This window comes from Drosophila nasuta, chromosome 3 (assembly GCF_023558535.2).
Source record: "Drosophila nasuta strain 15112-1781.00 chromosome 3, ASM2355853v1, whole genome shotgun sequence".
NCBI classification, from domain to species: domain Eukaryota; kingdom Metazoa; phylum Arthropoda; class Insecta; order Diptera; family Drosophilidae; genus Drosophila; species Drosophila nasuta.
Window position 1 is genome coordinate 47,017,825 of NC_083457.1, and position 121,896 is coordinate 47,139,720.

The following is a 121,896-nucleotide window of genomic DNA, read 5'->3' on the forward strand; positions in this document are numbered from 1 at the left end:
CTGCAATGACAAATTTGTTGGCGCATCGAGCTAATAAAGCTATCAAATTCTGGCTTGCATAAATAATTGATTCCCAGCACAATATTCCGACGATAAATGACAGCGCAGCAATAAAATGTATAGATCGAAATCGAAAGAGCAAAACATCATCATCATCATCATCAGCAGGTCAAATGCTGTACAAAGTTACCAACTGCCCATCACCCACAACTTACCCCATTGACACAGTTCCCCGCCAGCAGCAAACCGAGCACGACAACAAACACGATGGATATGCTGGAGCTGAAGTTAAAGTTGAAGCGGTTGCTGCTGTTGTTGTTGTTGCTGCTGTTGCTGGTTGCTGCTAAATGAAGATGCTGCTGCCTGCAACATTTCTGTTGTTGCTGTGGTGATTTGTTTGCTGCTGTTGTTGTTGTTGTTGTGGCTGCCATAATGTCTGTGATTTTGGGATTACGGCGTATATATAGATTAAATGTAATTTTGTATTTGTTTCGTTTTGCTATCTAAAAATACAAGAGTGGGAGAGCAAAAGAGAGAGAGAGAGAGAGAAGCGGTTTTAGCCAAATTGGGTTTCAATGGATGCGCTGTGTTCACTTAGCATTTTTAGAAAGGAAAAATTGGGAATTGCATTTTAGCTTGGCAGAAGCGCAATGCAAAGCCGTGTAATTATTAAAGTTTATAGTTTTTTTTTATCTATGCATAATGGATGCCACAATTGGTAATTGGTATTTGTGGTTTCTGTTGTTTCTGTTGTAACTGAAATTCACTTCTTCACTACAGTTTGTTGTTATTGTTCATAATTTGTTCTGTGATTATTTTTGATTACGTTAAATTTATTATTCATGAGTTTTTATTATTATGACAGCAAAATCAAATTATTTAGATTCTTCTAGGAATATAAAGAAGACAAAAATTGTTCTAAGAGTATTCATATTATATGAAGATATGTAGTTTTCAAACATCTTTCAATCAAAATTATTGGAACAATTTTGATATTTTTTAAATTCAGAATTTTTAACAATTTTGGTATTCTTTTAAAAACTTTTAAATTATTTAGTATCCTTCTGTATATTTTTATTTCTTTGTATTTTTGGAAAGTTTAAGTATTCTTTTTTAAATTTTTTTAATATTTAGTATTTATAGCAATTTTGCATTCTTTTGTCTACCTTTAAATTATTTGGTATTTTTGGAAATTTTTAGTATACTTATAAATTATTTAGTATTTTTAGCAATTTTAGTATTCTTTTTAGTATTTTTAAGAATGTTAGCATTGTTTTGTCTACTTTTAAATAAAAATTTTTTGTCTTCTAGAAACATTAATTTGATTCTTATCCGTTTATGCAACATTTTTTATCAATATTGTTTAATAATTTAAATACTCTTTTTGATCCTTTAAATTAAATTTTTGAAGTTTTCAATGAATTTTTGTAGTTAGACGATTTTATCAAAATAGCTTCTTTGAAAATATTTCTCCTGTTTTTTTTTATTCGTTTATTTTATGTATATATATTAATTTGATGAATTTTAATCAATTTTAAAACAAATTATTTCGTTTGATAGTTTTTCAGAAAACTTTGATTTTAACATTTTTTTATTTTAAAAGTTTAACCAGCAATTTTATGTTTTCAATAAATTGTTTGTTTTTGTTTTAACATTGTATCTTTCTCTATTCCTTGAAATACACGATCTCTGAATTGCTTTTCAAAATGATGCCACGCACTTCAACCGCACTTAAAATGATTCAATAACGTATTCGAATTGATTACATTACGCTGTTGGGACGCGTTGCGAGCTGCACGTGGTGCCGCGTTTGAAGTTGATGCAAAAGTTAGAAAAAAATTTCGCATCAATTTTAGTTTTATACTCGAAAGCAGGTCGCTTGGCGCCCGCTGTTGGACGCTGTGTCGGTTAGGGGCCAATAGAAGAGCAAGCTTCACACAAAATGCACAGCGTCATCGTCGAGTTAGAGCCAAAGCCAAAGCCAGAGACACAGACAGAGCAAGAGCCAAAGCCAAAGCAATTGCCAAAGAGCAAGCTCATCGGCATCGTCATCGTCATCGTCATCGTGTGAGAGGCAGCCGAAACAGAAATTAAATCATCGGTTTACGGTATTTTGGTATTCGGTATTCGGCTCTTCGTTTCGTTTCGTTTTTCGAGCCAACTCTCAACTCTCTAAATAAGCATTTGTCGCCTTAGAAGATGAAGATGGGACAGCTTCGCATTATTGCAGCATTGTTTGTCTGCTTGCCTGCTGCTTTTATTTTCCTTTCGGCTTTTGATTGTTTATGTTTTTGGCACATTTTTCTTGTGTTGCATAGACACACTTAAAATTAGTGCAAATTTTCAACTATTGATGGAGGCAAACAAAAGACTTAGGCAACGAACTTGATGGCGTTTTAAGCATGTAACTGCATTTAATGGCCACACTTTGTTGGCAATTATGCATGTGATTATTGATTATGAGTAAGTGAGAGTGTTGGCAAATATTTTGGTGATTTTTCGCAAATTCAGAAATGTAGTTAATAAGCTAGGGATTTAATTCTAATTTGTGAAAAATAAGCTAAAATGCAATTGAAGTTAAAACAGAAGATTTAATTCGGATTCATGAAAAATATATAAGTTAATATGAAATTAAAGTTTCAAATTTATGAAGTTATCTAATTTGTGAAAAAATATTTAAGGTAAATAAATTAAAGTTAAATCTGAAGAAAGAAATGAGTTTAAACTAATGATTTAATACTAATTTATGAGAAGTAAAGAGCTTAAATTGAAATGAAGTTAAAACTGAAAATGTTATTAAAATTTATACAAAATAAATAAGTAAAGTAAATTAATGTAAAAGCTAACGATTTATAAAAAAAAATATAATTTATGAAAAAACGAATTAAGTTAAAACGGAGAATTGAAATTAAATTTAAGAAAAACCAGTTAGAAAGTAAACGTCAAATGTGCATATTATAAAAATATACTGTAAAATACAATAATATATCGAAGAAAGCTGCAGTCGAGTGTACATAATATTTAAAAATGCTAAAAATATACCATGAAATACTAAAATATACCGAAGGCTTTATTTAGTATGCTGAAATAGTACTACATTCAAAATATACCATATTTATACTCAATATACCAGATCGTCCCTATTGCAGTTGGCATTTTTTTTACATACCACAGAAATACTAAAATATACCGAAGACTTTGTTTGGTATACTGAAATAGTACTACCTTCAAAATATACCATATGTATACTTAATATGCCAGATTGTCCCTATTGCAGTTAGTGTTTTTTGCCATACAAAAGTATGTCTTAAATAACTTCTAGCGTGTATAGAAATATGTTAAATTTAAATTGAAGTCTGTTTTGATGACCAGCCGGATGCTGTTTTGAATTGCGCAAATCCCTAGCTGTAAATTTCCATTATGAATGAGCATAAATTAAACTAATTAAAATCAAATGCAGCAATAAATTTGCAGCAGGCATTCGCTCTAGAATTGATGCTGCTGCCAGCTTCAGCTTCAGTTTCAGCTTCAGCCGCTCACTTTCAAGATGTGCAGTGGCAATCCGGTTGAAGCAATCGAGTAGCAAGCAATGCTGCAGACTTTAGCTGGCTGGCTTTCAATGCGCTTCAGTTTGAATACTTTTCAATGAGCGGAGGCTAAAGCTTGGGACTCAAGCTGAGACTTTGGCTGGCCTGAGACAGCAACTGATTCTGGTTCACCTTCGAGAAAAGCATTGCAGCCGCAAGTACAACAACAATAACAATAACAACAACAGCTATAACATCCAAAAAGTTTAGCAATGCAACAACGACTGCGACTGCAACTAGCTTCTGTTAATTCAGTTTTTTTTTTTCCATCAGTTATTTCTATTTTATTATTATTATTTTCTGTTTTGATCTGTGAGAAATTCCCTTAATCAGCGCAATTGCAACAAGAGAAGTCTAAATAAGTTGAGACTGCAAAGCTAAAAATGGTAGAGTAACTCAAGACTGGCTCTCAGACTCTTTGGCAGACTTTACAGACTTACAGACTTGCGTTGGCATTTCATAATTGATCTTAACTGAGCCGGACTGATGTGATGTGTAATTAATATGGCTGAACTTGTAGCTTATACCTCACTTACTGCCATGTCTTGTGGCCATATTTTATACATGTACTTTGGCGCATTATTCACACGCTACTTTGGATTATTTTCAATTCGATCCGCTGCTGTGAGTATCGACTTGCCCTTGAATGTGGTCGGACACCAACTTGTGCCGTCGTCGTCGTCTTCTTCGTCCATCTGATTTAGCAGGCATAGCGACGCATTAACCTTGACTTTTACTTATGAGAAGCTCCATCAGCCAGCAGCCAACAGCCATTAGCTTTATTTTCTTTGTCGCTTCGGTCGCTCGGAAATTGAACTTAAATACGTGACGAAAACAATGATAAAGTAATTATCAAAGTATAGCATTAAGCTGACTTGACTTAACTTCTGTTGTGCTGTCATCTTTTTTGACACTGTCGCTTTATTCTGCTGTCCATTCCAAATGTCGTTTTCCATTGTTTCTATTTTGTAATTTTGAGAATGTCTCTAAGGTAATTCAGTTAATTTGGGTTGTAAATTTCCCAGTTCTGCAGTAAAAGTGCTTCCTATTCTTTAATGCCGTCTTCATCATAATGTGACCTCTAACTTGTTAATTTCCTTTTCATACTCGCTATTCATAGTGTAAAAGGGTATTATAGCTTTGTGTATGCAGAAAATTTGGTTGCATTCACATGAAAACCTTAGAAGCTACTCAAGAAGCTGTGAGTTCAGGATATTTCTAGAATATTGATATAAAAAAAAACAAAGTATTTGGTATATTTTCAGTATATTTAAGTATTTGTTAAATATATTTATATGATTTTGGTATATTGTGTACTCTTTGTTATATTTTGAATTTAATAGTATATCGATTCACCAAGTATATATGTCAGTATATACATTTTAGTATTTTTTCGGTATATTTTAAGAACAACTTCGCAATATAGCCTTCAATATAATAAATATTGTGTTATATTGTGTAAACTTTGGTATTTTTTAGTATAGTGGTATATCGATATACCAAATAAAACCTTTAGTACATTTTAGTACCTTTTCGATATAATAATTTGTTATATTTTAAGAACAAATCCAGAATATATCTTTCGGTATATTTTGAATTTATTTGGTATATTAATTTGGTATATTTTAAGAATAATACAGCACAGAAAATCTTAGCATACCCGACTGTAGTTTTTTAGCTTGTTTGTAGTTAACAATTTTTTATTCATCACTTTGATGATGCAACTGGCTAAGACTTTAATTCATGAGCTGTGCCTTCTAAGCTCCTCTTGGACAACAAAAACTGCTCCTAAACAGACCGCAACTTGATAAACGCATTTCGGCAGCCGTTTTGAGTTCTCATTGTTTTCGTGGCTGCTCCTTGCTTGAATGTTGCACAAAACGTTAATAGAATGCAGCAGCAGCTGCAGTTAGTTGATTATTGTGCAAATAAAAGTTCTAATGATGATTTCGGCAACAACAATGCAATTATGCAAAGCAATATCAAAGAAACGAAGGGAAGGGCAGGGCAGGGAAGGTAATTAAAGTCATCAGACAAAAACACAAAAGCAACAACAACAAAGAGAAAAAAAAACAGAATTTGAAATTATCATACAGTTACAATCAAGAAACCAACTAAGTATGGCATGCTAAATAACCGGAAAGAACATCCTATGGACTCACAACGGCACAAGCTACGACTACATCCGTTAAGTTGAGTTGAGTTGGGAGCATCATCATCATCATCAGTAAGATCATCAAGATTCCAAGCAGACATTTGCGCAACGCTGCCCAAAACCCTAAAACCAAAATCAAAGCAAATATCATACATCATCGCGAAAAGGTTTTTCTATTATATCGGATCGCAGTGTTTTGCTCTCTTCAATTCAAATTGTAGCAAATTGTCGAAGTTTTGTAATCAAACTCGAACTATTTTTTTCGCCTTCTTCTTCTTCTACTTTGCTGCTTTTTGGCCCAGTAATTTCACACATGCTGACTTTTCGGATAGCTTTACCATATCATTGTCTTTTCATTTTACTCTGAATCTGGGATACTTTTGCCAGCTTTAGCCAATTTTCATCCATTTCAAAACTGAATTCAATGCATTTTAATTGTATGTAATTTGTGTGTTGAACTTTTGCAAAACTAATTTGTCACATTTATGTTTGTAAAGATTTGGCGAAATCAACAAATTGAAATATCGAAAGTCAGACATAATTCAGGTCGTTCATTGAATTATAGTCATTAGTCGAAGTGACTCTGAAGCGATGACAAATAACAATTTCAAGTGGGGCATTTCTTCAGTTGATGCTTTAAGAGATGTCACAAAATGTCGTGAATTGAAATAATTATAAATTCATTCAATTCAATTGATCAAAATGTCAGTTTTTGATTTAAAGTTTACATTTTTGTTATTAAACTTGTTTCTTTATTTTTAAATTTATACTGTTTAATTGAAAACAAAAAAATTGCAAGTCTCAAAATTGAAAAACAGGCGATGTTGTTGTTGTATGGCAACTATGCAATGTGTGTGAATGAGGGATTCCAAACGTGCAATATACTAGAAAATACTAGCATGACTTTTAGTTACAATATAATCACGGATGTCAAGGTCAAGGCAGTCACACTGCCACTAACACATTTTTACTACACACATACATGTGAATATATTTCTGTCTCTAATTGATGTTAAAAATAAATTACATTATATGAACTGCCAATTTGAAAAGTTAAGTTTCTTTTTATATGTTATTAAACTTTTTTCAAAATGTTGGTTTTAAATTGAAATTATTTATATTTTTGCATATTCATAAGTATATGTTTGTATGTCTGCTGTAATTTAATTACAGAATCTGTCAATAATAAATGTTCAAAATAAATAAATTATTCAATATTTTAAACTCAAGAAATGAATCATAAGCCGCAACTACTTGAAATCGAGCAGTCAAGAAAAATGTCATAAAAATTGATTGAATGAATTTTGATGCTTGTGGCAACAAAAATATAACCAACAACAACAACAAAGCAGACATTCAATAAAAACGGCAACAATAACAACAAATATTCTGTGAATGGCAGATTCATCGAAAATTGTGAGAAGGCCAAAAGTGGCCAGACAGAAGAAGAAGAGGAAGCTACAGCTAACAAGTCGATTCGATGGAAAACAAAACAAAAATGCAACAAAGACCCGCAGTAAAAATAGTTGGACAAGTACAAATGATAATCATGACGCGTTAGCAATGACGATGATAGACAATTGCTTTCGGCGAAATTTAACACAAAATGCCAGCCGAAAATGAAAAAAAAAAATCATATTGCAGCACAAATTGAAACCGACTTTGTCTGTATTGAAAATACCAGTGGAAGAATCGATTGGGTTAACCAGTAGAGGAGTGGAGAGGGGGGGCAATACAATATTATGTATAAAAAAGCATTACGAGTAATAGAAACTATAACGAGGCGCGAACAGGGTCAAAGCAAAACCGTTTGGACAGCTTTGAGTGCGAGTTAAAGTCCGAGTTGAAGTTGGAGTTCGCAGCTCTTGTCGCTTGTCTTGGCCAAGAAAAACAACGACAACAACAGCAGCTGGCTTAAAGATGATGCTGCATCAACAGAAGCTGCAGTTGTTGTTGAACGCGATATGTTTGGCATACATTTAAAGTTTGGTTTATTTTAATTCTGCAATTTTTGTTTAGTGCAATTTCAGGCAAGGTCAGCCAGAAGAAACTATGGAAGACCTGAGAGAGACCTTTACAAATCAGCCTAGTCATATGTGACCCACTTCGGTTATGCTTCCATTGCGAGGTTATGACTTTGGCAACTCTCATTGAAGATGTAACTGCAAATTACGAGTATTTGTATTGCTTTTGCTGTGATTACTTCTCCGATTGTGTTGAAATAAATCTACATTTTTCTCATGGCATTACATTGATTATTGAATATGACATTAATATTTATTTATGTTATTTTTCGGGGACTTTTGTAAATGTTTTGCAATGCCAATTGTTTTTTGTTGATGTGCTCAATTTTAACAATAGTAATGAGAAGCTTGACAAAGGTTAAATATTTATAATGCTGCTATACTATTTGCCTATATGGAATGCTATAAAATTATCAAAAAGTCCTAGCTGTCCTTAATTATTTTACCTCTACTAGTAAGACATCTTATATTTATCTTTATAGCGTAAATAAGTCTACACACTTTTATATCTTGACAATGCAAATTACCAAGTTTGATGCTTACCATAAAAGTACCCAAGTTTGAAAAGCTTTGGTCAAAGTTTTGGTTTCAAGCTCGACTATGAGCTTTTGCTATAATTTTTTTTGTAACTCCATTTATAGGAGTAACACAAATTCAAATATAAATGAGTAAATAAATTAAATATAGTAAATGCATAAGAATAAAATATATAAAATGTAATAACAACAACGTTATATGTAATAGATGTATTCTTTTTCGCTTATCACACTTCTAAAAAATATGTAAGTGTGATATTCGATACCTGTTTCATTAAAGCTGAATATCAATTAACGGGTTCAGTGGTCAATTGAGTTAAGTATATTGAAAATGCATTTTAGCTGTAAAAAAAACTCACGTTCTCTTTCATTATATCACCACATTTTATTCCCTTATCAGTTGACACCTCAATAGAAGTGACTATTTTTGTAAGTTGTGAGTGTGTTGAAGTGTGTTTGCTGTACTCAAATTAAAAACTCACAGCTTTTGATTAAATAAATAACAAGAAATAAATAATAAATTCAACTGCAATCGCAACTGGTCACTATCAACATTTTATAAGGAGATTTGGTAAAAAGGTAAACGGGAAGGTTCGTTTACAGATATTTTTATATCTTTACATTGACAACCTTGACCTTTACAAATTATAGTGTTATTGTCAATCTTGAATTGTTGCACAGTCTGGCAACGCTGAGCACATTTATTGCTGGTCAATCGACTGAAGAATGCAAGCTTAGCTATTAAAATATGTGAAAGTGTTGGAATCAATAACTGACGCACACAAAATAACTGTTTGATTGACAGCTTGTTAGACCAATTGCAACACTGTCATTGCCCATTTTCCTTTGCCTTTCCCATTTCTATGCTCACTCTCAAAACTCTTCGATGCATTGAAACCACTCAAACCACTTGCACCCCGAAGTCTGATTGTGACTCTGTTCAATGTCACATTTTGCATGATTTTGTTGACAGAAGTTTGCTGACTGCTGACATGTGGTCCCAATGTGGAAGGGAGGAGCAGTGGAGCGGAGGAGCACTGTCCGAGAGAGGGACATACGACGCTACACTTGATGGCCGTTTAAATTACGAAATCATGCATGTGAATGACAGATTCCAGAATAGCCCTTCCATTGACTACAAAAGGACCAGGCAAAAGGATTGTAGTCTGGTTTTGAAATTATAGCACATTTACGTTTTGTAATTAGATCTCATACACCCATACACGAATTCTACAAGTGTGTGCGTTGTTTTTGTTGTCTTCCTGTTGTTGTTTGGCTCAGTTTTGAGAGCTGCCTTGCAACACCGCAATGTGTTGACATCTGCACAGCTCAATGCACTTTTGCTGAGGACAAGTGCAACAATCATCTGCTGATTGGCTCGCAGCAAGTGTTTGCGGCTGTCTGTCTACTTGTCTAAGTGTTTGAGATATAATCACTCAAATCGAATGTGGAGAATTCTTCTCCATAGCAATCAGCTTTTGAATGTATTGGCCTAAACTTAAGCTTATGGTCTTCGCAAACAAAAATTAAACCGATAACCGATGATAAATTCAATTTAATCATGAAAAACCCAAAACGATTTTCAAACAGCTTCAATTTAATCAGGAAAATACTGACGACTTTTGAAATTAAACTAATTCACATATTACCTATGAAATGCTGTTATTGGCAATTGCCGAGCAATTGCTGCAAAATGTATGTGCACAATTTTTGTTGTTGTTGTCAGCCACAAATAAAATGGCAAAGTGGTTTTTAGCTTTTGTGTTTTTGTGGCTGTGGTTGTTGTTGTTGTCGTTGTTGTTGGGAGTGGTTGTTGTCGTTGCTGTGTCCGCTGTTGTGCTGCTCATCATCATTGTTATGGTTGTTGACAGTGCTTAACTCAGTTCAATAGCTTTGATTTGCATAATATGGCAACGCCATGCAACAATTTCCTGTCGTCGGCCGCTTTACAAACATCAGCATCGACATCACATGGAACAACATAGGATCCCGCATTCATTTTACTATTTTTGAAGCATATGATAAAGCGAGTGTGTTGTGCTCAGTTGTTTTTTTGGGGGAGGGCTTTCAATCAAACAAACATTTGATTATTTTGCAGGCAACCACTCTAGACCAATATTTTGTCAGTTGTCAAGTGGACAGTTGAGTGACTCCGACCTCGAAATTCGCATCACAACCCTTTCGTCTCTTGTCTGGCCTTAGCTCTCAAACTTGTTGCTGTCTTGCACATTGATGTGGTCAATCCTTGACCTCTTTGTTAATAAGATTTTCTGCCTATTTCTGTGGTTGCAAGACACACACACACAATTGCATACTCCTGCAGGCAGATATTGCCTGTGTGACCAGTCTGTGATTGTTCGTTGTAGACAAATTCATTTATGGCAAATTCTTGGCTCTAGTTGCAGTTTAGTATTTCATTTTGCGGTTGCAGATTCTAAAGTTTGATAAAACGGCCAACTTATTTGTAAAATTTGGAGTACAGTACCAATTAAAAATGTATTAGTTAAAATGAAAAATTAAATGCTGCTTCAATAGTGAATGTGAAATATACATACGAGTACATATAAAAATAAAACAATTAAGAAATCTACGGCAAGTGTACTCAACTGTGAGAACCCGCTATCTACTTTAAATAAGACCAAAACGGTGCTGCCTTATTCTTAAAATATACTTAACTATTATATACCAAAAATACTGAAAATATACCGAAAGCTACCCACTTTCAGTAAAATCAAAATAGTAGGGTAATATTCTTAAAATATACCGAAAGTTATATTTGGTATATCAACGTTTTAATACTTTTTTACCTTTTGGGTGACGGGTATAGCATATGTACAGACGGACAAACATATGTAACTCTATCAACTACAAACACTTTTTCAAAGGGGTTTAAAAATGTGTTTGAGACATGTGTTGGAATTTTTTTCATTAGCAACTGCTTAAGTAGCCCAACTAATGTTTTGTGTCAAAGCATTATTTTAATCTAATTGGGACCCGTTCAACTAACCAGGTAAATCTTACACACACACACACACACACACACACCCAAATTTACACTCACAGGGAATATGCACCAAGACATGAAGTTCTAGCATAAAATCTGTGCTTTGCACAACAAAGTTAGTCAAGAGGGAAGACAAGGCTGGGACACAACATCTTTGCGGATGACAAATGTTTCAGATGCTCTACTCGAGTGCAGCTGGCAGATAAGCTAGCGGGGCAGCAGCAGCCAGAAGATGAGGACAGTCTTAGTTGCATGCAACTGCAGCAACAATTGCAAGCAGCATTCATTGGCAATGTGCATGGTCACTTGCTATATTCTTATTGAAAAGCTGTGGCAGTTATAATTCACACTGCCCAGAGTTGGGATGCAAGGCTGAGGAACAGGGCAGAGATTGCGACTAGAAACCAGAGTCAGAGACAGATAAGCAGAGTCAGAGCCCAAAGAACTCGAGTGAACTGCAGTGGTCGCTTTTGGACATGCGTAATTAGGTTTGCTGTTGCCACTAAATATGCGTGTCAAGTTCCATATGCCTTTGAGTGTGTGTGTGTCAGTGTGTGTGTGTGTGTGTATGTGTGGGTGGCTAATAACTGGTCTGCCAGCAAGCGAATGTTAATGTCTACGCTTGTGTCGTTCTCGTTGTCGTCGTCGTCTTGTTGGCCATTGTTGCCTGCATAAATTATAATTGAAACCTCATTTCCGTTGCAGGCATTTCACACACTGACATGAACACACGCCCATTTTGCTACGCCCACTCACTCACTGCGTTGGTTGCCACGGCACATAATTTGGGCTTTGCTTTAATAATAATAAACTGTCATCATCAATACTAACAATTGACAGTTGCTTCTGCAGTTGCTGCAGCTGAAGTCCCTTATAGTAGTCATGTTTGTCAATCTGGTGCGGAGTGCCTCTTGCCTCATGCCTTGTGGCAAATGTCCAGAGTCCTAGCATCAAGTCATTTGTGTGCATTATCGTGTTAGGGAAATACAATGACACAAAAGTGATGGCTAGTAAATGGAATTATTTGCATACTTTTTGTGACTTGAGAGAAAGTGAAAATGAACGTTGGCAGCGTTTGAGATGACAGCCAAAGAGACGAAACTCCAAAGAATATCTTCATTTTCGATGAAATGGAAATTTGCTTGCACTTTATTATTAGCTGCATTAGTAGCATCATTAATTCAAGCATTCTCATAAAATCATATTTTTAGGGGAAACTTATTACAATTTGTATTGTAAACAATATAATACACATATTAAGAATCTATATGAGTACATTTTTTTAAATGAAACTAAGAAACAAAGACATTTCATGTCTAGAGTCGTTTGAAAAAGTCTTGTGAATGCATACAGCAGTAATACTGCTTCAGACAGATCGTGGGGATATTGGTATTTAAATACTGTTTTGCCATTCTCTAATTTCGCCTAAAAGTATGCAACGCTATTTTTAGTTTTCACACAAATTTTCTGCTATGTATTTGCGAGCTTAACAAGTTATACATTAAATGGAAGAAAAATGATAATAATTTAAGCTTGAGCTTAAACCAAATAAACCAAAAAACATAGAATTTTCTTAATACATTTTTAATTAGTATGAAGACTATCTATGAGGACTGTCTTCATTATCAATTTCAAGTTTTTCTTAGTCTAAAAACTAGTCCAAGCGAAGTACACATATCCTACCCTACATCAATTAAAGCAATGTATAAACCAATAGTTTAGACTGTGTTTCTTTGGCGCTGCCTTTTTGTTGGCAACTTAATTTTCGGTAAACACTGTAAAGTAGACACTAACTTTGTATACATCTCGGTTTAGTAGAAACTTTCGATTGATGTGCGACTCTCTTTCCTTAACCACTCACAATTCCAGTAAGAGCATTTGCTGGCTATTGCTGCTGCACTTAACTCTCGTGTTCCATTCCATTGCATTCCTGCAAAGAAAGACCACACGAAGTGCAAGAGAAACGCTTGTTGTGGGCGACGATTGAACGTAACGCGCTCTTTTGTTCAACTGCAGTTGAGTTGAATTGCCTGAACCATGACCCTTGGCAACATAAATTTCATTGTGTGCGGACTTTTTGTTCGTACTTTGTGCATGCGCTGCAATTGTCTTGGTGCGCCAGGCGAAACCTAAAAGACACCAACAAAAGGCCACATCGAATTAGTTAATTGCATAAACCCGGCCCCAGCCGATAGAGTCAGACGCTACTTTGGCTGACAAAGTAGCTCGCGAGCATCCCGTAAACACAAAAAAACACAAAAGTCTGGCCATAAACAACACAAGTAACCGGCATTATTCGACTGCGGAAGACAAAATGGAGCTAGCAACTTGCAGTTTGGTAACTTTTCTGCTGCTTCAGTTAAACCAAATGACCATTCGCCTCGTCTTGTTTGTTTGTTTGCTTCTCTTTCTTTTTGGCAAAGCTCCCACTGCCAAATAAATGAGTGAAAACTTATGTGCTTTGAATGTGCAACGTGTCGCACTCAACAGCAGCTCGAGGATGCGAGCGACTAACAAGCAATAAACCGAGCTGCAAGTCAACTAACTTGTTATTGCAGTCTAATCACTCTCGAATGTGCGCATTGTTCATTTATCATTATTGCTGCACCGGAAATGTCCTGCCAAGGACAAGACATTGGAACGACACTAATCACCGATATTATGTGAGCAACGACATCGATACTAGACCAACGCAATTATGTGTCTTGTTTGTGTGAGAGGAACATGCAACAGGAAGCTACTTTAAATTGGCAACTTCATCGAGAGCAGATCATTAGCAATACTTTCTTTTATAAGTGTATATCTTTATATTATAAATCACTGTTAATACAGTAATTGGTTCATTTAAGTTTATTTCTAAATTTAATTAAATTCGTTTAAATTTCGTTTTATCATTGCGATCTGACTATTTCGTTAAAAGCTTTCTTTCTTACTCCTGGCCTTTATCGATATCATTTTATCGTTTAAATTATCGGTATTTTTCTTTCATTCGATGTTATACTAGTTTTCGATTTCATTATTAATTATTTCGATAGTTTAGTCTGTATCATATGGTAAATAATAATAAACAAAACAACTTTAGCAATGTACAAAATTTATATATAAAAAATATATCGCGGGCAAAATGTTAAGTCAAATTGGTTAGTCTTCTGCAATTATGTAACATTTGTAGTAGTATATGAAATTGTAAAAAAGATATATCGATAATTTAAGCACTCATTCGATTATGAGTTTAAGTTGGCAGCACTGTGCAATAAAAGAAGTAAAAAAAAGGTTGGCAGCCAGTAAATGCGCATCAGTGTGTAACGAACGATCGAAAAAGAATAAAGAAGAACACGCACTGAACATTATTTTTTGCTTAACACAATTTATGTCATTTAATACTTATAAAATATAAGAAAATTCATTTTTATTTAAATAAAAATAAATGTGATACATATATATATATGAGTTTTATGAATAAAAAGTTATATTATGAACTTACTATACTCGTATATAGAAGCAACGCATAAATCAAATGCGTCATGACATGTGTGAAATTACTTAATTAAATTAATTTTCGGATTGCGTACAATACGACAACGACGACGACGGCGACGACGATGAGAGTAGTACATAGCTGGTAAAGTTCATAGGGATTCTGTGATATGGAAAAATGTCGGCATATTAATTGCTGACAAGCGCGTTTAATTTATGGCATATCAATGCCGGAAAAGCATGGAAACGACAGCCAAATGACAGTTTGGGTCAAAATTAATTACTAAAGATTTATTAAAAAATTGCTCTTTTATATGTTATGTGTGTGATATTGTATAGTATTTACCTTTTGCGATGCCTTAGCGAAAGTTATTGCCAGCAATTTGTGCAGTGTTTTACTAAAAACAAAAGGCCTTTAAAACACATCACGCATACGCCGCATTGCCTGCGTTATACACTGGCTGGCTGTTGTTGTTATTGTTGCCTAAGCAACAATGCGTAGTCGTCCCCCTCACAGAGAGTGACATGTATGTCAGAATGCGGCAAACAGCAGCAGCAGCAAAAGCAACAGCAACAACAGCAGCAGCAAAACATTTAAATCAAAATGATAAAGTTGCATACTTGAGTAGAGTTATGCGAGGCGTGGCGGGGCGGTGAAGAGGCGGTGTGGAGGCGTGGCTGGGGTGTGTCAAGAGTTGAAGCTAGAGACGCGCACAGAGCGCAGCAAATAAATATGAAAACATTTTTTCTCGTTGCGGTTGTCTGCCTGTTGATGTTCGCAATGTTGTTGTTCGTCGTTCGTTGTTCGCTATTCGTTGTTCTAGTTGTTGTTGTTGTTGTTGTGCAGCGCACAGTCTCAACGAGCGTGCAAAATAATATGCCAACAACAGTGGCAGTTGAAACACAAACAACACAGCAGCAGCAGCAGCGGCAGCATCCAAGGAAGTAAGAATAATAATAATGGCTAGACCTCGATGTATTGTTGTGTTGTTCCAACAACAACAGCAGCGGCAACACCATTTCTGCATTGCATGCATGTAAAACGCAATAACAACAGCAACAGCAAGCAGACACCGCACTAAAAGATACTCAAACTCGTGTTTGCAGTTGCAGCTATTTTCATTTTCATTTCGTTGAAGCTTTACTGCTGCATGTAAGTACTCCCTTTCTCTCCCTCATTTTGAACTCCAGTTCTCACTGTTTGTCCCTTTCTCACCCACATTTTGAACTCCAATTTTAGTCTTTGTGACACTGTCCAGCAAAGTGCTTCAAAAATCGGTGCTTCTGAATTACTAGTTTTAAATATATTTTTATTTTTTTTATATTATTAGTTATTTACAATAAGCGAAGAGACCGTGCAATTATTATTTATCCTTTGAGAAGACGACTATCAAAGAGTGTGACCATTAATTGGTAGTGAAATCGATTATTAGCATAACTTCGTATCAGAGAAAAATATCGACAATTTTAATTCATGAAATCGATATATAAAGCGAGGAGTAAGAGAAAATATTTAAGCGTGGAGCAAAAACTAAATTGAAACTATCTTAATTAAATTAAACTATCATTCGAATAAACTTATTACGTGGGTAAAAGATTTTATTCAATATCGAGACTTTGCAGGCATGAACACAATTGAGTATTTTAATAAATAGTTCTGTAGTTTTTAAAAAAAAAAGGCTAAATCTTTTCTGTAAATTATTTTAAATGTTCTCACATTTTTATACATTTCCGTTTCATCACAAGTCATGCAGCTTTCGACAGTTCTAATGTATTCCAGTCACAATTTAATTTTTTGTTTCTATATGTTCACCAATTTTGTAAACTGTAATGTTTTTGTTTTTTATATTGTTTTTTTGACAGTGTTGAACTCCCGAAACGCAGTTCTGGTGACATTTTGCCTTCTGGGTTGCGACAGTTGGTATTATTGTTGTCAGCTGAGTTGTCGTTGCAACGTTTACTCGCATGTTTTTGGGTTCTATTGTTGTCATAACTGTTTTTTGTTATCACTGCATTTTTTTGTTTTACAATTTTTCAGCATAACAGAGCAGAACCATCATTCCTTTTGCTATTGTTGTTTTAGCTATGCAAACTTTATATTGATATTTAGATGTAGTTTCTTGAACTCTTCAAGGACAGTCTGCAATTAAGACAGTAATAATGATGTTTGTACTTATTTTTATCACAACTTTGTTCCCATGCTGCCGTCAACTTTATGCAAAGCTTTAATTTGCATTGTCTTCCTGATAAACGCACAAGATATCTCGCCATTGGCTTTTAAAACTTGCTTAAGCGACCTTCACTTGAGCAAACTCTTGAAACTCTCGTATACATATTTCCCCCTTATGAATAGCAAAACTCTTTTCCTGCATACAACACACACACGCTGGCTGACTTTTGCACACACATGGCTGGGCCGTCATACAGTGCGTATGAATAACGTAAGTAAAATTCGTTGGCTCGTTGCGCATACGTTACGGTGTACGCAAAGCAACGCGAATCTGCAATGCTTATCTGACCAAGTTTCGAGCGCTCTCAAGTGCACTTAACTAAAACTGAGCGTTTCTAAAACCAGCAGCAACACTAGCAACAACAACAACAACAATACCGACAACTTGAACAACAACTTGAAATGCTAGAGCATTTTATTAAAGTGCAAACTCAGAACTGTGGCAATTTAGAATGCATTTAAGCGCGCGCGCTCAAGTTTTCTCAATTGTGCTACTATGAAATACAACATTCAGTCAAAGCAATAACAACAACAGCATGAGAAAGAGCAGCAGCTACCAAAAGTGTCATCATGACCAGCAGCAGCAACAGAAGAAGCAACAAGCCACACAACACATGAGTTATTGCATTGTCGCCGGCGTCGTTGACTTCGTTGCTGCTGAGTTAAGGGTGGCCTTGTCCTGATCCTAGTCAGATGTTGTGCTGTCGCGACAGTTGAATTGGCGGTTTCTTCTTTTTTTTTGTGTGTGTTTTGTTGGACAAGTGATGCAAACGCCAATAATTCGCATGACTCTTTGTTCTCTTTGCTTGACTGCTGCCGAAAAACCTGCGGATACAAATTGAATGCTCTGTCTTGTCCTAACACTGCTCGGCGTCTTTGTCCTGCGTTATTTGTTAGCACTTCAGAAGGATTTTAATCAAAGTTTTAAAGTGGCGTCGTCGTCGTCGTCGTCGACGTCGTCTCCATATCTTGCTCTATTCAACTATTTTTGTTGTCCAAGTTTTAGTTTATCGCAGTGCTTGCTTTGAGATTTATACACCATCACTCACTGTGATTTAATTATCTTTTTTTATTCTGTGTTCATATCTCGTGCAACGCATAAAATTTATGCGGCGAGTTGAAGTTGTCTCTCAGCAAGATATAGTTTAAAAGCGTGACCATTATCATGGCTTATGCTGCGAGTGAGTTGCCTGGAAATACAAATTTCCATTGATATAAATGCCACTATTATTTTTCATTCGTGAGATTCACAATCAGCAAATATTTGTATAAGCATCTAAATCGGAGAAAAAAAAGGTTGCAAATTGATTTTAATTGATTTAAATGGCATTTTTATTTCTCACTCTTGAAAGCCACAATCTGTGACAATATATATAGAAAAATTCCGCCCACCTCAATTGCATCATTGAATAATCATAAATTCCGCGCCTTAGGTTATGCAACATGTTTCCGCTAATTCTTGATGTCGCACTGTGGATTGCATTTTTTATTTGCTGACAATTTACAAAATCTTTCTAGTGTTGAGTTGTTTCATTTTTTATCTTTATACTCTGGTCAACACTTAAATTAAGTAAGCATCGCGTGCTGCTCAACACTAATCAAGCCATTGCATAATACACAACACTTGACAGAAGGAAGTATCGATAAGAGAAGAAAGAAGATTATCGATAAAAAAAGTACCATTTGCGTGTGATCGTCGCTGGCAGTAAAAATGCGCTTGGAGCGGAGCGCAAACTACTTAATAATTTGAAACTACTTAATAATCGAGATTACCCATAGTACGTAGAATCTATTGTGATTGATTTATGTGCACAAATTGATATTGCAATTACAAAAGCTAAAAAATGTTGACACATCAAAACTGTATTCTCCACTCGTCATTGCGATGGAACAACCTTTTTGGGGGCCTTTAGTAACAACGTTATAATGAATGTGTTCATTTGTCTGTATTTGTATGTTTGTATGCGAATCGTAAAATGAGATGGAGGCGTAAACGTAATTAAAATTGTTGAATATACGAATCAATAAACAAATTGATTATTCAAATTTACTGTTTATTTGCATGTCGATTGCCAAAGCTGTTGTCTGTGTTTCTGAGTGTGTGTGTATAAGTGTGGCCATGTAAGTGTGTGTGTGAGCGCTTTGTTTGTTTGCCATTAATCGCTTTTGTTGCAGTTGCCGAATTGTTTGTATGCTTTATTTTAGCAAAATTTATATGCATTTAATGCTCAATCAGAGCGGAAATAAAAACTCTTTTTTATTCTTTTATCATACTACAAAATGGCTAAAAAATCAACTAAAGGCGGAAACGGAAAGCGCATGCTTTCCCCTAAAAGGGGGAGAAGGAAGGGGAGTAGGGCTCTGGCAGTCGTAATTGAGTTATTTTTGTAATTTATAAAGCGCCGCATGATTGCAATAATGAAGTGCTTCACTCACTGCGACGCTCAACTATATATAGCACTATAGTCAGGTGTAGGTGCAGCTTTCAAATGTGTTTTTAATTAAACATGAACGACACAAAATGCAAATAAAACCATTCGGAATAATGTAAACGAATAAAAAGAAAATTAGCAGCAAAAAAGATAATGAAACTGAAAATGGCATTTTTCCGTTGCTGGTGTCATTCATTATGAATTAAAGGATCGATTGAGTAATGGCTTTAGTTTTTTTTTGAATAAGTAATGTTTAAACTGCCATGAAACTGAATTAAAAGGTGACGTTAAAATAAATCTTGGCTATCTTTTCATGATTTTTTGTCAATTAACTTTTTTTAGGAAGAGTCGCAAAACAAAGAAGTAAAAAAAACTACAGTCGAATGTGAATGTGAATGAGAGATAAAAGCAAAACAGTGCAGTATTATTCCTAAAATATGCCAAAAATACACAACAATTTACATAACATTAGGTATGTCGCTATATATTGAAAAAATACCAGATTCGCAGACAAAATGAGAGCTTAAGTTGATAGTTATATTTTATGTTTAATCTAATAATTAGATTAAACAGACACAAGAAAACGTGTACATATGTAGCGGCGCTTTTGTGTTGAGGCGCAGCTGTGCACTGAGAGAAATGACGATTGTATTTTGTGTTTACATCCAGAACTACGCAGCATATTACGCATTTTAATAAATCAAAAGCCAACGCAGACAGAAAAATAAGTTCCAGTGTATGTGTTCGAGGAAAAAACAAAAACAAAATACATTGCGGTCAGCGAAGCGTGACGACGGAAAGAGATGTAAAGGAGAAACAAGCAAAATTGTTTTTGTTTCGCATGCAAATCGAAGCCCATATGCACGGTGCGTATGGGCGCACTAGCCATAAGCACAGAGCATCTACAAAAACAAAAGTGCACTCAGTGTATAGGCGTTGAGCACCCCTGATCTACAAAAACAAAAGTGCACTCAGTGTATAGGCGTTGAGCACCCCTGATCTAATTAATTAAATTGAAATTTCTTAAATATATGTTGAATTTTTTTCGAAAAGAATCGCCAGACAATAGAGTAGAAATTGTTTGGAATATTTTATGTTTAAACTAAAAAAGTAAAAAAATAATCTTGACTTCTTTTCATTAAGTTTTTTTTCAAGTAAGTTTTTTCGGGAAGAGTTGGGAGCCATGAGAGATTTGTTGTTAATAAAATTGTTGCTTCAATTGAATGATTGCAACTATCTAAAATTTTGCACAATGCAATCAAACAATCGGAGTTGTACATTGAGTACAAACTGTTGCTCCAGATCGTATTCACAATACTATCGAACAAGAAGCAGAATTTAGTTTTACTTTTTGCGGGAGGAAGTAAACGTTTTTTCTTATAACATTGAAGCCTTCTGTAATTGTTGTTAAAGCAACAGAAACTGCAGCAAGTGTAATAATAAAATGGCCTCTGGTGGAATTTCTATCACTATAAAAGTATGCGAAGCAGCGAAAAAGAGAGAATAAGTAAAAGAAGCAAAGCAACTTTGAGCTTCTCACATATACATATATAGCTTGACTTGTATGTGTGTGTGCGTGTGCTTCTCCCCTTTGCCAACTCCACTTCGCCATTCACAGACACTTTGAACTACGCCCAGTTCATTGTAGTTGGCAGTTGTAAATGGCAAAGTTTATTCAACGCAAAATGTGCAACGAAAATATGTGGCGTGTGTTTAGTTCCCCCGAAATTTCAGTCTCTGTCTGTTGGGTAGACGATCGGGCAACCGACGTGGTTGCTCCAATGTGCCACACTGATTTCCTGTTGCATTTCCTGCGTCCTCTCCCCCAAAATAACGATGTGTGCGTAAGCGTTGTGTGAGTTTGTGTGGGTGAATTCTCATGCTATATTGTTGTTTGTGGCAAGGTAATTCAATTGAATTTGGGGTACTTTTGAGAGAAATTTTGATATTAACATTTTAAATGAATTTTAAACTGTTGCATGGGGAAAGTAGTGTTACTTATTGAGATGAAATAAAGTATTTTGGCTAACCTAAACACATCAGCTAATAAAGTTGTAATATAATAATTTAATATAATTTACCTATTCATTATTTTAAACTCTTAAAATTTAATTAAATTCAATTAATCACTGTAAGTCACACATAAAAACTATAAATTTGAAATTGAAAAATATTTTCAATAATTTCTATTTGATTTTGAATGAACAATAGTTAGGTGTGTGCTTACTTTTCCCATGCTTAAGAATACTTTAAAAATCTAACAACATTAAAAAAAGACATCTCCAACATATCTACGCCTTTGCAGGTTTGTTTTAACAAGTACTTTTCAAAATTTGACGATTGTTTAAAAATTTATGGACCTGTTAAATTACAGTTCTTAGTAAGGTTACTTTAAACCGCTTAACAAGAAACTAAAAACAAGTATTTGAGGAATTTTGCCTGTAAATAAATGTGTAAAGTGTCGTCATAGAAAAACACTTAAATGAAATAATAAGTTTTTATAACATTATTTCTATGACGATTAAATTTAATTAGGTTCGTTTCAATTTCATTGCAAGTTTTTTTTTTCTGACTCCTCGCCTTATCGATATCACTTCTTGCATTTAAGTTATCGATATTTTCTTTCATTCTTTGTTATGGTAGTAATCGATTTCTTTATAAATGGTCACACCATTTCGATAGTTTTCTTTTTAGAATGAAAGTGTGTGGTAAATAAGCTTATATTATATATAATATTATTATATTAAAATAATTTGAATAATGATCAACAGAAATCAATACTAATATCCAATCGTAGATCTTCTATATTATAAGTAATAATTTACATATTTAATACAATTTGTAATCATCTCTGGCTGCCCTCTTCTTTCACCCTCTGCTTCTTTACGGACTGTGTTTCATTTAAAACGCTGCGATTGTCTATTGTATTTTTTTGAACAATGGCAGGTGTCAGGCAGCCATTGCCACATAGAAAGGGTAACCCAAGTTAAGGTCCCTTTGTGCGTTTTACGCGGAATTACACAGCATAAGCAGCTGTCGTTGTCCTTGTCTACCTATCTGCCACAGCTTCTGCTCCAGCTTCTGTTGCTGCTGCTGATGATGATGGTGGCCTGCTTCGTGCTACTGCGACAGCATGCGGCAAACGCCAACAGGCGACTTGTCTGCTTTGTTGTGCCCACGTAGTGAGTGAAGCGAGCAACCCATTGTGGCCAAAAGGCAAACACAAGACCAACCAATTGCCTGTGTTCTTTCCCCCTCTCCTTCCACTTCTTCAGCGACCCTCACTTGATTTAAGGTGCACACAAAAAATACATTGCACAACAAGGCAGACTTTGGAGAAAGGGCAACGAGGGAAGAGTTGGAGGCGACGGCCTCACAAAATGAGAAAATAGCAAGGCAACTAAGAAAATGCATGCACAAAAGTAACTCATAATTAAGACAAGCCGAGGCCCAGGCACAAGCCATCCAATCCATCCAGCTGGCAAAGCTACTAGTAGGCAAGTCCTTCTGTTCATGTGGCAAGTGGCAGCATTTTGTGGCCGATTTTTGGGTTATGCTAACAAGTTATCCTCGGGTTTTCTACAGCAGAACTTACAGAGTTGAAACTGTCTTATATTAAAATATATTTTATTAACTTCTATAGTATTATGGTAAAAATAAAAAGATTATTCAATTTTATTATATAATATTAACTATAAAGTAATGTATACAATTAGTATTAAAAAAAAAAAAACTAACTAAATAAATTAGCAAATGCATATTCATTTCATTTCAACTTAGGAGTTCAAAGTCTAATTAATTGCTACACAGAAAAAAAAGCGTTACGATCAAGAAAAATTGTTGACCATATTAAAAAAAAATGTAAGTTAAAACTCAATCCAGAAGAGAAGTTCTAATATCAAGAATTTAAGTCATAATTCAATCCGAAAATGAAATTCTAAAATAAAGATCATCATTCTACAATAATTCTATTTTGGCCACTTTTGAAATTAAAGCATGAGTTCTTATCATTCTAAATATGTCAAAATTGAAGTCAGAATATATATCACAAATCATCAGAAATTTCTAGAATTTGAAAAATTTTCGATCTTTAAACAAGTTTCTTAAAATCTTAAAACGATGATTCAATATTGAAATCTTATTTAAAGAACTTTTTCACATTGAAATCGTGCTTCAAGAGTTTTTTTTTTAAGACCACAAAGATTTCAACCTGAAGATTTTTATTCCAATTTTTGGAACAATTATTATTATTTTATAATAGATCAATTTTTGCTTGTACTTCCAGGTTTGTTAAATAAATAAAGTATGAAATCTTTATTGATGTTTTATTTTATAAGCTTAACTTAATATCGCAGCATGATATCGCATTCTCTCGGGAGCTATTTGTATAGTATAAATCACTTTTGCAGGGTATCTTCTTGGCAAAGCAGAACCTAAATGTAACCACGTATCCTTGCTCTGGTCCTTGCATGCACGTGTATGTGTGTGGGTGCATATGTGTATGTTCTTGCATCTTAGTCGTAGTCGCATATATTTTTGATATGCTTCAGCAAACACCTGCAACGTCTCAACAACAATGCGAAATATTGTTAAGTAAACTGCACAAAGGAGCCAGAGTGGTTAAGGAGCGAGCGCAGAAGAGAAGAGAAGAGAAGCGGAGCGTTGGGCGCAGTTTTTGGTGCATTAGCGGCAAGTGCGTTGCCCCCTTCCCCTTTCCTTCCCTTACCCGAATGTGCAACCCGTCTATCGTGGCACACTTTATTGTTTATATTTGGCTGTTGCCTATAGTAGTTATTATGTCTACTGCGCTCCTGCATGATGTTCTCTTTTGTTAATGCATGGCAATGACTTGCTCAGGACATGGAATCACCATTTGCATTGCATCGCAGCTCCTTCTCAGCTGCAGCTGGAGCTTTAGGCTCAACCTGAGCCGCTGCTTAAACTTTGGAAGTTGCAAGTCATGGAGCGCGCACTTTTATTTGTTTGTTTGGATCATGGCACTTGCCATTGAGAGCACGAAATGAATATTAATAAAGCAATGTACTACATGGCGTATGCATAACATTTCCATTAGACTGCAATCGTTTGTCAATTTGCTGCTGTCATAAATCACTCGCTAGAGAGTTGCCTTAAAACGCAATTAACCTATTAGTGGGATGCGACTTACCAATTTGGAAGGGAGCCAGCAGCCAACCAGCTGCCTAGAATGCAATTAAAAAATGCATCCATTCGACGCCCTCTCGCCACTCACATTTAATTTTAATGTTCGCGAGGATGCGCTGCAGCAAGGACTACGAAGCGCCTAAGATTAAGTGAGAGAGAAGAGAGCTGCAAGTTGCAGGAGGAGGGGGAGGAGGAGGAGGACGCTGCAAGCAAAAGATGAAGATGAAGAAAGTAATAACTGCGCATTGCCATTATTTATGTTTATGTCCGCACTACATCATCTTCAAATGTCCAGGATCCATGTCTTGCTCCACTTGCTCCACTCCCCAAAGGCCATAAAAAACAAGTGCCGGGCACACAACTACTCTCTATGTGTGTGTGTGTAAGTGCAGTTCTTGTAAGTAGCAAACGGCAAATGTCTAGATTGTAGTTTTTGGCGAGGCTCGCAGCGGTTTGTGGGCTTTGGTGGACAGCGACGTTTAACTGCCTCATTTCGAGTGGCGCTGAACTAATTTCCTCCTTCGGAGTAGTTGCTCTGTATATGTCGGGAGGATGCACATTAACACAGTCGTCGCCTTCGACCTCGTTCAGAATATCTGCAGCAACTAAGACTTGTCTACTTGGCATTTATGTCTCTGTTAATACTAACATCAATTCCAAATGCTAAATCTGCATCTTAGCTATAAAAAATCAGAGTTTTAAATGATCGGAAATAGAAATTGTTGGCAAAAGTAGTAAAAAAGGAATTTGCGGGCCGACAATTAAACTAAAATTTTATATGAAATTTAAATTATTAACTCAAATTACAGCACAATGTGAATTGCTGACAATTAACCTTATTGTTAGTTCGAAATATTCGCTATTATATTGAATTGTCTTTAAAATTTTTTGGGTATATTTGTATAAACGAAGAAAGCTTCAGACATATGTACCCGGCTATAAAAAAACCTCTACCCATTCTCATTAAAAATTAAGCAGTATACCGAATAAATATTGAAATATTCCGACACTTATATTTGGTATATTCGTGAACTACTACATTTTAATCAAAACAAAGCGGTACTAGTGTTTAAATGTATTTATTATTTATTTATTTAATTTATATACTGAATAAATACTGAAATATACCAAAATGCATATATATTGTGCCAAAATAATATGCCGAATAAATGCTGAAATATAATGGAATGTATATTGGTAGAGTGATGATGAAATAATATACCGAAAAAATACTGAATCAAAACAGAGCTGTATTAGCGTTTAAATAAATAAAATTAATATACTGAAAAAAAACTACAAAAATATATTTAGTACATTTATATTACAAATGCTGTCAAAAAAAATTACAGACTCTAAACCGTTCAAACAGACAGACTGATATGGCCACATCGTCTCGGCTGATCAAGAATATATATATTATACAATAATTATTCCAAGTAGCGAGCAATATTGATTAAAAAAGTGAGGGGAAGCATAACATTTCCCACTCTTTGCCTTTAACAATTCACCGCTTTTTGCTGTTTTTTTATAGTGATCATTATCATTGTTGTCAAATTGGCAACACAAGCAAACTTTTGTGAACTGTAAATAAAAACACAAAAAAAAAAAGAAACGAATATGAAATATGGTCAACGCATAAAAGCTACGACTGGTCAATTGTTACAGTGCGATAAAAGTATTCGAAATTATTTGGCTATTAGCCCCTCTTGTAAATTGACGACATGATTAGCGACCCTGTTTTTCGGCCATTGGCCATTGACTATTGTTTGGGGGCATTACATGTGACATGTGCGTAACATTCAAGGGCATTTAATCAAAAGTAAAGAAAAAAAACAACGAACAATGGCTTCAAATATTGTTATACTTAGTGCAAACTTTTTTGTTGCTCACTTTTTTTAGAAAAGTGATTTTCTCAAGTTTCGCCATTTTAATCTCACAAGTCACGCACTGATTTTGCAATTTGCATGCAACGACCGCTAGATGGCGCTAGCAATGGCACGTGTCAATCGCACTTCGAAGCTAAAGATCAATATTTGATTTTACCAAAAAAAAAAAGCTTAAAACTAGAAGTGGGTAAAGATGAATTGCATAACTTTTATATTAAACGAAATGCATTACTTAAAATAAAATGCCATTCATAGCTGTCAACTGAATAATAAATTGATATAATTGAGATAAATTTCTTAATTGCTTAAGTAATTAAAATACTGGTTATAGTGTCACCATTAAACTACAAAATATGTAATTAATATATGTATGTATAAGCTCATAACATTGTTTACTTCACTTAAAATCTCCTTTACTATTGATTATAAGAGCAAAACTTACTTTTAAACTTATTTAAATTTATTACGTATTCTTTTTTAATTGCTTTAGTAATTAAAATACTCGTTACTGTGCTCACACTTAACAACTTTTTGAAGTGAACTTAAAATCACCGTTCAAATTGTGTCAACTTTTATAAAAGCTCAACTTACTTTTATTTTCTATTTTTTTGGGCTATCGATAACATGTATGTATGTATGTGTGTATGTGTGTGCATAGAGAAAGATACTTGTGTGCATGGTACATGCGTTGCATAAAGCCCTGCGAAACTTTTTCATGCTCCATTGAGTTATAAATATTCATAAAAGCGTTTCTATTTTTTTGTTTTTTACTTTTTTTGCTTTTGTTGCTTTGTGGTGCGCTGGTCCACAACTAAGGCCGTGATTTCTTGCATTTCACTTTGTTGTATATTGTGTTCTTACCAAATACCTAACCAATATGCCACGCCCCCACGCCGCGCACCGCCTCGCCAATTGCAATGTTGCAGCTACCGCAAACTACGCTCCTAATGCCACACTGGCATAAATTTAAAGCAGCAGCTGCGGTTTTTCGTTGCTCCCACAGTTCGCTCGATATTTGCACGTTAACGGGGAAGGAGGAGGAGGAGTGTGGGAGGGAGGGATGCTGCCCCGCTGATGCTAGCGACAGACGCAGTCAGTGTAGCTAGCACTCTATATGTGTGTGTATGTGTGTTAGTAACAAAACAACCAAGTCCCCCGCGACACGGCCAAAAGTATTTTATGCTGCTAATTGATTTTTCAAACCCGACTTTGTTTTTATATTTCAGTGCTCTCAGTGCTCACTGTTTGGCGTTCAATTAACGGGAATTTGCATTTTATCTAAAAACACTTTTGCCATGAAAAAATACCAAAAGCACACACACACAAACACCACAATTTTAATGTTACTGACCAAATTGCTCATATTCTGTTAGAACAACTTCATTATACTCATAACATAATCCAACCTCTAGAGTATAACTTGCTCATTGACGAGTGCTAAGTCAACACAATCAGGTAAAGATAAAAAAAAAAAAATAAAACATTATTTGTCTACTAGTGTGAACATTCTTTGATTACATCACTTAACATTGATCTTTGAAATCAATCGTGTACACAATACGTTTTGTTTAATAACAAATATGTTAAAGCTATTGAGAGCTTACAAGGCAAAAGCATAACATAAACCCTGAATTTAAATGTGATGAGCTGATCGTTGTTCATCATTACTAAATACTAAATTAATAAGTACTACAAAAAATACTGCACTCTTTACTATTATTTTCAATTTGTATCCAATTAAAATTAAAAATATTGCAAAACTTTATACTGCACTCTTACTATTCTTTACAATTTGTATCCAATTAAAATTAAAAATATTGCAATACTTTATGAGATTTTGTGTAAATAATTTTTTACGCTTAAAATTATTTATTATGCTCTAAACATAATTTTGTCATTAATTTGATCTGTATAAACAAGTACAAAAGCAAATATCCCTTTATCTTTACAAATATGTATATACCAAAACTTTTTACTGCACTTTTTCTACAAATTATTTTATATATACTCTGGGCACTCTTGAGTGAAAAAACTGGATCTATCTAAATGCAATCTGCTGGCACGCCTACATCGTTTAGCAGTCGTGTAATGATTATGGGCTGCCGTCCCTTAAATACCTTACTTTACTTATATAAACCATAAAAATTGATGAACATTCAGCTGCGCTGCATAATGCATGAGCTTGACCACAGAGATGGCCACCGACTACGATCTATGTATGTACAGAATATCCAAGGTCAAGAGGTGCAGCCAGCAGCCTAAAAATAATATTGAAACTGCATTGAATTGCAAGCTCAAAAAACCGGTTACATAAATACTGCGGTTTGCTGTAATTAACATACTTCTTTTTCGTCTTCTTGGTTTTTTAGTTTTTATTTTTTTGGTTTTTTAGTTTATGTCGTAATACAACCACAAAGAAAGCGAATCAAGTTTGACATTGAATTGTAAGTGTAGCAGCAAAAACAAAAGCAAAATCAAAAAGAAGAAGAAGACGAAGAAACCAGATGAAGTAAATAAATGCAAACCACACACACACAGACGACACGACATCCGATGCATGTACAAATTGCATGTGTGTGCGTGAGAAAAAAGTGAAGACAACAACCACGGACAACACACAGATTACATGTAGATGGAGAGTAAAGCAGCCAATGTCCGTATCAATGGTCAGTTTTGTACTCGTTGTTGTTGCTGTGGTTGCTGCTGCTTCTTCTACCTCCGCTGCTGTTGCTTCTTCTTTTTTCGTTACTTTGTTGTCGCCGTTTAATGCTTTTATTTTCTTTTTATATTTGCCAAACACATCGCCGCATTACGTCACTTTCACTGTACTTTGCGGCTTAAGACCGAACCCCCTTTACATTTATTTCTTTTTGTTGTTGTTGATGCTGCTGTTGTTGTCGCAGCTTCTGCTTCTGCTACTGTTGCTGCTGCTACTTAAGTTGACTGTTGTTGTTGTTGTTTGCACTTGCTATTTGTTGGTACAAACAGGCGAACTGCAATAAAAATACTCGTACTTAAATTTATGGTCCCGTGCATGGAGATTCTTCTTTTAGGTATGATTTATCAGATACATATTCGTATTCGGGTTTTGTGCTCTGCTCTGCTTTCGCATAATTTATCTCTCTGCTTTTACTTATGTACTTAGTTAAAACTGTGTTTTTAGTTCAAGTCCAGCGCTTGATTCCAGCTATCTTCCCTATAAATTACAACTCATCCAGTGGCTAAACAAGATATCCAAAAAGCAAGCCGTATAATATAGTGGGTACAGTAATACTCTATTAGAATGTAAATATTTTGTGTAAGTATTTATCTTTCTAAGTTTTCTCCTCTGAGGAGAATAAATCCTCCTTTTTAGGTGGCTCTTCACTTTTCTTCTTTCTCAACTTGATTTTACAATTGAGTAATTTGATGACCTCATCGTAGACCTGAATCAATTCGAATTGCACCAAATATCTGCCATCCTCAAGGCGCAGTGGAAACAAGTTGACATCAATAGATCCATGATCCACATAATAGAAACCCGGTGTCAACGGACAGGACATCAAAAATGTCGATGGCATTAAGGATTCCCCTTGTAGATCATCTAAGGTTAAATTGCGCAGCGACTCGAGTGTTTTACAGAAATCTAAATTCTTCATTTTTATCATTTCCACGGTCTTCGATCCGCCAGGAACATTATCCAACCGGCGAGCAAAAACATGCATTAACAATTTGCCAGGAAATTGTTCCCTCACAGTCATATTATAGTTGAGTTCCTCCATATTTTCAACGCTATAGCTGACAAAGATATCATTGGGAACAAAAGACTTTGAATAGAATTCATCGTACTGAAGGTTGAGCTAAACAAATGATCATAAATATTTATATGGTAGATATAACTATCAAACACAATTCCAACTTACGCCGAGGACGCAAAGTTTAGTCCAGGTGAATAGAAATAGAAGTCGATATGTATGCATTGAGTTCCCCACATATAAAATATGATAGCAAACTATTTCGAACTGAAGTTCGAAATGAATGAATTTTGGATAAATATTGTAGTTAAAGTCACACCACGTCGCCTGAGTTAATGGCTTACTGTTTACTGATCGCTTCATCGAGCTTCCCAGATTCTTATCAACCTCTTTTGTATTTTCGGTGTGTGTGTTTGAGGGCAGTTAAAAAATTAGTCTATAATTTAAATGCGTTCAGCATGTGTGTTCTTTCTAATGAGGTCAAGGTTACAAGGCTTTTAACCCACATTTGCGCATCATTTGAAGATATATAACGGACTGTTACGCATGTTTATGCCTATATATCAACCAACCGAAATTTCCAGCCATTTTGCACAATCTTCACTCATTTAACAATCTTAAAATTGTCAACATGTGCAAATAACTCGTCGTTTACCCGTGTAAATTTATCTTAGACAAAGACAAAGAGAGTGAGAGTTGGAGGCGGCAGGTTGTAAACAAATTGCAATCCCATAGTTAACACATCAAACACACACACACACACACGCACGCATGTGCGATGCAACCACGCCCTTTTGTCGAGCTACTATAATTTACGAGCTAATTGAGTTGCCCATGGGCATAAAAAACGGGTTAACAATGACATCGAATAGTTGGACCGCCAGACGAATCGACGACACAGCGATGAGACCGGTGACGATGTCGACTTCGATGTCGATGGGTATGACTCGATCAAAATATTTAGCTACAGTGAAGACTGCATTTACTCTTCGCAACTTTTTCTATGAAGTTTAAGTAATATAGCAACGAAATGTCGACCCTTTATAACAAATCATTTGCTTAAGTTAACCATCTAATTCCCAAGATAGCGAGTGGCTTTTAAGTAATTTGTCCGTCTGTCTGTCTGTCCGTCCGTATACCTACATCTCAGAGACTATAAGAGATAGAGATTTTTTTCAACAGCACTTGTACAGAATAACGAGCGTAATTTTGGTGGATACAACAATAACTATAGTTTTTATGATTCATGAAAACTTGATTGCGATCAGATAAAAGTTGTGGAAGTTATTGAAGAAAAACGCCTACTGTAATAAGGTCTCTCCTGACAATCTTGTATATTTTGCATTCTATGATATATTCTTAATGTAGTACTGTATCGATATACCAAAAATGACATTTAGCATATTTTCAGTATTTTTGTGGTATATTAATTTGGTATATTTTAAAATTAATACCGCGCTGTTCTGATTTTATTGAAAAGGGTATCTCACATTCGAGCACACTCGACTGTACTTTTCATACTTGTAATTATCTAAAAAAGAGAAGTCACTTGAATTATAGTCGGCAATATTCAAATATTAAATATTCTATGCTTATTTCCAACTGACAAATATATGGTAACTAAAATAACTTACAAAGTGCAAATAATATCATGGGTGCCTCAAAATATTCTTGGGGCTTAGAAGGTTAAGCTGAACTTCGATGTCCATCAAAAGGATTTTTGACTGTACTCGTAATATGCTTGTAATTTGTTGTCTAATCATCCGACAATAAGCCAAAGCATTTTTGTGCGATCGCAGAGTGTGGCAACTTTTTTTGTGTTTGGAGAGTCTCCAGTGGAGACATTTGCATAAATACTTGGACTTATCTCACACTCTGATACATTCAGCTAGCATGTCTCACAAATATGCTTACTCACGATTGTCTATGCATTTTCAATATGCTAGCTTATCAAAAATCATTCATTTACTTCCGACTTAATCAATTCATCGTCGTCGTCCTCACCTCAAAGTGCACTGCATTTGTCAACGCTTATTATGCAAATGTTGTTTGAAAAATAACTTTGGTATCTATAATAAAACAAAAAATAAAACTTAAACTATAATACATAAGAAATTAAGTCACATGTTGACCTCTATCTTATTGTATTTATTGTTATTAGTAGTCTTCATCATCGTAGTAGTAACGCCCAACTCATCCCATCCCATTCCAATTTAATCTTTTATATTGATTTAACGTTTTGAATCGTTTGCTGTGATGGCTATTAGAAGTGCTAAATATTTATTGTTGCTGCTGACCAGATTCATTTTATGGCATCGTGTGAGTTATTTGAGTCAATTTTGTGAATGTTCTTGAAGATGCTGCGCGATGATGATACGAGTTATTTGATTAACAGACCCCCAACGATAGAAAGGGAATGGAAATATTTTAATTTGAATATCATTGTTTAACTTTCGCAAATTTGTTCGCTGTACTATCGCATCTTCCGTGTGTTTAAGGTGGAGTCGGGGAATTGACTATTTATCAATTGAGCTGCTCCGTTGACCGATTTCCAAACGAGTTGTATATGCGATATATGTTGACATAACCTTCAGATGCTGTTACGTGGTGGAGTGATGAACTAGCAGATGCGCCTTAAGCATTGCACTTGTAAACTTTTGGAGTTGTACAACTCTTCTAGTGTTTTCTTATAGAGTATGAGGTGACATTTAATCAGCGGCTTGACTACTTCAGTGGCAAAGACTTCTTTTGTTTAGCTAATGCAAACAATTACAGCAGCAGACAAGTTTCTGATGCTGCTTCACCTTATAATATTTGCGATAAGCATATAGACTGATGGACGCCCAGCAGGGCTAAAAGACTTTAACGTCGACTCCAACTTGTATCTCGCATCGAAGTCATTTGCAATTTTTGCAACTTTTTCTTTTGGTTTTCGATTTTTGGTTTTTTCTTCTTCTTTTTGTTTACCGGACTCGTTTATTAATGCGCCTTTGTTTATGTATCGGCGAAGACGCACCATATGCAGTTTACATATGACATTATCATGAGTTAAGGGTAACTGCCAACTGCTTTTTTTCGGATATAAAAGCCACCGGCGCTGTAACCAACAGCTGCAGTCAATTTTGGAATTAAACAACTCAACAAGTTGCCTTCGCATATCCCGCACACACACACACACACAATCATTATGAAGTACATTGTTTTGGTGAGTTTCCTTTTTGGGATCAAAAGTATTTTTTACTTACTTTGACCATTCACATGTCGTCGCAGGTCGTTTTCCTTTGCCTCGCTGCTGTGGCTTTGGTGTCTGCGGTGCCCGTGGATGAGACGCTGCAAGGTGACAACATCTACAGCGAGTCGGATGTCCACAATCCTCACGATCCTCAGGCTATCTTTAAGCTGAAGAAGATCAAGAAGCTGCTGCTCGGTTAAGCTCTGAAGCCATATTCATCAGACTTGTTCAAGTCTTGTCTAGTCTACGTACAAACCACAAACACACACACATAAACGCACACACACACAATAAACTGGGAACTTCGCCTCTTCGCTTTAGCCTAGGCACTGCGCTGCACCAACCTTAGAGATAAATTCAGTTCACCGCTACAAAATAAATGGATAAACATATAAAACACAAAAATGCAGCAGTTTTACATGAGTATTTACGAAATCTAAATTAATTAAATAAATCACAAAAAGAGAAATATATGCCTGAAAGTAGAGAAGACTTTGAGCGTGTATTTTATTTTATATCTTATTCTCATCCTTAATTCTCTGGTGAAAGTTTTCGCTTGCGAAACTACTCGTATTTACAGTGAAAAAACATAAATTGAAACAATTTCAGAAAAAAATAAAAGTTACTCTTATAGCTCTGGTTTGACACTATATAAATAACGCAAAATAGATTTTTGAAACTTTTCTTATTATACAATATAATTTACGAATAAATTCGTTTATTTTTAGTTTACGTACGAATTTATTTATTAATAATTTAATTTATTATTTTTAAACAGAAAAATAATTCCAAAATTATTCCTAGCTCTAATGGAAGTATTAATCAAGAGTTATAAGATTAATCTCTACTCAGAACAAAACATTTTTTGGTATACGTTTTTTTCACAGTCATTTTCGCCAGAGAATTATGAAATATGAAATCAATCATGAAATAAAAATAATCAAAATTATTCAAAATGATATGATACATACAGCAAATTAAAAATCCTTTTCCCAGAAAAATTCGCAACCATTTTTTTAAGCACAATAAAACAATAAAATGAAGTGTAAGCAGAGGAATAAAATAAATAAATAATAAATATATTTAATTTTATTGAAAACAACAAAATATCAAAATGATTAGACGAGAGATGAGAGCCACGTAAAAACAGAATAAGCTGACGAAAAACTCATTATTGAATGTTTACTAGGTTGATATTATTCTATTTTTATTTTGATTTCAATAAAATTATTTCTTTATGTTATTTACTTGTCATCAGAATCCATAAATAATGAAGCAATCCAACAAAATGATTTCCTGCATGTCATTAATATCGTTGCCCATTATTACTACCAAATTACTTATGTTTTCGATTTAAGGACATTTATATAATAGTATATACATATAATATAGAAGAAGAGGTAGTGAGCGAATTGCAAAGCAATTTAATCTGCATAGAACACAGAGTTTAAAAATCTACATAGCTGATTCTATGTTCAGAGTCTAGGATTTTAAATTGATGAATCAAATCATGAAATATATTAGACTATGCAACCATTTATACATGAACAATACATTTCTGGTTTCGACTATTTTTAGCAGCTCGAAATTCAGTAATCAAAATTCGAGCTATTAATTAAAGAAATAAATACGCCAACTGTTAAGATATATAGTAGTTATTTTTAATAGGTATCCGCATTAAACACTAAACACAAAGTATGCTAATCAATTGTTGAACTCTCGGCAATTAACCCAGGAACAGAAGTTTCTTCAGCAGCTTCAGCTTGAGCAGGATGGACTGATCATCGCTTGGGTTAACAGGCTCATTTCCAGGACCCTCAATACCCTCGGGAATGGCTTCCTCGTAGGGAGCAGCAGATGTCGCCATGAAGCAGACAACGAGGCAGACGAACACGGTCTAAAAAAGTAGGAAGTAATCCGTAAATAATTGTTATCCATTGAACAGTTCTCAGATGTCTGATGGACGCACCAATAATAAGAATTTCATTGTGAATTACTGCTGGGCACTTCCTTCAGGTGAGCACGTTAAAGTGTATTGATGATCTCGCGTTTCGCGTTGACGGACTTGCACTGAACATAGACTTCGGCAGCCATCTATTTATATCAGCGAGCCGCTTTTAGCTTCAGTTTGAGTTTAAGTTTGAGTATGAGCTTGAGCTGTGCGCAAGCGCCGCTCGTCTTTCGTAGAAATTAAAACAACACATTGTCATAATGCAAGCGCGCGCTGTAAAAGTTTCGTGTATTTCTTGACCGCGAGAGCCCAACAATAAATTTGTTTGGACTATTAAATGTGATTTTAGTGTTCCACGCAAGGCGCGTTTTTTTTGGCTCTTTAGACGTGTGGAAAAATAAGAATTAGGCAAACTGAACCATAATATTTTTGTGTTGAAGACGCTTTGTTAATATTGGCATCATTGTTGTCTAGCCCCAACGCTAAATTGTTTTGTTGATTGACATCTCGCTGTGGTTTTTCGATATTTTATGTTTCCTTAGTTGGTTCTGTTTGACTTGACCATTAGCCGAAAGCGGCCTCTGACAATGCCACAACGCCTCTCTCACTTAATATTGATTAGCAGTTTCTATGGCCGACTGACCTCAGCTTTGAAATGTGCGTCTACTTGATTTACTAGTTTTACAATAATTATGTGTACATTATCTCAACTAATTGCTGATACTAAACAATAGGCAAACATTAGCATTAGAAACTATATTTCATCATAGAATAAGAATTATTTCTGAGTAAAAATGACAATAAATTCACTCACTGAAGGTTGTGAAGTCGGACCATATATTTATTAACTACTTAACACCTCTTTGTAATTTGTGCAAATTATTAAATAAATACAGTACTTGCCAAAATTTGAATTGAAACCTAGGCGCCAAATTTAACGGACAGTATTTTTTTAAACTTTGCTACTTTGGTCACACTGTTATTTAGGTTAGATAGCGCTGGAAACGATATCCACTTACAATCAATTTAATCGATTATTTTGAAAACGATTCTCAACAGTTTTCAATTAATGCTTGGTTGCCCTTGCTATATTTAGAATCAGCCATTTCTTGTCTTCTTCAATAAAAAATAGCACATTTTTATAATCGAAGTTACATAAGCCTAGCATAGAATATAAATCAATAGATTGCTTCTATAATTAAATGAAAGCATTATATCAAGCTCAAATCCAATCACTAACATAAACATATGAATTAATTCGTAGCAAGAAGACGCCTTTATTTAAAATAAATGCCGATATAAAAACCGATATATTTTTTGATAACAATGAACGCTCGCTTTTATTTAACAGCAATCCAAAATGTTAATTAGTTATCGCTCGCTGTTATCGCTAAACGTCAAGAAGCAAACAAAAAAAGGACAAAAAATTAGACAATAAAAAACACTTGACCAAATTAAGTCAAAATTCCAAAATACTAAACACCTAAAACGAAAAAAGTAACAAAATACATTTCTTTGGCACTCAGGATAATAAACAAATAGCAATCGGCAGAAATGACTGGTTCATTTAGTGTTAAACTGAAGTCAAAAAAAGGTCAATTCATAGTAAGCGACCTCAGCGAGAACACAACGTTGGCCGAGCTGAAAACGCGGATAGCGCACGTAACGCAAATCAAGGAGCCGCAGTTACATGTTCTCGTTGGCTATCCACCACGCCCACTAAACCTCACCGAAGAGCAGCAGCGCAACTTAATCGCTGCAGGCATCAAAAGTGGTGAGACACTAATTGTGGAGGAGAAGGCAGCGGTGGCATTGGCTGATAATTCCACACTGGCGGATGACGAAGCGCTGGCGCGTCGATTGCAGGCCGAGGAAGATGCCGAACACTTGCGACAGGTGACAACACAAAGCAGTGACCCTGCTGTCCCCGACAGCGCTCCCAATGCCACTCCCAGTTCCAATCCTGTGCCAGCACCCGTTGAAGCGGGTCCAAATGGCGACTTCAATGGAATCTTGTTGAAGAAGGTGGTGCCAGCGGACAACTCGTGCCTTTTCACCAGCATACGCTTTGTGCTTAACGGCAAAGTGGACAACGAGGGAAGCGAAATGATGCGCCATATTATTGCAACAGAGGTCGCCGCCGATCCACAGCAATACAATGATGCTGTATTGGGCAAATCGAATGCCGAGTACTGCGCCTGGATACAGAAGGCTGACTCTTGGGGTGGTGCCATCGAAGTGTCCATATTGTCCAATTATTATGGCATTGAAATCGATGTGGTTGACATACAGAATGCGATCATCAATCGATTTGGAGAGGACAAAAACTTTGGTTTACGTGTCTTCCTGCTCTTTGATGGGATTCACTATGATCCGCTATACATGGAGACTTCACAGAGCGCAGCACCTGCCACCATCTTTCCGGTCGAGGAGCTGGGCGTCTATCAGCAGGCTGAGCAGCTGGCCAACGAGGCCAAATCGTCGCGTCAATTCACCAATGTGGACAAATTCAATTTGCGTTGCCTGCAATGCGACCTAATGTTGGTGGGTCAAGCGCAGGCTCAGCAACATGCCAAGGCAACTGGACATGCGAATTTCGGAGAGATTTAATACGTGCTGATCTTTGGCGGCATTTATATTTTGGCTTTTATTCTTTTCGCCTATTACATACTCACCACATAGAGAGATAGAGAGCCCTGGAACTGTCCAACCTAAAGCGCTTTTTGCTTATTTTATTATTTCTCTTCTTTAGCTAAATCTTCAGTGGTTAATTTATTTAAATCTGTCTACATCCACGCAAAACTGTCATTCTTTTTAATTCAATAATAAAAAGTTCCACTCATTCAGCTAGTATACAAAAATCAATATTTCTTTGGTTAAGAAGCCCATGGCGGCGTCATTGCAGCTGGATTCTGCAGATAGGACATGACCACAGCACTTACGCTCAACATGAACGAGGAAAGCACCTAGAAAAATCCCATAATAGTCTTAAATTTGAATTCGTATTCACAAATCATTATATTTACCTGTTTGGCATCGTCACTTGCCCGTGAACTAGAAAAGCTAATGCAAGAGCAGTAAAGTGCAAACCAGGCACACCATTTCAGCTGTGTTAATTAAATACAAATTTCATTAGGTACATTTTCATTAATATTTTATGATGATGATGTTGACAACTTTTTACCTTCATCATCAGGCCACACATGGAGAAAATCATGCCCAGAATATTCATATAATCGGGCATCATGTCCTCATTAGCGCCACCGCTCTGTCCTTGATTTTTGGGCGCTTTATAGCGAACGATTTTCTCCTTGCGGCGTGGATCGACAGTGATACTCATTGTAAATTAAGTTTAATTTAGAATTAATTGGGTGAAAAATAAAACTGCAATTTTCATTCGTAGCAGGGAATGTGACTGAGCGTTGCCAGACTTATGGAAAACAGCTGGTCGGCATTCCCGGAAATACGTATGAGGGTGAATGACAGCTATTCTAGTTTACCAACGGCTTTTTGTTGACGGCGGTCTCTTGTTCAATTACATAAAAATAGGGGAAAATTACAGAAAAGAATAATGGCATTGCGTTTCTTAAGCTTTGCTCTAATCACAAACACACGACGCATTGTCCAAGCTAGACAATCTGTGAACTATGGGCGTTTCAACGGCGCGTTCAACACACAAAATGTGGCCGCTCTTACAAGACAGCTGCACGTGCGTATTTCAGACCAGGATGCGGGACTAGAGAACAAACGGGCTGCCAATAGCCACACAAATCCCTTTCACGATAAAATAGAAGAAGAGGAAGTCAGCCAACCATCACAGCCAAGGAAAACTGGGAAAGCGAATAGGCCAACCAAACGAGCTGCCAATAAGCACACCAATCCTTTTCATGATGAATTAGAAGAGGAGTGGCGGGGAGAGAGAGGAGAGGAGAGGCCATCACAACAAAGCAAAACTGTAAAAGTGAAAAAGCCCGACTTTGGTGATTCGGATGTGTTTGGCGATGCCAAGCTGGGAACCGATGATACTCCACTTGATGCCGGCGACCAGCAGGAAGAGGAGTTCCTAAGCAGACCCACAAGACATACACGTAAGCTACGTACCAATGAGTACGTACGCCTCATCAAGGAACATTTGATCAAACAGCGCATCAATGAAGCCATCCACGTTTTGGAGGTGAAAATGCTTCGCGAAGATCGCATCAAACCCGAAAGCTACATCTACAATCTGTTGATAAGCGGCTGTGCCAAGGCGGGCTATACACGCAAGGCGTTCAACCTTTATACGAAGATGCGACAACGTGGTCTTAAGGTCACCGGTGGCACCTACACATCGCTCTTTAATGCCTGCGCCAATGCTCCTACGCCAGCTGATGGTTTGGCCAAGGCTCAGCAGTTGCGTGATAATATGCTGGAGAAGGGTTACGAGCCCAACGTGATGAATTACAATGCCATGATCAAGGCCTATGGTCGCTGTGGAGATGTGGAAACCGCTTACATGTTGGCCGATGAAATGCTGGAGCGGCAACTTCCCTTAACCGCGAGTACTTTTAACTTTCTGCTGCAAGCATGTGCTGGAAATGAGCAACTAGGATTTCGCTATGCGCTACTCACGTGGCACAAGATGATTCAGCTGCGCATTGAACCTGATTACTATAGCTTCAATGCAATGCTGCGCTGTGTGCGCGATTGTGGATTCGGTGAACTGGAGTCCATGGAGCAAGTGTTGGCAGCGATTGCTGCAAGTGGAGAGCCCAAGAAGACAGCAATAACTGCTAAGGAGCAGTCTAATAGCTTAAGCATCGCAACCAATTCAACTGCGGTTACTCCGACTACATCATCAGAGGAAGTCGCTATGGAATTGCCAAATCTTCTGCTGCCAGGAGGACAATTGGACAATTTAGTTGCCTTAAATGAAGTCACACGTCCCCATGAACGTTTTCTGCTGCTCGGCGGTCTTACCGGGTACCTGGACCTTATGCTGGCACATAAAGTAACACCTGACATCAAGAGCTTTACCACAATGCTAGAGGTGATACCACCAACAAATTCCGCCGAGAAGCAACTGTTGAGTTTTGTGCGCAAAATTGGCCTCAAGGCTGACATTGATTTCTTTAACATACTCATCAAAAAACGCTCGATGCGCTTCGACTATGAAAGTGCACGCGAAGTGCTGACAATGATACGCACCACAGGATTGCGGCCAGACATTGTCACCTATGGTGTCTTGGCGCTGGGCTGTCGCACCCAAGAGCAGGCTCGGGAGTTGCTGCAACAAATGCAAGCAGCCGATATACGCATGAATATCGCCATATTAGGGGCCATGTTGCGACAAGGTTGTGCACAGAAATCCTTCACTTATATCAATGAAATCATGCAGCTAAGTTTGGAAGAGGGCATCAAGCCGAATGAACCTTTCCTACGGCATTTATTCAATTTTCACAGAGGTTGCGCACGAGCCATTGATGCCAGGGTAAGCGTAAACTACTAGTTTACTAGTTTACTACTAAACTACTAAAAAAAAAGATGAATACGTTTCTTTCTAACAGCATCCGTCAACCAAAACAACTGCTTTCAAGAAAGGACATTCGAAATTCTGTGATAAATATCGACTGTTTCTGGAGGAGCATGGTCTTACCGGTCTAAAGCTCGAGGATGCAGTCAATAAACTGAAAGAACGACCCTATGCACAGTACAAGGAAACACCTGTTGAGGGCATAGAGCCAACTAAACACGAGGAAGTGAAACGCAAAACCAAAGTGCGGAAGTACATTAAGAAAATCAAAATAGCCGAGCTAAGAGATGATCCAAGTGAAGTCAGTTTCACGAAAAGACTAGAATAAGAAATAATGAAGTGTTTATAATCTTGAATTAAAATATTTATTATGTTAAGCAAACGTTTTCAATCGTTTATAGTTCATGGATATATCAACGAAGATTTAAGCTAAAGAAGGTGATTGTTGTAAATCGCAGTCTGAAAATGATTTTATTTGACCATATTGAACAACGATTATTGAAGGAAAATCTTAATTATATTATTATTTAGCTCCATTATAAAAATATCTCATTTTGTTGAATTAAAGTGTTTATTGTGTATGTTATACATAAGAATTTAGCCAATCATTGTACGTTTGCGTCCACGAGCTCGAACTTCGTCAAACTTCGCGATGACCACTTCCTCATCCTTGCCACAATTGCGACGATATTCGGCCAGAATGTACTCAAAGATATACTTCTGTTCGCTGTGTGTGCTGAGCAGAGCCCGCTCCAGGACATAGAGGTCGACGCCTTTATCCTCTGCCCCTTGATTATAGTGGCTCAGTCCGAAGTCTATGAGAATGACATCGTATTCATTCTTGGCAGCTGGATTTTGATTGATGAGGATGTTGGATGTAGTAAGGTCGCCATGGATTATGTTATTTGCATGCATTTGCCCAATTATAGCTCCAATGCGGCTGCAGAGTTCCAGCAGCTTTTCCTTAACTTTTTCTTCATCCGATTCGGTGGCAACTGTGTCTTGTATAAACTTCTTTGCTGTCTGAGCATTTCCAAAGTATTCCATATACAGTTTGTGGGTGTTTAGATCGGAATGGAGAATGCGGGGCGCAAGAATGCCGGCAGCCAGACAACGACTAGATGCCTTAACCTCCGCCTTCATGCGCTGCCGGGTTATTTGTGTGTCCAATTCCGGATGACGGTATTTCTTGACAAATCGCTCTTTTATCAGGCATGATTCGCCCTTAAAGTCACCCAGATACAGGCGACCCTCTGCACCTTGTTTTATTATATCAGCAGACATATTCGTAGAGGAACAATAATACAAAACGTGAAGCTTAAATCACATTAAATTTGCAATTCACACAAAATGAACAGAAACAGCTGTTTTATGTTTAGGAACGCGGGGGCATGGAACTTGCGAATATACAATTGTTTATTATCTATGTAAAACTTGTTACAAATAACTGTTTAAAAAAAATATGTTTAAAATGTGAAATAAAATTCCAACATCTGTAATTTTCTCCATAAATTTAAACTCTATTCATTTTGTCATTCACACGAAGCCCTTCACTCTTTGTGATGAAACAGCTGATTTTGTTTTGGTGTTTGAGTTTGGTATTTACCAATGATTCATCCATTCAGAAGCAAATAGAAAATATATTCGTACTGTGAAAATTGCGCAAAATGTTCAACAATATATTTGGCAAGAAACCCACTGTCAAGGAGCAGCAACGCGAAAATGATCGCAGTCTGCGGAAGGCAACACGCGACATCGAGCGAGAGCGACGCAAATTGGAGGAAGAGGAGAAGAAATTGATGTTGGATATCAAACGGAATGCAGCCTCTGGCAATAACGATGCATGCCGCATTTTGGCCAAACAATTGGTGGAGATACGAAAGCAGAAATCACGCAGCTATGCAGCTTCTGGCAAAATACAATCCATTGGATATCAGAACAAAAACATGGGCGCCAACATTGCACTGGGTGAAGCCATGGGCACCACGGCCAAGACAATGGCCAGCATGAATAAGGTGATGCGACCGGAAGCCATAGCGGGCACTGTGCGCGACTTCCAGCAGGCGAATATGCGAATGGAGATGACCGACGAGATGATCAACGATACTCTCGATGATATGCTTAACGAATCGGGTGACGAGGAGGAGTCCAACGATGTGGTCAACAAGGTACTCGATGAAATTGGCATTGAAATCTCTGGCAAGATGTCGGGCATACCATCAACGGGCACGGACGATCTTGAAGTAAGCACCTCGGCGGGCAAACGTACCGAAAAGGACATTGCAGACCAGCTGGCAAAATTACGTTCTTCATAGTTGATTAATTATTATTATAACATTCAAATTAACTGCGATCTTAATTCCTGTATCTTCGATTTTGTAACACTTTTGCTATATTTGTAAGACATAATAAATAAGTATGCCTGAATCACTTTAGAGACGCGCACTCATGCCGCCAGAGGCGACAATCGATTCACCAGTTATGTAGCCAGCATCTTCGGACACCAGGAAAGAAACCACACCAGCCATCTCCTCGCTGGTGCCCAATCGACCCATGGGAATCTTGCTGAGTGCTGCTTCATTGGCCGCCTCGTTCTCATAAAGTGCCTTGGAGAACTTTGTGCGTATGACGCCGGGTGCCAGGCAATTGACACGTATGCCTTCAGGTGCCAAATCCTTGGCTGCTGCCTTTGTTAGTCCAATGAGTGCAGTTTTGCTCACCGAGTAGGCGCCGAGAAGCTGTCAATTGACCAATTGACATTAAGCTACAGTAGCATTAAGCTGATGCACTCACCTCAAAAGCATCGTAGCCCGCAATCGAGGAGACAAACACAATGCTGGAGCCCTTCTCCTGTCGCAAGTAGGGCAGTGCCTCCTTGGCCAACAGATATGAACTCTTCACATTCACATCGAAGATTTTGTCCCAGACTTTCTCATCACACTCGAGCACGCCGCCCACAGCAGGATTTGTGGCTGCATTGCTTATCAAAATGTTTAGTTTTCCATACTTGCTAATGGTCTCATCAAAGAGCTGCTTGCGATCAGTAGCTTCACTAACATGACACTTGAGTCCATGAACATTCAGATTCAATTTACGCAGCTCGGCCAAGGCATTGTCAACATTCTTTTGCTTGCGACTGCTGATCACAACGGCGGCTCCATCCTCAGCCAAACGCTTGGCAATGGCAAATCCAATGCTGCGTATGTGCAATATTAAGAATTTATCGCGTATACGTAAATATCTTAATCCCAACTTACCCGTCTGTTGAAGCGGTGACCACAGCGACTTTACCTGCTAAACGCTTCATGCTGCTGGAGGTTGAACTTTGACTGGTCGACGACAATCGCTTATGGCACAAGTTGTTGCTGACTTTCTCAGCGTTGTTGCCAATGTTGTTGAATTGATTAAGATTTCTAATCGTTGAAGTACTTTGGACTTGACTTCCAGCCAAGACCGCAGTGGTTGAGCTGAAATTGTTTGTCAAACTTCTGTTCAACAATTGTTTGCTAAACTGCAACATAGTTGTTTATATTTTTCGATTATTTGATGCTATCAGACAATTTTGCTTATGAGATTTCTATTGATCTCATTTCACGCGCACTTCCAGTAACAACATTTGTTGTTGTTTATTGCTGTTACTTCAATGACCATTCGCCCCGAAGCCTACATGATGGCGCGACTTTTGAATTAAGATTACCCCATGCATGCAAGTTATGGATTATGATTAAAGTGATCGAGCACTTTAAATGACGTAATTTGTTTATTTTGTATATTATATATTATTAAAATTACATCGCCAATTACCACCTTAACTGTATCACAAATTAAAAATTCGAAATCAGTGCAATAACTAATATATCTACATTGTCAATTGCAATCAATCTACCTTTTTGCAAAAACATTTTTTATTTGTTCTATTACAATTCGATATATTTGGCCTATTATAAGTAACTGCATACATTTTTGCTTGTTGTAGACAGCAGAATTTACGCTAACAGTTTAAATAAACATAGCTAGATATGATAGTGATGGATGGCGTAATATGATAAAAAAAATATAGATAAATATGATAAACAAATAGCGTCTATGGGAGCGAACACTAACTTAATATGAACAGTAGTAGGACAACCACAATCACATGCATATACATACATATGTATTTACTCTCTGTCAGCAGAATGTGTAAATTACTTCGTACAGCAAGTAGCAGTCTCAATTTTTTTTAAAATATTCTGCTCCAACCGCAATCCAGCGACCAGCTTTTAGTCGTTCCGCATAGCTCAGTGGGTTCAAGTCGGCTTCCTTTCCACTTTCGACGGAGTCTGCGGAAAGTAACGGGTTTTTTCTTTGCAAATCGAAATGCAAAGCATGTGACTTTTGCAAAAAGTTTTTCGCTTATTTGTGAAAACCCAACCGAAAAACCATCTCTGAGATGAGCAACCATCAAGGCAACGAAATCGCGCCAGTGGCGCCTAAGCCACAGGACTTCAAAGCTCCTGTCTTTAAGGATGACAAACTTGTGCTCTACTTTCATCCGTACAACTTTTACTCACAAAAAGTTAGTTGATCGAACAGCGGCAAGCCAAAAGTCATGTGATATTTTAAAAATAGTGCACACAAATTCAATTCACATATATACGACGAGTATGAACATTAAAGTCGCGAATGACTCTGAATAACTCGAATAATCACAGCAATAGCTATTTTTAGAGTTCTATGTTTTCAAGTTGATTCATCCATTGCATGAGTACACAATACTTAATATGTAGCATCATGCGTGACGAGGGTGTTTTAATGATGGCTTCTCAAATTAGTAACTAATAATTAGAATAGATTTCGATAGCTATTAGCGAACATACGATTCATAGTTGTTAATGAAGTGTATAGAGAGCTGAGCTCTCGAAAATTATTTATTTTTGTTGATGAATAAACAAAACAATTTTGTCGTAGTTCATTTCACTGAATTAGAGAGTCATGAAATGTTTGACACATTTGCTAATTAAAATATAACAACAAAAGGAATAGTTGCAGTTGTATTTGGTTATTTATTTTGTCTATGTTATCGACAAACAATGAATGTTTAATATAAAGTTATGTAATAATGCAGTTGAATTTATGTATTCGACAAGCTTTTAAATATTTTTTATAAGCCCTAATTTAATTTCAACATTTTTAATCATTTATTTTCGAATGTGGCAGTTGAAAAATATTATCAATAAAAAAATCTTTTGATATAAGACAAGGATTGCAATGATATGAAATATGATGAATATCGATCAAATTAAAATATAACGAACCAAAGCTAGGAGTAACAACATCTTTAATAGTTACAAATTCGTTTGTATATCAAGTGCAGCCTCCTAGCTCTTACCGATTAAGTCTATAATGCAATCAATTACTAATTTAATCAATCAATCAAAACAATGAAGTTCGTATAATTAGCTCTCTTCTCAATTAAAAATGTTTGCTATTTATATTTTAGGTGCTGCTGGTGCTTTATGAAAAAAATATTGAATTTACTCCGTACATGATCGATCTGTGCAATGGAGAGCAATATTCGAATTGGTTCCTAAATCTGAATCCCAAGGGGGACGTGCCAGTGCTGCAGGATGGAATACTTACCATACCCAACTCTCAGCACATCATCAACTATGTGGAAACCAAATATCGTGGAGGTAAGAAGTTTAATGCATTATTTATATACAAGTTGATTAATTTTATGAATTCCACAGAGTCGCATCCACTTCTCAAGCCATACAATCCAAATTCTTTCGAAGCTGGTAAAGTGACAATTTTTGAACGAGAATTATCTCGACTTCCAATCGGTGCTCTAAGTCTGGGATCTTTTATCCACGATGATCTGAAACTAGTGCCAAAAGCTCCGTTCATTGGACCTGTGCGTCAAGCGCTGCTCAGTGAGTAGATTAGACAAGTTTCAGGCAGGTTTTTGTTGCTTATGATGGATTATCTCCCACAGAGAACAACCACAAAATTGTTGAACTCTTGCGTAGCCAGTTAAGCGAATCGATTGTTCAAAGTGCTGCCTTAAACCAGAAACTAAATCTTCAATTGCGACGCCGAGAGTTGGTTTCATCACGTGCCGATTTCCAGCGGGTCCTTGATGCGGTGCTTGATCTACTGCTCAAGGTGGAGAAACAAATGGAAAAAGATAATAAGGATGGTTGGCTAATTGGAGATGACTTTACACTGGCTGATGTTGGCTTTGGAATTCTGCTGCAGCGTCTTTTTCAGTTGGGATTCGAGAACTATTACTGGGCTCATGGCAAGTTGCCAAGGGTGGAGCGTTACTTTATGCGCTTCAGGCAACGAGCATCGTACCTTAAGCTAATCCCGAACAGCAATTTCGAGATACTCAAGGAAATGTGGAGTATGACGCCGACGAACTACAAAGTGGGAGCCACGGCCGGTTTCTTGGGTATGGCGATGTTCGCAGCCTTTGCGCACAAGTAGGTGGCAAATGTTTGTTAATTATTGTTATTGTTTTATTTGTTATTGTTAAAGTTGGGCACATTGTATAAACACGAAACGAATAAGAACGCTTAAAGCTACTGCATACGTAACAACAATGCAAGATATGGACTGCAGAAGTCACAAGGAAGAGGCGAAAAGACAGATTGCGATAGAGCGGACAAATTGCCCAAATAAAGTACATATTCATGAAGAACACACACTGTGCCAAGCCTCAAAAGTGCTCCTTAATTTGATTGTAGAACATGTACAAGTATACATACTATATATATATAAAACAAAATCGCATGGTATTAAGTTCTATTTGGTACAAAAAGTGTTTTCTAACCACAACCTCGGTTATAATTCGTCAATTCACATACAATTCAATTCCTGTTCTCTGTCATCTTTGCTCTGTTTCAATCAAATCGCTCAACTCTCCAAGCTTGCCTGTTGTTCGCGCTTCTTCTGCTCGGCCTGCAACAAACTAGCGGCTGAGGCAGCTGCCTTCACATTGGTGAACAGCGGCATACCCATAAAGGTGGGTATTTGTTGCTGTTGCTGCTGCTGTTGCGATTGGCCACCTAGTTTACCCGACTGCCATTGTCCATTGGCGTTTGCTCTTGCACCACCTGGCGACACCTGGACACCAGCCTGCGTTGAGCAGCTTGGCAAATGCGTGGGACGCTTGAACACAAAGCTCTCGCGTTGATAGTAAAATACTCCATTGCCAGGCGCCTCGGGTAAGAGACCATTAGTGGGATACCAGAAGCGATAGGTAAAGTACCACGTAAGAATGGCAATGATGCCGCTGATCACCTTCTCGATCATGCGATGATAGTACAGCATCGTACCCACTAGCATGATGTCCCAGAGCAGTTGCAGGGCAGCCATGCCAATGAACAATGTGCGAATAATGGGCGTCCAGCGATTGTACAAAAATTTTAGACTACGAATTTGTTCCTCATTAAGAGCACGCAGTGGATTGCTGCCAGACGTCTCGGAGACACTGCGATTGTGCAGTTCATTGCGCAGATGCTCTTTAATCGTTTCCCACTTGATAATGGGACGCGCCTCTTCGATCAGCACTAAGCTCGAGTGGATGAGTATGAAAGCGTGTCCAGAGATGTCGAAACCTTGCCATAAATGACCTGCTTTTAGGCAGCTGGACTTGCTTGCGTAGCCTGCAAAAATAAGTATAAGTATTAACACATCATATTCCTATGCTTGTCATGCTTACCTTTCGTTGTGCAACGACCATATGAAGTTTCCACTATGTTAAACAGTTTCGTCCAGAAGAACCAGAAGAATGTGGCAATCAGTACTCGAGGCAAGTGATGTCTCAGCATGCGTTTCATATCGCCACAGGTGATTGTATACGACGAAAGCACCGTAAAGGGCACGAGGAACAACAAAGTCCAACCCCAGCCGATTTTGACGAAATACAAATTGAATAAGTTGTCAGAGCGGGCAAAGTACGTTTTGGGAAAGGGCAAGAAGTCGCCAATGAGCGATATGATGAATAGACTGCCCAAATAGAGCGCCACCTTAAGGTCCGTGTTGAAGAAGATGGTCTTTTTGCACAAGTGTATCACGCCCATGACGAGGATCTCGCGTATGCTCGTTGGAGCCGCTGTGGGACGTGTGCCGCGTGCCTCGGATCTTGTGATGTCAGGTCCTCCAGGTCGAAAGTTCATATTGGAGTTACTACTTTGAGGGCCGCTACTTCCGCTGCCGCCCAGATTTGGCCGAAGTGGACGTCGCTTTGTGGCCATAGTTGTTGTTGTTCAAGTATTGAATACTCGTACTACGTTGCTTGTATTATAGCCCTTTTTGGTTACGGTAAAAAAGTGAAAGCGGCTGTAAGTTTTCAGATGTCAAAGTTCAAACTGTACTGATTGAATTGTAAGAATTTCATAGGACTAAACTGCACTATGCTCTTTTTTGCAATTTGCACTTTTCACTTAACACAATAAATTTTTGTCGTTGATTTATTTCTGGTTTTTGCTCATTGTGGTATATTTTTAATCAAAATATGCAGCTGTTGCTTCAGCTACAAAAAATAGAACAACATGCTGCGACAAGTGAATGTCAGAGTACACAAACACGCGAATGTCAGTTCTCAATCAGCTGACAGCAGCTGTGCAAAGCTTCGATCTAGTTCTATTGCCTAATTACCGGCTCTCTCTCTGAATCAGCTGAGTGTCCCCCACATTGGAATATCGCATATGTAATTTTAAACCGCATTTGAATTTGGCATGTACAATTCGGCCAAAAAATTACAGCGTGTGCTAAGCGCACGCGAGATACGCAAGACATTCATAGACTACTTTACGCTCAACCATGAGCACAAGTTTGTCCGCTCCAGTCCCGTGGTGCCATTCTGTGATCCCACCGTTGCCTTTGTCAACGCGGGCATGAACCAGGTAAGTGCATAACAATAAACAATTACGGTATTGAGTTCCACATTGAAGTGTTTGCATTCATTTCAGTTCAAATCTGTGTTCCTGGGCACAGCAGCAGCGCCACACAAGCGGGTTGTCAATTCACAAAAGTGTGTGCGCGTTGGCGGCAAACACAACGATCTGTCGGTTGTTGGTCAGGATGGCTATCATCACACATTCTTCGAAATGTTGGGCAATTGGTCCTTTGGTGACTACTTTAAGGTATTCCCAATTAATTTCAAGACTAACTAGCAATACATTAAACCCATGCAAAAGTAACATAGGCTTATTTAACAAGGGTTTCTTTATAGTTTCCAATGTCCATGGTCATTGTTCTTAGTCCAATATTACAATTAGCCTGAATTGGCTTATGCAATTTCTGTTATAGTTGCACTTGTTAATTTTCTACATTATTGTATAACAAAAATTAAATCGCCAATATGTTACGCTATTCTCACATTTAAAGCTTACTAATATCGCTTCTTTTACCAACAGCGCGAAGCCTGTGCTTTGGCCTTAGAACTGCTGCGAGGACCTTACAACATCGATATGGGACGATTGTATGTCACCTATTTTGGGGGCGACAAAGTGCTTGGAATACCTGCAGACATGGAATGCTTTGAAATCTGGCGCAGCTTAGGGTAAGTTATATAAAATAGAATATGAATATTTCCATTTATTTAGGACAATTAAAAAGAAAACAGTTTATTAGATTTAAATATTTTAACTTTAAGTAACTTAACTTTAAAAGAATAGAATTAAGATTATAGAATAACTTTAGAGGCATCACATCCAATATTTTATTTAATAGAAGGCAGCTGTTAAAGTACTTCTGAAATATACTTTACGATCGATGTTTTTATGAACAGTTACAGTCAAAAGCACAACTGCTGTTAACAATATCACTAAAAGATCGTTGTTTTTTATAAAAAGTTATATAACTCACGATGTTTTTTTTTTTATACTTCTCACCTTAAAGGTTCCCAACTGAGCGTATTTTACCCTTTGGCTGCAAGGATAACTTTTGGGAAATGGGTGCAACAGGACCATGTGGACCTTGCACGGAAATTCACATCGATCACATACCTGGCTCTGGCCCAAGTGCCGTCAAGGAGCGAGCTAAGTTAGTCAATGCCGGGCATGCAGATCTGACGGAGCTATGGAATTTGGTTTTCATTCAATATAATCGGTTCGTTAGTCAGTTAGCTATTAAAGTAATTTTTACTAACACATAATGTTCATAGCAATGCCGATGGCAGCATAACACAGCTGCCCGCCAAGCATGTGGATACGGGCATGGGATTCGAGCGTTTAACAGCGATACTGCAGAATAAATCATCCAACTATGACACGGATCTATTTACGCCGCTCTTCGATGGTATCCAAAGTGTAAGTTAAATTTACAATTTTATAAGCTTTGTTTAACGTTTTTCCTATTGCAATTGCAGCTGGCTAAAGCACCTATTTACGGAGGCAGCTTTCCTGATTCCCATAATGCCGCATTGCTTGACACAAGCTATAGAATATTGGCCGACCACACACGCATGATTAGCGTATGTCTAGCCGATGGCATGCTGCCAGACCAAAAGTATGTATAAAAGACTACAATCAAATACTATTTAATGTTAACAATTTGCCTTCTTAGTCAGAAATTGCGACGTGTGCTGCGCAAGGCATTCAACATTTCCAAACAGGTGTTTGCCCATGAGAATTTGCTTGCGGAGTTGATTCCAATTGTAGCAGAAACACTGGGAGATGCTTATCCAGAGATTGCGTCCAAGCAACAGTCGGTTATTGAATTAATTGCCCACGAGCAGGATGTGTACAAACATTTATGTGCGAGTTCATCGAAAGCTTTCGCTGAGGTGCTAACAGAATTCCCCAAACTGGATGATATTGATTTAATGGAGTGTCCCGGCTTTGTCCCAGCTTATCGGGAGTTTCAAGTGCAACGCTCGAATTTCCCCAACAACACAATACCAGGGGATTTTCTGTATAAACTAACGGACACTTATGGTCTTAGCGAAGAGAGCTTCCTCAAGCTAGCCGAGCTGGAGAATATGAACTGTGATTTGGAGCGATATCGTGCCGAGTTGGCTGTGGCCAAGCTTAGAACTAAGCAACAGTTGCGCAATGGTGTTGCTGGTGACTTTGCAATGGAGCAACGTATTGCAAATGCCCAAGCGCTGCTCACCAAGAAATTGCCCGCCACGGACAACAGTCACAAATACACATACAGCTATGATGTGGCAAATGAATCCTATGAAATTCCAGTGCTGAAAAGTCGTGTGCTTGGCATGCTGCACAACGAAACGGAGGTATCAGACACGTATGGCAAACGCCTCAATGCCAAAGTGGATACGTTGTCGATTGTGACAGAAGCTAGCTCTTTTTTACTATGAAGCCGGTGGACAGCAATCCGATCTTGGCAAGTTGTTAGTACAATGCAAACAAAGACCCAGTGAGCCACATCAACTGGAGGTGTTGGATGTGAAGCTACTCAACGGTTGTGTGGTGCATGTTTGTGGTTTGAGCACTCCCATCGAAGACCTCGAACTTGCCGTTGGCGATGAGATACAGTTGGAAGTGAATGCCAAGCATCGGCAGCTGAACATGTGTCATCACACAGGTGTGTAGTACATATCAACAAAAAACCAACCATCGTAAGCACTCATAATTTCCCCTTGACAGCAACACACCTGCTAAACGCCGCCATTCGTTCGCTCTTCAACAAGGTGACATATCAGGTTTCGAGCCAGGTTAACAGCGAGCTGTGCAAACTGGAAGTGGGACTGCTGGGCAAACGCATACAGAAGAGTGATGTGCAGCACATTGAAGATCTAATCAAGTATGTTTGCAGTCAATGTTAATTGACTTTGCTAAACTAATTACTTTATACTTAAATCTAGTCGCGCAATTTGTGCTGCTTCCGATGTCAAAGTGCAGCATCTGAGTGCTGCCGATGTTCTGCAACAGAATGACATAACTATGATACCCGGAGAGGTTTATCCCGAGCATGGCTTGCGTCTGGTTAATGTGCAATGTCCAGAGCTGAATCTGAGTTCCAAGGAACTATGCTGCGGCACACATGTGACAAACACAAAGGAGCTGTCCAGTTTCTGCATTATTAATCTCAAGCAAACGAATCGAGCGCGTTTTGCTTTCACAGCCGTCGCTGGAGATGCTGCTGAGAATGTAAGTTTGATGAAAGCATTGTAGGAATCTTATATTATAGTTACTGATGTTCCCTTTTCCCACTCTATAATAGGTGCTAAAGACAGTGGCTCTTTTGCGTCATCGCGTTGATATGCTGGAGGAGCAATTTCAGTCTGATAAGCTGACCAATGCCACAGAGAATGAGCTGCAAACCATACGCCACAACATTCTCCACTCGTCTATCAAATTGCCGTATGCTTTTAAAATGGACACTCTCGAACGCATCAACGATATGCTGCGAAAACTCAAGGAAACATCGCGTACAACACTTAAGTAGGCACTCTATAATTGTAACTCTTTCGCAGGCAATTAATTTGTGACAATTTGCAGAGAATTCGTAGAGGTTGAAATGCGCAATTTATTGTTGGAGAAGCCGCTGGACACAAATCCCTACATTTTGCATTATATTACTAGCTCAGCGTTGGTGGAGGAGATTCCCCTGCAGCGAGCCACAAAATTATGCACAGATCGTCCCATTCTAGTTGTCAGCATGTGCAACAACATTGTTAAAGCACGATGCTGCGTACCTAAGGTAATAACTATACTATTCAATTAAAAAATACTCTTTCTTTCATGATTATCTCTACAGAATTGCACCAGCGAACGCTTTAATGCCACACTTTGGCTCCAATCGTTTGCCAAAACATTTGGCGGCCAGGTGGCAACGCCCAAAGGCCAGAATGCTGAGCTCATGTGCAATATGAAAGGCCGCAAAGTGAACACGCAGTTTGAGGAACAATTGGAACAAGCGATGTGTAGTGCTCAGGCTTATGCCAAGTCTCATTTAGACTTTTAATTTACATGAATCTAGAGTTAAGCTTTAAGTTTGTATTTGCCATTTGTAAGAGAGAATTTATTGCAGAAGTTTGTGATGTACATAAAGAACGTTAATCACTGTCGCTAATAACAACTAAATCTTCTTCCTGTTGCATGTCCACCATGCTCATCTCCATTATTTGCTCGAAAACATCGCCTTCGTCGGCGCTTTGATTGAAAAAGTAGCTGACATTGTGTGTTGTTGGCTCTGGAGTTAATGGTTTAACTTTTGAGATACTCAGACGATGCTGCTGCTTGAAACGCTCCAAAGGAGTTTTGGCCAAGTTTGGATTCTTCTCTCCCTTTACCAAACGATCAAAACTATCGTCCAACGACAGGCGTTTACTTATGGGTTTGACCACTGAGCTATTTTGGCGTTTTTCAAGTTTAAAGCTAATATCTTTTGGTGGCTCGCTTAAATTCTCATCATTATGTAAACTTAGCTGTGCCAATCTCAAGCTTAAATCATCATCCAAAGGTTTATAATGCAATAAATGTCCCGCATGATTGGTAACAGTCGGCAATGCATTAGGATTTGAAATAATGCCGTTAATGATATCCGACATGTCGAATTCGCCGTCACTCTCCAAATCGGAGGGCAAACATTTGCTAATTGGCGTTGAACATTGTTTCACCTTCGGACCGGGAAACTCATTAGGAGGCTCTTTAGCTGGTGCTTCGTTTTTCTTAAGAAATTTATCAATTGTGTTTTGTCGCTGTTTAGGAACACGATTTTTTGGTTTTAAAACATTGTTTTGATTTTCTGAATCCAAGTCCGCTTTCTCGTTTTTTTTGCGACCTGCTTTCTTAGCAGGCTTAGGTGGCTTTTCCTTTGATTTTAAAAACGCCGCTACAAGATCGGGAAACGCTTCCTGCAGCATCTCAAGTGGCTCGATAGTATAGTACAATTCCTCAATGCCTTTTGGATGTTCCAGGCTGAATTCATCAATTTGTTCCTGGGGTATTAGACCAACAAGGCAATTGCGAGTATCGTCCCAAGCTACCTCCAAGCTGGGCACTCCCTTCACAACGCGTTTCTTGATTATCTCCTTCGGTTGGAGAAAGCACGTCTTATGCAATGTCTGCTGCTGCACTTGCCAACGCGTTAAAATCGGGAAAAACTTTTGAACGCAGTATATTTCGGGCCATTGCAGAAGATGTCCGATTTGTTTCACAAATTTGACGAGATTTGGTTGCTGCCAGTCCAAATTTAAATTTGGTACTTTCGCTGGCTCACTTAGAAACTCGGATATTATCTCTTCGTTTGGAAAGCTGTCATCAGTAAGCGCCTTCTTACGGAGCATTAACTCTGCTTTTATGGACAGACGTTGCTCTCTAAAACAAAATCATTAAAAGTAATAAGTTATATACTAATATATATATTTTTCATGGACATACTTCCAAAGGCTCTCGTCACAGCCTTGATGTGTTCTACAGACACTGCAGCCGCTCTTGGTGTGGCTTTGTGTACGTCCAATGTGACCACAATTGCTGCAAATTGTTTTATCATCAACTCGCAGCTCTAGCGCATGATACGAATCCTGCTCCGAACGCCAACTTCGTAAGCTATCATATAAATCTATTTATATATCAGCAATGTGTACGATATAATCTTCTCTTTACCGCTTAAGTATTTCGGTTTCCTTGTACTTCTTAAAGAGCTTTAGAACGCCATCTTTGCCAATACCACCAATGCCATCGGGACAATAATCACAGCCGCACAGCAATGCCATTACGATGACCTTATGCTGTCCAAAATCCATATGCGCACAAATGTCCCTCATATCATAGATGTCCACAGCGCCGCCAGCAGCGGCCTGTGTTCCCTGCGTGGACACCGAAAAATTGCGGTAAACACGAATAGCTCCATACGCAAAGCAGTCTGAATCTTGACTAATAACACCATCTACCAACTGAAGAAAGAGCCATCAATGATAAGTAGTCAAATGCAGCTCTCTAAGACTCACGCCATGTTTGTTAAGGAAAGCACAATATGCTTCGGCCTCGCCTGGACCTTGGACACATTGAACGCCCATTGACAGCAACAAATTCTCGCATTGTTTGAGAACATGATTGAACCGGCTGCGACCACCATCCCCTTTTCCTTTGGCTTTCCCTTGGCCTTGGCTTTGACCAGTTGGCTGTGATGCCTGTGCATTCTTTTGATTGGGACGCACTCCTCGAAATTGCAGCTCATTGCGTTTGGCGATTACTTTGCTTTTCAGTTCTGGTGCAGCGCCTTCCAACACAAACACCGGTGTCACCTGCTCCCATATGAGATAGCAGGTGCGAAAGAATAGATTTCTGTGCAACATATTCATTTTAAGAAAATAGATATTATGTTTAAAATTTATAGTCTTACTTTAAGTGGTGCCGCGGATGAACAAAATAATCAACCACATTAAGACTTTCGCAAACCCATCCAGCGAGATCAATTGCTACCTTTTTCCCACGCAATTCACATATTGGCTTCCGTTGACCGTGTGGTGTTAAAACCGACCACAGTTCTTTAACTCCCATTTACATAAATATTTAGGGATTATAAACAAATTTAGAGTAATAAAAGCGGTCTGTTTTTGAAAGCAAAACGCGCCGATAACGACAAGTAATACCAATAACACAAAACAAACAAATATACCATTAAATACCACACAATATTTTTCTGAGTAGTTGCTGCTTCCATCGCAATTGGATTTCTAAAAATACCAAAAATGTTATTTCCGTTTGTTCGACTTTACATAAGTTATCGATAATACATTTCGTAGTTTATTGAAATAAAATGTATAAATATTTGATCTTATGTTTTCATGATCACACTTATAATAAAATAATAAATTAACTAATATTACTGACTGCAAAATTCTTCAGAGTATGGCATACAAAATGAATGTTTACAATAATTTCAAAAATATATCGGTGCATAGATAGATGTCATCGATGTATTTCCATCTCTACTAGACGTCAGTCTTCTTCTTTCTAATGTACGACATTTGACGTGTCAGGGCAAAATCAAAAGTAATTCCAATTGCAATTCCAATTTGCATGTATTTGTCTTGCAAATATCGCAAGACAATTGAAACGCACGCAGCTGCACAACGGTGAACACAGAAAGTAGATCGTCAAAATGGTTTTAGCAGATCTGGGACGCAAAATAACAACGGCGCTGCACTCGCTGAGCAAGGCAACAGTGATAAATGAGGAAGCCCTGGGTGCCATGCTCAAAGAGATATGCGCCGCATTACTTGAGGCTGATGTAAACATAAGACAGGTGAAGCAGCTGCGCGAGAATGTACGAGCTGTGATTGACTTCGATGAGATGGCAGGTGGATTAAACAAACGTCGCATGATCCAATCCGCCGTGTTCAAGGAGCTCATCAAGCTGGTTGATCCAGGTGTGAAACCCTATCAGCCAGTTAAGGGAAAGGCGAATGTTATCATGTTTGTCGGCCTGCAGGGTTCTGGCAAGACAACAACGTGCACAAAGCTAGCCTATCACTACCAAAAACGCAACTGGAAATCGTGCCTGGTCTGTGCGGATACCTTCCGTGCTGGTGCCTACGATCAAATCAAGCAGAACGCAACGAAAGCACGCATTCCCTTCTACGGTAGCTACACTGAAATCGATCCCGTGGTCATAGCCCAAGAGGGTGTCGATATGTTCAAACGTGAAGGATTTGAAATGATCATCGTCGATACTTCGGGACGTCACAAACAGGAGGAGTCTCTGTTCGAGGAGATGTTGGCTGTATCAAATGCTGTCAGTCCCGACAATATAATCTTCGTCATGGATGCCACGATTGGACAGGCTTGTGAGGTTCAGGCCAAGGCCTTCAAAGAGAAAGTCGACATTGGATCCGTGATCATTACCAAGTTGGATGGCCATGCTAAGGGAGGTGGTGCTTTATCGGCTGTGGCTGCCACACAATCGCCCATCATCTTCATTGGCACCGGCGAGCATATCGATGATTTGGAACCATTCAAAACGAAGCCTTTTGTCAGCAAATTGCTGGGCATGGGTGACATTGAAGGACTGATAGACAAGGTAAAGTTATTGTAATAAAACACTCACATGGAATATGTAAACAGCTCGATTACTTTAACAGGTGAACGAACTGAAACTGGATGGCAACGAGGAGCTGCTGGAAAAGATCAAGCATGGCCATTTCACAATACGCGACATGTACGAGCAGTTCCAAAACATCATGAAAATGGGACCATTCTCACAAATCATGAACATGATTCCCGGCTTCTCGCAGGACTTCATGACCAAGGGTGGCGAGCAGGAATCGATGGCGCGCATCAAACGCATGATGACCATGATGGACAGTATGTCTGACAGTGAATTAGATAACCGAGATGGCGCCAAGCTGTTCAGCAAGCAGCCCACCCGTTGTATTCGTGTCGCACAAGGTTCCGGCGTCATTGAGCGTGAGGTGAAGGAGTTGATTGCACATTATACGAAGTTTGCGGCAGTGGTTAAGAAAATGGGCGGCGTCAAAGGATTATTCAAGCAAGGAGACATGACGAAAAATGTGAATCCCACACAGATGGCGAAACTGAATCAGCAGATGGCCAAAATGATTGATCCCCGCATGCTGCAGCAAATGGGCGGAGTTGGTGGCCTACAGAATATGATGAGACAACTGCAACAGGGCGCAGCCGGTGGCCTGGGCGGTCTCGGGAATCTAATGGGAGGTTTTGGTGGCAAATGAGACGTCGGTATATGTAAACATTTTTATATGATTTTGTTTTTAAATAGTTCGGTTATTAGCCTTAATTTGTTAACATGTAGTGCGACAAGTGCAACAATTATCCTTGCTTTTAAGGTGACTTTCTCTTGTTTAACTAAATTCTATGATTACTGTTCAATTCGTGGCAATTGTGTTCGACTGTGAAACGAAATCCGAGTAAAGTAGTTAACAAACAAAATGTGTAATTCAAGAACGGTCCACAGTTTTTGTACACATTAGATAAATAATTTTCAGATTGCCACAAATGAATTTTATCCAAGTTTATATAGAAAAAACAGTTTCATATAAACGAAATAATAATTGCATGAAACCGTGCTAACGTCAAATAAAGGAAAACGTAAACAAAAGAAAATGTTTTGTAATTTTGTAAATTTAGCAAATTTGTGTTGTAAATATTTTTGGCTCTCGCTGTCAGCGAGAAGGCTTAAAGAGTGTCCCTAAAATGAAAATTTTATAAACATACAAATTAAAGTATTCTCTACAAATGATGTTGTATTATACCATTTGCTGATTGGCTAAAGTTAATATATACTTTTTCGACTTATTATTAAATGTGCCGCTTATCCCAACATAAGCGACCAGATAATCATAATGGAAAGATATACATTTTTATGACAAACTTACACAACTTCAACTGCAGACTTGCCGCGATGAATTTTCCTATAATTATTTTTATTTTGTATGTGTTTTTTCAACAAATTCTTTAAGTTACTAACATTTAACCAACTAAAAGGAAAAAGAGTGAATTCTACAATCAATATGATATAGTTTCCTGTTTTTTTTTTTTCATATTATTTTGTAAAAAGTGCAGCATTCTTACAGTTTTAAAGATAAATCAGATTCGTGAATTCGATAAGCTTTTCAAAAATTCTTAGCTTGTCTTCTATTTAATAAAAAATTATAACATTTTTTAAACTCATTTATGTTAGTATTAATGTCCATTTTCATTTTATTAACTTTAAAATTGTTGAAACTACTTTGTATAAAAGTTTCAGTATCCAGGCTCTTACCGTTTGGATACATTCAGTCAGGACACGAAATTTGTTTACTGAGAAATGCTTACTTTAATAGCTTTTGTCGTAAAAGTTCGTCTGAGGGTAGCAGCGGCTTTTACTTACACAGGGGATACTTACATAGCTCTCTCACGCTTACCAGAGCCTGGAACCGGCGCACAGAAATTCCCATTGTCATTCTAACTTTACCACAAAAAACATAAACGCATAAAAATGTATGTATGTATGTGTATGTTCGTGTGCATGTGCACGTAAAATAAGAAGAAAAGCAATCAATTTGCGATTGAGCTGTCAAGTTTTGACACTCATAAAACCATCAAACAAGTCAAAGGAACAGGCTCGCAGCAAATGTAGTACAACGACAGGCTGTCAACGCTTTTGAGGTTCATCCTTGTGGAATGGGATACACACACAAACAAACACACACATGCGCATAGATAATCTAGTGTTGTTGTTGTTCTTGTTCTGAAAGCGCAGTACGAATTATATGGAGGGGAGCATAAAAGGCCTGTAGTGAATATTGCTGCAAGTACTACGTATATTAAAATGTCATCGGTGTATCATGAATTGCCGTAATTAAAAGGATTTATTTTTCTTTTTTTGTTGTGAATTGTATACATTAATGTTGTTCACGCAAACTATTATGTAGTTATGTATGTATGTATGTGTGTATGTGGTCTTTGTCTTTATAGCTATACTGTTACTTTACTCGCGTTTTATTAATATTATGTATAACCTGAACACTTTCGCAATTATTTATGTATAATAATTATATAATACGAGTACGAGCATGTATTCTGTTATTTGGCACCAAAGTGAAAAACATTAATTTCATTTCTCAATTTTGATTTCTCTATAATTTCTACAATTTGCTTTTCAATTCATTTATAACTAGAAACGAGACTTGTCTATACGCTTTCGATTTGAGGATTCTTCTTCTTCTTCTTCATTCATTCATTCAGGGCACCAATTGAGTTCAAAATATTGTTTAACTTATTGTGCTAAAACAAAGCTGTTTACAAGTGCGATTAATGAACGACGACGACGACTAATTGTGATGTTTTTTGCTTTACTGAATTTAATTTATATATTTTGTTGTGCTAAATGATTCGATTACGCTCCTAAAACTCTCCACTCTTTCTCTCTCTCCTCTTTTGATCTACTCCTGCTTGAGTCCGTTCGCTTGCGAAGCATTAACCGCCGCCAATTCGGCGGCTTCCTTGCGACTTGTCTGATACCAGACAACCAGACGGCCGCCCAGCATGAAGGTGAAGACCAGCGCAGGTCCCGAACGCTCGAAGGGATCACTGACCATCCAGTGCTGATAGATGCCCAGCAGCATAAGAAGCAGCAGCGTCACATTGGCCACATTCTTCACCTTGTCTGTGGAATAGAGTTGATAATTAGAATAAATTTCTTAAATAGGGATTTCAATACTTACGATAGGGTATTAAGGCCATGGCCAGTCCGCAAACAATCTCCAATATGCCGACAGTGCGTCGATACCATTTCGAGGGGATTTTGATGCCAAAGAGCGCGGTTAGCGGAAATACCTTGGCATATTTCACATACTCTGTGCGCTGTAATGAAAATAAGAGTTTTCGAAAATCAGAAGAGTTTTTCGATGTGAAATAGAAAGTGAGAACAGGATTCTTGAAATTTATGCTTGCTGCCCTCGGAACTAATGGCTGACCCCAGAGCAGAAGGCAAAGCACGATGTTTATTTTTAAGAGAAATAAAGAAAACAAAACCGCAGTCAGATTTTGTTTGGCATTCGCCAAGTGTTTCGACTGCGAAGGTAATTATACTACTTACTGCGGAATTGCAAAAGCAGAAGCACTTGCGGATAAATCTATTTTGAAATCGCCAAATCCCAAAGGCGAGAAACGTGAATAAACACAAAAACTGAAATGAAAACGAATGAAATGAAGAAAGGGCTTTCTTGGCCCAAACTTATCGACAAACATGTTTATTTTCTATGCATTGTTTGAAAAGCGCTATTTGGGATTGCAGCAATTGAAAGCGAAAACCACAAACTATGTTTTTAATACCCTGTAACCAGTTAACAAAAGAAGCATTTGATCGATAACACTGTGATAAATCAATACACAAAATAAATGGTTAATGCTTATCTAAAACTTTGATGAAACTCAATTTTTTCGAATGATCTTCATATTTAATTCTGATCTGATAATAAGTTGAAAAAAAAGGATCCTCATAGCTTTCTTAATTTCAAAAACGTTTTTTATTCCCACAATTCTAATTAAGAAGTATCTCTTAGTCGTCTAATATTTTTGTTTTATGACTAGTTTAATTTTCTTTTTTTTCTTTTTGGGAGATGTAAACAAAATCACCAAATAAAAATCACATAAATATTTGGCACGTTTCGCTGCGGCTAACAACTTTGTTTATATATCGTAATATATGTATGTACATATGTATATAATATATGTCTGAAAAAAAACAATAATTGACGGAACAAAATGTTCGCCAAAGCAAGTTCAAATTCCTTCCATTTCCATGATCATTCATTACAGATTACAAGAGTGCTCGAATAGTAGATGCTCTACAGCGATTCTCACACATTATATACCCTATAATGTAGCACACGCGCTGCAAAGAGTATAAATTTAGTCTGATTTTGCAATCCAGAGAACATTTTAAACGATTTCCGTCATTACGCATACTTATTCTTTCGGTTTGAACGGAACTGCAAAGTGTTTAGATCATAAAAACTTATTTATATTCTTCGTGTATGATTTTTGTTTGAAGATCATTGCGTTTTTAAAAGTATTCCTGAAGGCCGACGGCTGGCATTGGGCTGGGGTCGAGTTCAATGTGCAACTATTCGCATCAGTCATAGTTACATATCAAAAATGTACTAAAACATATTCCATTCAATATTTAAAAGTTAAGCTGTTTTTCGAATTACAAAGTATATTTTCGCCCTACTCTCTTCGATGGATATGGAATATGTTTAAAAGTAAGGTAAACATTGTAAATAATAATTTTCAAAATCGTTTCAATCAATTTATTTTTGAATTTTCAATTACCTATGCATCAATAAACAAAAATTAGTCATATTTCTAAAAAAAAAAAAAAAGATATGCACACTTAAACAGCTGTAAACATTCTTAAATTTGATTTCCCAAAATTTCTCTATATATTCGATGAAAGAAAGAGGAATATTAGAATATATCTGATTCAATGAAATTCAAATCAAAACAAGTGAGAAAGCTACAGTCGAGTGTACTCGACTGCGAGATACCCGCGCTACCCATTTTGAATAAAAGCAATATATTTTGCGGTATTATTCTCAAAATATACCAAATATACTGCAAAATTCTAAAAATATACCAAATGGTATATGTGGTATATCGATATAGTACCGCATTCAAAATATACCATAGATGGCACAATATACCAGATTGTCAGCCAAAGCAAGACCCTAGTAAGTAGGCGTTTTTGCCCATACAAAAGTATTTCTTTAATTACTTCCACAATTTTTTTCTGATCGCAACCAAATTTTCAGGGATCATAACTACTGTAGTTATTACTGTATATACCAAAATTCGTAACTCTAGCTTTATTCTTGTTGTTATTCGATTTTTTGATTTGCAGGGGCGGAAGTGGGCGTGGCAAAAATTTGAAACAAACTTGATCTGCGTGCAAGCATAACAAATGCTGTCGAAAAATTATAGCTCTATCTCTTATAGTCTCTGAGATCTAGGTGTTCATACGGACAGACGGACAGACGGACGGACGGACAGACGGACAGATGGACATGGCTATATCGTCTCGGCTGTTGACGCTGATCAAGAATATATATACTTTATAGGGTCGGAGATGCCTCCTTCTACCTGTTACATACATTTCCTGCCGGCACAAAGTTATAATACCCTTCTACCCTATGGGTAGCGGGTATAAATATTAACGATTTTGGAATCTTCAATACTTCATGGTTTGCTACCTCCCCCTTCGTAATAACCGTAACTGTTATCCATCTCTCTCTAAGTGCCGTTATCCTGCTGACCCAATTGCAAAGAAAGCGGACAGGATAGCAGAATGAGCTAGTGGTGGTTCACTTTTTGTTGGCAACTCGTCTCTCGCTCTGGAAAATCGATGAGAGCAGAGTGTTGCCTACGGCGAGGTAAACAAAGCACATCGATTTTCCACTCCCAGAGACCACAACTTACCAGATCCTTGTAGAGATCCTTGCTGATGTGTGGGGTGAGTTTCAGCGTGCCCACAAAGATGAAGAATAGTCCCAGCAGTATGGAGAGGCTCTTCAACACAATCGTATTTGAAGCTGGCATTTTGTAGCTGAGTTCTTACAAAGTCCTTTATTCGCTTTTATAATTCTCGCAATTGATTTTTCACTTCACTTCACAGAACGCCTCTTCGCTCAATGTATAATTTATATGATGTTTATTTTGTATGGCGAGTACTGCTATGTGAAATATGTATAATTCACAAAATGCCAGCAGCAATTGGGGCGAGTGCCGAGTGCGCTCGTGGCGAGGGAGGCGGCGGCGGGGCAGAAGTCGGGAGATTGGGAATCATAGAGCATACATCACCCTACGATACACCGGTCGCTAATTTTAGCGCTTGTCCGCAGCTTTTGCCGCAGTCGCAGCCGAAAAACAACAACAACAAGAACACAGCGACCACAACAACAAAACCGAAATTATAGAAATTTTGAATGTTTGGCAAATCACTTCTAGTACCACAATACACTCGCCATTCGCTAGTATATGTGTAGAATTTTTATGAAATTTTTCCTTTCGCTTGTTTTCCACTTTCCTTCAGTTGTATTCGTATTTGAAACCGTCGCAACCGTCGTCGGCACAGCGCTCATTCACGTTCGAAATATGACTGAGACTGCAAAAGTTTCAACAGCATCCCAATGTCGAAAAATCAATATATAACACATAATGCATGAGAAGATTGAGAGGCACAAGAGATTTGTTATGCTGGGCAAAATAACAAGAAAGCGCCCTCAAATCGCTCAGAGCGCCAGCGAGAGAGAGCGAGACCGAAAGAGCGCACGAGGCCGCCTGCCAGTGGGGGAATAGAGAGAGGGGGTTGGAGTTGATGTAATTAAGGCCAAAGACCTCGGCATGGCCAGCAACCCTTATGACGACACAAAAGCAACAGGGCTACAATCACTACTGTTGGATTTAGTACAATTGTAACACAAAAGGTTACACTTTTAGATCGTTAGTACAATGTATAGTTTAGTACACTTTTTTAGTTCGTTGGTACAATAATCTAAACTTGGTACAAAGTACATGTATGTATGTGATATTTATAGTATAAATTTTATACTAATAAAGAAACTTTTTAGTTCGTTAATACGCTTTTAAGTTGTAATGATACTTTTTGTTAAAAATTAGTGTAATAAAACCAAATTTCGATTTTAAAAAGTTTTATTCAATTAAAAAAAATACAACTTATGTTAACTAGGCTTAAGATCTTATTCAAATGAGAGCCATCTTATCGGCGGGTTACTCATTGTCTCTGGAGCCATGCATGGTAAGGGTCTAGGATGAGGGACCATCTGTTCCTCTGGCGGAGTGGGCGCATACATTCTTTTCGATTCAGCCATGCGTCGATTGTGACTTTCGATCTGTTCATTCAGCTGTGCATCCTCGACCTGGGCACGTCCTTCGTCATATTCCAAGCAGGCCACGCCATCCAAGCGTTCCAGATCCACCCAGCCACGGAATCGCACGCACACACCATTCATAATGAAACTGGAACGCAAGTGAACTTTGTTGCGCTCCTTCTCAAAGTCGCACTCCTGTTCCGTCGCATAGGGATTGTGATTGGCATTGAAGTACAACTGCAGATTGGTGCCAGACGCCAAGAACGATAGCTCGGCGTATCCTTTGCGACAATCAGTCACGAAACGCATCCTTCGCTCGTCGATGGCGCGTTCCCGGTAGCCAGTGTATCGCACTTCGCTCTCGCGGCTCAGGCGGCGGAAAAGTTCGTCACTTTCGAACTTGGACTTTTGATTGGGCACCACTCGCGGCATGCGGAAGATGAAGCGCGGTCTGGGTGGCTCAAACATGGGTGCTTGCTCATAAGGCGGCATCATGCCAGCCAAGGCAGCTTCTCCAAGATTCTGATGATGATGATGCATTTCACTGATATATGATACTTCAGATGTTGACACTTTGATGTGCAAATGCAGACTGATATCTGGACAGAAGAATGTCTTGATTTATATATCAGTTGAGTGCATAGAGCATAGGTACCTGCAGTTTATAGTTTTATGATCCACGGCAGCAGCTGTCATCGCCGTAATATACAAATCCTACCTGTTACGGTGACGAAGGGACGAAGTATTGTCCCTGACAGCTGCGCAAATTTTTGAAAATGTAACTGATTACTTTTTGACCTTACCAGATGACAGGTAAATATGAACTTGCTTTATGGGTTAACACTACAAACAGATATCGTTTTTTATTGCGAGCATACAATTTAATAATTTGTATTGAAATTGCGTTTTATAGTTGTATATCAACTTACCTCTGACGTCTTCACAACTTTGAAAATGTAACTGTTTACATTCTGGCGTTGCCAGATAGGAAATAGCGCTGCACTCCCACTTGGATCACAGGGTGACACACGCAAGCAATAAACAGCTGTTGTTTTATGTTGAAATCGTTGTCGCAGTCGCAAAAGTTAAATTTAAACAGTTTTTATTGAATTTATATTGTTTAATAAACATATTGAATATGTCTCTTGTTGCATACGCTGCAAGTAGTGACGAGGAATCAGAAAACGAAGAAGAATCCACAGGCACACAAGTGGAATTGCTAAAACAGCCAAGCAACAACAATGTGGCAGCCAAGTCTGGCGTCGTCGCCAGTGCTGGACACATAAGTGACGAGGACGATGATTATGTACCACGAGAAGTGTCGCTGCAGGAGCTTAAGCCGCCAACGGCCAGTGGCCGGCTAACGCTTGCCCTGCCTCAGCCCAAAAAAGCCGTCCAGCCAATGCTCGAGGATACGGAGAAAACGGAGGAGCAGCAAGTGACACAAGCATTTGCCAAATTACCAACGCCGCGGACAGCTATCACAGGGAAAACTGCAGCATATATAGAAGAAGTGGACGATGAATTTCTCCACAAGAAAGCGTCGGCAGGTAGCGAAGCGTTGGAAAAACCGCCGCCACCGCCAGCAGCTGGAAAAACGCGTGTCAAGATCACCATACCGTCGCTAAGGGACTTCGCTGATGTGGATAAGGAAAAGGCCGAAAAGCAGCAGAATAATAGGCAGCAAGTCAAATCCACAAAGGGTTGCGGATTGCTTAGCATATTGCCGCAAGCGAAATCCGAGCGAGACTTCAGCAAGAAAGAAAATGACACAATAACGAAGCCAAGTACAACTACTTCTTCTGCTAAGCCTGCCTTTGTGCCCGACACTGTGAAGCAACGACGCGCAGCGCACAACACAGAAGGCGTCGATGGCGTCAAGGCGCCACAGCCTCCCGGAAAACAAGCGCAAAAGAAACCTCCGTCCACAATACAGCCCAAGGCAGCACTGGTCAGCGTAAGCGACAGCGATGATGACGACGAGGATGGCGCTGGTGACTTCTTCTCACTGCACAGCGAACATAAATTACCTGAGGTGAGCAGCAATGAGATTAGTGCTCTGGTGGCCAAGCGAGCCGAGCAAATGGTTGCAGCTGGCAACAAGTTCCTCGAGGAGCAGAAGCAACGTAAAGCTGCTGAAGCGGAGGCTGCAGAATTACACTCGGAGGAGATGCGATTAGCACAACAACGCTATCAAGAACAGCACCTGAATGCCGAGGCCATGGATGCGCTGGTGGGCAAGAATGCCAAGCGACGTCGCAAGGAGGCCAAGGACATGCAGGTGATTGAGATCAGCGGCACACAAGTGATGCCCGATCGTGATGAATGGATGCGCACGGCGTTGGCATCGGCGACGACTTATCAACCCACTGGAGTGCTGACGGATGAGGAACCTGTAGCGGGCACAAAAAGGAAACATCAAATCACCTATCTGGCGCACAAGGCGAAGGCCAACGAGGCCGAACTCCAAGCGATGTGGTCCGCAAATCGACAAACTCGTCGTGCCACTCAGAGCAAATATGGTTTCTAAATGTTTCCATTTTAATATTGTTTATGTACTATTTTGAATTACAATGTAGACTTAATAAGAATAAATTTATAAATAAGTTGAATTGCTCATTTGAGCCAATTTTCACGCTGTCTCAACTGCCCGGCGACATAGACAATGGCTGTGCAGAGTAGAAGCATCAATGGAGCCATTGTCACATAGATTGGAATCTGTTGTGGATACTCAAGAGTCATGCAGATCATCACTTGAGATGTTATTGTTAGCAGCACACCGCCGATGTTCCATTTGTAGAGGAACAGCAAATCGGTGAGCCTATTGAGATTGCGCCATTTGCGTATAAACTTTATCAGCACATAGATGATGAGGATGCAGTCGAAGAACCAAAGCGGCGTAAAAGTGACGAACCAATTCCATGTGGTGCGTGGATCTAGGCGCAAGCAAAGCAGTATTAAGAACACCAAGACGATAAACCAAGTGAAGAGCGCCCGATGTGCTAGCGTCATGATTTAAACGTTTTGCATATTCCACCCACAACAAAACAATTGTCACAAATAAACAAATCTTTGTGTTACTTTAATCGAAGTGTGACCATTAACACAATTTTTAAAATATACGTTTTAACGACGCAATTACCCAAATACAGACCCCTTAAAACTCGTAACACCTAGTTTCAATTGTATAGATATTCAAAATTTCTTTGTATAAAATTCGATTGTATAATTCTCATATTAGCATTTTTAGGGAAAAACCAAATAATACTTTAGCCCTTTTTGTCGTTTTCACAATTTATATACCAAAACAAAAAACAGCTGTTTCCATGCTAGATATGGGCGAAGAGATCAATTGATATATATCGATATCGCAATCGATACTGTATGCTGCAATTTCTGACGGCAGGGTGACAGCTCTGCAAAACTGCTGCACAAGAAGAAGATAATTGACGTGTCACTTGAAAAATTTGTGCAATTGGTGTGTGTTTTTGCTTAAAATTGTTAAATAAATTAAAAATTAACTGTCAAAAATGGTGTAGTATCTCACCACATGTACTAACGCATCCTTTTATTTCAATTTGTTGCAGGAAAGTGCACGGCAGGCAATAGTTAAGTACACGTAAAGTCAAACGTCAAACGCCGATATCAATTGAGGAGACACCGCCACGGCAGCAACAAAATGTTGACCAATTTCGAGTCAAAGTCGGCCCGTGTCAAGGGTTTGTCGTTCCATCCGAAACGACCATGGATTCTCACCAGTTTACACAGCGGTGTCATCCAGTTGTGGGATTATCGCATGCACACTCTGCTTGAGAAGTTTGATGAACACGATGGCCCCGTTCGTAGTGTGGCTTTTCACCAACAGATGCCGCTCTTTGTCTCGGGTGGTGATGATTACAAGATCAAGGTGTGGAATTACAAGCAACGCCGTTGCATCTTCACACTGCTGGCGCATTTAGATTATGTGCGCACAGTGGCATTCCATCACGAGTATCCATGGATCTTGAGTGCATCCGATGATCAGACTATCCGCATTTGGAATTGGCAATCGCGCAACTGCATCTGTGTGCTGACCGGCCACAATCATTATGTGATGTGCGCCCAGTTCCATCCCACCGAGGATCAAATTGTGTCCGCCTCACTGGATCAGACGGTGCGCGTCTGGGACATTTCGGGATTGCGCAAGAAGAATGTCGCCCCCGGCCCGGGAGGACTCGATGAGCATCTGAAGGGTCATCCAGGTGCCACAGATCTTTTCGGTCAGGCCGATGCTGTGGTCAAGCATGTGCTCGAGGGTCACGATCGTGGCGTCAATTGGGCCAGTTTCCATCCAACACTGCCTCTGATTGTATCCGGTGCCGATGATCGATTGGTGAAGCTGTGGCGCATGAACGAGTACAAGGCTTGGGAGGTGGACACTTGCCGTGGTCACTACAACAATGTGTCGTGTGTGCTGTTCCATCCACGACAGGACTTGATCATTTCCAATGGTGAAGATCGCAGCATACGCGTCTGGGACATGACGAAACGTCAGTGTCTGTTCACATTCCGACGTGACAACGAACGTTTCTGGATTATGGCAGCGCATCCCACCCTCAATCTCTTTGCAGCCGGTCACGATGGCGGTAAGATTGGAAGATTGCATAAATCACATAGTTTTCAATGCTAATCTTTTGTTTCCTCTGCCTAGGCATGGTCGTCTTTAAGCTGGAGCGTGAGCGTCCCGCCTACGCAGTCCATGGCAACATGTTATACTACGTGAAGGATCGCTTCTTGCGCAAACTGGACTTTACCACCACCAAGGATACTGTGGTGATGCAACTGCGTCCTGGCAAATCGCCTGTGTACAGCATGTCCTACAATCCGGCGCTTAATGCCGTGCTCATCTGCACACGCACCAACAATCTGGAGAATAGCACCTATGATCTGTGCCAGATACCCAAAGACAGCGAGAGCGAGCGTCAAAATGAATCGGACAGCAAACGCAGCTCAGGCATTACAGCAATTTGGGTGGCACGCAATCGCTTTGCGGTGCTTGATCGCAATCAGCAGCTGGTGGTGAAGAACTTTAAGAACGAGGTGACCAAAAAGATACCCACCTTCTGTGAGGAGATCTTCTATGCAGGCACTGGCATGTTGCTCATTCGTGACCCAGAATATGTGACTCTGTATGAGGTGCAACGTCTTGTGTCGGTGGGCAGCATTAAGTTGGCCAAGTGCCGCTATGTTGTGTGGTCGCCAGACATGTCGCTGGTCGCTTTGCTCTGCAAGCATTCGGTGACCATTTGCGATCGTCGTCTGCAGTTCCTGTGCACCGTTCAGGAGAATTGCCGCGTCAAATCCGGTGCCTGGGATGAGTCCGGTGTGTTCATCTATACGACCAGCAATCACATCAAATATGCCATCACCAATGGCGATCACGGCATCATTCGCACCCTGGATTTGCCCATCTATTTGACACGTGTCAAGGGCAATCAAGTGTTCTGCTTGGATCGCGAGTGTCGCACCCGTGTGCTCCACATTGATCCCACGGAGTACAAGTTCAAGTTGGCGCTGATTCAACGCAAATACGACGAAGTGTTGCACATGGTGCGCAATGCTCGACTCGTTGGCCAGAGCATCATTGCTTATCTGCAGCAGAAGGGTTATCCCGAGGTGGCGCTGCATTTCGTCAAGGATGAGAAGACACGCTTTGGCTTGGCCTTGGAGTGCGGCAACATTGAGATTGCATTGCAGGCGGCCAAGGCGCTGGATGACAAGGATTGCTGGAATCGTTTGGGACAAGCTGCTTTGCTGCAGGGCAATCATCAGGTGGTGGAAATGTGCTATCAGCGCACCAAGAACTTTGACAAGCTTAGCTTCCTGTATCTGATCACTGGCAATCTGGAGAAGCTCAAGAAGATGAATAAGATCGCCGAAATACGCAAGGATGTCTCCGCACAATATCAGGGCGCTTTGCTCCTGGGCGATGTCAAAGAACGTGTCGGCATACTCAAGAACTGTGGCCAACTGTCGCTGGCCTATCTGACGGCCGCCACCAATGGATTGGATGAGCTAGCGGAGACCATTGGTGCCAGCATTACCGACGAGGGCAGCTCGTTGCCGGAGATTAATCCAAATGCGCAACTGTTGCAGCCGCCGGTGCCCATTCAACAGCTTGAGACCAACTGGCCACTGTTGTCCGTCTCGAAGGGCTTCTTCGAGGGAGCCATGGTGACGCGTGCCGGAACCAGTGCCACAGCACGCCAAGCGCTCAACATCAATGCGGATGCCGCGCTGCTGGATGAGCATAATGGCGGCGGCGATGGCTGGGGCGCCGATGCTGATCTGGGATTGGGCGAGGACGACGATGGCGATGAGGAAATGCACGATGCTTTGAGCAACGATGAAGCTCAGGATGATGCTGCTGGCGGCGGTGGCTGGGATGTTGGCGATGATGATTTGGTGGTGCCACTCGAATTGGCCTCCAAGATTAAGGCCTCGGCACTCGATAGCAACTATTATGCGGCACCCAACAAGGGTCAATCTCCAGCACAACATTGGGCCAACAACTCGCAGCTGGTGGTGGATCATGTGAAGGCGGGCGCCTTTGAGAGTGCCTTCCGTCTGCTAAACGATCAGCTGGGCGTCGTCAACTTCAAGCCCTTCAAGTCGCTATTCCTGCAGAACTATGCGGCCACTCGCACCAGCTACACAGCGTATCCGAATCTGCAATCGCTGTCGGGTTATCCGCTGCGCAATGCTGGCGAAACGAATCCCAAGCAACAGCGTCCCGCATTGGGCATTAAACTGAATGAGTTGGTGTCACGTCTGCAGGCCTGTTATCAGATGACCACCATGGGTAAATTCAGCGAGGCCATCGAAAAGTTCCACTCCATACTCATAAGTATTCCGCTGCTGGTGGTGGACACCAAACTGGACGTGGCCGAGGCTCAGCAGCTGCTCAAGATCTGTGCCGAGTACATAGTAGGCCTCAAGATGGAAACTGTGCGCAAGGGCATGCCGAAATCAACGCTGGAGGAGCAGAAGCGTCTCTGTGAAATGGCCGCCTACTTTACACACTGCAAACTGCAGCCGGTTCATCAGATTCTCACGTTGCGCACTGCGTTGAATATGTTCTTCAAGCTGAAGAACTATAAAACAGCCGCCTCATTTGCCCGTCGTCTGCTGGAGCTGGCTCCCAGGCCAGAGGTGGCGCAGCAGGTGCGCAAAATTTTGCAGGCCTGCGAGGTGAATCCCGTTGATGAGCATCAGCTGCAGTACGATGAGTTCAATCCGTTTAATATCTGCGCTATCAGCTGGAAGCCGATCTATCGTGGCAAGCCGGAGGTGAATTGTCCCTTCTGTGGCTCCTCCTATGATCCGCAGTATAAGGGCAGCATCTGTGGCGTCTGCGAGGTTAGCCAGGTGGGCAAGGACAGCATTGGATTGCGCATTTCCACGCTGCAGTTCCGTTAAACGGAACGAAACGTTGCGCATTAATTATTAATTGCCTTAGTTTTAATGTCTTTAAAATATATTCATATTAAATATCTACAAATACAATATACGACAAATACATTGCAATCATTATTCAAATGTGAAGAAGCTTTTCTTATTTATCCAAAAGGATTTAGAAGACATAAGCATGAGAGCATCAAAATTTGAAAAATGAAGGTGCTTGATTTAATCCTAAATTTGATATAACCAATTTTTTACTCACTTTAAATATTTCGTTTAATTTCAAGATTACAAAAATATAATCCACGGTCTGCTGCTGTCAAAACTTGGCGACAGCCTTTCTTACTGTGCTGGGGAATTCTCTCGAAAGCCTAAAGAGCTATAATCTCAATTTTTTCGTTACAGTTAAAAATAAAAACTCGCTTCATTTTGATTTTTAGCTTACTTAGTGTATTCATATGATTATTATTAAGATTAGTGATGCAATAATGCGTTAGTCATGGTTCGAGATATCGGAAATTTTTATATGCGTAAGTTTATTGTGTAATTTAAATATAAATATGTACGTCACTAACATTCACATTAAATTGTTATGTTTAATACCATAAAAGTTAAGTAGTATTTGCATTAATCTTACTAGACGCTAATTACTAAATCTAAGAGCATATTCGAATCATACATTTATATCTAATCGTAATCCCATTCAAAATCTGTGTGCTTTGGGTTCTGGTAGAAGGAGCAACTTTAGTTTTCCATAAAGTATTGAGTATTTGTTGCGAATTGAGTCTCATGCTGCTGTTGCTGGTGTTGATGCTGTTGCTGTTGTTGTAGCTGTAACGACGGCGACGCCGATGCTGCTGAGGCTGTCGACGATGCCGTCCAAAAGTCTAACTAACGTCGCCACATACTGGCGCCCACACCAATGCCGCCGGATGCGACGCCCCGTCGCACAGCCTCCATCTCGTCCTGGCGATTGTCACGATAGGCGCGCTTGGTGTCCTCGAATTCGCGCAGTCGCTGGTTGTAGCGATCGATCTGATCACGCAGTATGGCATCCTCGTGCATGGCCCGACGTTCGTCGTACTCCAGACAACCAACGCCATCCAAACGCTCCAGATCGAGCCAGCCACGGAATCGCACACAGACTCCGTTCATGATGAAATAGGATTTTATGTGCACCTTGCCGTGCTCCTTGTCAAAGTCGCATTCTTTGTCGTGCAGATAGGGATTCTGATTGGCATTGAACACCAGCTGCAGGTTCGTTCCAGATGCCACAAAACTGGTTTCCGTGTGTCCCTCACGACAGCCGTTCATGAAGCGCACCTGACGCTCCTCGATGCTGCGCTCCCGATAGCCTGTGTAGCGTATCTCGCTCTCGCGGCTCAAGCGACGAAAGAGCTCGTCGCTCTCGAACTTGGACTTCTGGTCGGGCACAACGCGTGGCATTTTGAAGATAAAACGCGGCTTGGGCTGCTCGTAGAGTCCAATTGTGTCGTAGGGTATCATGTTTGCCAGTGCTGCAGCCTCGTTCATCATCTTTGTAAGCGCGTTTTATTATTTGTAATTTGCACTATACACTAGACTCTCTTTTTCGCGCAGTTATCGCAGTTTCACTTGTTTTTGGCGCTTTTGCTTCTTATTTTTGTAATTTCAATTTGCTGTGCAGGAAACCAGCAACAAACAACTCAGCGTACAACAAAAAATACTTGCGGTTTTGTTATACTAACCGATAAGGTGTGGAGGTCGGTCGATTGACCGATGTTTGCTTTGCAAGCCAATTGTCTGGCTACTCTGTACAACAATGTGTGACCAGCATGTGCATTTTCGGTATATTTTAAAAGCAAGCATGCTGTCACATTGAGTTCACACGCAACGCGGTTGCTGTTTGTTTACAATTTGTTAATTGCATTTAGAATTATTCTTATTAGAGTACGTGCTATGAGCGAAACGAGTCAGCCTGTAGAGCATGCTGGCGACAATGAGAAGCGCCCTCAGTTCGGCACACGTTTGCTTACGGATGATGCCGACGTGTTCAAACATAACGCTTGGTAAATATCTCGAACGAAGATTTGCCAGCAAAACTTGGGAACACACTCGTCTGCGCAAGAAACCAAGCGGCGCTGGTGATCGGATACTTACTGATGCGAGCGAGGTGTTTCAGTTTAATGCATGGTATAAAAGATATAATAGACAATTGATGGGCAATGCCTAAAATTTGCTTCACACAGGGACCACGTGCAATGGGACACGGAGCAGGAGGAGGCCGCTCAAGCGGCTGTTGAGAAGAACTCGACGGTGAAGATGAGTGACGATCAGCGGGAACGCTTTCAATCGGATGCACCCAAGTTTTGGAATTCATTTTATGGCATACACGACAATGGCTTCTTCAAAGATCGCCACTGGCTCTTGACAGAATTTCCGGAGCTGGCGCCAAATGAGGCTAACGACAAAACACAACCGAGAAGCATATTTGAATTGGGCTGTGGCGTCGGAAATACTATTTTTCCCATACTAGAGCTCAGCTCCGAAACGCAGCTGCGGGTATATGGATGTGATTTCTCAGAGAGAGCTATCGAAATCTTGCGCAGTCAGCGACAGTTTGATGCCAAGCGCTGTGAAGTCTTTGTTATGGATGCGACAGAGGATCAGTGGCAGGTTCCCTTTGAGGAGAACTCACAGGACATCATTGTGATGATATTTGTTTTGTCCGCCATCGAGCCATCTAAAATGCAGCGGGTGCTGGAGAATTGTTATCGCTATCTTAAGCCAGGTGGGCTTTTGCTGTTTCGAGACTATGGACGTTACGACCTGGCGCAGTTGCGATTCAAGAGTGGCAAGTGCCTGGAGGACAATTTCTATGTACGTGGCGATGGCACCATGGTATACTTCTTCACAGATCAGGAAATTCGTGACATGTTCAGCAAGACTGGACTAAAGGAGGAGCAGCTTATAGTGGACAGACGGTTGCAGGTCAATCGTGGACGTGGTCTTAAAATGTATCGAGTGTGGATACAGACAAAATTTCGAAAACCACTGTAAAATTATCTTTTTAACATAAATATACAAAAAGAAAAAATCATTAAGCTTTTTTTTGTACTCAAACTGGAAAATATAATTTAATAGCGTGTTATCACTAGCCCGTTAAAGAAGCCAAACTTTATATTTTGTAGTAATAAAAATAATATTGTGATTTTGATCGTTTTGTATCACAAAAGAAATAGAAAAGGAAAAATAGATGGCGCCACACTTGCGAAATCAGCTGTTCAAACAAGCAGTTTCAATTGAAGAAGCACATGCTAATAATGGGATTTCGGATTTGTCACGAATTGAGAAATAAGATTAACTGATAACTGATTTATTGATTAATTATAATCAGTTTATTTGTACAATATGTTTTTGAATGTCAACTTTTGTAGGTAAACAACTGAACAAGCAGCTCATTAAAATTGCATTTTACTTGGCGTCAAGACCTAAAATAAGCGGTTCTGTTTAAATTTTGAAACATAAGAAAAATATTTATAATGTGCTGTGCTATCAAATCAGAGGTATTTGTACTAAGTGTTTGTGGATATTAAGTGCTGAATTTGAAAGTCTTATTATAATTCTGTGTTCGTAATAAACCCTTTAACAAGTGAACATTTAATATGAAATATAATTTATAAATAGAAAAAATAGAAAGTATTACAAACATTCCTTAGAATAAATGTGTATGTAATTCTTGTTCAAATGATTATAATCTTTCGGGCACAATAAGAGGAATCTGTAGATTGCTGTACATAATGTTAATAATAAAGAGGAATATTTATAATTTCTAGATGACCCTCTTGACCCTCTAATACCAGCGTCTAATAATAAATAAAAAGTGTTCATTGGCACCACGGTGTGATGTACATAAGCATCCACTACCATACATGCTGCACATGAATACTCGCTAAAATGTTTAAAAGCTACTCGTTACAAACGCGTTGTAAGCTTTTTAGTTCTCGTCCTCCTGCGAAGAGCTTTTTCCCCAAATACACATAACAGTTAGGAAAGCTGCAAGTTTTCGCAGTTGGCTAAAAACGTCGTAAGTGAAAATTTTCCTGGTGCTGCGTAAATGTAACTCATTTTTTATTATTTAAATCTATTAATTCACATGCCTATAAATGTGTTTTTAAATTTAAAACCTACAAACGATAGACGGAAAATAACTTTAAAACAATTAAACAAAAACGCTGCATGTTGATTAAAAAACAAGAATTTGGTGTTGTGTAAAAATTTCATTGATTTTTCCTATTGATATAGTTAAAATTTGCAACTTGACAAAAAAGGTTAACAATGCAAATAAAACTGTTTTGTCTACATATTAAAAGGAGTCTAAAGTGCGCCTTAAAGAATGCAACAAAAAATGCAGCAAATACTTGAACATTTAAGTAACAATTGAGCTAAGATTTAACTTAGATGGTGATGGTGGAGGTGGTGTGTGGGTGTTAGTTATGTACTCCGTGGTTTCCGTTAAAGAAAATAATGTAAACTTAAGCAGTCGATAGAATAAAACATAATAGCAGTTATACTATAAATAGTTACAACTATTTTTGTTCTCTGTCTCTATACATCAACAGTTTCAGTTTCAGCACAGAGCCAGTGTGGAATTCCTTCGTAGGCAAAGGCTGTCGTGGCAAGTGGAACCCGCACATACACATACACACACAAACATACACATACCCTCGCAACTGTTGTTAACCGCAGCCAAGTCGTCGAGCCGTGAGAAGACCGTTTTGCGTGTCGTCTGTCTGTGTGTGTGAGTGTGCGTTGAGGTTCATTGACGAATAGTCGAAAAAGCTCCCAAGAAAGAAAGAGAAAGAGAGAACGTACGAGAGAGCGCAACGGCAAGACAGTGAGAGAGCGAACGAACGAGCGCAGGCATCACGATAACCCAAACAACGAAAGGCCAAAGTTGCTCTGCACCTAGCCCTTCCCCCTTTTTTCGTTCGCCGCAAGCAGCCCCTTAAACCAAAACAGCGCTCAAAAAGCGTGATAGAGGCAAGTGCAATAAAAGCATTCACGGAACACGGACACGTTATTTGGACACGGGACAGGAATATACATATATAGTCACCGTCATCGTAAATTGAGAGTCCGAGACGCAGACGACGTTTGCAATTTGTTAATACAACAACAATAACAAACACAACAACAAACAGAAAGCAATGTAAGTGATGGAAAATTATCGATTTCTCTTTCTTTTCCTTTTGTCCCCCCTTTAGCATCTGACCAACCAAACAATAGGAAATTATTTGTGTACCCAGAAAGAATAAAAAAATATACATCAAATATAATGATGACAATATACAAATAGTTTCCTGCAAAGTTCAACATTTCAATGTTGATGCTTGTCCGTGTCCGTGTCCGTGTCCATGTCCGATTCGCATCACATGGTATTTTCCCGCACCGCAAAATCGATAAACTTAAAACACACTTTTCTATCGAGGGCCATGACTCAGCGCCATTTGAAATGAATTTGCGTATTTTTATTTTGCAGCGAATTAAGTTATTTAATTATGGTTTTAATACAACTACTACTATTACTTTCTAAGCCGCACACACAAAACCCAAAAAGCTTTTAACAAAATGGGCAAAAAAGACAAGAACAAGGAACAGTAAGTGTCGCCAAGTTAAAACAGACGCCCAATTGCGTAGCCCGGCTAGAGAATTTGAGCACTCTGCATACCACAAACACATACTCACTTACACACACCCACACACTTATACATAGATCCCTTCAGTACGAAGTAGAAGTGCGTCACTAGCGAATTCGCTGGTACATTTGAGTAGAGTGCTAGTTCAACGTCAAACAACGAGTCATGTTTTGGATTGTTTTCGCTTACAACGGAACTAGTGCGGTACTAGACACCTAATCTATAGTCATTGAGTTACCTTCTGTAGTAATACCATTCACTTTATATCTGTCTACGAAGTAGATAGTTTGGGACTACTCGCCAGCTAAAAACGTATGTATACATTTGTATGTTGTTGTACATCATCATGTGTATGTAATTGAACCCAAGTCCCAAGTACTTAATTTGAGATCTCCATGGGGAGTTGATTAGCAAAACGTCGAAGCATTTGCCAATTTATTGATGACTAATGAGCAATGCTACGCACACTTCTCCACAGGGCGGACGCTGCAGCAGCTGGCGATGCACCACCAACCGACGGCCCACCAGCCGGTGAGGGAGGCGATGGTGAGATTGTGGGCGGACCACGCAACCCGCAGCAAATTGCGGCACAAAAGCGCTTGCAGCAAACGCAGGCCCAAGTCGATGAGGTAAGCACGAGTCGCATATAGATTACACAACTGATTAACCAACTGATTACCCACCACATCATTGATGGCAGGTTGTTGATATTATGCGCACGAATGTCGAAAAGGTGCTGGAGCGAGATGCCAAGCTCTCGGAGCTGGACGATCGTGCCGATGCTTTACAACAAGGCGCGTCGCAATTCGAGCAACAGGCGGGCAAACTGAAGCGAAAATTCTGGTTGCAGAATTTGAAGGTCAGATCTGTGTTTAACCAATCATGTTAATTAACATTAGCTTAATATCAACTTCGATTTCAGATGATGATCATCATGGGCGTGATTGGACTGGTTATTGTGGGCATTATAGCAAGTAAGTTTGTCGTGCGGAAATCCTTAAGATCACACACTCTTTTACATACATCAACACTCACAAAAACACATAAGCAGAAACACACTCACACCTACAAGAAAAAAAAGATACACACACTAATACATCCATCACTCTATCCAAATGAAAATTCCCTTAAAATTATGATTTTTCAACAAATTTGTTAGAAATTTGATTTTGGTTTATGTTTTGGAATACACAGAACTAAATTCGTTTGTTTGTTTTTTCTTTATTCCGTCACAATTTTTTTCTCTAGGTAACTTTATGTAGATTGCTAAACAACTTAATAACATATATATAAGAAACTAGTAACTTAGTTACAATGCAATGCTAAAAACCAACCCAACAACATCAAGTCAAATTCAAAAACTCATTTAACAACCGCTACGAGTAGAGACCAAAAAACTCACAGTCCAACTGTCAATCGTTCGCTTAAGTACTGAATTTGAAATAGACGCCTTACCAAAATTATCCAAAATTGTTGTCAATTGAAATAATGCAAACTAACAAAACGAAAAAAACAAAAACAAAAATTTACAAAATAACGAACGATCGATCGAGCAATTGCATCCAATGTACTTAGCATATCATGCGATCCAACCAACCACAAAAAAAGCGTATATCTAAGTATATTAAAAAAAGCTTCAACATCATCTGGTTCCATACGATACCATAAACGCACCAGGTTCGGTAATTTGATTTAAGGCAGTGTGTTGTTTTTGTTTTGTTATTTCAACAAGTAAAAGGTCGATTGTGCTCGACTGTAAGATACCCGCTTCCTATTTTAAGCAAAAAAATCACCTGTAAAAGATTTTCTCACGTTTATGACTCCTAAAACTTTTATCCGATCGTAATCAAACTATTATGGAATCATTATTTCTTCGAATTTATATTTCTGAAATCTTTAATTGCTAGAAGTATTGCCAACTTTGATACCTCTAACTCTAATTCGGTCTAAAATCGAATTTTTGACTTTAATATTCTTCTATACTGTGGGCAGCGGGTATAAATACCCTGTAATAAATGATCTTATCTTTATTTATGTGTGTTGTTCTCGCTCTATATATGTTTTGGGTTGATAGCAACCTCCAAATATCCAATGTCCGCTCAAAAACTTGACAATCGAGTACGGTCGATCAATTTTGGCAACGTTAATTTAATTTCCACCCGTAACTTGTAGTGGATTCCCCTTAGATCATTGTTATTACAATAGTTAGTCCGTAATTTTGGTTGTTTGTTTAATGTCTTGTTTTCGTTTTTATATTGGCGTACTAGACTACAAAACATACAAACAAACAATAACAAATATCCATTGTCTTCCCCCGGATAAATATTGGTAGTATCTGTAGATTGAACATAACCTCAATTCAACTCGGCAAATGCATAAAGTACTGCAGAATTGTTTATTGTATACAAATGTATAATTTTTAAATCCTATATTTTGTTCAATGTTATTTCTTTATGTTGTTTTCAAAACACCACAGAAAAAATAAAAAACCAACACCACAATCCATCAGTGTCCACCACAAGCCACCAGTAACCACCACATCCCAAGACCTGTTCGTACCGCCCACGACCACGCCCCCATTTACTATACACTCACAAAATATTTTCCAACAATTACAGAGAAAGACGAAGAATAAGAATTTGTGCAAGCTTTAGCTTTAAACATAATTAACCATAAGAAATTATCAAATGAAATTCTTTAACTTTTATTATTTGAGGTAAACAGAAAACGAATAAAAATATGCAAATATTTTTGAATACTTGATCAGTCACATCAAGCATAAAATAATATTGCTAGGCGCACAAATCACTTATCATTTTAATGATTTCAATAAGTTATCTTAGTTAAGTAGTAATAACATATAATTAATATGTATGTTAGTACATTTCTAAATTTATTAAATCACACTTTAATGGCTTGTTACCAAAAAAAATTCTGCAAATTCGCAACATTTCTCGTAGACATGATGTCGGAGGATGCACCAACAACTGCTTTACAGCAGCCTCAAACATCTTCATCTCTATCAGTACCAGCACCAACATCAGCATCTGCACCACCACACCACACACTAGTTAAATCCGAACCACCAACGACACTCGAGAAAACTCCATTGGCCGAAAAATTGACCGATTACCCACCGACTCCCAGAGATGACGTGGTGACAGGACAATAAAAACGCTCAAAACCAACAACAACAATAACTGCTACATCAACAACAATAACAACCCAAACCAACAGCACAATAACTACATCAACAACAACAAGAACAATAACCAAAATAGAACCAACAACATAAACATTTTACACTTTAGTTTCCAAAAAAACCAAAAAAATACAAAAATCGAAAAATACGATTATTATCGAACACTGTAAGCAAAACAGCAAAAATCAAAACAAAATTTACCTGGGCTTATCGATTATCGTGCGCTTATCGATTTCTAATCGGCTCTTTATCATTTTCGCTGCATGTGTGTGAGTTTATCGTTATTGTACGCAAAAACCATTTTTCTTTTTCAATATTTACCGTATATGTGTCCACGTGTGCTTTGTTTTTAATTATGATTATGATTATTATTGATGTTGTTGGTCCTCTTTCATATATGCAACTTATATGGACTATTTCCCTTTAGTTCACAAATGCACCAACAGCTTAATGGGACGAAGAATGCAAATTACAAACTATAAAAAAACAACAACAACAACAAATTAACTGTTAGCTGGGTTTGGGGACAAACATGCTAATAATGTCCACATTCAAAAAAGCTTTCAAATGATAATTTAATAACTAATTCCGCTCATTCATATATTGCTTCCGTATACCATAATCCAAGCCTTAATTGAGACCTAGACGTCCATTAAAGTGTAATATACATACATATTTGGCGTATATTCGTATAATTGTATCTATGTCAATTTAAAGACTGAAATGCCTTCTACTATGCCGTAAACTAACAATATCTTTCTCTCTCTCTCTCCCACTCTCTCTCTGTCTCTCTCTCTCTCGACATCGTAGATAAACTTGGCCTCATTGGGGGCGATCAACAGCAGCCGCCGCCATATTATCAACAATATCCACCATACAGGCCACCAGCACCAGGAGCCGGTGCACCCGCCCCTGGAGAACAGTCGGCACTGGTTGATCATGGAGCAGATGGTGGCGCCGCAGCAGGGGGTGGGGCAGCGGCTGAGCCGGGGCACGGTGGCGTATAAGTAATTAATTACGTATACTAAAGCCAAAACAGCAGAATGTTTCTTGATTACCAACAAAAAAGTCAAATGAAATCTAAAAGCAAACACAAAAGAAAAAAAAACAAAACTCAGTTACACTAGAAAATCTCGAGAATTGCAGAAAACAAAAGAAAAAAGAAGAAAAAGAAAAACACACATAATAATTTCTACGTAAACTTGTACGAAGATTGCAAAAGAAGAAGAGATTGCGACAAAACATTTTAAGTAAAAATTATGACTCATAATATTAATAAATAAATATAATAAAAATCTAAAAGACGCTCCGGACAAATTAAAGTTGTTGCTAATTTGTTTATGGTTACATTATTTCATGCATATACTTATATATAAATAAATATATATCTATATATAAACTATATGTATATAGTATGCATTATGCATAAACTATATATAATATACATACATATATTGTACTTAATACTAACTTACCCTCTGTGCTGGCAACAAGGAGCGCCAGCCCCAGGCCAATGTTCAGGTTGCTTCCCAGCATTTTCGCATTCGCAGCTCTTTGAACTCAGTTTCCTTAGCTAAAAAAAAAACCAAACCCAAATAAAAAAAACTTTCGGAACACACTTTCGAACAAACATTAGACAAAATCTAAGCTTTTGTTCCTAACTAAAACGAAACAAAAACGTTACCAAAAACTAAAAAAATATTTGACATGTATAATCCACAAAAACGTAAAAGATAAACAGAGGAGAAGGATAAACTTATCTAGAAATAAATGTATTACTGTGCAAAAAAAAAGAACATATTTAAATACAAAATGAAGGCAATGTAGTCAAATGAAAAGAAGATTGAACAACAACCAAAACAAAAAAAAAAAAAAAACAAAAATAAAGAGAGATTTAGCAAAAATATACAAGATAATAAGTTGTTTAGTTGCGATTTTCAGTTGAAGGAAAAGTCACAAGAGTAAATGAAATAAATACCAAGCAGTTCAACGATTAAATTAAGCGCTTCTCACACAATTTGTTGATTATATCGTATTTAATTTGAACAAAAGAAACAAAACAGCAAAGGAATTCTATGTATATTTCAATGTTATGAATAATAATAATAATAATAATTAATTAAACAGAATATGTATTTGGCTATTGATTTTGAAAACAAAATGGGAATTACTTAGTGCATATATAAATATATACTATATATATATATATATACGTTACGATTATATAGGGATTACACTTCATACTTCACTATATAAACATTCGTAAAGATCGATGAAGAAATTCGAAATTGTATGGCAAAATTCGACACAGTTCTCTTAATACTAGTAATTGTAGTACTTGAATTGTTCAACAACAACAAACATTAACACATTCAACTACTACTAAAACAACAACAACAACAACTACTTTAAACAATCAACGTATTAACAATTAAACAAGCGCCTGCCCAAAGTGCTTTGAACAATGAAATTAATTCGGAAAACATTAATAAATATGAAAATGAAAAATAAAAGAAAACCAATGTGCAGGTATTTTAGCAATATTCGTAGCGTGTACAATATGTCGCCAATTGCTTAATATACATAATTATACTAGTATTTTGTTCAATTGTCAATAACACATACAGATGCAGACACTCACACATTCACACTTCACATGCATATAAACATTCAAGAACTATGACTAAATTTATCTAATAAATACACAATCAAAAAAAAAAAACAAAAAAAAACCGAATCAATAAATATTCAATCGTGTTTTGTGCAGTAAATAGAAAAGCGTTTCCAAACATTATTTTGTTTTTAACCAAAAAACCCCCCATAAATAAAAACCTTACTTAATGTATGTAACTAGCCAGAGAAACCCTCTAAAAAAATGAAAAAAAACAAATAACAACAATTGTATGTGTATATGTTTAAACAAATTTAACTAGTTGACGTCACAAAAAGAAAAATGCAAACCAAAAATGTTGAAATTGATGAAGAAGCACTCAGTAGAAAGGAAACTAATACAAAGAAGAGATGATGATGATGATAATACCAAAATGCAAAATTGAAGTCGATATATAATTATACATATATACGTATAAATATATATATGAACCTTATATAAACAATAATAATACTAATTAATTTATTGATTAATTGCACCCAGAAAATACATAATTATTTAAATAAATAAATAAACAAACAAGAAACCAAAAAAAAAGTAGCCAGGACTTTTCCATTTTTTGTCACAAACATTTTAAATTTGAAACGTAATCTAAACACTGTAGATATATTTCCCCAAAATTTTCGAAAATAGTTGTAATATATTCCACGTTGAAGGACGTTCAAGCTCTCAATTATATATTTTATGAATAACCACGAGTTTGATATGGTCTGGATACACTATAAGCTGATGCGACGGCCAAAGAAATATGGTTCCGGTGTCATCATGAACATGGGCATTCTTGCCAAACTCTATCGACAGGCACGAATCGCCATCATGGAGGTGAGTTCGCTGTCCCATTAAACAAACTAGTTTGATGTAGTGTTTAGCAAAGTTTATTTAAAGATTAACTGTGTGATCCATGACAAAAAGGCATCTAACACCATAAATACGGGTACAATTTGTACCAGCTACAGAACTAAGTTGTAAGTTGTAAGCTAAAGTCGAAAACGACGACATGACGAAAGCTATATAATGAAAGTCGTATAATGCTTAGAAGCTAGAGATCTACAGCAATTTCTCAATATCCTTGGAAATGTCCATAGGATCGGTGGTGGGTGCATAGCGATTAACTGGGATGCCTTCCTTGTTCACCAGGAACTTGGTAAAGTTCCACTTAATACCGCTGCCCAAGGTGCCGGTCTGCTTAGCCTTCAGGTACTTGTAAAGCGGAGCAGCATCATCACCATTAACATCAATCTGCAAAGAAAGATTCACTTTAGTATGACACACTTTAATCAGTATTTCCATATTGTCATACCTTGGCAAAGACCTCGCCAATGTCGGCCTTCGAGTCGCGCAGATGGCAGACCATTGCCTCACCATCAGCCTCGGGCATTTGAGAGCCAAACTGATTGCAAGGGAAGTTGAGAATGGTCAGACCGCGTTCACCGTACTTCTCCTTCAGATCGGTCAATTTCTGATAGTTGTTCTTGGTCAGGCCGCACTTGGAGGCAATGTTGACCACCAAGACGACTTTGCCCTTGTACTTCTCCAACGAGACATCGTTGCCGTGTGTGTCCTTCACGCTGAACTCGTAGATGGACGAGGCGTTCTTGTAATCTCCGCTAGACATGTCGAGCTGAAAATATTAATTAGTCATCAGTGATCAGCAAGAACGAAAACAACAACAGAAAACAAAAATAGAAAGCAGACGAAAGTCCAAAGGGCAAGCAAGAACATCGTTTTTAGTTTTTTGGCAAATTTCAACAAGCAATTCATTAAGAGTAGATTAGGATTAGTCAATCAACAAACTACACACAAACTACTCACGGCAGCTGCTGTAGAGTATTGTGACTTCGTTGCGATATCCGCAGCACTGCAATGCACACTGCTGACAAGCGGCACCAATGGCAAAAGGACAACGCAGTAGCGACGACACTGATTCAACTGAACTGTGGCAAAGTTTCTGGTTACGTTGACGGCTCTGTAGCACCTTAATGCCTGCTGCGATATGTTTTGAACGTGTCTGATATTCATAATTTATAACAAGTTCGCTCTAGCTGCAAATATAGTCGAACGGAATACCAATTCATATCTATACACATCGTATATTATCAGTCATTAACACAACTATGTCAATTTGGCTATTTTCCCGCTAAACTAATTCTGGCTATTTAGCATGAATAAACGGAAATGATTGTTGGTAGTTTTACCGTAATTTGGAAGGGAACACTTGACTATATATTACTTATATACACTCTTAAATTAAATTTCCTATATACAGCTGTCAAGTAGATTTTACTATGTTTATTGTCACAACAAGCACAAGCTCTTTATTTTTGCTCTTATATGAATAAGCTATTCAGAAGAGTCAATAACAGCAATCTCACAATGTTGACTACAATTTTAGTCAGATAAGGCTAAATATAATTTCTGTCGAATCTATTTCAGTTTTTGATTGTTCAAAATACAATAAAGTAAATCACACATGCTGGATCTTTACGAAAAAGCTTTTAGCGATTATTGCCAGCTATTTTTGGCTATTTTCAAAGGGTCAATCCGCTAGAAATGAATAGGGTGGGTAACACTGTCTAGAACAATTCGAAAAGCGACAAGTCATGCCCACAGAATGCATAATTTATGAAGGTCATCGAAAATACCGGATGACTCAACATACGCATTGTTGTGTGTACAAATGCGAAGTCCCGGCGCGCGACATTATTTGGCATGCAAATGGAATGGAATAACCATATATCAAGCAGTTATCTGCGGTAGTTGGAATTAGTGGATGGTAATTACTTGCATGGTTAAGTAGATGTAGGAGCCCAATGCCGCGCCAATTGCACCGATCAAAAAGGATATCATTGAACGACCAGCCATTATCTTTAAATTACAAGTACACAATTTCACAATAATTCCTTAACAATGGCAATTTTTCAGATATGTACATATGTATGTATGCACAACAATGTGTTAATATGTTTTCATCAGACTTTCCGGCAGCTGTGCCAATAAGAATCTGCAAGCTCACGCTGATGTGCAGTCACACTGATGGAGGAAGAAGGGTACAAAGTACAAGTAGCGGATAATTTGTTTGTCACCTGCTATATGCTTTATGCTCTTTGACCGCAAACACCACAATCTCTACACTAATCAATATACTAAAGAGATATGCTTTATTTACAACTTCGTTAATATGTGGTCTTACTATGCTTACTTATTTCGTAATAGTTATTGTTTTGAAGTTCGAATGAAAACTGATACCGGCACTGCACGAAAACACAAATAAATATATTCGGTCAATGCGAGATGTGACCGCAACTTGAATTCAAAAATACATGCAGGTATCGATACTCTTACGCCTACCACAAAATTTGTTCGGCATATTTGGAAATGCGAAATGTGGGCACACTAGCACCCAATTTGAGATTGGTCACTCTTTGAAATTTTCTTCTTTTGTGCTTGCATTTTTGTGATAGGCTAGCTGAATATAATAATTATGATTGTAAAATTGATAGTGAAATGCAGTGTTTAACACATAAATAGTATTATTATGCGCGCTTTTGTCAAAGTGTAGAGCAGACTGTTGAAGGCGCCGCCCTGAGCAGCCGTACTGCCAACAACAAGGATACACACATTTCCATACACACACACACAAACACACATCTATTTACACATACACAATTTGTAGCAAAAAGAGTCGAAAAGAAAACAGCCTCTAAATGATGCTTTCATCCATAAACAACTCGTTCGAGCAGGACACACACGATGTGGATGCCAACTGCGATGGTCCCGACCTGGATTTCGTGTACGCCGATGTGGATAGCTATCAAAATGAAATCGCTGAGCTCTATAGCTACACAGAGTTCTGTGAATTTCAAATGAACGTCAAAGCGTTCGAGGACCAAATGGAGCTCTATGATCTGCCACCAAATTGGCAGAAACAGGATGCGGCGTCACAGCGCAGCATAGTGATGAAGTTGGTCGATCAACTTGAGGTCTCGGATCGCGCGTTTCGCATGCAGGCGGCACGCTGTATTCTCTACTTGGCCCAGGGCTGTTGGGCTGAGGTGCAATCCGATGAGGAACAGCATCAGAATACACGCGACAATGTCATTGTGCTCTATCAGCTGGGAGTCTTCTCCTCCTTCATTGATTTGCTCAACATGGAGATTGAAACTGCGTGTTCGCCCGATATTGTGGCCGTTAAAATCACCAATGTTACGCTGGTAGATTCCACAGACATTCGTGTGATTCTATCGGTGCTCTACATCATCACCGAGACCATACGGGATGAGCGAGAAAAGGGTAGCGAGGATTACAGGCAGCTCGCCGAGTCTTTTGTGCAGGAAATTAATAGTCCATTGCCGGATGGCGAGCTGTTGACTGTCAAGTTGCTGGGCATGATAACACGTTTCTGCAGCGGCGCTGCGCCACAGTTTCCTATGAAAAAGGTGGTGTTGCTGCTTTGGAAGGTGTCGCTGTTGGGATTGGGCGGCATGGACGTACTGAAGCATCTCAAAAACGAATACCGCGTCAAGGTCGGACTGGATCCGATCACTGAGGACACTCTTGAGGTGACCAAATGCATGCGCGCCAGTTCGCCGCCCGCCACAGCCACCGACATACTGGAGAATCAGTATCCCAAGCGTAATTTCAAGTGAGTACTTACTAAATATGAAGTCGTCTCACGCTTTAATTCATTCTTCCTTCTAAAATAGACGCTCATTGATGAAGCAACGTTTTCTGGACGAACCGGAACAGATCGATATGGACCAAATGGGCAACGAAAGCGGCCCGAATGCCAACAATGGCAACAACACGAGCACGGGCAGCGGCACTGGCAACGGGGAGGACGAATTGTCGCAGTACTATCGACCCTTTGACGATCCCTCGGCTTCCTCGTCGGGCAACAACACCGGAACAACAGCGAATCCAAACAATCAACCCAGTCTCACACAGGCAGCAGCTGCTGTGCCCGCGGTGCAGATCACAGCACGTTTACCCTGGACACCGAAAGTGCGGCAAAAGGATATCGATCAATTCCTGGATATATCGCGCAACAAATTCATTGGCTACTCGCTGATTGGCGACCATGAGAGTCTGGCTGGCTTGCCGCAGCCCATACACGAGGGATTCAAGACACTGCAGCGTCACATGTACGTGAGTCTGGCGGATATGCAGATCAAGAAGGAGGAGGATATTGCACGCAATCCAATCTCAACGCACGAGGATGAGATTAAACTAACACCAGCCGAAATACTCTACCAGGCCATACTACCCAATTTGCCGCAATATATGATTGCGCTACTGAAAGTCTTGCTGGCAGCGTCGCCCACATCCAAATCCAAGACGGAGAGCATCAATATTATGGCCGACGTGCTGCCCAAAAAGATGCCACTAACAGCAACACAATCGACGAAACTAACTGTGGACATGGGACGCCACAAGGAGATCATTGTGAAGGCCGTCTCGGCCATCATATTGCTGTATCTGAAGCACTTCAAGATCAATCATGTGTATCAGTTTGAGTTCATGTCCCAGCATCTGGTGTTTGCCAATTGCATTCCGTTGGTGTTGAAGTTCTTCAATCAAACGATCACAGAGTATGTGAATACAAAGAATTCGATACCGCTGCTGGACTTTCCATCGTGTGTCATTGGCGAGCAGCCGGATTTGAGTGGTGACAGCTTTGTCTACGGCGGCGAAATGTCCGACAAACCGTACTCCTGGCGCAACGTTTTCTCGTGCATCAATTTGCTGCGCATACTCAACAAACTGATCAAATGGAAGCATTCGCGTGTCATGATGCTGGTCGTCTTCAAGTCGGCGCCCATTTTGAAGAAGACATTGAAGGTGAGACACGCCATGATGCAGCTGTATGTCCTCAAGCTGCTCAAGATGCAGACCAAATACTTGGGTCGACAGTGGCGCAAGTCGAACATGAAGACGTTGAGTGCCATCTACTCGAAGGTGCGGCATCGCCTCAACGATGATTGGGCCTTTGGCAATGATCTCGAGTCACGGCCATGGGACTTTCAGGCAGAGGAGTGCACGCTTCGTGCTTGCGTCGATCGCTTCAATCTGCGCCGCTATCCGGAGGCGACACAAAAGTGCGGAGCTGGCGGTGGCAGCAATGGCACTGCGGCACAAAATGCCGAGAATGCACAACAATCCAATATGCATGCAGGAAATGGTAGTGGCAACAGTGGCGGTGATCGGGACACAAATGGCTATGGCAATGGCAGCAGTGGCAGCGGCGGCACCGCGGGCAGCGGACAACAGCATCAGCAGCTGCACGATTATGGTGTCGAAGGTGGATTCCCTAGCGATGAGATACTCACGCACTCGGACTTTGCGTTCTTCGGTCATTCCGGTTGGTGGGACCGCAAGGTGGAATTAACCGATTACTTTAAGGCCAACTATGCTGTGTGGCTGGAGGAGGAGGTCTACAACAGTCAAACCGACTGGGATGCGCTCTAAGAAGGTGAGTACATAATACTTTTTACCTATTTCCCCTATCTAATCGAATTATTTCTCTTTTCAATAGCTCGGGATACACATATTTAAGCAAAAAGTTATTAACATAATCTTAAGCATACCACATACACGTAAAGTTGACATTGATATAATCGAATCCCATATGTAAGCTAAAGCTATAACTGAAGCTAACGCCGTCGTCGCAGTCAAAAAAGTCAGCAAGAAGGCGCTTTACTCACTCAAATAAAAAGGAAAGAAAAAATAAACTATTGGCAATAAACCTGGAGCTAATCAATAATCAAATGGTTGGAAGGAAACGGCATCGCATCGAGATCGAGACACAACACTAATTGTATATTTAATAATCGTACATACTATAATTATGATTATATATTTAATGTATTTATTTTGTTCAATCATTGTGTTCGAGGCACGCACTCATACCGTTCCCCGTTCCCCCAATTGCAATAAAATCCAGTAAAAACAAGTAAGAAATCTACAGTAAAGTGTGATCGATATGATGAATTCAAAGAGATTGGAGTTATGAGGGGAAAAAGTTATTGGGAATTAAACTAAAATGTGTGTGGGAATGGAATATCTAATCGGACGGCCTCGAACAAATCAACAATATATTTACACACTTCATAGGGTGATTTTTTCCATTGACTGTTATAAACAATCTATTCTTTTTTTATAATTTAAAACGAGGTATATTGAAATGTAATTGTCTTTTCCGTTTCATGGGGTAAATAGATTGTGTTTTATTCCTCTGTTGTGTGTGAATGTGAGAAAAAAAAGTAGTCCATAGTCTTAGTGATAATTTAAAACAGTAAATATAGTTAGTACATACAATATTTACAAGTCCACACCTCCATTACCAGAAGTTGCTATTAATTTATGTTAATATTGAATTCCATTCATGTGATTTCCAAGTGTTGTCTTCGTTTCTTTTGCTTTTAGCACAGCTAAAAAGATTACCTGAAGTAGTGATTTTTTCATTTTTGTTAGAGAGAATGTGTCGTAAGACTAGCTTAACTAGCAATAAAAACTAACTAATATATGCCATCTTTACATATAGGCAATAACTACTGCTCCATGGGGCAAGCTGTGGCCAAATGATTATTATTGCTGGCGACTCCCGCACTTGCCATGTTATAGAGCATGCCGAATCGTTTCTGTTGAGGCGGACAAGCAACCGGGGAGGCGGCGGTGGGCACATCGCAACGCTCCTCGAAATAGTGGACAATGCGTTGGAGCACAAACTTGAAGATCTTCTCCTTGCTGATCTCGCCATTCAGGAATGTGATGTCCTTGCAATCGCGATACTCGGCAAAGTTCTGCTCGTAATACGGCCAAACGCAGAGCTCAAAATAGCCGGTGACATCGGGTGGATCGTAGGTGCGCTTCGAGCGACGTTCAAAACACTTTTCATACGGCAAATGGACGTGATACTTGATATTGCATAATGCCAGCAGCTCGGGCTGATTAAAGATCATAAAGCCCTCAATAAAGAGCACATTGATCTTCTTGTCGCGCAACTGAGCCGCAATCTGTGCATTGATATTGAGACGCATCAGGTGATCGGCATGCTGTTGCTGCTGCTGCTGTTGTTGTTGTTGCTGGGGATGATGAGGTTGCCTGCCTGACAGCTGGAACTGCTGCTGCTGATGATGGTGATGATGATGCGAATGTGGATGATGGCGTTGCTGTGGTTGATACTGATAGGCTGCCGCTGCTCCGGGTGGAATATGCTTGCCATTGCTGTGCAATTGATAATAGCCAGAATTGTATTGCTGTTGTTGTTGTTGCTGCTGCTGCTGTTGTTGTTGCTGTTGTTGATACTGTAACGCATAGTGCTCAAAGTTGGCATAGCTGGCTGTGTGTTCGACGGGTCCATTGATAATCTGGGCAATGTCCGCCAGCATTTGTTTCATGTCCAGCGATGTGAGCAGCTCATAGTTGATGGCATTCAGCTTGTCCACGCGCTTGTGCCGCCTATCGTCCTCGGGCAGAAAGTAATCGTCCTGCGAGACGAGCTGCACATCGCCAATGGTGTAGGGTGTGTTCCACAGCGGCGCATTGCGCAATCCCTTGAAGTAATCGCGCAGTTTATGGGCCAACGTTGTCTTGCCGCCGCAGGTGACACCCGAGATGCCAATGACCAGCCACTGTGGCATCTTGTTGCCGACTGCCAAGCCAGTTGATCTGCTGTCGCGTTTACGCCGCCGCTTAATAATAATCGCTTATTATTGTAATCTTCGGGGTCGTGACCCTTAATATTGACGTCGCTCTCCGTCACAGTCAACTCAATTGCGTTTTGTTGACTTTGTGAAGCTCCAAATGTGATAAAAGGAGAACACGGCAATGCCGCCCAAGCAGATGACCCCAAACACCGTGGGCACTATGAATGCGTACTTCAGCGGTGGAAACAGCGAGCGTATGGGATTTCCTAAAAGACAGACCGAGAGAGAGCGATTGATAAGAGAGTGTGTTTGTGGTAAAGTTATCGAAAAGGGAGAGCAAAGTAAGTTATCGGAACATGTGTGAGAGCGAGAGAGGGAAGAGCGACCTTGACATTGTGTCGTCGCTTGTGTTTACAACATGTGAATTTTATTTTGCAGCGTTTATGCGCGACCAGGTAACTCTATGATTGATGCGCGACTAAAAGATACCCTATACATAATTATTAATTGTATACGCTTGGATGAATTGAAAGTGCAGTAATCGTAAAGGCTGCTTTGTTGTTTTTGCTGTTTCTCAAAAGCGGCTGGTCAAAGTGTGACCATAAAAATACACATCAAAACAGAAAGTCTACAATTACCATTTTATAATCATAGGTGCCGCCTACGCAACACACACACAGTCCCACAACCACACACGTGGTGCGGGCGCAATACAAACGTGTGTATGTGTGTCGCGCAAAATGAATTTAATCAGTGGTTCCTTAATTACTATACAAAAGCCGCATGGCGCATACAGCCCACAGAGAGCGAATTATGGTGGTGCAAACACTCGGATTATTCAATAAGCTAACAATAATACTTTTCGCATACACATACAAATACAATGACATATTACTGTGAATAATACTCACCTTCATCGAGTATCATAAACGGCAAAATTGCTACCCAGAAGAAGTAATAAAAGAACACAACAATTGCGATTAACAAAATGATTTTGCCCAGCTGTGCATTTGAAGCCATAAATAATATTATTATTGATATTAATAGGACACGCGACTAGCCAAAAACTTCAACATGAATATGTATGCAATGTACATATATAATGAGAATTTGATTAGACTTGTAAAAAACGCACACTGACGCATTCGCAATTTGTTAACAATTTTCGTTATTGTTGTTGTTGTTAGTTCTCTTCCGTTGTCGATGCCATAAACAAACAGGTGGTGTCTAACTCACAGTTCTCCAATGTCAATTGTTAGTTGGTTTCGGCTTACAAATGTGTATTTGCACAATAGTCTCGTTTGCTATTGAGTATGCGTGTGTGTGTGTGTACTTTGGGTAGTTCTGGCCAACAAAACGTTGTAGCTGTAGCTGAAGCTGAATTGTTGAGTTTGTCGAGTTCGTCTGCACTGCGCACTTTTCTTTTTTGTGTAATTCTTACGTAAATTGCCTGTAACTGCAGTTTGTTTGCTACACGCGGCGCACTTAGTTGCTAGTTTAGTCAGTGTTTTGTTGATTTAATTGAATTAGAACTGCAAATTGTCACAAACTCATGCGCAAGCTGTGCTCCGGCGGTTTCGCGTATTAGTTATAAACAAAATGCCAGGGACGCGCAACTCATTAGCAAAATGTCGATAAGTGAATGTAGAGCTATCGAAAGTGTTGGTTTATTGTGTCAGCCCTTCAAAAAAATGTACTCGGTATCGATTGCGCAGATGCGCGACATCGAGCTAGATTTGAAGCCGGTATATAAATGACATACAAACTATAGTAAAATATCGATCATGTAAGGGAATTGCTGTAATTGTAACGCAGCAAAATAGTGAAATGCGAATAGTGAGAATCTACGGCATCTACATTTTTTCACAAATATAAAAATATCAAGTGGTTAAAAACAGCGATTGTTTATGCACGCATGGAATATACTAAAATCTTAAGTGCAGAAGTAGCAGTATAACTAATTGACATAAAAACGTGTAATTTAGAAATATTGCTGCGGCCACACCATACCACAAGTGCTATATTAAACAGCTTTTTAAAGAAAAGCTCTCTCTAACAAAATAATAACGGTAACTCTGTGAGTGGAGTTGTCCGTTACCAAGGCAACTGTCAAAGGAACAAGTGAATTATTTATTAAATATATGAAATTCATTGCATAACGTTAATTAAAGCGGCTTCCGATGACGCGTTCTGTTTACGACGTGCAACGCGACTTTGCATTGAGCAGTGGCCTACGCTCTGAAATCATTTGGGATGCGTAAGTTGATTTACTATTTTTGGTCTTACAGTGTTAAACAATATCGCTTGTAGATTGTCAGCAGATCAGGCGGATGTATTGCAACAAAAAATTGCAAATCTTATTGGTGTACACGAAACAAAGATAACGCGAAAAGTCGCGCGACAAAGACAGCAAGTGTTCGATAATGTCTGGCAACAAAGGAAATACACAAATGACGTTTTACTCTCGGCTATTATCTACGTATTGGTCACAAACGAAACTGACCCGGAATTGGCCATGCAATCCACAAGCTTCACTTGTCATCCCGTGATACGCACCCGCAAGTGTGTGATGGAGGATGAGGAGGATAACAGCGATTGCTGCTGCATGATCTTTATTGATGAACATGGTCGAGTCTATGCCAACTGGAGGCAGTACGTCTATAACAACACACTACCCAAGGGCACAATGATAGCGCCCAGTCAGGGTATCTATCGTCTCACCAATGATGTGGACACTGGTGTCCATCTGATGGTGCATGCGACACCAGCGTCGCGTGTCAAGTGCAAAGTACTCAAGGCCAGCGACACTGTGGCTACAATGGGAGGCCTAGCAGCCAGTTTACCAGTTGCCGCTGCTCTGGCCATGCCTGTGGCGCCTCCTTTACTACTTGGAGCCACCGTTGTTGGTGTGACTGCAGCCGCTTACAGCACTGTGCGCTCGGCCAGCGGTCTCTTTGACCGCCATCGTTATGGGCAATCCAATTCGCTGAGCGATAATGAGGCACGCAACAGCTGGCTGGGCGTGGCTGGAGGCGTTGTTGGTCTAGGCGCCACTGGTGCCGCTAATGCGCTCAGCGTGGTGGGATCAGAGGCGCATGCGGCTGCTCAATTGGCCGTGAAGGGCATCAATGTGACGTCCATTGTCATTTCCGGCACGGGTGTGGCCAACAGTGCCTACGATTTGTATCTGGTGAGTGAAATTTAGACGAGTTCTATATTGATTATATGCCGTAAATAGTTTCAAGCGAATTTTCATTTTGTTTGAGACATGTTTCATTTTCATTAACTATTGGTTGAACTTTTTGTTTATAACATATAATATATACAAGCTTAGTATAGATTATTTGTAACGTATTCTCTGTTGACACATAATATTATAGGAAAACTGTTAAAGAAAATTGATACATTTAATGTTATTGGGTATCCGGGTTTTGTGAACTTGAAAGTTTATTACGCCACAATGTACTGCACGTCTTAAATTATATTAAATTGTATAATTTTTTTCTGAAAATTAGTATCGGATATTTAACAGTGAAGCTGAACAGTTACTTAGAATATTTTCATGTTGAAGTTTGTTATTAAGACTATAATTTATTCTAGAAAATCAGCGACGATGAGCCATTGAGTGGAATCGATCTGCTGCAGCTTGCCTCCAGCTTGATCATCTTCACCCACTCCATAAACAATCTGCGCTTGGCCAACGAGGCGACCAATGCCTCCGACTTACGCTACGCTGTGCGCAATCAAACCAGGTAAGCAAGCGCTATATGAAATTATTACTTATGTGCTAATGTTGTGCCTTTTTAGCAAAATCTTTGGACAAATCGCTAATGAGTCGGCCATGCTACAGAGTAGAGATGCTGCCACCCAGAAGTTTGACTTTGTGCGCACCCTCAATGATATACCCTACAAGGAGGTGTTGCTCAGTGCCCTTGGTGCCTACAAGAACTTAAGCGATCTGGGCGCCGCTTTGTTGCCCCATTTGATAAGCTCGAATGAAGCTGGAGAGACGCAATTGAATGTCGAGTTTCTGGCCAAGCAGTTTGGTCCAAAGTTTGTGCAGCACATCAGCAACTGGAACAACTTGTTGGATGTTCTGCTTGCCCTAGGAAGATACTTCTCTGAGCAGACGGTGCAGCTGCTTATGCAGCTGACACGCAGTTTTCTTGAGCAAAATGTGGATGGCATAGAGTGCACCCTAAAGACATTTCTATCAACGGAAGCCGTGCTCTATCGCATATTGATGGAATGCCTGCAAAATTATAAGGATTTCACATTGGAGTTGTTAGACCAAAGTCGCGAACCGATTCTTGCAGGCGTTGCTACATATTTTGAATCCTTGCAGCCGAATAACACGGAGAACTGTCGAAGAATCAAGTGTAAGGATTGTCCCGGTTTCTATCACCTCAAAGAAAAGTAGTCCAGTGGGAGTAATTAATTAAGCTTCCAATTTAATTTACATATTAATTCGACATTGTAATATAATTACTCTGTTGAATACAGTACGCACAAATAGTTTTAGATAATTCTATATTTCTCGAATGTGTAATGCAATTATACAATTGTTATATTTACTAAAACATATTTATGATACAATAACAAATGGTGCGAACTTTGAAATAAAAAGTATTTCAAATATACCACTTTCCAGCTTAGTAATCGGGTATCGATTGTCGATTACCACAACTAATTCGGAAATCAGATATGTTTTCGCCAGGTGGCGCTGCACTAAGCGCTCAAATTGCTGAATTTAAAAATAAACTGCTAGATCAAACAGGACCTAAACGACTGATGTCGCTCACGTGCATTTCTTTGGAGCTGGAATTGACGCGTATGGTGACCTCGAACAACACATTTTTTGGCTGCGTCAAAAGCCGCAGACGATAAATGGAGATGCGAGGATCATCAGCCTTATTACGTTTGGCTACAAGCCCCTTTGAGATGCCCACCAAAGTCTTTGGCTGGACATCATACAAATTGCGTACGAAAACATTTTTGTGAAAATAATCTACGAGGTACTCGAAGGCTAGTTGAGCCATCATTTCATCGTTCACTGAGTTTGCCTTGTATTCGCTATAGGACCAACAGGTACACCAATGATCACCAATGGCCACATGCTCGCAGCTTCTGTTGAGCGGCAGTGGCAGTAGCAAACTCTGACAGTTGGGGCAATCCTGTGCTCCTCCCATCCCCTCCAAACTGTTGCGTCCACTCAGCGAAAGTATATGCTTGAGAGTGACATGTAAATCGTAGGGATTACTTAAGCGCTGCCTGTTAACTTGGAGCGCCTTCACAAACTCTGGATGCGCCCGCCTCAACGACGGCGGCAACCAGATAAAGAGAAAGGGTAGACGCTCCTCCAGCCAGCTCAAGCTGCTCATTCGAGTAGGAAGCTGATGCGTGCCATGATCACTCAGCAGCACCACAATCGTATGATTCATGGTCCCTTGCTCTACCAGACGCTTCAGGTACTTGGTCATATAGCTGTCCATGGCGCTTGTGCGTGAGATGCGATACCCATGACTGTGTGTGTTTGTCCAGAAGAAGCCAAAAAAGCTATCGTTGTGATAGCGTTGAGCAAACTCCAGCGCATAGTTGTAAATGTGCTCCGATGCGTGTTCGTACCCCAGACACACCTGATACTCCTGGCCAGGCTGCTGACTTACGTCCAGCCACTGTTCTGCGGCAATCAAATACGGCCGCAAATAGTAATCGACGGGCGACTCCCGGAAACCTCGCATTCGCAGATTGAACGTATTGATGGACACCGCATCCTCGCCAAAGGCAGTCACATAACCCAGTTCCCGATACAGCTTCCAGATGAAATCGCACTTGTCCAGACCACCAATCAAATAAGGATTACAGTGCTCCATGACGCTGTTCAAGGTTCGACCCGTCAAGAAAGCCAAAAGATTGGGCAATGTGTTGGCCGCAATCTGCAGTAAAGGATTGAGTTGGCAAATTATTTCAAAATTCTTAATAGTTAAAAGCAGTATTTAACATTTTAGGTAATTTGATTATTAATGTTACTTATAATACTTATTTACAAAAATTACTACGCACTGCCTAATTATTCTGAAAAGGTACCAAATTAAAATACTAAAATATACCGAGGACTAGTATATCGATATACTAAGTACTATACGCAATGGTATATTTAAAAATCTAATAGTATATTATTCTTATTATTAAATTACAACATTAAAATACTAAAATATACCGAAGAATGGTATAGCGATACTATTAGATTTACTATAGAGTTGTAGTATATAGTACATCGATATACAAGTCCTCGGTATATTTTAGTATATTAGATTTGAAATATACCATAGATTATACTATTACAAATCAATATATCAGGAAAATACAATTAATCATAATAAAAATTACGTAGTTCGCTAAAATACTAAAATATACCGAAGAATGGTATAGCGATATACCATTAGATTTACTATAGAGTTATAGTTATAGTATATAGTACATCGATATACCAGTCCGCGGCATATTTTAGTATATTATATTTGAAATATACCATAGATTATACTATTACAAATCAATATATCAAGAAAATACAATTAATCATATTACAAATTACGTAGTTTGATCGACTTGTGTGCATACCTTGTTGTAGGCGGCCAACTCGAACCAGCCATTTAGTTTGAGATATCTGTAAGTGGTGGGCATGGCACGCATCAGATTCAGTCGCGAGATGGTATCGATGCCCAGCATGAGCACACTGGGTGGCTTTTCCTTTGTGCTCCGCCACTGCTGCAGACGCTGACGCAGATCACTTCGCTCCGGGACAGTGGCATGAGCATTGGTATAGATCAGTTTATCCTTGGCATAGCACTCAACGAGGAAACTATCGAAGTCATTGGACAACTGAACGCTGCCCTTGAAGTGTTTGCATTGCCTCACATTCACTACGTTGTCGTTCTCTCGCTCGACTTCCATGTAGCAACATTTGAGAGCGGCTGCTTGTGGTGATCTCAACTCTAGATCGATCTGCAGATGCCATTGATAGGCACTCTCATTTATGCTCAACACATAGTGCTCCAAAGATTCGTTGTACTTCACCCATGTCAGTGGCTGCAATTTGGTGCATGGTTTGTACTTGCCAAGTCGAAAGTCTTGCATCGATTCCTTGCTGAATGGCGAGGGATCGGGAATGCGACAATAATCAGTGTCCACCACGTAGCGATTCTTTTCGATGCACTGCAGCAGCGGCAGCAGCAACAGCAGCAATATCAATGCAGTCAGCCAATAGATTGTAGTGAACATTTATTACTTGAAATCAATATTCAACTGAACTGAAAGCCAGCGAAGATCTACACTTTAAATTCCTTTTGAACACACTTTGCAGCTGCAGCTGTTTCGCTTTCCAGGAAAGGAAAAGAAGCCCTTCTAATGCTTAGACTCGATTGCAGCTTTCTTACATTCTGTTTCATCACATTTATTGCATCAGCAATGAAATTGGGTTGCTATTAAAGTTCTTAATAATAATATAAATCCTTTCCTTTATAAGCTTAAAGAAAAGAAAAGTTGTAATTGGCGTTCTTTAAAATAATAATGTCATAATATATTATTTCGCAGTTGAGAAAAATGACTAATTTTTAAAACAAATCTTCTATATAAAGTTTAGTAACTTAGTTTTTGTTTTTATACCCGCTACCCATAGGGTAGAAGGGTATTATAACTTTGTGCCGGCAGGAAATGTATGTAACAGGTAGAAGGAGGCATCTCCGACCCTATAAAGTATATATATTCTTGATCAGCGTCAACAGCCGAGACGATCTAGCCATGTCCGTCTGTCTGTCCGTATGAAACACTGGATCTCAGAGACTATAAGAGATAGAGCTCTACTTTTTTTTCGACAGCATTTGTTATATTTGCACGCAGATCAAGTTTGTTTCAAATTTTTGCCACGCCCACTTCCGCCCCCGCAAATCAAAAAAGTCGAATAACAAGCGCAATTTTAAAGCTAGAGTTGCGAATTTTGGTATTTGGTATAAAATTTGGTTGCGATCAGGTAAAAATTGTCGAAGTTATTAAAGAAATACTTTTGTATGGGCCAAACGCCTACTTACTAAGGGTCTTAGTTGCTTTGGCCGACAATCTGGTATATTGTGCCGTCTATGGTATATTTTGAATGCGGTACTATATCTATATACCAAGTATACTATTTGGCATATTTTTAGTATTTTTATATATTCGGTATATAATATTTATTCAAAATGGGTAGCGGGTATCTCACAGTCGAGTACACTCGACTGCCACAGTCTTTCTTACTTGTTCTTCTTTATATGGAAGCATTGATTTTGGAAAATTTAAAAAGTTTATAAATCTCTTTACCCAATTTCTGTCGTCGATGAAGTTTATCAAAAACATAGGTTGAAAATATCTAACTAGAAAAATGAAAATGTATGTTATTAAAATAAAGTGTAGAACATAAATAAAAAAAATTTATTTTGGTTTTTATACAGAAATGTTTATTTAAAATGTTTACAAATAAGTTGAAATTCAAATAAGTTTTGTCCCACTTTATTTTGTTATTTTATGCAGATTTAATAATTAAAAATAAATAAAATTCCCATTATTTTTGAAATTTTAAACATTTTGTATTAATAACTAATAACAATGTCATTATTAATATTTAAAATTGTTATTCTCTTTTTTCAAAAAATGTGGAATATTCAATATTCTGTAAATTACAAGTTAAAAGTTTCTTGCAAGAGTTATACGAAAAATATTAAAATTTATAAATACTTCCTAGTTTTTTAGAATTTAGAATAATTTAAGGGAATATACATTATCTATCTATATCTTTATTCCGGAAAAAATCTTTTTGATTTTACAAATATGTTCTTTTTACCCAAAATCCCTGTGAAAATCAATAAAAGTCAAAATTTGTGTTGATTGTGAAAAAAATATTGTATATTAAAAATAATAAATCCGTATATATTCATGTTATGACACATTTAAGATATGTATGTAGATAGATTTGAGTTAGTCCTAGGCGCTAAACTTATCACTTGATTAATTTATCTAAGTTTTGTTGTTTTTTTATGTAATACTGTGGCAAGATTCGATGTCCGGGAACTGAGAATGGAACCGGGACAACGAACAAGGTACTCTATAAGAGTGAGCGCGACTTAAACATATAGAATATCGAATATCCAGATGTATAAAGATAATAGTAATAGTAAAAGTAGTTATAGTTAATTGTAAATGGACGGAATCCGTTGCTGACTAGCGAAGAAGAAGAAACAGTTGAAACCTTTATTTAACAGAAGAAATCCTCGTCGCACTGATGAAAGCAGCAATAGGAAATTCCTTTGTACGCTTGAATCGAATTGTCGCGACGGAATCGTGACTTCATCTCCGGATGCTTGCGGGGCTTATAGCGGGGCTTCACATCCAGATTCACGAGCTTGTGATAGTGCGCCTTGCTGACCTTGAGGTAGCCACCCTTTGGGAAGCTGCTGCGTCCGATAAAGTGCTCATGTTTATGCGATTTACCATCTGTAAATGAAAGAATGATAAAAATGCAAATAATGTTAATTAATACGTATTATTTGTATATCCAATAACTATACGGTCGTGGAGTATTTTGAATGACAAGCGAAAAATGTAGATGAATATTTTAGTAAGTCTGTCTGTCTGTCCGTCTATAAAAACACCAAGATCTCATGGAGTATAAGAGCTAGAGCTATAAAACTTTCTGACAATAATGCTGAGTATAATATGAAAGTTAAGTAAATAAATAATTAAGTGCAAATATACTTAATTTGCATATTTTAGTTTTAGTTTAGTGTTCTGCAATTCCAAATTTATGCAATTAAATTTACTGACAATAATGCTGAATATAATAATTTACAAATTAGGTATATTTGTATATTTCAGTATATTTTATTTTAGTATATTTTTGTAATATGAAATTTAAGTTAGTGACTTGAATTTTAACCATCCTCATTAATTAGTTGTTAAGTGTTATATTCCCCTAAAATTTCCCACGTGGTATCTCAAAGTCGGGTACACTCTACTGCCACCTTTTTATACCCGCTACCCATAGGGTAGAAGGGTATTATAACTTTGTGCCGGCAGGAAATGTATGTAACAGGTAGAAGGAGGCATCTCCGACCCTATAAAGTATATATATTCTTGATCAGCGTCAACAGCCGAGACGATATAGCCATGTCCGTCTGTCCGTCCGTCCGTCTGTCCGTCTGTCCGTCTGTCCGTATGAACACCTAGATCTCAGAGACTATATGAGATAGAGCTATAATTTTTTGTCGACAGCATTTGTTATGTTTGCACGCAGATCAAGTTTGTTTCAAATTTTTGCCACGCCCACTTCCGCCCCCGCAAATCAAAAAAATCGAATAACAAGCGTAATTTTAAAGCTAGAGTTGCGAATTTTGGTATTTGGTATAAAATTTGGTTGCGATCAGATAAAAATTGTCGAAGTTATTAAAGAAATACTTTTGTATGGGCAAAAACGCCTACTTACTAGGGGTCTTAGTTGCTTTGGCTGACAATCTGGTTATTGTGCCGTCTATGGTATATTTTGAATACGGTACTATGTCTATATACCAAATATACCATTCGGTATATTTTTTTAGTATTTTTGCAGTATATTTGGTATATTTTGAGAAAATACGCAAAATATATTTCTTTTATTCAAAATGGGTAGCGGGTATCTCACAGTCGAGTGCACTCGACTGTAGCTTTCTTACTTGTTTGTACTTGTTTTTGTCTTGAACTTGCGCCTTGACAACGGTTAAGTGGACAATCGGAACTGCATTATTGTTAATCGCATTTTTTTGTGTTTACTTTATGAAAACGTGTTTCGATGCAGTTCCGATTCCGATTCGGATTGCGATATCGATGCCGTTTTCTTGCCTGGAGTTGAGTGACTCTGTGACCTTAATTAGTTTTAGTATTTGCGAGTTCAACTTACGCATTAATTCGTTTACATGTCGATGATGGCTGTAGTCCAGTGAACGCCTCTCTCGGCCCTCATCCTGCTGGAACAAACGCTCGCAAGCCTCTCGGGCAAATGTCTTCATCTTCTCCAGCGAACAGTAGCCATGCGTTGTGCCGACAAAAAAGCTGGCGAGGATCGCAAAGAAAAGCATCAACTGCAACGAGAGAAAAATCAAAACTAAAATTAAAATCATTTTCTAAATATAAGCGGGTCAAGCAACCAGATATCAGTATCTGTATCTGTATGTGGATTAACTGCTTTGGATGACGCCAGCTGGCAGCTGCTTCGTGACGTGCTTCGTCGTCGTCGTCGTCCTCGGGTTGTGGCCAACAAAGTGGGTCACAAGCGAGCATCAAACTGGAGCGCATTTGCAAGTCGTCGCAGCCCATTTGGGCATTTTTAATGTGCGAAACTTCCCCGCGCTAAATGTTATGCAATAAGACACGGCAGGTAGAGGCATTTCCGCAATTTGATTAGCCAGAAACAAACAACAACCACAACAACAACAACGATCGGCAAATATTGAGCGCATTATGCTTATTTTTGCAGTTTCTTACAGAGAGGGAGAACAAAAGCGCATTTGTTGTCATTTATTTTTAGCCCGCTCCCCGATACAGGTGATCATACGGTGGATGTTGTTTGCAGACAGGTTTGAGTGGCACACACCCCTCTTTGAGCCACCGCAAACAACAACAACAAAAACGACTCAATGGAAATTGCAAAGCCAATTAGAAATATTCCACAAGCCAACAAACTAACTAGATTGCACTGCTTAATGTTTATATTAATCTAACATTTTAATTAATTTATTAACTTACCTTTATGCGCATTTTGTATTTGTTGTTCTTTTAGTTTTGTGTATTTATTTTCTTTAAATTCCACTTGAACTTTTGCCCCACTGGCAAACACTGCGTATACGTGTTTTTTTGATTTGCTTTTGGTTGTGTATTTGTATGTAACTTTATTTGACGTTTTTTTTTTGGCGGTTAAACGAACGCACTGCACCACCGTACCACCGACCGTTACCTGATAAGCTGCGAACCTCAAATGAAAGCTTCACCCAAACGTTGTTAGCTTTTATACGCGCACAAAAATATGCAAATCGCAAAACAGAGCGCGCAGGAGCAGCGCACAAGAGCGAGCGAGCCAGGCAGCCACTCAGAGAGCGCGAGCAGGCCAGGCAAACAACAGCAGAGGCAGCGCGAGCGAGAGAGAAGCAGCAGCAGAAGGAGGTGGAGCGCAACAATGTGTAAGTGCAAAGGCGCGCCGGCGCCGCAGCTTTGGCTTTGCCTTTGACTTGTGCTTAGAAAATTAAGCAGTGTGGACATGAAAGGATGCGCATTTAATTAACTAAATCTTTTTTTATTACCTGCTTCGCTCATTTTTTGTGGGTGTTTTCGCTACGAGCTCACATTCATTATAAATGGCGCCAATCAACTTGCTTTGCTGATAATCAATACACAAACATTGCTATTTTTACCGGCATCTAATCTAAAACACCTTGAAACTGTAATTGTCATGTAATGAGGAAACCGCCAAGGCGTTCAACCTCAACAAAAACACACACAGACCTGCGCTGTGGGAGAAAGTGACTGATTGAGTGAGAAGTTAAACGCGTGGCTAGCTGCCGGTGATGGCTGCCAATAGAGTGTCGAGTATCTCGAGTTACCTTGTTGCTAGGGGAATTCCGTTAGCCAAGCCTCACGCACGTTGTGCGTTGTTGTGAAATTAGTATGAGTATTTCATTCATAACAGCGTCACGAGTTTACGCCTGCGTATTTATTGTACTATAATAACAGCTCGTAAATGACTGTGCTGTTAATTAACATAGTCATAGCATACTAGTAGACAGCAATGCAGTTTTTTGTAAAAGCATCGTGTCTGCATGTGCAGCAGCCACACTGCTGTGTTTTGGTTCAAAGAGCTTTAGTGCAAATGTGTGTGTGTGCGAGAGTGTAAGTGAGAGTGCGCCAGCAAGGCCAAACCGCTCTCACTCTCATTTCTTGCATGCACTCTCACTTTTGCTTGTGCGCTCATGTGCGTGCGCGCGTAAGTGTGAGTGAGAATGCAGCAGGTGGTGGTGCAGCAGCAGCAGCAGCCGCAGCATTGACGTTATACTGACATTGAGAGCTTTAACGGTTGTTCTTAATCGCTTCGACGTCAGATTTGTATGCATATTGCTGCTGGGGCGGCAATTATTTGTCTAATTTTACTTTTATTGGCTGGTCACATTACAGCATACGCATGCGCATGTGTATTTTTGGCAGTGTACGTTAATGTTGGTTTTGTTTGGTGTTGGTGTTGTTGGTGTCAATGCACACTTTCGGCCGAGTTTTGTTGTCGCTTTGGAGTTTTGGGCTGCCGCACATGCGGAAACGGGTCGTATGCGCAATGCGTGAGTGCATTTTTATTTTACGACGCAATTGCATTTTACATACTTTTATTTGCAGTACGTGTGTTTGGTGTGCTCTTGTGACAATTGCAATTTTGAAAATCTAACGATATCAACCAGGCACGTTGCGGAATCCCAATAATATTCGCAATATACACACACACACATAATGAACGAGCAAGAATGTGAATACAAAGTGGCTTTGGCATTTACTCAAATATGCATTTTGTTGTTTTTGTTGTGGCTTGTTATGATCTAAAAATTCGCGTGAAACTGCCCAAGCTTCTCAATCTAATCCCGCTCATTCATAAATACTTCATTCTATACTCACACATATCCACACACACGCATAAGATGCTACGTATTTCACAACCTGATTTAAAGAACACGCCACTTGCCTGCTGCTGCTGCTGGCTTCTCATCATGTCAACGATCTTATGCTGTATGTTGTGCTGTGCTGTGTGTCTCATTATCTCATTCTTATTCGTCGCGTACTTACCTGATGGACACTGATCGTCCAACACAGCCAATTCAACCTCATCTCGCTACCGCTTCAAAGGTGACCATCTCACCGTTCACCGCACTCTCTGCTCGTCTCGACATTTGGGCTGCCCAAAAGCCGAAATAAAGAGAACAACAAACTGGTTCTCATTCTAATAGTCGATAGCATCATCACTCGGTCGCACTGGTGTCTAGACGAGCTTGGTCCTTGGCAACAAGACAACAAGCAAAGAAGGGCCAATGTCTGCTGAGCGTGTGATCGTGTGGGTTCCTCTGCTTCGCTCTTCCTCAGTTATTGTGTTCGCCTCCTTGTTATTGTTGTTGTTTTTTCGGAAGGCGTGCTCCTTGAAGAAAAGGCGAAAGTGGTGCGTCACGTCCGCGTCTGACTCCGGCATCAAGCAAGAACACCACAATTTGCCGTTTACTCTTTTTCCAATCCTCCTCTGCCTTAGCGGTCTCTCAAAGAATTTTTTATTTTTATTTTTTTGTTTTCATTTTTTTTTGTCTTTTATCTGCACGAGTTCAAGAAACTCTGCACATTCTCAAGGAATGCTCGAATTTCTAATGAGCAGCAGCCCGTGAACGACAAACCGACATTCTTATGCTCTTTCACATAATTCCCATGTATGTCGACTAATTGGAATCAGAAATTCGCAGACAGCCATGACTAATGTGCTACCAATGCCAAGTTAATGGCTAATAAAAGCACACACATTATTGCTAAACTAATTGGAATTGGCTATTAAAGCAGCTTAGTCATGTTTTGGCCAACATAAATCACACCGCGCGTATATGACAGATTAGTATTTCAAAAGCAACCGCCAATTGAAATCGTAAGTGAATTACTAGCTAGAGGGCGCTAGCAGCTGGCGCCATCTTGTGTTAACTAATGTTAACAACAACAGCTGTTACGCATTATTTTGTAGTCCGCGTTTTTATACGGAGCACACAGAATAATAAAATAATGTTCGCAGCAAAAACACGGAATTTAGTGCGTAAAACTCACCTACCAGGCAACTGGAGCTGGTGCCGCTGGAGCAGCAGCAGTAACAAAACAACGGCAACAGCCGCTGCACCGGATGTAAACGCCAATCAACGACAACAGCTACTCAATGATCTTGCGGAGCCTTTGGTAACCAACAGCCGGCCAACGATTGATCCCAAAGAAACGAGCATAGTGCTATTTCCCGGCCAGGGCACACAATATGTGGGCATGGCCAAAGATCTACTGCGTTTCCCAGGCGCACGACGCATCTTTGAGCTGGCCAACGAAGTGCTCAAATACGATTTGCTGAAGATTTGCCTGGAGGGACCACGGGATAAACTCAATCGCACCGAATACGCACAGCTAGCTGTGATGGTATCCTCACTGGCCGCCTTAGAACAGCTGCGCGAGGAACGTCCCAAGGCCATAGAAAACTGTGTGGCAACAGCCGGCTTCAGTCTGGGCGAGATTACGGCGCTTGTCTTTGCCGGTTCGCTGCCCTTTGACAAGGCCTTAAAGCTGGTGCAAGTGCGTGCCAATGCCATGCAGTTGGCCTGTGATCAGCGACCCGGCGCCATGGCCATGACCATCTACGGACCCGATACAAATGTGGGCGAAGCGTGCGCCAAGGCGCAGCAATGGTGTCTGGATCGTGGAGTAGAATCGCCATACTGTGGCGTTGCAAATTATATGTATCCGCATTGCAAGGTCATCGCTGGCAATGTGGAGGCCATTGAGTTCCTAGAGCATCACGCCAAATCGCTGAAGATTCGCCGCATGAAACGTTTGGCGGTCAGCGGCGCATTTCACACGCCGCTCATGGAGAGCGCGGTGGCACCTTTCGCCAAGGCATTGAGCAGCATTCGACTAGAGGATCCCATCATAAGTGTCTACTCGAACGTGGACGGCAAGCCGTACAAACATGCCTCGCACATCTTGCGCCAGCTACCCAAGCAGATTGTGCGCCCGGTGAAATGGGAGCAGTCGCTGCACACGATCTACGAGAGGCAACAGGGCGTAAATTTCCCACGCACCTTCGAGTGTGGACCCGGCAAGGGTTTGCTGCAGGTGCTGGACAAGGTGAATGCCAAGGCAGCCCAGTCGGCTCACAATGTTATAGCTTAATCTTAATTACGATGTATAAAAAAAGTGTTTAGCATTTTGATTTATGAAAATTATGTGTATTTTCTTTCGCTAAAAGAAGTAGGAAAAGCTCAGAAATGCGAAGACAACACCAGATCAGATCAGGATTAGTTGAAAGTGTAGCGGGAGTGTAGTTGGTATTGTTCCAGTTGTTGTAGTTGTGATTAAGTTTTGTAATCTCTTGTGCTCATGCGGTGCGCAAATGCTGCGCCCTTGTTCTTGCGAAACCTTTCAAACGGATCGTTCAGATTGTTGCCCACGCCCTGGAAGAATTGGAAATTCGAAAGTTATCTTGCTCTAGCATCGTCTTGCTCCTCCTTGATGCGCATTAGGCTGCCATCGACTTCGTCTGCTTCGTACCTTGTACATGTCCTTGCGATCGCGCACCTCGCCACCCGAGATGGGCGTATCAATTCCCTGATTTTTCGACCCAAGGCCGGTGCCAGTACCAGCCCAACCCATTTTCATGAGCATCTGGTGGCCCTTATTGGTCTCCTCTATGAATTCCTGTGGTTTGGCAAAACTGCTGCCACTGCAAGTAATAAGAAGTGTAATAGCAATGAAGGATGGCAAAATTTGATGTGCTTACAAGAAACTGGGTGGCGTGGGAGATCTGTCGCGTTCCACGCGTCTGGAATTGTTGTTGGCACTCGCTCCGGCACCGTTGTTGCTGCTGTTGTTGCTATTGTTACTGTTGTTGTTGCTGCTGTTGCTGTTGTTTCGCTCCGCGCGATTCTCGCGACTATTGTCACGTTCATGACGCGGCGAACGATTGCGCGCCTTGCGATTGCTGCCACCACCGCTACCGCCTCCTCCTGCAGCTCCAGCAGCTCGATTTCTTTGCGGCGGCGGCGTCAGCGCACGTTCGATGGAACGCGATTTGGAGCGTGAACGGGATCTGTTGCGATTAGCGGGCGAGCGGGAACGTGAACGACTTCGACTCTTGGAACTGCAAAATAGAATTAGATACGTTATAATTTACTGATGATGCTCTAAAGTTGCATGTCTCATACCGATAACAGCGCTTGTTGCTCTTCTTTGTCTTCTCCAGCACAATGGGACTGGGCGAGCGGGATTTGGTGCGTGTGCCATTCTTGATTTCCTCCTCCTTTTGCTTGCGTGCCGCATTCTTCACCTTGTAGTACTCATATAGGCCCAGCTTCTCCCAGCCCTCGCTGTAAATGAAATGCAATAATCAGTGCCAATTCAAAATTCCATCTTCACGTTACACTCACTTGTCTCTGGGTCGATCGTGCGACGGCGCCGCATAGAAGGCATTCAATGCATTGGTCAAGCGCTCGCTTTGCGGCGCCGGCGCTGGCAAACGAATGTCCGTCGAGTCCAGCGGCTTGTAGTTGTAATCCTCCAGACGTATCAGCGGCACTATGAGACCTGCTGGCAGATCATAATACGGTGCGGTCGGCACTTGCGGTTCCTGAGACGGCGCCATGGCAGGCTCAACGGACTCCAAGCTGCGATGCTTTAGGTCATCAAGGTCCTGCTGCTGCTCATCGGGTCGCTGCTGCAACACCACATTAATGGCCGCATTCAGTGCACCAATATCGACGCCACCATCAACTGGTTGCCCCAAGCTACCGAGCGGTAGTTGAGCAAATGGCGGTGGCGGTTGTTGCGCCTGCTGTGGATGTTGCATTTGTTGCGACTGGTGTTGTTGTTGTTGTGGCATTGGTGGTTGTTCATCGGGATGCCTCTGCTGCTGCTGATGTTGCTGCTGTTGTTGTTGGTGCTGCAGATGCATCACAGCCTGTATAGCAGCATTCAACACGCCCATATCCACAATTGGCTCGCCCCCAGGCACTTGACCAGGCATCGGCGGATATTGCGTTGGCGGCGGTGGCTGTTGTTGCTGCTGAGGCGGCCCTTGGCCATGCAAGGGTGGCGCTCCAAATCCTGGCGGCGGCTTGGACATGTCCGGAATGAAGAAGTTCGGTCCGCGTGCATCCACAAAATGATTGCCAGGCTGCGGCGGCAATTGCGGCGGCGGCTGCTGTTGTTGTTGTTGCTGTTGGTAGCCCGCATACATGTTGTTAACCGGCGGCTGCGACAGATCATGATTTGGCGGCGGTGGCGGCGTGTTCATGTGCTCCTGATCCGCACCTGGCATTGCAATACGCTGTGACATCAGAGCTGGTATTGATTTATTTTGCGGTGTTCCAGGCGGCACCTGCTGCTGCTGTTGTTGTTGTTGCTGTGGTGGCGGCTTTTGGGCGACCAGCAACTGCTTCTCCAGCTGCAACTTTTGCTGCTCTAACTGCGCGATTTGTTGCGTCGCATGTTGCATAAAGATCTGATGCTGTTTCTGATAGCTGCAAGAGGAATATCAAATTAGAATCAAAGTGAAATAATTGAATTGTGCCACTCACTTGTCTAACGTGGCTTTGGTGCTCTGTGAGTACTTGGCCACAATGTCATGATGCGTGTTCTGCACATTCGTTTTGTACTCTTGCATTGAGGAGTCCGGCGATTGCAGTTTCGAGATGACACACGCATCAAAGAACTTGGCCTTGGACTCCCACAGTGAGAGCAACTTCGACAGCTTTGTGCGTTGATCACTGCTGGCAACTAAAGGAAGAGGTTTTATTAAATGAATATCGAGAAATAAATTTACAATATTTGAAATGCTTACTCAAATCGGCGCTGCAGAACATCGGTATAACGACGTTCTCGAGATTGTTCTTCAAATCGCTGATATTTTTACGCATACTGTAAATAGATTATGGCCGCTTAAGCAAAAGTCTCGTCGATGGTCAATGGTTTTGTCTGTCTTTCATTTGTCTGTCAATCATGTCCAGTCTCTTATAAACTAAGCAACACAGTTCTTAAGAAATTCTCTCACTCTGTTACTTAGTTTTTATACTATTTTTGTGTGTTTGTTGCTTGTGCGAACTTACCAATGATGGAGTATATCATTAACTAAATATATAAGATGCAATTTTTGCTGAAACGTTGAACCATTGACCAAAGCCCTAAAAATAAATTAACAAACGAAAAAACATATTTTTGTCCATTTTTCTCTGAGCGCACACAACAACATTTTGCCAAAGGTGTTTGTTGTGCTGCATTTTATGAACTGTGCTTGTTTTTTGTACTTTCAATACGTCTTTGTCTTTTTTGGTTTAGTGTATTTTTAGTGTGTGTGTGTGTTAAGTTTATGTTGTGTTTATTTATGTTAAGTATCTTATCTAATGCCTAACTAAGCTCAATTGTTAATGTTTTTTTTTTTTGAGAGTCGAGTTCGGAAATAAACGTGCATCGTTTGAATGTTTTTTTTTCTAAAACGAATCAACGAATCTCTCTCGTTTCTCGCTCGACGAGTCAGCGACACGTTAGTTTTTTTTTTATTCGCCAATATGGACTCGCTCTTGCATCATATCGCGTTAGATTTTCAATTTGATTTCGTTTTTTGCTCACACACACGTTTACGTTTACCACACTCGTTGAAAGAAAGAAACACAATGTTAATTAATAAATGTTGAAAAGATCATTAATTATATATAAACTGAGGCATACTTCTTTAAAAGATATTGTAAAACGACATTGATTTTTGCGCTGTCGGTTGAATGCTGTAAAATCCAGTTCTTGCCTAAAATTGCAATATCAAACGGGTTACTCATATTATCATTATTGTCTCGGGGCAAATTAAGTTAATATATTTTTTTAAATACTTTGTTTTTTTTTTTTATAAAAATAATTTGGAATATTTGCGCTTTGTCTAGCTCAAAAAAGTTAACTGACATACATATAGTTTAAGGCTTAACAAACTAAATATTAACCCAGTCTGGTGGAATCTGGTTTGTACTATATAAGGAAGTATATGATATGTTGTGCATATTTACCTGCTGAGATGCTATCCTTGGTGCAGGACTCGATAATCGGCTGAAGCACTGAATCAAATTCCCTCAACACGATACCCTGCTCGTTGGCCAATTGCTCCAGTTGCGTTGTCTGCGCCGTCGCCATCGCATCGTCGATTTGCTTTGTCTTTTGCGTCATCAGCGCCTAAAGGTTTCATTCACAGTTTTACGCATTCATTTTTGAGATCATTTTGGTGTTCAGGTGTTTAGATGTTTCGTCGGTTGTTTTGGTTGGATTATTGAACGCACGCATCACAGAAAGATTTGCGATACGTTTTAGTATTTTTTTCGAATCGATCAAATGCGACAACAAACGAGAATTTCGTTTGCAACAATTGGGTTTTGTGTTTTGAACACACACATTTGTTATCAGTTGGTGGTATGAAGAGTGGTTTCGTTATATTTTTGTATTTTTTGTTTTGTTTTTTTTTAATTTTTGTTTTATGTTTCAAAAAATATACAATAAAGCAAAAATTTAATGTAGCATTGTAAAATTGTTAAATTCGATAGTTATAAAAAAAGTAACAGAATAAAAATAGTCAAATACTTCTTTTAAGTACAAATGGTAAGCTGTAACAATATTGCAAGTAGTATATGTAAAGGAGGCCCAAACGTGTAGTGACAAATCAGGGGGAATCACACAGATCACACTGAAGATACATTTGACTACCGATGCAAGTCACGACGAAAAAGTTGTAAAAAGTCACAGGAAGTTTCAAATACAATTTGCATTTTGGGTTTAATTGAAAATTAGATTTTCAATTTGAAACAGATGAATTTTAATAATGTTGAATGGATACGGTAGAAATAGGTGATAAATATATAGGGATTTCTGACCCAAATGTAATTACTAAAAGCAATAACAAAGTACCAGGAATAATTACAATTTCCCGGTTCTTTTGTTTCCGATTTTTCCAAAGAAGGAGCTAAATAGTGACTGAACTTCAAACTATTTACAATTCTTATTGATTTTTTAGATTGAGACAACAAAATCTTAGCCTATAGATCAATTGGAATAAGACTGAAATGACTAAAATCCTTAGATACTTTAGAAATGACTGCTTACATTTCTCTAAGGGATTTAAAATTGTATTGGAAGAGTGGAGCAAATGCACATTATGCCATTTACTGATTACTTGAAGTAAGAGCAATAGAAACGGAAGGATAACAAGAGTATCACAAGCCCATAGAGCGAGAATTTTAAACGAAATTTCAATTCGAGATTGCAACTGCTTTCCTTAATGATAAATGTAGGTTTTTTTTGCAAAAAAGAGAAGTCACGCCTGCTACGAGAAGAGAAGGAGCAAGTACTGGATTTATTTACCGTATGTTGTGCAGAAAGATTCGCATCCGATTGCTTGATTTGTTCCCTTAGCGTATTCTGTTGCATTTTAATGGCCTCCAATTGAGTGGTTAAATTCAATGTCAACGCTGTTCCGTTAGCTGCTGCGGCTGTCACTTGAGGGTTGGAAGGGTTTGTGGCATTGGCATTTGGTGGCCACAAATGCTGAGATTGTTGCATTGCGCCATCGGACGACTGTTGTTGTGGTTGCTGCTGTTGTTGTTGTTGTTGCTGCTGCTGCGGCGCATAGTGAACGTGATTTGGCGGTGGCTGTTGCATATAAAGCGGACCACTTGGCATGCCTGCTCCTTGCTGTTTCAGCACTATATGACGAAAATGACGGAAATCTAGCAATTAACCAACAATATATTGACGACGCCTACTTACTTTGTTGCTCGGCTGCCACACGATATTGATAATAGTTGGCAAATTCGCCGCCATAGAGGAACTCGAACTTTGGATTGTTTTGCTGCTTTTGCTTGGTGATCGCTTCAAATTCGGGTCCATTGCGTGCCACAAATTCAGCCAATTTATCTATTATATTGCGTAAACTTGCATCTAACGGAAAGGGAGTATAAAAATATATCATCCATTTAGCTTTGCCATATATTTTGCATGTGTGTGTTGCCTTTTATGTGTGCGTGCGCAACGATTTTGCAGCATTGCTTTTATTATTTGTAGTTGCGAACTTACCTCTTGGCGGTTGTACGTCCATTTTGTGAGTTGTTTTACAAACTAGTTATTTTGTAAGGTAAGGCTTAAATAAACATAACTTTTTCTACAGTTCTATTCAAAGACTTTTTTGCGGCGGCCGCACAATTTTTTTTTATCAATTGTTCTTCCTCTTATTTTTATCAAGACGCCATATTTAGAGCTGGCATTTGTTACGATACATACAATGTAAAAGCAGCCTATCGATAAGTAACGATAAGTTTCCGCATCGAAATCGAACGTACGAGCTTATTGCTGGTTTCGTGTTTTTTTTATTAGAAAACCTGCCAGTCATTCAAATTGCATTTCTCTTTGATTAACGCAAAAAAAGACAAGACAACAGAAAGAATTCATAATGGCAGTACGTGTAATTAACGACGAAGCGCATTTTCAAGCGGAACTAACCCAAGCGGGCGTTCGCCTGGTTGTCGTTGATTTTACGGCAGCATGGTGCGGTCCTTGCCAGCGAATTGCGCCAGTTTTCAACACGTTTCCCACCAAATATCCCAAAGCCATATTCCTTAAAGTGGATGTGGATAAGTGCCAAGACACGGCTGCCGGCCAAGGTGTGTCGGCAATGCCAACGTTCATATTCTATCGCAATCGCAGCAAAATCGATCGCATTCAGGGCGCTGACGTCATGGGATTGGAGGCCAAGATTCAGGAGCATATTGGCACTGGCGGCGCTGAAGAAGCTGGCGAAGATTACGGCCAGGGCTTGGTGAGTACACAAATTACAGAACTTAAAGGGTAATGTCACTAAAACGTTCTCTTTCAGATGGAACTTAACACATTCATCTCGAAGCAGGAGTGCGAATGCTTGAACGAATCGGATGATCATAATCTGAAGCATGCGCTCGCTTCGGCTGGTGGCTACCTGCAATCGGACTGCGATGAACAGCTTATACTGTCCATCACCTTTAATCAGGCGGTTAAAATACATTCGCTGAAGTTCAAGGCGCCACCTCAATTGGGACCCAAGGATGTGAAGCTGTTCATCAATCAGCCACGTACTATTGATTTCGACATGGCCGAGTCTATGAGCAGTGTGCAGGAGTTAACGTATGGAAATAATCACAATAGTCTGCGTTAACTGTTTGTCTATAAAATCGATCTCTTTTTTAGCCTGGGCGAAAAGGAACTGGAGAATGGACAGCCGGTGAATTTGCGCTATGTGAAATTCCAGAATGTGCAGAACATTCAGCTGTTTATAAAGAACAATCAGTCGGGCGGCGACATCACTCAAATTGATTACATTGGCTTCATAGGTTCACCCATCATCACCACTAAGATGAATGATTTTAAGCGTGTCTCCGGCAAGAAGGGCGAAAGCCATTAATATCGAGTTTGAGTTAAATTTGATTGGTATTGATCTGTACTTTCGACTTACAATTAAGCAAATTAAAAAAGAAAACAGAATGCATTAACAAACATTGACAACAATGACTAACAACAAATAAAAACAATCAGCTGGCAATCATTAATATCTTATCTATCTATAGACTACTCTGCTGCTTGCCATCATTGAGTTCCTTGAGTAGCAATTGCCAAGCTCGCTCTGCCTGACTCTGCGTAAAATCATAATCCCATTGCGAACTAAAGATCACTTGCGATTTGGCCACAATATCTGCGTTGGCCACTTGATTGGCCAAACGATTGCGTGCCTCCGTCTCGCTTAAACTGTTGCGCTCCATCACCCGCTTGACCGCCTCCTCGGGTCGCACAATCATGGACCACACCTCATGACAATTGGATTCCCAGCCGGCTTTCAATAAGACAGCTGCTTCCAAGACAACAACTTGCGGCACTTGCTCTGACGCCCGAAGGTTTGCCAGACGCTTGTTCACCTCAACCATAATCTCGGGCCAAACAATTGAGTTAAGCAGCTGCAACTCTTTCGGATTGGCAAAAACTCGTGGTCCCAGCTTTGTGCGATCAATCCGTCCATTACCGCTCGCCAAGATGTCACTGCCGAAGTGTTGAACAATCTTCTGATAGCAGGGCTGCCCTGGTTCGTAGACATCGTGTGCCACCTTATCGCAGTCAATGACATGGGCGCCCAGCTTCCCCAAACGCTCGGCCATCTTGCTTTTGCCCGACGCTATGCCGCCCGTCAGTCCAATAATATAAGGACGTTTGGGCAGATTTGGACGTAGCTAGTAATTGGAAATATGTGTTAAATTTATATAAATGGATGTTGTGGTGTTTTTTACCTCAGGCTGTTGCCAACGTGTACCCAGCAGATCGATGCGAGTATTGCTCGAGCTGACCTTTGATTCATGTATGCCATCATTAACTTTGCTTTCCACAATATCAATGCAAAAAATATCCAGTTGGCAAAGCGCACGAGTTGCTCTTATCGTGTTGACCTTTTGTCCGCCATACAATGTCTCTTCACTGACGACAATCATGTCGAGGTTGGGATCAGTTTGCGTGGGCCCAAAGGGATCATCGATGGGCACAATCTCATATTGCAGTGTGTTATCAATATCCAAAAGGAACTCGCGCAACTGCGCAATACGCTCCTCCACTGGCAATATCAATTCAGACAGCACTTTATCTGCAAATTGAGTTAATACGTTAGTTAATGATTACATTCAAGTAACTGCTTGTCATTACGCTTGTTCATGGCCAATGTGGTGACGCCCACAACCAGACGTTTGCGTGCGCGCAACACAGCTTGAGTAAGGAATATCTTGTGGCCAATATGAATGCGATCGAAGGTGCCGCCTAGCACAACATTCGCATAAACCTTTAAGTTGGCTGACTCTGAATTCGACGGCAGTTGCACAGTAGTGCTGTCTTCTTCCTCCAGGAATATGGTGGGTTTGCTAATGTTGAGCGCTGTGCGCAGCCGATCGCAAAGTTCCGGCTGATGTGCGTCCGAGAATAATAAATCCACCGGCTTGCGTAGTTGTGTTACGGAATGTTGTTGCTTCAGTGGTGCTACTAACACACGCAGATCCATCTGATTGCCCACATAACTGCCACTATCCGCATACAATTGTGATATAAGACGACCCCAAACAGGTGGCGGCGGCGTTGGCGTCGTTTCGGCTACATTTAAATGAATGTATAGCGAATTTACGTATTTTTCAATGCTGCGCAGTGATTTGCCCAGTTGCTTAATGTTGGACACTACCAGCAGTCCCGTCGAGGCCATGTTGTTATAGCGGCTAACTGAAGTTTATTATTTGTTGTACTTTGTACCAGGTTTGTTGATTCTACAGTTCGTTTTTATCGATAAATTCTGCACATAACTGTCGCTCCATTTTCGATTTTCTTTTATTGTTGTGCTTTGGACCTCTCATTTTTGCGCAAAGCTATCGACAATGAAACTCATTTTTGCGTATCCTGTCTATCGCGTCTTTTGGAAAAATATCGATAGCAGCAGAACGACGCTGCTGTTTCACTCAAACGCTTGGCGTCCTTCAATAAATATAAACGAAAATTATATTTATCTCGGTTTTACTAGTTAGAACAATTTTTAAAATACAAAAAATTAAGCCTAAGCGCATTTGTTGTGTAAAATGGCCGAATATAAAGCGTTGTTCAAGTCACAATCGATTGTGCTAAGCCCGCGCAATCACAATAAACTAAACCGGGATCGCCTACGCGTCGAACGAGCGAAAAAGCGCGAAGAACGCTTTCAAAGCAATCGTAAAATGGACAAAAGTCCTAGTCCAAACAATATGTTAGAGGAGCAACAAAAGCAGCCACAACACGAAGACCAGACAGCCAACACAGCGCAGGGCAATCAGGAGAATCAAAATCCAGTGAATAATAGCGATGCACGCAAGCAAATTTATCTGCAGCGTTACATCAAATGGAAGGCGGAAAACAAGCAAAAGGCAGCGCCCCTAGAAACTAGACAAGCGGCTGCGACAACGACAGCCGAGGTGTTTGTGCCGCCCAAGCGACGCTCTCTGTACGTTGTGCTCGACACCAAGTCCAATAAGACAACGGAAATCAAAGCGGAGAAAATCCTTGCATTGGAGCAGCCGCCAGCCAAGGTGAAGCCTACTGTGAAGCCCATTCAAGTGCCCACAGTAAAACCTATTGGAGTGCCTACAACAAAGCCCACTGCGAAGCCCATTCAAGTGCCCACAGTGAGGCCCATTCATGTGCCCACAGCGAAGCCCATTCAAGTGGCCACAGTGAAACCCATTCGACAGCTGACAGCAACAAAGGCATCAGCTATTGTTGTGAACAAACCCAAGCCAGCAGTTGCGGCAGTAGTGAAGAAACCATGGCAACAGACTGGAGCAGTCGTGAAGCAGCAGCCTCTGGCCACAGCTAGGCAACCGCAGCCGCTCAAGAAGCCGATGTCCGTTGTAAGGAAACCCGTAACGCGCCCAACACCAGCTCCAGCTACAGCTGTAGGAGCCACAACTGCAATAAAGGCTAGCAAGCCCACTAACTTGATGACGCAGCCATTTGAGAGGCCCACAAATACAGCCAAGATTGTAAAGCCGCTACGTGGAGGTGGCGTCGGAGGCGGTGCTGCTGGTAAATTCAAGACTACCGCGCCAATCAAAACACAAAGAAGTCAAGCACTCGCCGATCTTTCCACGCGCATGAAGGTGAAGAAAGAAGTGCCCGTGCATAACAAACAAAAGATGATTGAGAAGCGTGCGAACTTTAAGCAGGAGCTACTGCAAATCGCCTCGGAGGAGCAGCTGCCCGACACACCAATAGAGATTCTGGTCGTTGAGAATCCATTTCAGGCGCAGGCCACATCGACACAGTGCAGGAACAACAACAGCAGCCAGGATCTTTTGGAGGCTTATCGTGATATCACCCAGCTGAGTCCAGTCTCAGTTAATGAACAACCTAAAACAGTCAAACGGCAATTGATTCCACCAGCCACGAAACAGCAGGCAGAAGCTGCGCCTAAACCGGAGGAAGAAACAAAGAAGAGATTCAATTTTGTGCGCTACTCCGAGGCCAATTCCCTAATAGAATCGCCAACTCCGGAAGCGCAAAGCACGCTGATGCCTCAAGAATCGGGTAAGTATTACAAAAAATTCGTATAAACTTCTCTAATCTCCTATTGTTCTTTTAAGATTGCCCTACTGAGGACAAGACAATTGTGGCACAAACGCCGCCGCCATCATCTGCACGTCCCAACTATCTGAGTCCCTATGTGAGCGTGTCGCGTGGCAAAGTCAATTCACACACGGAGCGCCAGAAGCGCAACAGCATGTATCTGCAGGATGAAAAGCAACCAGAAACACCAGTGGCAGTGCGTCGCACTCTGGAGTCGGTGCACTACTTTCGCATGCAGCTGGATAGTGAGATTAGACGATTGCACGCGTTGTGCGATGAGTGGGATTCGTACAGCGGACAGCATGAGGAACGTTTGGCGGAATCGGGTGGCAAGGATATGATTGATGCTGCCATTGGACAGACAAAGCTCTTGACCAGCAAGAAACTAATGCAGTTTAGCGGCCTCATCGATCGCTGCGAAGCGGGTGCAACGGGTGTTGGACTGCGGCCCAACGATGGCAGCGAGGCCACCAAACCGGTGATGGCCGAGGACTTGGGAGGGCTGGTGGGATATGATGCGATTGCAAAGCGATAATGTGGATAAGCGCTTCAATAATTTGGTGCGCTGGAAAGCCAACGATTGGCAGGATCCCGATGCCATTGCCGTAGCACCCAAGCCTAAGACGAAGGCAAAGGCCAAGCCTAAAGTGGCAGCCAAGGCGAGCAGCAATATAAAGAGTTTTCTACGCAAAGCACTGGCCGAAAAACGCAAGGCAGACGCAGCGGCCTCAGATCAGCAAACGACGAGTGTTGAAACACCGAAGAAACGCATAATTGTAGTACGCGATCGTAAATCCTTTTCGCCTGCTCGCACCGTGCTGCGTCTCTCTGTTGGAAGCTCTGGGCGGAGATCGAGTGGCAGCAGCGGACGTCCATCAATTGGCGGAAACACCTTGTTGAAATCTGCTCTTTTGGGGGGCGGCAGCCGCTGAGGAGAAAGCACGACAAGCGACGCCGCCATCGCCACCGGCGCCGCTGCCTGTTGCGACACCAAAGCAACGCATGTCCATCTTGAAGACGCCGGGCACCAAGAAACGTGAATCTGGGATACGTGGTGTCGTTTTCAGTGCCAAGAAGAAAGTGCGTCGCTTTCAGTTTACAGTCGAGGAGGGCAATGTGAGTAGCGATGATGATGACAAAACGGTCCACGGCGTCGACAAGCTGGAAGATTGCGAGGAGGACATGTCAATGGAGAAGAGTTCGTCGCTAAACAATCAGACCATTCAAAACATTAATGCAGCGGAAGCAGCAACGCCGGAGGGTGCATTACGCACGTGTGTGCTGCGCAGTCGAAGGGTTCGAATGAGGCCGTCGTCTGAGTTTATGTAAAATTTTTACAAAATGTCGCTTTTAGATTTGAATAATATGTGTTAAGACTTTGTTTATTTATAATTGTGTTTGCATTTTATTGTCATGTTACTTATATTCGCATATATTCATAGGGATATGATTTAATGTTTACAATTATTATCTTTTTCTCAATAAAGTATTAAATCAAATCATCAGTTAAATTCAAATTCAAAGCCGAGATATTAATAACAGATTTGACATTCAAGATCTTTTTATTATTAAATGTGATTTTCATTTATTGTAATGTTTATATTCAGATTCATTCTTAGGAATATTGTTAAATTTAACAAAAATTATGTCCAATGTATATCGTTTTATTAATAAAGTATTTAATCAAGTAAACCAGTCGATCAGCTTCAGTTAAATTCAAATGCAAAGCAGAGATGACAATTTCCTATTTTACGTAGAAGCAATTTCTAAGAGTTGTCATTTATAATTTAATGTGCTTGCATATAAGAGCAATCTTATTTATAGTCAGATTTATTAATGCTAACAATTCTTAGATTTTATATAGTTCAGTGTTTCAAAGTGTTAAATTAAATTAAAAAACGAGTTCTTCTTAAAAGGTGTTTACAACCTATTGGAATGCTTCTTATATATTCATAGTTATATGATTACTGTTCATAATTATAGTTACATATTAAAAAATACATTAATTTTTAAATTCAAATAAGAATTATCGATAA

At 39.6% G+C, this 121,896-nt stretch overlaps 35 protein-coding genes across 45 annotated transcripts in view; 16 read left to right on the forward strand and 19 right to left on the reverse strand.

Moving 5' to 3' along the window:
* The window catches only part of LOC132791193 (uncharacterized), a 5,663-nt gene extending 3,879 nt beyond the window's left edge, over positions 1 to 1,784 (reverse strand). The window contains exons 1-2 of the mRNA XM_060800028.1: positions 1,767 to 1,784; positions 216 to 503 (exon numbers count right to left, since the gene is read on the reverse strand). Coding sequence (XP_060656011.1) covers positions 216 to 431 — 216 coding nt within the window. The 5' untranslated portion in view covers positions 432 to 503; positions 1,767 to 1,784. The remainder of the gene's footprint in view (positions 1 to 215; positions 504 to 1,766) is intronic.
* A 28,024-nt stretch (positions 1,785 to 29,808) lies between these two features.
* On the reverse strand, positions 29,809 to 30,492 carry LOC132788265 (uncharacterized). The gene is made up of 2 exons (XM_060795595.1): positions 30,397 to 30,492; positions 29,809 to 30,333 (listed from the first exon to the last, which is right to left on the reverse strand). Exons 1-2 carry the CDS (start codon positions 30,451 to 30,453, stop codon positions 29,809 to 29,811), a joined length of 582 nt encoding a protein of 193 aa, XP_060651578.1. The 5' UTR covers positions 30,454 to 30,492.
* A 2,835-nt stretch (positions 30,493 to 33,327) lies between these two features.
* On the forward strand, positions 33,328 to 33,929 carry LOC132791636 (uncharacterized). The gene is made up of 2 exons (XM_060800645.1): positions 33,328 to 33,433; positions 33,499 to 33,929. The coding sequence occupies exons 1-2, from the start codon at positions 33,416 to 33,418 to the stop codon at positions 33,658 to 33,660; spliced, it is 180 nt and encodes a 59-aa protein (XP_060656628.1). The 5' UTR covers positions 33,328 to 33,415; the 3' UTR covers positions 33,661 to 33,929.
* Positions 33,930 to 35,105: 1,176 nt separating this feature from the next.
* LOC132792154 (uncharacterized) lies at positions 35,106 to 35,553 on the reverse strand. The gene is made up of 2 exons (XM_060801404.1): positions 35,430 to 35,553; positions 35,106 to 35,357 (listed from the first exon to the last, which is right to left on the reverse strand). The coding sequence occupies exons 1-2, from the start codon at positions 35,445 to 35,447 to the stop codon at positions 35,187 to 35,189; spliced, it is 189 nt and encodes a 62-aa protein (XP_060657387.1). The 5' UTR covers positions 35,448 to 35,553; the 3' UTR covers positions 35,106 to 35,186.
* A 1,238-nt stretch (positions 35,554 to 36,791) lies between these two features.
* On the forward strand, positions 36,792 to 38,272 carry LOC132788890 (ubiquitin thioesterase OTU1). Its single transcript, XM_060796551.1, has one exon. The coding sequence runs from the start codon at positions 36,966 to 36,968 to the stop codon at positions 38,019 to 38,021; it is 1,056 nt and encodes a 351-aa protein (XP_060652534.1). The 5' UTR covers positions 36,792 to 36,965; the 3' UTR covers positions 38,022 to 38,272.
* LOC132788894 (protein Asterix) lies at positions 38,203 to 38,837 on the reverse strand. The gene is made up of 3 exons (XM_060796555.1): positions 38,596 to 38,837; positions 38,438 to 38,518; positions 38,203 to 38,377 (listed from the first exon to the last, which is right to left on the reverse strand). Exons 1-3 carry the CDS (start codon positions 38,749 to 38,751, stop codon positions 38,288 to 38,290), a joined length of 327 nt encoding a protein of 108 aa, XP_060652538.1. The 5' UTR covers positions 38,752 to 38,837; the 3' UTR covers positions 38,203 to 38,287.
* Positions 38,838 to 38,900: 63 nt separating this feature from the next.
* On the forward strand, positions 38,901 to 41,492 carry LOC132788889 (pentatricopeptide repeat-containing protein 1, mitochondrial). Of its 2 annotated transcripts, none has more exons than XM_060796548.1 (2): positions 38,901 to 40,881; positions 40,958 to 41,492. In XM_060796548.1, exons 1-2 carry the CDS (start codon positions 38,983 to 38,985, stop codon positions 41,249 to 41,251), a joined length of 2,193 nt encoding a protein of 730 aa, XP_060652531.1. In that variant the 5' UTR covers positions 38,901 to 38,982; the 3' UTR covers positions 41,252 to 41,492. The 2 variants fall into 2 exon arrangements, with proteins under 2 accessions (XP_060652531.1, XP_060652532.1); XM_060796549.1 differs by having other exon boundaries at positions 40,935 to 41,155.
* On the reverse strand, positions 41,476 to 42,281 carry LOC132788892 (EKC/KEOPS complex subunit Tp53rkb). Its single transcript, XM_060796553.1, has one exon. It carries the CDS (start codon positions 42,205 to 42,207, stop codon positions 41,521 to 41,523), a length of 687 nt encoding a protein of 228 aa, XP_060652536.1. The 5' UTR covers positions 42,208 to 42,281; the 3' UTR covers positions 41,476 to 41,520.
* Positions 42,282 to 42,524: 243 nt separating this feature from the next.
* LOC132788891 (dehydrogenase/reductase SDR family member 4) lies at positions 42,525 to 44,540 on the reverse strand. Its single transcript, XM_060796552.1, has 3 exons — positions 44,181 to 44,540; positions 43,717 to 44,119; positions 42,525 to 43,661 (listed from the first exon to the last, which is right to left on the reverse strand). The coding sequence occupies exons 1-3, from the start codon at positions 44,441 to 44,443 to the stop codon at positions 43,356 to 43,358; spliced, it is 972 nt and encodes a 323-aa protein (XP_060652535.1). The 5' UTR covers positions 44,444 to 44,540; the 3' UTR covers positions 42,525 to 43,355.
* LOC132788893 (charged multivesicular body protein 2b-B) lies at positions 42,591 to 43,238 on the forward strand. The gene has a single exon (XM_060796554.1). The coding sequence runs from the start codon at positions 42,591 to 42,593 to the stop codon at positions 43,236 to 43,238; it is 648 nt and encodes a 215-aa protein (XP_060652537.1).
* A 636-nt stretch (positions 44,541 to 45,176) lies between the features above and the next one.
* LOC132794274 (ganglioside-induced differentiation-associated protein 1) lies at positions 45,177 to 47,574 on the forward strand. 2 transcript variants are annotated; one of them, XM_060804585.1, is made up of 5 exons: positions 45,177 to 45,481; positions 46,406 to 46,598; positions 46,656 to 46,838; positions 46,901 to 47,359; positions 47,446 to 47,574. In XM_060804585.1, exons 1-5 carry the CDS (start codon positions 45,356 to 45,358, stop codon positions 47,460 to 47,462), a joined length of 978 nt encoding a protein of 325 aa, XP_060660568.1. In that variant the 5' UTR covers positions 45,177 to 45,355; the 3' UTR covers positions 47,463 to 47,574. The 2 variants fall into 2 exon arrangements, with proteins under 2 accessions (XP_060660568.1, XP_060660567.1); XM_060804584.1 differs by lacking the exon at positions 47,446 to 47,574 and having other exon boundaries at positions 46,901 to 47,394.
* Positions 47,405 to 49,479, reverse strand: LOC132794273 (acyl-coenzyme A diphosphatase FITM2). Its single transcript, XM_060804583.1, has 2 exons — positions 48,632 to 49,479; positions 47,405 to 48,575 (listed from the first exon to the last, which is right to left on the reverse strand). Exons 1-2 carry the CDS (start codon positions 49,164 to 49,166, stop codon positions 47,824 to 47,826), a joined length of 1,287 nt encoding a protein of 428 aa, XP_060660566.1. The 5' UTR covers positions 49,167 to 49,479; the 3' UTR covers positions 47,405 to 47,823.
* Positions 49,480 to 49,553: 74 nt separating this feature from the next.
* LOC132794269 (alanine--tRNA ligase, mitochondrial) lies at positions 49,554 to 54,033 on the forward strand. Its single transcript, XM_060804580.1, is given in 13 exon segments — positions 49,554 to 49,817; positions 49,884 to 50,057; positions 50,331 to 50,476; positions 50,815 to 51,024; positions 51,080 to 51,224; positions 51,284 to 51,423; positions 51,481 to 52,225; positions 52,227 to 52,464; positions 52,527 to 52,683; positions 52,745 to 53,030; positions 53,104 to 53,324; positions 53,382 to 53,583; positions 53,641 to 54,033. Coding segments are annotated over 13 exon segments (3,039 nt in total). The 5' UTR covers positions 49,554 to 49,649; the 3' UTR covers positions 53,848 to 54,033.
* Positions 53,928 to 56,521, reverse strand: LOC132794270 (flap endonuclease GEN). Its single transcript, XM_060804581.1, has 5 exons — positions 56,230 to 56,521; positions 55,835 to 56,171; positions 55,491 to 55,780; positions 55,266 to 55,433; positions 53,928 to 55,202 (listed from the first exon to the last, which is right to left on the reverse strand). Exons 1-5 carry the CDS (start codon positions 56,385 to 56,387, stop codon positions 53,939 to 53,941), a joined length of 2,217 nt encoding a protein of 738 aa, XP_060660564.1. The 5' UTR covers positions 56,388 to 56,521; the 3' UTR covers positions 53,928 to 53,938.
* Positions 56,522 to 56,819: 298 nt separating this feature from the next.
* LOC132794271 (signal recognition particle subunit SRP54) lies at positions 56,820 to 58,717 on the forward strand. The gene is made up of 2 exons (XM_060804582.1): positions 56,820 to 57,909; positions 57,971 to 58,717. Exons 1-2 carry the CDS (start codon positions 56,992 to 56,994, stop codon positions 58,577 to 58,579), a joined length of 1,527 nt encoding a protein of 508 aa, XP_060660565.1. The 5' UTR covers positions 56,820 to 56,991; the 3' UTR covers positions 58,580 to 58,717.
* A 1,472-nt stretch (positions 58,718 to 60,189) lies between these two features.
* On the reverse strand, positions 60,190 to 64,503 carry LOC132792587 (novel acetylcholine receptor chaperone). Its single transcript, XM_060802017.1, has 3 exons — positions 63,828 to 64,503; positions 61,073 to 61,211; positions 60,190 to 61,014 (listed from the first exon to the last, which is right to left on the reverse strand). The coding sequence occupies exons 1-3, from the start codon at positions 63,945 to 63,947 to the stop codon at positions 60,791 to 60,793; spliced, it is 483 nt and encodes a 160-aa protein (XP_060658000.1). The 5' UTR covers positions 63,948 to 64,503; the 3' UTR covers positions 60,190 to 60,790.
* A 539-nt stretch (positions 64,504 to 65,042) lies between these two features.
* On the reverse strand, positions 65,043 to 66,049 carry LOC132794191 (protein brother). Its single transcript, XM_060804478.1, has 2 exons — positions 65,895 to 66,049; positions 65,043 to 65,838 (listed from the first exon to the last, which is right to left on the reverse strand). The coding sequence occupies exon 2, from the start codon at positions 65,777 to 65,779 to the stop codon at positions 65,108 to 65,110; it is 672 nt and encodes a 223-aa protein (XP_060660461.1). The 5' UTR covers positions 65,780 to 65,838; positions 65,895 to 66,049; the 3' UTR covers positions 65,043 to 65,107.
* A 221-nt stretch (positions 66,050 to 66,270) lies between these two features.
* Positions 66,271 to 67,851, forward strand: LOC132794188 (proline-rich protein PRCC). The gene has a single exon (XM_060804475.1). The coding sequence runs from the start codon at positions 66,378 to 66,380 to the stop codon at positions 67,767 to 67,769; it is 1,392 nt and encodes a 463-aa protein (XP_060660458.1). The 5' UTR covers positions 66,271 to 66,377; the 3' UTR covers positions 67,770 to 67,851.
* Positions 67,852 to 67,855: 4 nt separating this feature from the next.
* Positions 67,856 to 68,396, reverse strand: LOC132794193 (transmembrane protein 60). Its single transcript, XM_060804480.1, has one exon. It carries the CDS (start codon positions 68,249 to 68,251, stop codon positions 67,856 to 67,858), a length of 396 nt encoding a protein of 131 aa, XP_060660463.1. The 5' UTR covers positions 68,252 to 68,396.
* A 92-nt stretch (positions 68,397 to 68,488) lies between these two features.
* On the forward strand, positions 68,489 to 72,805 carry LOC132794187 (coatomer subunit alpha). The gene is made up of 3 exons (XM_060804474.1): positions 68,489 to 68,717; positions 68,827 to 69,864; positions 69,930 to 72,805. The coding sequence occupies exons 2-3, from the start codon at positions 68,919 to 68,921 to the stop codon at positions 72,695 to 72,697; spliced, it is 3,714 nt and encodes a 1,237-aa protein (XP_060660457.1). The 5' UTR covers positions 68,489 to 68,717; positions 68,827 to 68,918; the 3' UTR covers positions 72,698 to 72,805.
* Positions 72,806 to 73,106: 301 nt separating this feature from the next.
* Positions 73,107 to 74,413, reverse strand: LOC132794192 (protein big brother). Its single transcript, XM_060804479.1, has one exon. It carries the CDS (start codon positions 74,213 to 74,215, stop codon positions 73,571 to 73,573), a length of 645 nt encoding a protein of 214 aa, XP_060660462.1. The 5' UTR covers positions 74,216 to 74,413; the 3' UTR covers positions 73,107 to 73,570.
* Positions 74,414 to 74,517: 104 nt separating this feature from the next.
* On the forward strand, positions 74,518 to 75,783 carry LOC132794189 (tRNA N(3)-methylcytidine methyltransferase Mettl2). Of its 2 annotated transcripts, none has more exons than XM_060804477.1 (2): positions 74,518 to 74,727; positions 74,908 to 75,764. In XM_060804477.1, exons 1-2 carry the CDS (start codon positions 74,618 to 74,620, stop codon positions 75,716 to 75,718), a joined length of 921 nt encoding a protein of 306 aa, XP_060660460.1. In that variant the 5' UTR covers positions 74,518 to 74,617; the 3' UTR covers positions 75,719 to 75,764. The 2 variants fall into 2 exon arrangements, with proteins under 2 accessions (XP_060660460.1, XP_060660459.1); XM_060804476.1 differs by having other exon boundaries at positions 74,521 to 74,851; positions 74,908 to 75,783.
* Positions 75,784 to 76,650: 867 nt separating this feature from the next.
* On the forward strand, positions 76,651 to 83,453 carry LOC132792664 (neuronal synaptobrevin). Of its 5 annotated transcripts, none has more exons than XM_060802106.1 (8): positions 76,651 to 76,745; positions 77,281 to 77,870; positions 78,256 to 78,318; positions 78,836 to 78,986; positions 79,058 to 79,216; positions 79,280 to 79,331; positions 81,318 to 81,725; positions 82,370 to 82,467. In XM_060802106.1, the coding sequence occupies exons 3-7, from the start codon at positions 78,290 to 78,292 to the stop codon at positions 81,527 to 81,529; spliced, it is 603 nt and encodes a 200-aa protein (XP_060658089.1). In that variant the 5' UTR covers positions 76,651 to 76,745; positions 77,281 to 77,870; positions 78,256 to 78,289; the 3' UTR covers positions 81,530 to 81,725; positions 82,370 to 82,467. The 5 variants fall into 5 exon arrangements, with proteins under 5 accessions (XP_060658089.1, XP_060658088.1, XP_060658091.1 ...); XM_060802105.1 differs by having other exon boundaries at positions 76,701 to 76,777; XM_060802109.1 differs by lacking the exon at positions 81,318 to 81,725 and adding an exon at positions 80,976 to 81,073 and having other exon boundaries at positions 76,706 to 76,777; positions 82,370 to 82,459.
* Positions 83,454 to 84,805: 1,352 nt separating this feature from the next.
* On the forward strand, positions 84,806 to 91,189 carry LOC132792658 (striatin-interacting protein 1 homolog). Its single transcript, XM_060802097.1, has 4 exons — positions 84,806 to 85,052; positions 87,971 to 88,872; positions 88,934 to 90,699; positions 90,763 to 91,189. The coding sequence occupies exons 1-3, from the start codon at positions 84,915 to 84,917 to the stop codon at positions 90,693 to 90,695; spliced, it is 2,802 nt and encodes a 933-aa protein (XP_060658080.1). The 5' UTR covers positions 84,806 to 84,914; the 3' UTR covers positions 90,696 to 90,699; positions 90,763 to 91,189.
* On the reverse strand, positions 85,083 to 87,554 carry LOC132792663 (uncharacterized). Of its 3 annotated transcripts, XM_060802101.1 has the most exons (4): positions 87,430 to 87,528; positions 86,043 to 86,272; positions 85,531 to 85,851; positions 85,083 to 85,469 (listed from the first exon to the last, which is right to left on the reverse strand). In XM_060802101.1, the coding sequence occupies exons 2-4, from the start codon at positions 86,247 to 86,249 to the stop codon at positions 85,278 to 85,280; spliced, it is 720 nt and encodes a 239-aa protein (XP_060658084.1). In that variant the 5' UTR covers positions 86,250 to 86,272; positions 87,430 to 87,528; the 3' UTR covers positions 85,083 to 85,277. The 3 variants fall into 3 exon arrangements, with proteins under 3 accessions (XP_060658084.1, XP_060658087.1, XP_060658085.1); XM_060802104.1 differs by lacking the exon at positions 86,043 to 86,272 and having other exon boundaries at positions 87,430 to 87,554; XM_060802102.1 differs by lacking the exons at positions 86,043 to 86,272; positions 87,430 to 87,528 and adding an exon at positions 87,012 to 87,095.
* Positions 91,190 to 91,402: 213 nt separating the features above from the next.
* LOC132792662 (uncharacterized) lies at positions 91,403 to 93,012 on the reverse strand. The gene has a single exon (XM_060802100.1). The coding sequence runs from the start codon at positions 92,867 to 92,869 to the stop codon at positions 91,778 to 91,780; it is 1,092 nt and encodes a 363-aa protein (XP_060658083.1). The 5' UTR covers positions 92,870 to 93,012; the 3' UTR covers positions 91,403 to 91,777.
* LOC132792665 (uncharacterized) lies at positions 92,999 to 94,482 on the reverse strand. Its single transcript, XM_060802110.1, has 2 exons — positions 93,787 to 94,482; positions 92,999 to 93,141 (listed from the first exon to the last, which is right to left on the reverse strand). Exons 1-2 carry the CDS (start codon positions 93,893 to 93,895, stop codon positions 92,999 to 93,001), a joined length of 252 nt encoding a protein of 83 aa, XP_060658093.1. The 5' UTR covers positions 93,896 to 94,482.
* A 204-nt stretch (positions 94,483 to 94,686) lies between these two features.
* On the forward strand, positions 94,687 to 97,515 carry LOC132792661 (uncharacterized). Its single transcript, XM_060802099.1, has 4 exons — positions 94,687 to 95,132; positions 95,186 to 96,065; positions 96,476 to 96,627; positions 96,683 to 97,515. The coding sequence occupies exons 1-4, from the start codon at positions 95,056 to 95,058 to the stop codon at positions 97,293 to 97,295; spliced, it is 1,722 nt and encodes a 573-aa protein (XP_060658082.1). The 5' UTR covers positions 94,687 to 95,055; the 3' UTR covers positions 97,296 to 97,515.
* LOC132792659 (uncharacterized) lies at positions 97,307 to 100,168 on the reverse strand. Its single transcript, XM_060802098.1, has 2 exons — positions 99,497 to 100,168; positions 97,307 to 98,811 (listed from the first exon to the last, which is right to left on the reverse strand). Exons 1-2 carry the CDS (start codon positions 100,154 to 100,156, stop codon positions 97,645 to 97,647), a joined length of 1,827 nt encoding a protein of 608 aa, XP_060658081.1. The 5' UTR covers positions 100,157 to 100,168; the 3' UTR covers positions 97,307 to 97,644.
* A 1,647-nt stretch (positions 100,169 to 101,815) lies between these two features.
* Positions 101,816 to 104,920, reverse strand: LOC132792842 (uncharacterized). Its single transcript, XM_060802346.1, has 3 exons — positions 104,681 to 104,920; positions 103,836 to 104,016; positions 101,816 to 102,397 (listed from the first exon to the last, which is right to left on the reverse strand). Exons 1-3 carry the CDS (start codon positions 104,690 to 104,692, stop codon positions 102,159 to 102,161), a joined length of 432 nt encoding a protein of 143 aa, XP_060658329.1. The 5' UTR covers positions 104,693 to 104,920; the 3' UTR covers positions 101,816 to 102,158.
* A 2,706-nt stretch (positions 104,921 to 107,626) lies between these two features.
* LOC132789029 (probable malonyl-CoA-acyl carrier protein transacylase, mitochondrial) lies at positions 107,627 to 108,893 on the forward strand. Its single transcript, XM_060796760.1, has one exon. It carries the CDS (start codon positions 107,645 to 107,647, stop codon positions 108,863 to 108,865), a length of 1,221 nt encoding a protein of 406 aa, XP_060652743.1. The 5' UTR covers positions 107,627 to 107,644; the 3' UTR covers positions 108,866 to 108,893.
* A 15-nt stretch (positions 108,894 to 108,908) lies between these two features.
* Positions 108,909 to 114,962, reverse strand: LOC132789025 (calcium homeostasis endoplasmic reticulum protein). Of its 2 annotated transcripts, XM_060796757.1 has the most exons (13): positions 114,794 to 114,957; positions 114,488 to 114,658; positions 114,083 to 114,423; positions 112,741 to 112,903; positions 112,415 to 112,487; positions 111,796 to 111,870; positions 111,531 to 111,607; positions 111,268 to 111,466; positions 110,119 to 111,210; positions 109,897 to 110,058; positions 109,473 to 109,832; positions 109,244 to 109,415; positions 108,909 to 109,146 (listed from the first exon to the last, which is right to left on the reverse strand). In XM_060796757.1, exons 1-13 carry the CDS (start codon positions 114,813 to 114,815, stop codon positions 109,048 to 109,050), a joined length of 3,006 nt encoding a protein of 1,001 aa, XP_060652740.1. In that variant the 5' UTR covers positions 114,816 to 114,957; the 3' UTR covers positions 108,909 to 109,047. The 2 variants fall into 2 exon arrangements, 1 of the variants encoding a protein (XP_060652740.1); XR_009632672.1 differs by lacking the exons at positions 108,909 to 109,146; positions 109,244 to 109,415; positions 109,473 to 109,832; ... (1 more) ...; positions 110,119 to 111,210; positions 112,415 to 112,487 and having other exon boundaries at positions 111,448 to 111,466; positions 114,794 to 114,962.
* Positions 114,963 to 115,048: 86 nt separating this feature from the next.
* LOC132789031 (thioredoxin-like protein 1) lies at positions 115,049 to 116,295 on the forward strand. The gene is made up of 3 exons (XM_060796763.1): positions 115,049 to 115,532; positions 115,590 to 115,873; positions 115,937 to 116,295. The coding sequence occupies exons 1-3, from the start codon at positions 115,167 to 115,169 to the stop codon at positions 116,148 to 116,150; spliced, it is 864 nt and encodes a 287-aa protein (XP_060652746.1). The 5' UTR covers positions 115,049 to 115,166; the 3' UTR covers positions 116,151 to 116,295.
* On the reverse strand, positions 116,164 to 118,055 carry LOC132789028 (bifunctional coenzyme A synthase). Its single transcript, XM_060796759.1, has 3 exons — positions 117,431 to 118,055; positions 117,025 to 117,371; positions 116,164 to 116,967 (listed from the first exon to the last, which is right to left on the reverse strand). The coding sequence occupies exons 1-3, from the start codon at positions 117,972 to 117,974 to the stop codon at positions 116,308 to 116,310; spliced, it is 1,551 nt and encodes a 516-aa protein (XP_060652742.1). The 5' UTR covers positions 117,975 to 118,055; the 3' UTR covers positions 116,164 to 116,307.
* A 154-nt stretch (positions 118,056 to 118,209) lies between these two features.
* On the forward strand, positions 118,210 to 121,377 carry LOC132789027 (guanylate kinase-associated protein mars). The gene is given in 4 exon segments (XM_060796758.1): positions 118,210 to 119,821; positions 119,878 to 120,356; positions 120,358 to 120,774; positions 120,776 to 121,377. Coding segments are annotated over 4 exon segments (2,790 nt in total). The 5' UTR covers positions 118,210 to 118,341; the 3' UTR covers positions 121,190 to 121,377.
* Positions 121,378 to 121,896: the final 519 nt, after the last annotated feature.

Bases quoted from the DNA above. Each gene is read 5' to 3' on its own strand.
- LOC132792658 (XM_060802097.1), top strand. From the start codon at position 84,915: ATGAATAACCACGAGTTTGATATGGTCTGGATACACTATAAGCTGATG. The intron at 85,053-87,970 runs GTGAGTTCGCTG...TCGTTCGAGCAG, and splicing joins CACGAATCGCCATCATGGAG to GACACACACGATGTGGATGC. The intron at 88,873-88,933 runs GTGAGTACTTAC...CTTCTAAAATAG, and splicing joins TATCCCAAGCGTAATTTCAA to ACGCTCATTGATGAAGCAAC.
- LOC132792842 (XM_060802346.1), bottom strand. The intron at 102,398-103,835 runs GTAAGTTGAACT...TTTCATTTACAG, and splicing joins ACATGTAAACGAATTAATGC to ATGGTAAATCGCATAAACAT.
- LOC132794187 (XM_060804474.1), top strand. From the start codon at position 68,919: ATGTTGACCAATTTCGAGTCAAAGTCGGCCCGTGTCAAGGGTTTGTCG. The intron at 69,865-69,929 runs GTAAGATTGGAA...TCCTCTGCCTAG, and splicing joins TGCAGCCGGTCACGATGGCG to GCATGGTCGTCTTTAAGCTG.
- LOC132789025 (XM_060796757.1), bottom strand. From the start codon at position 114,815: ATGGACGTACAACCGCCAAGAG. The intron at 111,608-111,795 runs GTAAGTTCGCAC...ATCTATTTACAG, and splicing joins AATGATATACTCCATCATTG to TATGCGTAAAAATATCAGCG. The intron at 111,211-111,267 runs GTGAGTGGCACA...TTCCTCTTGCAG, and splicing joins ACCAAAGCCACGTTAGACAA to CTATCAGAAACAGCATCAGA.
- LOC132794271 (XM_060804582.1), top strand. From the start codon at position 56,992: ATGGTTTTAGCAGATCTGGGACGCAAAATAACAACGGCGCTGCACTCG. The intron at 57,910-57,970 runs GTAAAGTTATTG...TTACTTTAACAG, and splicing joins TTGAAGGACTGATAGACAAG to GTGAACGAACTGAAACTGGA.
- LOC132792665 (XM_060802110.1), bottom strand. From the start codon at position 93,895: ATGGCTTCAAATGCACAGCTGGGCAAAATCATTTTGTTAATCGCAATT. The intron at 93,142-93,786 runs GTGAGTATTATT...TCTGTCTTTTAG, and splicing joins GTTTATGATACTCGATGAAG to GAAATCCCATACGCTCGCTG.
- LOC132788892 (XM_060796553.1), bottom strand. From the start codon at position 42,207: ATGTCTGCTGATATAATAAAACAAGGTGCAGAGGGTCGCCTGTATCTG.
- LOC132794191 (XM_060804478.1), bottom strand. From the start codon at position 65,779: ATGCATCATCATCATCAGAATCTTGGAGAAGCTGCCTTGGCTGGCATG.
- LOC132789028 (XM_060796759.1), bottom strand. From the start codon at position 117,974: ATGGCCTCGACGGGACTGCTGGTAGTGTCCAACATTAAGCAACTGGGC. The intron at 117,372-117,430 runs GTAATGACAAGC...CTCAATTTGCAG, and splicing joins CACATTGGCCATGAACAAGC to ATAAAGTGCTGTCTGAATTG. The intron at 116,968-117,024 runs GTAAAAAACACC...TCCAATTACTAG, and splicing joins CACGTTGGCAACAGCCTGAG to CTACGTCCAAATCTGCCCAA.
- LOC132794192 (XM_060804479.1), bottom strand. From the start codon at position 74,215: ATGATGAACGAGGCTGCAGCACTGGCAAACATGATACCCTACGACACA.
- LOC132794188 (XM_060804475.1), top strand. From the start codon at position 66,378: ATGTCTCTTGTTGCATACGCTGCAAGTAGTGACGAGGAATCAGAAAAC.
- LOC132794273 (XM_060804583.1), bottom strand. From the start codon at position 49,166: ATGGCCACAAAGCGACGTCCACTTCGGCCAAATCTGGGCGGCAGCGGA. The intron at 48,576-48,631 runs GTAAGCATGACA...TTATTTTTGCAG, and splicing joins TGGTCGTTGCACAACGAAAG to GCTACGCAAGCAAGTCCAGC.
- LOC132788890 (XM_060796551.1), top strand. From the start codon at position 36,966: ATGACTGGTTCATTTAGTGTTAAACTGAAGTCAAAAAAAGGTCAATTC.
- LOC132794270 (XM_060804581.1), bottom strand. From the start codon at position 56,387: ATGGGAGTTAAAGAACTGTGGTCGGTTTTAACACCACACGGTCAACGG. The intron at 56,172-56,229 runs GTAAGACTATAA...TATGTTGCACAG, and splicing joins CATCCGCGGCACCACTTAAA to AAATCTATTCTTTCGCACCT. The intron at 55,781-55,834 runs GTGAGTCTTAGA...CTCTTTCTTCAG, and splicing joins CTTTCCTTAACAAACATGGC to TTGGTAGATGGTGTTATTAG.
- LOC132789031 (XM_060796763.1), top strand. From the start codon at position 115,167: ATGGCAGTACGTGTAATTAACGACGAAGCGCATTTTCAAGCGGAACTA. The intron at 115,533-115,589 runs GTGAGTACACAA...GTTCTCTTTCAG, and splicing joins AAGATTACGGCCAGGGCTTG to ATGGAACTTAACACATTCAT. The intron at 115,874-115,936 runs GTATGGAAATAA...TCTCTTTTTTAG, and splicing joins AGCAGTGTGCAGGAGTTAAC to CCTGGGCGAAAAGGAACTGG.
- LOC132794189 (XM_060804476.1), top strand. From the start codon at position 74,646: ATGCTGGCGACAATGAGAAGCGCCCTCAGTTCGGCACACGTTTGCTTA. The intron at 74,852-74,907 runs GTATAAAAGATA...TGCTTCACACAG, and splicing joins GTGTTTCAGTTTAATGCATG to GGACCACGTGCAATGGGACA.
- LOC132792587 (XM_060802017.1), bottom strand. From the start codon at position 63,947: ATGCCAGCTTCAAATACGATTGTGTTGAAGAGCCTCTCCATACTGCTG. The intron at 61,212-63,827 runs GTAAGTTGTGGT...TTTTCATTACAG, and splicing joins AGGATCTCTACAAGGATCTG to CGCACAGAGTATGTGAAATA. The intron at 61,015-61,072 runs GTAAGTATTGAA...TCTATTCCACAG, and splicing joins CATGGCCTTAATACCCTATC to ACAAGGTGAAGAATGTGGCC.
- LOC132792663 (XM_060802101.1), bottom strand. From the start codon at position 86,249: ATGAATATCAGACACGTTCAAAACATATCGCAGCAGGCATTAAGGTGC. The intron at 85,852-86,042 runs GTGAGTAGTTTG...TAATATTTTCAG, and splicing joins AATACTCTACAGCAGCTGCC to CTCGACATGTCTAGCGGAGA. The intron at 85,470-85,530 runs GTATGACAATAT...CTTTCTTTGCAG, and splicing joins TTGGCGAGGTCTTTGCCAAG to ATTGATGTTAATGGTGATGA.
- LOC132788893 (XM_060796554.1), top strand. From the start codon at position 42,591: ATGTTCAACAATATATTTGGCAAGAAACCCACTGTCAAGGAGCAGCAA.
- LOC132794193 (XM_060804480.1), bottom strand. From the start codon at position 68,251: ATGACGCTAGCACATCGGGCGCTCTTCACTTGGTTTATCGTCTTGGTG.
- LOC132792664 (XM_060802106.1), top strand. From the start codon at position 78,290: ATGGGCAAAAAAGACAAGAACAAGGAACA. The intron at 79,217-79,279 runs GTCAGATCTGTG...CTTCGATTTCAG, and splicing joins TCTGGTTGCAGAATTTGAAG to ATGATGATCATCATGGGCGT. The intron at 79,332-81,317 runs GTAAGTTTGTCG...CATTTCTCGTAG, and splicing joins TATTGTGGGCATTATAGCAA to ACATGATGTCGGAGGATGCA.
- LOC132792661 (XM_060802099.1), top strand. From the start codon at position 95,056: ATGACGCGTTCTGTTTACGACGTGCAACGCGACTTTGCATTGAGCAGT. The intron at 95,133-95,185 runs GTAAGTTGATTT...TATCGCTTGTAG, and splicing joins TCTGAAATCATTTGGGATGC to ATTGTCAGCAGATCAGGCGG. The intron at 96,066-96,475 runs GTGAGTGAAATT...AATTTATTCTAG, and splicing joins GTGCCTACGATTTGTATCTG to AAAATCAGCGACGATGAGCC.
- LOC132792662 (XM_060802100.1), bottom strand. From the start codon at position 92,869: ATGCCACAGTGGCTGGTCATTGGCATCTCGGGTGTCACCTGCGGCGGC.
- LOC132788265 (XM_060795595.1), bottom strand. From the start codon at position 30,453: ATGCATACATATCGACTTCTATTTCTATTCACCTGGACTAAACTTTGC. The intron at 30,334-30,396 runs GTAAGTTGGAAT...TCATTTGTTTAG, and splicing joins CTAAACTTTGCGTCCTCGGC to CTCAACCTTCAGTACGATGA.
- LOC132794274 (XM_060804584.1), top strand. From the start codon at position 45,356: ATGAGCAACCATCAAGGCAACGAAATCGCGCCAGTGGCGCCTAAGCCA. The intron at 45,482-46,405 runs GTTAGTTGATCG...TTTATATTTTAG, and splicing joins ACAACTTTTACTCACAAAAA to GTGCTGCTGGTGCTTTATGA. The intron at 46,839-46,900 runs GTGAGTAGATTA...TATCTCCCACAG, and splicing joins TGTGCGTCAAGCGCTGCTCA to AGAACAACCACAAAATTGTT.
- LOC132788894 (XM_060796555.1), bottom strand. From the start codon at position 38,751: ATGAGTATCACTGTCGATCCACGCCGCAAGGAGAAAATCGTTCGCTAT. The intron at 38,519-38,595 runs GTAAAAAGTTGT...TAATTAACACAG, and splicing joins TGTGTGGCCTGATGATGAAG to CTGAAATGGTGTGCCTGGTT. The intron at 38,378-38,437 runs GTAAATATAATG...GGATTTTTCTAG, and splicing joins CAAGTGACGATGCCAAACAG to GTGCTTTCCTCGTTCATGTT.
- LOC132788891 (XM_060796552.1), bottom strand. From the start codon at position 44,443: ATGTTGCAGTTTAGCAAACAATTGTTGAACAGAAGTTTGACAAACAAT. The intron at 44,120-44,180 runs GTAAGTTGGGAT...GCACATACGCAG, and splicing joins GTCACCGCTTCAACAGACGG to CATTGGATTTGCCATTGCCA. The intron at 43,662-43,716 runs GTGAGTGCATCA...GTCAATTGACAG, and splicing joins CGGGCTACGATGCTTTTGAG to CTTCTCGGCGCCTACTCGGT.
- LOC132789029 (XM_060796760.1), top strand. From the start codon at position 107,645: ATGTTAACAACAACAGCTGTTACGCATTATTTTGTAGTCCGCGTTTTT.
- LOC132792659 (XM_060802098.1), bottom strand. From the start codon at position 100,156: ATGTTCACTACAATCTATTGGCTGACTGCATTGATATTGCTGCTGTTG. The intron at 98,812-99,496 runs GTATGCACACAA...CCTTTACTGCAG, and splicing joins AGTTGGCCGCCTACAACAAG to ATTGCGGCCAACACATTGCC.
- LOC132788889 (XM_060796548.1), top strand. From the start codon at position 38,983: ATGGCATTGCGTTTCTTAAGCTTTGCTCTAATCACAAACACACGACGC. The intron at 40,882-40,957 runs GTAAGCGTAAAC...TCTTTCTAACAG, and splicing joins CACGAGCCATTGATGCCAGG to CATCCGTCAACCAAAACAAC.